Here is a 113,708-nt window from a genome sequence, read left to right as displayed (position 1 = left end):
TCCATCTGATGGGTCACTGGGTCGAGGTGAGTTACTGGAGACTGGTGAGGTAGAAGAATAGTGTGTCTGGGGCTTTACTTGGGTTGTAGGTGGGGTTTTTGGCTGCCCTCGGTTGTAGGGTTTATGGTCGGTGTGCCCCCTGGGGTATTCGTTCCCCTTGACCGTAGCTTTCTTGCTTTCTGCCACTTCCATCCATCTGGCTCCAATCTCCCCTGCCTCGGTGAGATTTTTGGGTTTTCCATCTTGTATGTACCGTGTTATGTCCTTAGGAACACCATCCAAGAACTGCTCCATTTGTATGAGGAGGTGCAGTTCTTCCAAGGTTTTAACATTGTGTCCTGATATCCAGGCCTCATAATTTTTCCCAACGTAGTAGGCGTGTTTGGGAAATGACACATCTGGTTTCCACTTTTGGGTTCTGAAACGCCGACGGGCATGATCCGGGGTTATCCCCATTCTGTATCTGGCCTTGGTTTGAAAAAGTTTATAGTCATTCATGTTCTCCTTAGGCATTTCAGCTGCCACCTCTGCTAACGGTCCACTGAGCTGTGGCCTCAATTCTACCATGTACTGGTCTTCAGGGATGCTGTACCGAAGACAGGCTCTTTCAAAATTTTCCAAGAAGGCCTCGGTGTCATCACCTGCCTTGTAGGTGGGAAATTTCCTGTGCTGTGGAACAATAATTGGCGAAGGGTTGTTAGGATTGGCTGCAGCAGGTTGCTTAGCCTTTTCTAATTCCATGGCCTGTCGGTGGGTCTCCCTCTGTTTTTCCAACTCTCGTTGGTGGGCTGCATTGTTGGCTTCTTCTTGTTTTTGTAGCCTTTCCATCTCTTGTTTGTGAGTTGCCTCATCTCTGGCCATTTGTGTTTTTAGCAGTTCTATCTGTTTTTCCATTGCTTCCAGCTGTACTGCTTCTGGTTTTCGTGACATCCTGTTTTCTTGTGTTGGGGTGCCCTCCGGTGTTTGTTGTCTGAACTGCAGGTTCTCTGTTGCCTCCTGGGGTCTGCCTAACAACAGTGTCTTTTTCCCTTTCTTCCTCTAGCTAATTTTTTCAATGTAAAGTAAACCAGAAAAACCACTTTATTTGCATGTGTATAGTGCTGGTATCTGCCTCCTAATGGGAGTGCTATTGTGTGACAAAAGACCTTTAATAGTCTCTTAATGGTTTCTTGCTTAATATGCAAGCCACAACTGCCAGAGAGAGCAGAGAAAAAAAAATGTATCTCTGGTTCCTTTTAAAACCAAACCCTCTCAGCTAAAAAGCCCCTAGCAGAGAAAAGAAAAATATAATATTCCTACTGGCTTCTGGATTCTATCTATCTATCCCACCACTGCCACCATATCATAAACCTAGTCCCAGATTTGGACCTTAGCGTCCAAAATATGGGGGTTAGCATGAAAACCTCCAAGCTTAGTTACCAGCTTGGACCTGGTAAAGCTGCCACCACCCAAAAAATTAGAGTGTTTTGGGGCACTCTGGTCCCCCCAAAAACCTTCCCTGGGGATCCCAAGACCCAAATCCCTTGAGTCTTACAACAAAGGGAAATAAACCTTTTCCCTTCCCCCCTCCAGGTGTTCCTGTAGAGAGACACAGAAGCAAGCTCCGTGAATCTAAACAGAGGGACTCCACCCTCCCCGTTCCCAGTCCTGGAAAACAGAATTACTTCCCTCTTCACCCAGAGGGAATGCAAAGTCAGGCTAGTAAATCTAACGCACACAGATTTCCCCCTGACTTCTTCCTCCCACCAATTCCCTGGTGAGCACAGACTCAATTCCCTGGAGTTCCCCACTAAAGAAAAACTCCAACAGGTCTTAAAAGAAAGCTTTATATAAAAAGAAAGAAAAAATACATAAAAATGGTCTCTCTGTATTAAGGTGACAAATACAGGGTCAATTGCTTAAAAGAAATATGAATAAACAGCCTTATTCAAAAAGAATACAATTCAAAGCACTCCAGCAACTATAGACATGTAAATACAAAAGAAAAAAACAATAACCCCTCTTGTTTTTATGATCTCTGTACTCACAACTTGGAAACAGAAGATTAGAAAGCAGGAAATAGAAATCCCCTCATAGCCGAGAGAGAGTCAGTTAGAAGACCAAGAACAAAGGACTCACACACAAACTTCCCTCCACCCAGAGTTGAAAAAATCCTGTTTCCTGATTGATCCTCTGGTCAGGTGCTTCAGATACTTATTTCCAGGTGAAAGAGACGTTAACCCTTAGCTATCTGTTTATGACACCTGGGTTCTGCTTCTTAACAAACAAATTTGAAACAAGTACTTTTGAAGTGGTTCTGGGCAAAAAGAACCCTATGGAAGCAAAAAATATTGTTTTTAGTAAACCAGATATAACTTATTAGCATTGATGCTGCCAATGGAAGTTGAAAAGTAAAAGCTTTCACATTTGCTATTTTGATACTATAAGTAGAGGGAAAACAATCCTTTTTCCCTCTGACGAGTACTTTTATAAGCCATGTGCAGGAATAAAAGCCATGTAGAAGATAATTTACAGAATCGTTGTATAGAGTCACAGCCTGAAAACTATGGAAATTTTTCTCAATAACAAGGGGAAATATATCCTACATTATCAATGCAAAAGACCTGTACACTCATCAGACATATCCCTCTTATCAACAGAGAATTTTCCTACTTCTTGCAATGGTCCTTATGAAAGTGTACTGCTGGGGTTGGGGGGGAGAAGGAAGGCTGGCAGGGTGTTCTGTTTAGTCTGTTTTGGCTTTTTTTCAATGAACAGATTAGTTGAGTGTATTCCTAACAGGTATGAAAGAAGACAAGACATTTTCTTTAAAAACTGACGTTACACATGACTAATCTAACCACTATCTTGCTATCAGTTAAGTGCTCCCATGAAATCTTAGTCCTTAGGAGCAATTTCAAGAGATTATTCTGGGTACTGGATGGATAGTCCTCCTTTTATCTATAACTAGTAATGTGCAACCTTGAATATATTTTTTTTAAACTGAACTCCAACAAACTTCCAAGTACAATGCCCTACAGATGGAATATTTGGCTAGGTTAAATTTTATGGGCATCTAAAAAGAAATACAAGATGTGACTTATATATAGGTACAGGAAAGTGTAGAATATCTGCTGGGAATGAGCAAAGAGATACAATGTCCCAACAGGACAAGCTTAATTTACTTCACTGGGAGAATGTAAGTCTGCTGAATTTGGGAGTCTTTGCTCCTGGCTCAGCCAGGGGCCCCAGGGCTTCTAAGCTTTTGACATTTTGAATTTTTTTCAGAATTTCATTTAAACTCTTGGAAATGAAACATTTTTATTTTTTTTTTCAAAATTAATTTTTTTGGGGAATTTCCCTTTGTAGGAAATTTCTACTTTTAGTTCCAAAATGGACCATTTTTATTTTTTTATTTATTTAAATTTCAGAATCCCCACAGAAGGGAAATGCTAAGTTTTGACCAGTCAGTCTTCTCCTTCCAAAGTGCTGACTAAGGTAGTGACAATTTCTGGATGCTCTGGTGGGTCAAAGGGTTTTAAGCTCAGAACTTATCCTCACTGTGTTCATAGTGACCCAATTTCTGTGTCCACCTCTTAAATTTGCATGTCTTCTTACAGCACACATCTTAGGAATTTTAATTTTGATTCATGAAATAAGATGGTGGGTGGACAAGACATAATCTAGAGCCTTCCACACAAAACATTGATATCAGGGTAATGGACTATCATAGATTCATAGAATATCAGGGTTGGAAGGGACCTCAGGAGGTCATCTAGTCCAACCCCTTGCTCAAAGCAGGACCAATCCCCAACTAAATCATCCCAGCCAGGGCAGTCAAGCCTGACCTTAAAAACCTCTAAGAAAGGAGATTACACCCCACCTCCCCAGGTAACCCATTCCAGTGCTTCACCACCCTCCTAGTGAAAAAGTTTTTCCTACTATCCAACCTAAACCTCTCCCACTGCAACTTGAGACCATTACTCCTTGTTCTGTCATCAAGTACCACTAAGAACAGTCTAGATCCATACTTTTTGGAATTCCCTTTCAGATAGCTGAAAGCAGCTATGAAATCCCTCCGATTCTTCTCCTCTGCAGACTAAACAATCCCACTCAGTTCCCTCAGCCTCTCCTAATAAGTCATATGCTCCAGCCCGCTAATAATTTTGTTGCCCTCCGCTGGACTCTTTCCAATTTTTCCACATCCTTCTTGTAGTGTGGGGTCCAAAACTGGACACAGTACTCCAGATGATGTCTCACCAATGTCAAATAGAGGGGAATGATCACATCCTCGATCGGCTGGCAATGCCCCTACTTATACAGCCCAAAATGCCATTAGCCTTCTTGGCAACAAGGGCACACTGTTGACTCATATCCAGCTTCTCGTCCACTGTAATCCCTAGGTCCTTTTCTGCAGAACTGCTGCCTAGCCATTCGGTCCCTAGTCTGTAGCAGTGCATGGGATTTTTCTGTCCTAAGTGCAGGACTCTGCACTTGTCCTTGTTGAACCTCATCAGATTTATTTTGGCCCAATCCTCTAATTTGTCCTCTAATTTGACTATCTGGGTAAGAATAGCCAAATCTCCCTTAGAAACAGAGATGCAGTATACATTCCTGGACAGAAATTAAAAGTGGAATTTTAAATGACTTAAGTGTCCAACTCCCCTTGAACATCTACCTAAAAGAGAATAACATCCAGAAGAACCAGCCAGTTTAATAGCAGAAGGAACCTTATGTTTAACCCCCAAGCAAGTCCACAGCCATCAGTTTATCCAAGAAGCTCTAATAGTCACAGGTTTTTAGACCTACTTGCTAGAAAAGTGGCATTGCAGACCTTGGTCTGACACTCTTAACTTTCTCTGTGTACCTTGGGTTCTGCAATGGCGGCAAATTATAGGACTGACAAGGCAAGAAGGAGAGAGATGCCCATCAGTGGGTTATAGCAGACTGTCAGCTCTTGTAAACACATGCACGCCTCCCGATCTTTGGAATGTCATTCAATTTCTATAGTACAGCTTTATGCGATATGTTCTGGATTATCAGTGATGGCATGATTAGATGGTTGTGCTAGTTAATAATTTATTTCCACTCACCTCAATTAGAGGTCAGTTCCTGGCAATACAGATCAAACTTCAAACGTTAAAATGTTGTGTAGTCTATTTTCTGCACTTTAAAACCAATACAGATTGGCGAGGAGGCCTCATCCGGAAGCCTCGAATTCAATCAGGTAGGACTCCATGCTACACAATGTCATGTAATGAGCAATACTAAGGGACAGATTTTTCAATAGTATCCTCAAAAACTGAAGACATGGTTTTCACATGCAAAAACTGTCGTGTCAAAAATTGCACAGGCAACCTCTTAGATGAGAAAAAAGGCATGCGAAACAAAAGCATGCACAACACCTCAGCCATGGGGAAAAAATGACTACAGGCATAATCAGAAAGGCCAGGTCAAGGACTCTTTTGGGAGAAAACAAACAAATGAAAAACAGCTTTTATTACAAGAGCCATAGTAGAAAAGATTTTAAGATGAATAAAGCTGGTATAATTTTTACCTGTGAGAAAATCAAGATCAGATTTTACTGTATGAATATTCTTGAACTGCACAGGTAAATTGTGAGGGTGGAAAAGTACAGAATGTTCTATCATTAAAAGATCACTAGTCCTCAGAGCAACAGTGAATGTCTATGGGGAGATGTTGGAGGGGGGCAGAAGGGTCCCATACTCCTCCCCAAATGCTGGGGGGCAAGGAACCAGCAACCGCTGGAGCCAGAAGGGAAGAGGCAGGGCCAGAGCCTCTCCTCTTTTGGCCACGCTGCCCAGTGCAGTGCAGTGGCTGCACTCTCCCAGGCAGCCTCCAGCCACGCTGCCTGGGAGGGGACACTGCCTGCTGCAGCGCAGCAGGACAGAGCCCTGCCAGGTAACGTGGAATGGGGAGAGGATGGGATGGAGAGACCGTGGGGGCCCCAGGCTCAGGGTGGGTTGGAGTCACGTGAGGGGGGCACGTGCCTCCCCTTTAGCTGGTGCTCCGCCCCTTTGTGTCCCTCCCACTTGTCACTGAACATCACAAATACAGGTCCTATGAAAGATCTTCTCATTTATCTGCCAGATCTTCAGAGGCAGTTAAAGCAGCATCCTTGGGATTCAGATCCCCAGGAAGAGAGGTCAGCATAGAGAAATGAGGTAGAGCCAAAGCAACGAGTTGTAATGGAGAATACAGAATACAGATAACTGCCCCCATGGCAAGGTGGACTTGAGCTGGCTAGTCAGCCTGACCTGGGAGAAAGACCAAAGACCCATGAATGAAAGAAAGACAACAGCCAAGCTGTGGGATGAGCGTGTGGAGGAAGATTTACCCAAGAGTGGGAGCTGTTGGGTGGAAGAGATTATCTGGGTATCACAGAAGGTTTGGTTAATCCAGGACTCCTTTTAATTAGCACCTGCAAGCCCTCTAAACACAGAAGTAATTTTCTTTAAATGTTTGGAGGAATTGTGGGAATAAACTGGATGGAGAAACTCTTCCTGGCCCACCACTATTCAGAGTCTTTTTGTCAGTAGGAATAGTTTAAGGTGGTACTTTACAGAGTGAGCGGTGATTAATAATAATGAGGCAGTAATAATGTATTTAAGCAAAAACTGAACAATGGCATGATCTTTATCACGCTCAGCTCAGTATTTCCTGAAATAGATTTTTTCCAGTGGCTACTTGGGAAAGAGGAGAAGTTTTGAAAGGGGACAGAGGCAAATTCGGTAGGGTAGCCCTCGAGCAATTCAGTCAAGTGCTCAGTGATGTGAGTTGAGCAGGCTTTTGCCAAAGTGAAATCCCGTTAGATGTAGCTCAAGTTACCTCGTGTGATATCAATATTTAGGTCCTCCAAAGATACCAGCAAGTCCTTATAGAAAGAAAAGGAAAAGAAGAACCTGATAGATACCTCTGATGTGAAAAAAATAAGTATTAAAACCTTTTAAAAGCATAGGCGGCCACCTTTATCCAGCACAAAGGAGCACTAAAAGGCAAAATAAACATTTTGTTTTGTTTTGTTTTAGCTTCACAGTTCACTTCCCTGAGAGACTGGGACACTGTGAAATCAGCGAGCAGCTTTTCACAAACAAAGCAGGGTAAAACCAAGAGGTAAATTGCCTCTCCCAGAATGTTCTGAAGAAATGCTAATAGTATGCCTATTTGCTGGACTTCATATGCTTCCAAATAATGTAAACTAAAGGTCTCTTTCCACTGTTTCCATAGAACATTTTCAATTTTCCTTGTTGCTGACAATAGAGGAGCATAGGCAGCTAATATTCTACAGCTGTAAGGTGTTATGAGTGCTAGGTATTATGCTGGACTTGAATTTAAGGTTGCAGAAGAAGCATTGCACAGGCTTTCTATTTTATTGGATTGAATTGAAAAAATACATTATTCAGAAGTTGCATGGGGCCAGTGGCAATACGCTCACCTATAAAAACCATGAAGAAAATAAAGTTAATAATTTATGAACTGTCAATAAACTGCTGTGAACTATAATCGGACACGAAGCATCTATAAACTTAACCTATTGCATCTAGTATATATGGAGATTGATAATTTTGGAGGTCAAAGGAAAATCCCAGTATAATAAAAAAGATGATTAGTATATCTGCTTGCAAAAGAAGAGTAATTGATCACTGAGGGCTTGATTATGTCTTGTAGACACAGCACATAGTAAGTTTCTAACCCCAGTGCTCCAGGCAGCACAACAGAGCCAACATGAGAGAAAGTGATCCCCATCTGCTAAAATCCAGTAGATTACTTCCCTCCTCACCCCCACCCACCCCCAAGCAAACAGGACAGGCAGAGAAGGAATTGTCACTCGCCAAGTCACATTTCCTTTCCACGGCTGCACACTGCACCTTACTCAGGGCGAGACGTAGTCTTAATTTTGCCCTTAATGCAAAAGGGATGCAGTGCTCAGTGCTGGAAATGATGTTTAATGTCTGATATTTGAACCATCAAAACGATCTTTTATTTTTCTACCAAATAAAATTGCCTGCTTTTTTTGTGTGTGCAAAGTTTGCCTTTTGCAAATTTGTTTTGGAATTTTTCCATAAGCGCTACATAACGTTAACCTGCATTTAGACATTACTATAGAGACTTAGAAGTTGTTGTTAAGGTGCCCCCCCCCAGCCCTTATATAGAGGATTGTGCAATTTTGCTCCATACTTTGTATTTCTTTTACTCAGAGAGTTTCACATTTTATTTTTTAGGGTAGAAGAAAGGACATGTTAGTTGTGCTACTTTATTTCGCTTTTCTTGTATGTTAGCTAATAAATACCATTGAAACTGGCTGGAGTGAAAAGTCATTCTACATTATCCGATATAACAGTCCAAAGAATTATCTTAATTGATTATGAAGTTACACTTTTAATTAAAACTTACCTTCTGTCTTGCAATCTGCGAAGGTAGAGAAGCTTGAACTATTGCAATGACATCTGGCATTGTTATAATTCTATGTGTAGGGAGCAATCACTCAATTATACAGTGTATCAGCCAAAGTCCAATCTAGCAAGTCCTGGAGCTAACACTCAGTCAGCTAGCACTGTTTACGTGAGCAGTAGAGTAACTTCAGTGAATTGCCACTTTTCACCACCATTGTAATGTCACATGTAACCTGAACACAGTAACTATTATAGCTTTTAAGACAGAGTATTCAAGCATTTCACAGTTTGACAAGGTGGGGAAAAAAGACAGGTCACTTGAATATTCAGTAACTTGACCCTGAAGAGATCATATGATGAGCTGAGCTTTAGCCGGCCACATCATCCTGTGAAGATAAGACAGATCATAAATTCCCTTTTTAAAGCTGAGCTGCATCTCAAGTTGACTAGAAGCTGCCTCAAGGAAACTCCTGCTTCAGTCAGAAAAATGGCACTTGATGGCAACTGGAAGGTAGCCAGAAGTGAAAACTATGAAAAGTTCATGGAACAGATGGGTAAGCTTTACTTTTCCAGTGCCTCATTTTTATCTAAGCGCAATCACTGAATGCTAGTGCTGCCCTTGGTCCTCCTCCTGTTAGATCATTCTCTCTTAATATTCAGGTTTTAGACTAATTTCTAGAGAACCTATTTATTTTCTATAGCCTGCATTTGGTTCCATGCCCATTAAATTCTATAGCACTTTTCCATAAAGTTCAGAAAGAGAGCAAGGTAGATTACTGCAGAAATATTCATTGAAATGTAAAGTTCTTCAGGCAACATGCCGACTGGTAGAGTTTTAATTAGGTGCATAAAACTGGGCACTCCATCTTAGAAGCTGCTTTTGAGAATGTCCCCTATTATGCCTGATGGGCTTCAATGTCTAGAAGGGTGAGGGGAAATTTTCATGTGCAGTTTTAGAAATAGGGAAGACAATATACAGCTAAGCAATCATTTATGTCTTGTGATATTTAATTAATTTCTGATTAGTTTAATTGCTCGGGGCGGGGGAGAGAGAGAGTGAGAATTTCCTGCTCTTTTGGCCACAGGACTAAATCATCAATGGGAAAAATCACATTGAAATGAGTTGGGTTCAGTCAAAGTGCACCCACAAACACAAGGCATCATACTGAAAGGTTAGGAACCTGGAACTAAAACAGAAAAAGAAAAACAGAGATTAAGTTCTGCACACAAGATCAGTCCAACAAAGGAGCTGATTCTCACTGCCTTGCACCCTGTGTAGTCATTTAAACCTGTGCAAAGTGGGTTGGAAATGGAATCATTCTCTTTGGCAGTGTCTTGCACCAACTTTGCACAGGTGAAAATGGCTACATAAAGTGAAAGATGATGGTGAAGAACCTGGACCAGAGAGCTCCAGTAAGGCCCATAATTTATTAAATTCACTTGCCCAAAAAAGGTCATTGGAAAATATACAAATCTGATGTTGCAATATAAGTTGCTTGATGTCCAATTGTTTTTCTAGGTGTTAATGTAATGAAGAGAAAGCTAGGAGCCCATGACAACCTGAAAATCACTATTCAGCAGGAAGGAAACAAATTCACTGTCAAGGAATCAAGTACTTTCCGCAGCATTGAAATAATATTCATGCTGGGAGTCAATTTTGAATACAGCCTGGCTGATGGAACTGAGCTCAGTGTAAGAAATCCACTTTTATATGAGAAGCCTGTATTTAATAAAGTTATCACTGGGATGTTTTATTCATCTTTCTGATTTTATTTTAAATTTGACTCTGTCTAGGGAACATGAACCCATGTAGCAGAGAGCAGAATCTGTCTCTTCAGGCATAAGGCCAGAGCAATGAAACATTTATTCATTTGCTCTATGTAAAAATCAAATCCCTCACAATGAACAAGGATAGCAATGTGGTGTGAGCTAACAGGAGTGTATTACACGTGCTCTTTAGCAGCTGCATTGGTTTCATGTTTGCTTGAGCAATGTCCAAGTGTTGACATTACGGTAGGAAATTCAATGTGGCATAGGACTGGCTACCTGCGAGACAATCTCCTGCCACGTGAACCACGATGGCAGCTGAAATCAGTTAGAGGGCTTGACTAAAAAGGCTCTAGGTGAAATGCTGGTACCACTGAAGTCAAGGAGAGTTTTGTCATTGACTCTAATTGAGCCAGGATTTCATCCCCTAGCTTTAAACACGATAGGGTTGTAGGCAGAGCCTTCTTACAAGGTCCCTAATTCTGCAATTCATTGCCTGAGCTGGTCTGGTGAAGCCAGGGTCTTTTGGCTCTTTGAGTGCAATGAAACACCCACTGTCTCTCTCACACATTTGTCTGAGAAGTAGGAAGGGTCAGAGTCCATAGCAGGGTGTGATAGAGAATGAAATGGAATTGGTTATTTGTGAGGCACCATTCTTTCTATGTTAGAGAAAGAGGTAGGTTAATGTATTCATTTAATTATGTGTACGGTCCCTGAGCTCTGAAGGAGAATTGTATTCACCCAATAAATATTATATTATTTATTATTATTATTTGTATTACTGTAGCAGCTAGAAGCCTTAGTCCTGGACCAAGGCCCCATTGTGCTAGAGGCTATACAAACACAGAACAAAAAGATGTCCCCTGCCCCAAGAGGTTTACGTTCTAACTATAATACAAGAGACAAAAGATGGATACAGAGAGGTCGGGGGGGGAGGGAAAGGAAACAATGAGACAATATTGATCTGCATGATAGGTAGTGGTCTGAGCAGACTAGCAGCCTAACCGTTGTCAAGCTTTATCTATGCCATCATGGCAAAACAATTTTGAGCAGGAATTTGAAGGTGGATAATGGAGCAGCTTTGTGGTGGTTTATGTAGCGCAAGTCCCAAGCATGTGGGACAGCCTGGGAGAAAGAAGGCAAGTGTTTGTCTGGAAATTTAACAAGTGGGCAGGGGAGGCTGGCATCACGGGCTGATCAGAGGTGAGCACAGACTGCTCAGTACTGAATAAGAGATGATATATAGAGTGGATATTGCCTATGAAGGGCCTTGAAAGTGAAGATAAGCAGCAATATTTGATATAAATGAGAAGGGGGAGTCAGTGGAGGGATGCAAAGAGAGGGGTGACATGGTCAAAGCGACAGACTAAAAGAATGCTCATATATATGTGTGTATGTATGTGTTTATAAACTTTGTATATATAATCAAAACTAGAAGTGCTTTGGTTGTTGTGGAGGGGGTAAAACTCCTTTACTGCACCTGCCATTTTGCAAAATCCTAAGAATGCATATACAAGATCAACATTGTCATTAATTCCTTTGATTTTTTTATTTTTACACTGTAGGGTACTTGGAACTTGGAAGGAAATAAGCTTGTGGGAAAATTCAACCGGAAAGATAACGGGAAAGAGCTCCAGGCATTCAGAGAAATCGTAGGAGATGAATTAATTCAGGTGAGTTAAGTCATTTTTTTCCTTTATTCACAGCATCAAAAGATAAAGAACTGAGCTGCATGAAACTGAGAAGTATCAACTTATTTTTTTAATCCAATTTTTATTCAAAATTTGAAATTTTGAAATTCAAAAAACCATTGAATTTCAAATATTGAACTTTTTTGACTTACTCTAATCTTTCTATTTTCCTACCCACTTGCACTCATTTAAATTATCTGAGTGCAACATGAGCTAACGCTAAAGGAGCCCACTGCTGAGTCCATGCTCATTCTTACCAAAGGTCCTGAGTCTGTTAGTTTCTAATAAGGCCATTCTCACATTAGAATCTGCGTTCCTCACAACCGGTAATGAATATGTCTTCACATGCTCCTGTGAGATAGAAAAGGCATATTATCCCCATATTTAAGAGATAGGGAGTTGAGGCACTGTTATATTAAATGACATCCCAAATCACACAAGATCCCTATGGCAGAGCTTCACACTGAAATCTGATATCTTGAGATCCACTCCTGTGTCATATCCACAAAACTTCTATCTTCCCTTAATGAGCCAGCCTTAATCTTCAAGCCTAGATTATGGGCTTGTACACACTTGAAATGCTATAGTGGCACAGCTGCAGTGCTGAAGCTGTGCCACTGTACCTACCCCAGCAGGATGGGCAGGGGCGGTGAGTTATATGGGTCTCTGGTGCCCATGCTCCAGCAAATTCAGGGCCCGGGGGGCCAGCTCCACCAATGTTTGGGGCGGGTACCTTCCCTGGCCCTGCTTGCCACTCTGGGCCTTCCCCTGAAGTGTCCCTGCCTGCACCCTGGGCAGCGGCCCTGCCGCTCTGCGCTGTGCTCCCTCGCCGGACATGCCAGCTACAAAAGGGAGCGGCACAGGCAGCAGGCTGAGGTGGCAGCACAGCCACCGCCTGCAGAGGGAGGAGGCACACACACGATGGCAGCCCTCCCCTTCCCCCCAGCACCCCTCACAGGGAAGGCAAGGGGGCTTCCTGGACCTGAGAGGGGCTCGGCCCCTAGGAGCATGTGCAGTGACAGTGCTGGGTGAGTGTGCTGCCGTGGGGGAGAGGCCTGGGGGGACTGTGAAGTCCTCCTCTCTGGCCCCAGCCCTGGGACAGCCTGCCTGCACCCCAAGCTCCTCATTCCAGGCGCTGCCCCATCCCAGACTCCTCATCCCCCCACCCGCACTCCAACCCTCTGCCTTAGCCCTGAGCCCCACCCACACCCCAAACCCCAGAGCCCTCACCCCCAGCCAGAGCCCTCACCCCCCCACATTGTGCAATATAGGGAAACTGTTGAACCTTTCTAGTCCATTTAAACATTATTTTAAAATATATATATCAGCTTACAAGGCAGGTGTGTTGGCGGAGGGGGAGGACTTGGACCAGTTCAGGCACCACCAAATATTATACAAACCTGCCGTCACTGAGGAGGGTTTATCCCATCAGTGTGGGTAATCTACCTCTCTGAGGGTTTGTCTACATTACCCACTGGATCGATGGGCAGCGATCGATCCAGCAGGGGTCAATTTATAGTGTCTAGTCTAGATGCAAAAAATTGACTGCCGAGCGCTCTCCCATCGACTCTGGTACTCCACCAGAGTGAGAGGCACAGGCAGAGTTGACAGGGGAGCATCAGTTGTTGACTTACTACAGTGAAGACACCGCAGTAAGTAGGTCTAAGTACATCAACTTCAGCTACGTTATTCACATAGCTGAAGTTGCGTAACTTAGATCGATCCCCTAGTGTAGACCACACCTTAAAGGCAGTAGCTAGGTTGATGGAAGAATTCTTCTGCCGATCTAGCACTGTCTATGCTGAGAGTTAAATTAGTTTACTTGTGTTGCTCAGGGCTGTGGATCTTTCACACCCCTGAGCAACATAGCTGGGGTAAGTTAACTTTTTAGTGTAGATCAAGCCTAAGTAAGGGAGTGCAGGTCTAGGTCCACAGTCTTGAACTATAGTCTTCCTCTTTGATTTTGATTGAACTACTCATATGAGTACGGGTTACTTATTAGTGGTAGCTGGACTGAGCCCTTAGGTTGTAAACCTGTGATGGATAATAAAGACTCTCTTGATGGGAACTGTAAAATAAATCTCAAAGGAAATAGTCAGTGATGAAAGCCTTTTCTTTTTCATTAATCTCTTTCAGACTTACATATATGAAGGAGTTGAAGCCAAGAGAATCTTTAAAAGGGTTTAAACCTCAAGCCCAGAAAGAAATCTGATGGTAGAAGAATCATGTTGTATATGGCAACTGTTTCCTTTTCCCAACAAGCACCAAGTTACTGATTGATCAGTCTTGATTTAAACACAGGCCAACATTTTGCATTTCCAGTCCTGCCAATATTACATATTTGTATTATATATCAATAACTGTTTTGATATATGGCATTGTTAAGGGCTGTGAAAACTATTTACATTTTGTAAATGAAAATAAATATTGTTTCTGCACTGATTTTTCAAGTGGCAGTTTGCTTTTATCACCATAAAAGGTGTTTGTTGTTGTAATGTTTCTCCATGTACTGTATATTGAATCACATTGGCTGTATATTTTAAACAAACAAAAAAAAATAACCTCCCCCTCAAAAAAACAAATCCCCAAAATCCTGCAGCCCTTCCATGTACATAACTCCTGGAAGTTTGTGTGTCTGTAGCTGTAAAGACTACGACTCTGATAATATAGTTCATCTCCAAGAAAGATCAATCCAACTCCTGCTGATGTCAATGGGAGTTAGATCAGGGCCTTACTGTACATTTACTGGTTTGTTTTTTCAATGAAGGTGTGCAATAACAAAGGATCTCTAGGACAGAAAATCCAATTGTCAATTTTAAATTAATAGAGATATATGTGGCCCGTGCCCTTATCTCATTTCTTTTCTAATATTTTTACTGTAACATTTTGGAGCAGGTTGTAGATACCATAGCTGTAATCTAATCTAACTACCTATTATTTTATGTGATCTGTGTATTGAGCCAATTCAGAAGAAATTTGGCCTTCTGTGTTTTTCCTTTTATATTCACTAGCTCACTAGCCTTTTTCATAGTAATTTTTTCCAATGGGATTGTCATGAAAGTTTGCTAAATAAGATAAGAGAGTACAACCGAAGTCTCTTATAAACTTACAGCACAGGAAATGGAGATACATTCAGTGATATTAACAAACTTAGAGAACTGGTAGGTAAGATCCTATGGGAAGAAAAGGTAAGGGAAAAAGTAGCCCAGGAGAGGTGGCAGTTTCTCAAAGAGGTAATATTAAAGCCACAACAGTAAACTATCTTGATACAAAAGAAAAATAGGAAGAATTGTGAGAGCTGTTTAGTGACCTGAAAAACCAAAAAGGAATGCAAAAAGTGGAAACATGGACAAATTGCTAAGGATAAATACAAAAGAGTAGCATATAAACATAGGGACAAAATCAGAAAAGCTAAGGCATTAAGGCCTCACCTGGAGTAGTGCATCCAGACAAAGAAAGAGAGGCCAGAGGAGAGCAACAAAAATGATAAAAGGTTTTAAAAATTGGACCTACAAAGAAAGGTTAAAAAAAACTGGACATGTTAATTTAATTTTAAGAAAAGAAGACTGAGGGGGGCCTAGAAGTTTTCAAATATGGTAAAGGCGGTTATAAAGAGAATGGCAATCAATTATTCTCTGTGTCCACCGAAGCTAGGATAAGAAGTAATAGGGCTTAATCTGCGGCAAGAGAGATTTAGGTTGGATATTAGGAAAAACTTTCTAACTATAAGGCTTGTTAAGCACTGGAATAGGCTTCCAGGAGAGGTTGTGGAATCCCCATCATTGGAGGTTTTTAAGAACAGGCTGGACAAACACCTGCTAGGCTGGTCTAGTTTGCTTGGTCCTGCCTCAGCGCAGGGGGTCGGACTAGATGACCTCTCAAGGTCCCTTCCAACCCTCCATTTCTGTGATTCTATTACATGCATGCCAAATATTGCAGTGGCAAGTATGGAGGAGGTGGCCAAATATCTCATTTTTCAAAAGAGATTCATATTTATTGGTCCTGATATTTGGAAACACTTGCACCTGAATATGATTATTATTTGAACTGACTTTCTATTTCCTCATTGCAGGACTGGAGTCCCTTTGTTTACCTTATATTGACTTCTGGAGGAAAGGGGTGGGGTGGGGCTAGGGGATAAGACACAATGGTCCCCACTGCAAAACCTAGAAGCTAGCTCTATGTTCTGCTGCAGAAGAACTCAGTGAAGAGAGGCTGTCCCCATTCAGGAAATGCTGGAACCTAGAGTCTGGGAGAGCAGCCATACCAGACTGGCTCCCTAAAGAATCAGGACGGGGAAACATGTCCACCGGTTGATCCCTAGGGAAGTTTATATCCTAGCAAAAGTCAACTCTTTCTTCCTCGGGGCTGTCTAGGAAACAGATATCCAAGGAGCCCTGGGAAACTGACGCACCAGAAATCATCTTCCTTACCCTCCAAGAGCCCTAAGGAACTAGATCTGACTGAAGACAATCTTTGCATTCCTCAGCCTGAGGCCAATGGAGGGGAGAGCTGGGATATGTCCTCTCCTCCAGCAGGACTTGGAGGAAAGGGATTGAGGTTTCTGCTGGCCAGGCTGTAAAGCTAGTTGTACTGCTTAACTCTTCTAGCTCAGGTCTGTCAGCATTTCCTGCAGCAGCAGATGTGGAATGGCTGGTTAAGTGCTCAAAGAATATTAATATGGATAAATAGGGCAACCATCTGCAATGTTTATGGATTCTTAGATTTTAAGGCCAGAAGATGCCTAGAGAGGATGTTAGATGGGGTGGGATCTGAGTTGCTACAGAGAATTCTTTCCTGGGTGTTGGCTGGTGAGTCTTACCCACATGCTCAGGGTTTATCTGATTGCCATATTGGGGGTCGGGAAGGAATTTTCCTCCAGGGCAGATTGGTAGAGGCCCTGGAGGTTTTTCGCCTTCCTCTGCAGCATGGGGCATGGGTCACTTGCTGGAGGATTCTCTGCACTTTGAGGTCTTTAAACCACAATTTAAGGATTTCAATAATTCAGACATAGGTTAGGGGTTTGTTACAGGAGTGGGTGAGTGAGATTCTGCGGCCTGTGTTGTGCAGGAGATCAGACTAGATGACCATAATGGTCCCTTCTGACCTTAAGTCTATGAATCTAAGAGAACACTATGATCATCCAGTCTGGCCTTCTGTATAACACAGGCCATAGCATTTAACCTAGTAATTCCTGCAGTGGAGAAATTATTCTTTCCCACTATTTAAGTTAACACTACCAAGCACAGTAACTTGTGGTTGAGATAGAGCACTTCTTTCAGAAAGACATACAAAGTCCACAAAAAGGTTCCAAATCGTTATGAATTTACCATAGCCTTTGATAAGTAGTTCAGTGGTTGTCCTCTCACTGTTAAAAAGTTGCATCTAACTTCCAATTTGATTTTTTCTAATTTCAGCTTCCATCTATTGGATCTTGTTATGCCTCTGTTTGGTATATTAAAAGCCCCCTAGTGGCAGATATCTATCTTCTCGCTGTGTAGGTGTTTATATACCATGATCAAGACCCCTCTTAACTTTTTTTGCTTTAATAACACATTTATTGAAGACAATCTCTCATCTTTTCAAATCATTCTCGTAGCCCTTCTCTGAATCCTCTCAAATTTTTCTATATCTTTCTTAAAGTGTTGATACCTGAACTGGACTTCGTATTTCAGTATTTCAATCTAACCAATGCAATATACAAATGCACATGCAAATGTAAGTAAAAGAATTCCCTAAATCTGTTTGACATTCCCCTGTTTACACATTTAAAGATCGCATTAGTCTTTCTCGACTAAACATTACACCAAGAGTTCATGTTCAAAATTACATACAAAATCACTAAAGATTGTTAAGTCCCAAGCAGACTGCGAAGAGCTACAAAAGGATCTCTCAAAACTGGGTGACATGGCAAAACAATAGCAGATGAAATTTAATGTTGATAAATGCAAAGTAATTCACATTGGAAAGCATAATCCCAACTATACATATAAAATGATGGTGTCTAAATTAGCTGTTACCATTCAAGGAAGAGATCTTGGAGTCATTATGGATAGTTCTCTGAAAACATCCACTCAATGTGCAGCGGCAGTCAAAAAAGTGAACAGAATGCTGGGAATAATTAAGAAAGGGATAGATAATAGGACAGAAAATATCATGTTGCCTCTATATAAATCCAGAGTATGCCTACATCTTGAATTCAGATGTGGTAGCCTCATCTCAAAAAAGATACATTGGAATTGGAAAAGGTTCAGAAAAGGGAAACAAAAAATTATTAGGGGTATGGAACGACTTCCGTATGAGGAGAGATTAATAAAACTGGGACCCCCCAGCTTGGAAGAGAGATGGCTAAGGGGAGATATGATTGAGGTCTATAAAATCATGACTGTATGTCATAGAAAGTAGATAAGGATGTGTTGTTTACTACTTCTCATAACACAAGAACTAGGGGTCACCAAATGAAATTAATAGGCAGCAGGCTTAAAACAAATAAAAGGAAGTATTTCTTCACACAATGCACAGTCAACCTGTGGAATCTTTGCCAGAGGATGTTGTGAAGGCGAAGACCATAACAGGGTTAAAAAAAGAACAAAATAAATTCATGGAGGATATGTCCATCAATGGCTATTAGCCAGGATGGGCAGGAATGGTGTCCCTAGCCTCTGTTTGCCAGAAGCTGGGAATGAGTGACAGGGGGATCACTTGATGATTACCTGTTCTGTTCATTCCCTTTGAAGCACCTGGCATTAGCCACTGTCGGAAGACAGGATACTGGGATAGACTGGCCTTTGGTCTGACCCAGTAGGGCCATTCTTATGTTCAGATGGTCATCTACAAGGATCCCTAAGACCTTTTCAGAGTCACTGCTTTGCAAGATTAAGTCACCGATCTCATAACTCACCACTCTTTGTTTCTATTCATAGGATCTTGCATTTGTATTAAAACACACTTATCTTGTTTGTTCCCAGTTTAACAAAAGATCAAGATTTCTCTGTGTCAGTCACCTGTCTTCAACATTATCTCTCGCCTCACCAATCTTTGTGTCATGCAAACTTTAGCAGTAATGATTTTATGTTTTTTTCCCTAGATCACTAATAAAAATATAGAATTTGATTCATGCATCTCTTTAAAAAAAGCTAAAAGGTAAATTCAGACTAAACTGGCCCTGGATCCACAAACCTTTACCACTTACCATAGTAGCCACCCAGGTATGCTACTCATGCTTAAGTTGCCTGCTTCATAGCCATTCTAACCCTGCCCCACTTCCCTTGGTTCACACCATTTCCTTAGGGTTCTGGTGAACATCTTGGACTCTAGATGCATCTACTCCTTGGGTATTGTACTGGCAGCAGATGGCTAGCTAGCACTCCGACATGTATTATACTGCTTGCAGCTTCTAATCTCTAGGATCCTCCAAATCCCAAGGCTCCTCCATGAATCTTTTCCAGAAAGGATACATTTAAATAACTTATGGTGATATTAATGGCTTTGGAGCAGCTACTACATAGTAATTATTCTGGCAATTTCTTTGTTAATCTTCCTGTACTTTCTTTCTTCTGAGCATTTAAAAAATGTTCATTAAGTGAATTTTTTTGGCAGTTTCTGTAACTTCACCTACCAGAGCTATTATTTTCCACAGAGTCTAAGAGCTCCATCTACTGGTTAGATGCTATCATGAAACACTTTTAAAAATAGTTTGATTCACCAACTAATATTCCAGTTGAATGTGCCATAAAGAATAGGATACACAATCCTACATTAAGTATTAGCTAAATTTCTTTTCATATACTGACATATATAATTTATTTTAATATACTTATGTATATCAATTTATTTTATCATTTATATCTATATATCTATATAGATATACAGCCTGCCCCTTTAAGGACCTGTGAAACCCAGTGAGCAGCAAGCCCTGGCCTAAGGAGAACTCCAGCAGGCAGGTGTTGGAAAGCAGCTGATTTAGCTAGGCAGTAGCTAGTGATTGGTTCTGATTCCCAGCTGGAAGATATAAATGAGGCCCCAGCTCCCCAAGACAGAGTGGGAAAGAAAACTTTTTTGAGAAGTAACAGAGGGTTAGTCTGCAATGAGGTTAAACAAGAACTGTAAAACTTAAGCAACTAGAAAGTAAAGGACCCTGCAGTATCAGTCCAAGTCAGGACTACCACTTTTGTTACTTTTTCATATTTCTTACATTTGTGTGGCAGAGGAATAAAAGAGTCTCTGTAGAAGGCTAATACAGAGTTGGGCTTGGCTGACTGTTCTGTCATCAGACAATAACATATTTTTGGAGCTAGCATACATTATGAAGATGGCAATGTTAACTTAAATGGGACTAATCACATGAATAAAAGATGTGTAAAACTGGATACTGAATGTATGTAGAAGTAAACATTCATTCCTGGTTTAAATCTAATTACAAGGCCAAAACTGAATGTGATTGAATGCTGTACACACACTGGTGAAAGATAATGGCCTTTAAAGAAAAAAAAAAGGGGGGGGGGAGATAATTAAAGCCCTGACCCTGCAATGAGCTTCAAGTGAGTAGATTGACCCCTGTGCCTGTATGAACCCTATTAACTTCAATGGGGCTCCATGCAGGTATGAGGGTCTTCCTACCAATTTCAGGATTGGAATCCTAATCACAAAAAACATGTTGCGGAGTTGAACCTGTGATGCATGGCATACTGTCAATATCACTACTATACTGTAAAGGACAGAACTGATGAGCAGGCTTCCAACTTTTCAAGGATTCAAACAATGTTTTTGAGCCCATGAACACTCTCTTCATTGACTAAGAGAAATATTGAGTCTCATGATATGCCTTTTCCTTTCCCCTTGAATTGAGCATGCTACCTCTGCAACCCTAGACCTTTCTGGGTAAGGAAGTAGGAGAAAAGCAATAGGACTCCAACCCAGGTAGTCTACTGATCTAGAAACCCAAGGTAGGTGAGGTAATATCTTTTACTGGACAAACTGTTGTTTGTGCAAGAGACTAACTTCTAGGTTACACAGAGACCTCCTACTGATCTAGGTATCTGTACCACACCCAGCACTGTAACATAAGTATCTGCTACATGGCAGTGCAGAACATTACCACTATGCTACAGGGCCAGTTTTGACTTGTTTTGAAATGTGTTTCTGCAAGTGTTGTCACATGAAGGTGTGATTGCTAGGGACACTACTGTATTGCTACTGAATACCAGAGAAAGGAGACTGTGTATCATTGGATTTATACATAAAATCCTCAGGTAAGTGATACAGAATATGAGGTATTATTATAAATACTCACTGGAGACTATGTAAAAAATCTGTAGAGCAGTCAGACAGACATGTTTGTCAGCTGTATATTTGTGGTATCAAAATAAAACCCCAACATCCTACAGCTTCAAAAACCCACATCTCTAGTAGTTGAGCCAAATGAGACTCCCCATTAGCACAGAAAGGCATTTATGTCCTTTGTGAGCCAAGAACAACCTGATCACACACTTAAGCCAGTACATGACAATGGCAGTTCTCCCCATTTTCATAATTTCAATAGAATAAGCAACATCACTTGTTGTGCTATGAAACTTTATTTCCTTCTGGAGTGCTTTGCAGAATAAAGCAGAGAACCATAATTTCCGAACCCATTCATACAATGATTTACCTCAGGAAAGGTGTTATCCACAACTAGATTATATATGTAGATCTACAGATTAATTTTTGAGGTACACTTATGTCGATGCTTCGGTTTCTCTTTGTCTAGAACACATTCTATTTAATTAAGAAATACTTAAGTGGAATTTTATTAAGGCCATGTCTACACTTACAAGCTTACAGTGGGACATCTGTCCGAGAGCTCATGTAGCCGAGTTATGTGGACAGGAGAGCTCTCACGCTGACATAATAAAACCAGCTCAATGAGTGACAGCGCTGTGCATGTGAGCATTTATGCCAGCAAAACTTGTCACTTGGGTGTTTTAACGACTAATTAAGCAGCTTTAGGTAGTAAGATAGCTGGAAACAGTACAAGCCACCACCTAATGTGACAAGTCACAGGGCAAGGCCTGATGAGAAGCCAGCCCTGTGGGCTCCAAAGTTCCCTGCTTGAAAAGGCAAGCTGTCTGTGTGTTAAAGGAGAAAGCCAGTGGACAGTGAGAGAAGCGCTTGTGAGCACAGCCCTGAGAAAGGACAGAGATAGAGCTCCACGGGGGACAGAAATGACTGGAGGGGCAGACTTGGAAATTGAGTGAGGAAACTGCTTGTGGGGTTGGGTTTTTTTGTTTGTTTTTCCTAGTGTGTTCAGGGAAAGAGGCTTTTGTGTACATTTCTTGTAAATAAATGAGATTTCATCAAAAAATTATCAGACTGATGTAACCATTTTCTCCTCCCAATGCAAACAACCTTTAAGGTTCCAATATTGACTAACTGCTTGCCCCAAAGAAGCAATGCCAGCTATAAGTCTCTGCCAAAATTGATTTAACCTGCGTTCCAGGTCCATTGTTCAGAGTTCTCTCTACAAAGGGTTCCATTATTACTATTCAGAAATTTATTGGCACATTTCTCTAAAAGCCTTTCAGCACAATTTGGGGAAAAGTTACTTTGAGCCTTCTGTCATTGGTAGATCTGAGTTATCTTTAACTCTTTAGAGTTAGGACAATCCTAATTCCTAATCTGGTGGCAGATTGCTAAACAGTATGATGCCATTTCTGCCATCTCTTACTCTTTTCTTCAAAGATCAGGCACAGTTTCTCTTTGTCAGTTTTTGGTTAGAAGTCTGATTCCTGACATTTTGAACAAATATATTCTCTTTTTCATACTAGTAGAAAGTATTTCTTTAACTCAGAATTCCTCTCTTGCATGGGCTGCACAGTCTCTCCTCTCTGGGTTTATTGTGCTTCGTATCTGCCTCTTTACAACCTCTAATCTGTGGTCACTGAGTCTATATTTGGTAAGAGTTTACCTCAAGTTTGCATATTTCACTGTGGTGGGGTAATTTGCTAGGTGACAACCAGGGTTTATGTCTAGTTTTAAACTGAACCCGACTTCGTTCACATACAGTAGAACAGGTTGGATTATAGCCATCAAATAGTTTTAGCAGTAGTTTCACTAGACATCTAATAGTTTCTTTATGGTGTTGAAGACCCCCCCCCCCCCCGAGTTTCAGCTACATGAACTTCTGTAGATACAAACATGTGCTTGATAGTTGAAATATTATGAACGTTTGTTTCTCTAGAGTCCTATTTATGCCAGAAAAAATTTGTTAGCCACAACTGTTTATAAATATGACTCTTCCTAGAAATGTGCTGATACAGTTTCCTGGGCTAGATTAGAACAAAACTAAACCATATTTAAAAATATTTTGGACTAACCATTTCCATTTTAGTGTACATGCGAACTAAGCATGGGCTGGGGATCATTTGTCCTTGAAGCCACTTTCCATCCTGGCATCTCTGCTGCCATCTCTGGAAGGCTGGGATGGATAGAACGGAAGAAGGAATGTTCCACTGATGTTACATATTTTAAAAGCAGCAAAGAATCCTGTGGCACCTTATAGACTAACAGAGGTTTTGGAGCATGAGCTTTCGTGGGTGAATACCCACTTCCTCAGATGCATGTAATGGAAATATCCAGGGGCAGGTATATATATATGTGTGCTAGCAAGCAAGCTAGAGATAACGAGGTCAGTTCAATCAGGGAGGATGAGGCCCTGTTCTAGCAGTTGAGGTGTGAAAACCAAGAGAGGAGAAACTGGTTCTGTAATTGGCAAGCCATTCACAGTCTTTGTTCAATCCTGAGCTGATGGTGTCAAATTTGCAGATGAACTGAAGCTCAGCAGTTTCTCTTTGAAGTCTGGTCCTGAAGTTTTTTTGCTGCAGGATGGCCACCTTAAGGTCTGCTATAGTGTGGCCAGGGAGGTTGAAGTGCTCTCCTACAGGTTTTTGTATATTGCCATTCCTAATGTCTGATTTGTGTCCATTTATCCTTTTCCGTAGAGACTGTCCAGTTTGGCCGATGTACATAGCAGAGGGGCATTGCTGGCATATGATGGCGTATATTACATTGGTGGATGTGCAGGTGAATGAACCAGTGATGGTGTGGCTGATCTGGTTAGGTCCTGTGATGGTGTCGCTGGTGTAGATATGTGGGCAGAGTTGGCATCGAGGTTTGTTGCATGGATTGGTTCCTGAGCAAGAGTTATTATGGTGTGGTGTGCAGTTGCTGGTGAGAATATGTTTCAGGTTGGCAGGTTGTCTGTGGGCAAGGATTGCCCACCCCAGCTAAAACCCCTCCAACGCATCATCAAGGATCTATAACCCATCCTGGACAATGATCCCACACTTTCACAGGCCTTGGGTGGCAGGCCAATCCTTGCCCACAGACAACCTGCCAACCTGAAACATATTCTCACCAGCAACTGCACACCACACCATAATAACTCTTGCTCAGGAACCAATCCATGCAACAAACCTCGATGCCAACTCTGCCCACATATCTACACCAGCGACACCATCACAGGACCTAACCAGATCAGCCACACCATCACTGGTTCATTCACCTGCACATCCACCAATGTAATATACGCCATCATATGCCAGCAATGCCCCTCTGCTATGTACATCGGCCAAACTGGACAGTCTCTACGGAAAAGGATAAATGGACACAAATCAGACATTAGGAATGGCAATATACAAAAACCTGTAGGAGAGCACTTCAACCTCCCTGGCCACACTATAGCAGACCTTAAGGTGGCCATCCTGCAGCAAAAAAACTTCAGGACCAGACTTCAAAGAGAAACTGCTGAGCTTCAGTTCATCTGCAAATTTGACACCATCAGCTCAGGATTGAACAAAGACTGTGAATGGCTTGCCAATTACAGAACCAGTTTCTCCTCTCTTGGTTTTCACACCTCAACTGCTAGAACAGGGCCTCATCCTCCCTGATTGAACTGACCTCGTTATCTCTAGCTTGCTTGCTAGCACACATATATATATACCTGCCCCTGGATATTTCCATTACATGCATCTGAGGAAGTGGGTATTCACCCACGAAAGCTCATGCTCCAAAACCTCTGTTAGTCTATAAGGTGCCACAGGATTCTTTGCTGCTTTTACAGATCCAGACTAACACGGCTACCCTCTGATACATATTTTAAGCAGCAATTAAAAAAAAAAAAGATGGAAACATAAGAATGTATGTATCAGATAACAGCTGTGTCCATCTAGTCACCTTTGCTGTGAGGGCAGTGGCCAGTACACATTGTCACACGGGAACATGCAAAATAATCGTAACGGGCAACTGTGGACTAACATGCTCATATAAGAGAATTTGCTAAGCCCCCCAGTTAGTGGATGCCTCATGCACGTGGGTTTGTGTGTTGGTGTCTGTTTTCTGAAGCTCGTGTGGGAGTTGGACTTACCCTGGCTATAGCATTCTTTCTGTGGGCACTTCTCTACTACTGCTGACGGGCTTGGAGAGCGGGACGCAGCTCTGAAGCACAGGCTGCTTGGGGCAGAGCGAGGCCTGCAGCGGCCCCACCTCCGCCCGGGGCTGACACGTTCCGTGAGTCAGCCGCGGGGGCAGCCCTCCCCCCTTGCCCAGCCGCACGGCGGTCACGTGGCCAGCCCAGCAGGCGCCCGCCAGCTGTTTTCAGCGGTGCAAAGAGCCGCCCCTCCCGAGGAGCAAACAGGTGCGCATGAGCGACTTAGCCACGCCCCCTGGTCGCTTCCGCTTTGCTCTGGAAGCAGGAGCTGCGGAGGAGGGGAGCGATGGAGGCCGAGGGGCCGGAGCCGGCCACAGCGAATGGCGACTGCAGCCGCCCCATGTCGCTCTCCGGCCAGTCCTACTGGCTCGACGTGTGGCTCTTCGTCCTCTTCGACCTGGCGCTGCTCGTCTTCGTCTATCTGCTGCCCTGAGCCCGCGGGTGAGTGAGACCCGACCCGCCTCCCCAGTCTGTGTCCTGCGGTAAAAGCCCGGGGCTCTCCGCTGCACCCCCCACCGCGGCGGCTTTTGGGCGGCCCCGTGATGGTTATTGTTACGCGTGGGAAGCAGGGCCCAGCGCAGCTGGCAGTAGCGTGTATTGGGGGTTGAAGTGCTCGGTGCCTCTGGCTGCCTTTCCATGGAGGGCGGCCGGCAGAGCGGTGCAGGTGTGGCCGGGAAGGAGGCTAGGGGACAGTATGTTGCTTTGCCCAGGTTAAAAATAATATTCTGGCTGTTATCTCTTGGGGAAGCCCAGGCGCGGCCATGCTTTGGAGCAGGGACTCAAACGTTAGCGCACGGCAGCCTGGTGTCAGGGCTCTGCCTTTTGCTGTTTCTGTGAAAATTCACTCGTGTTATAAACTTTTGAAACACTAGTTTGCACACGCTTAGCAGAGGCTTATTAGCAGCTTGCAGCGAAGAACTGGGAAAGTTCTGAGCAGGGGTCACCCTGGTGCTAACCAGGCGTTTCCTTGCAATGGTGGTTCTGGGCTTCCCCGCGCTGTTGCGGGCCCAGGTCCGGGCATCAGAACCGAGAGTTGGGAGCAGGGGCGGCTCCAGGCCCCAGCACGCCAAGCCGCGGGGGGCGCTCTGCCGGTCGCCGGGAGGGCACGCCTGTGGGAGGTCCACCGGAGCCGCGGGACCGGCGAACGGCAAAGCGTCCCCCGCGGCATACCGCCGTGCTTGGGGCGGCGAAATATCTAGAGCGCCCCTGGTTGGGAGACTGCCTCTTTGTGCTCTCAGTGCCCTCCTGCTGTACCCTGACAGCTGGGTCCTGGAGGCTACCTGATTTGGGAACAAGAGCCAGGTTTGCAGAGGTGGGAGCCAGTGGGGGAGGGATTAGGGAACACAGGCCAGGATTTGGAGAGGCTGGACAGGGTAACCAATATGAGAAGCGTGAGCAGTGGAGACTAGGGCTAAGTGAAGAGAAGGGGTCTAAGAACCAGGATGGGGAACAAGTGGGACTAGACTTGAGAGGTTGGAGGGAAACAGGGCAGGAAGGGGTCAAGATTGTGTATGAGGGGAAGTAGGGAAAGGGATATGCTCGAGCACACTCCTCTCCAAAGCCTGCAATGGAGTCCAAAACTCTCCATTCCTCTGCTGTCAGTGTCTATGCAAGTGGCAAAGTCTGGTGCTTGTGGAAGTAGAGGATGACAGCCTATCAATCAGTTACTCTGTTAGCTCAAGTGGCAGAGGCCTGTGCAGTGACTCTAAATGTCTCAACCCTGTTAATGACCCATGTGCATGTCAGTGTGAAGCCACCTGATGAAAACTGCAGTTTTTTTGATTGCTTTTTCAAATAAAACCTTGGAAACGAGACACACCCTACATTGAGAGTATTACTGAGGATGCAAAATCAAGCACTCAATAGTTAGGAAATGCCAGAATGCCCATCCAATTGTAATGAGTGCCAAAGAAAAGTCCATGAGGAGGGTTTGATTAAGGTTCAGGAAATAAGGCATGGGGCTGCACACTGAACAACGGCAATGTAATATTAAATAGCTGCTCATTAAGTGAGCACTATCCAACCTGTGCACTGAATGAGCCAGGAATTCAGTGGGAAGAAATATGATTAATAGGCCCAAGGGTTCTGAATTAAGGTTGTCTTAATTCTGGCATTTCCTAACTAGACCGCTTGGCTTTTCAACCTTTATGTTGAAACATATGTTTAAAACAAATAAAAGGAAGTTCTTCTTCATGCAGCACACAGTCAACTTGTGAAACTCCTTACCTGAGGAGGCTGTGAAGGCTAGGACTATAACATTTAAAAGAGAACTGGATAAATTCATGGTGGTTAAGTCCATAAATGGCTATTAGCCAGGACGGATAAGGAATGGTGTCCCTAGCCTCTGTTCATCAGAGGATGGAGATGAATGGCAGGAGAGAGATCACTTGATCATTGGCTGTTAGGTTCACTCCCTCTGGGGCACCTGGCATTGGTCGCTGTTAGTAGATGGACCTTTGGTCTGACCCAGTATGGCGGTTCTTATGTTCTTCTAACATACATTTTGCTTGTGTGTACATACTTATACCTACCATCCTCTATCCCTTCTTTCCCAATAAAACCCCTTGCAGTTTCCATCTAGGCAATTGCTCATGAGATTCTCAACTTGCACTACTATATATACCTGTGACAGGATGCTTAGCTTATATTAAACTACAAAGCATCTACTTACATCTGTGGCTTTGTCAATACAGAGTGTGCCCTTAAAAGGCTAAGTGCAGAAGTTAACTTCCCATTAGCATCAGTAATGGTACTTAATCACACTAACAGCAAAGCTGCCCATTGCTAATATACTTTTCCTGAGTGGTTGTCTTGCTCAAATATCATTTCTATTTTAGATTTAGGAAGCATGTAGAAATTCATAAGCCCAAGATATCCAAAATGAGTACAGACCTCTGATCACGGCTGGCATCTTGCATTAGAAGGTTCAAGGTCAGAGTAGAAATGTCAGTTCTGTCTCTTCATTTCTGTGGGTGGGAAATGACTAATAAGCCTTATTTAAGTGTTGCTGACTAAAGGAAAGTCCTGTCACATCTTGCTTCTGTTAATGAGAATTGCAATATTTTATACATCTTGCAGGGCTTTTTTCAAACGGTATCCAACTGTACAAGCATAAAAAACACTACTCTCTTTGCAAAAGGAATGCTGGCACACAAAGAGCCAAACTCTGTGCTTGTGATCTCACTGGCATATTACTGGCTCTGTGCTACCCTACCTTCCGCACCCTTTTTCTAGAATGTGGGAGGACAGAATGAGGTGTGGCTGAAGTGTGCTCTGCTTTTGCAACCTGCTTGGTGTAAGGCACAAGTTAGAGCAGCCCCTGAATCTACCCTAATTTGTTCCAAGGACCTAATCTGCTTCTAAAGCCCTAGGGCACAAGGAAGCACAACTGGTTTAAAAGCATGCTTCCCTTTTTTAAGGAGAACTGTTGTTGAGCAGAGCGCTGGCACAAGCAAGACTAGAGGTGACTAAGCCCAGTAAGGTATCTTTAAAAGTGGAAATCTGCAACTAGAGCTCTGGTAATTTAAAAAGGATGGTGAATAAACCAAAGTTCTGACAAACAACTGTTCTACAAAAATAGATCTGAAAGCTTTTGAATTTAAAGAGGTCTGTCCCGGCAGTTTTCCCATTTCCTTTCTCTCCCTCTTCTAGGTCTATTTCTGTTGAGCTTCATACCTGGCAGAAATTAACAGTATTAAAACTCGAACTTTCAAGCAGAGATGAGAAGGAAAAATCTATGAAAACAAACATGTCAAGCAGCCCCAGTGCTTTTACTGATAACACAGCAAATTTCAGATGTTTAAATTTCAAATAAATAGTGGTACTATTGACAGATGTTAGTATTAGTCTTTTTCAATAGATACATTAGAAACTTTTTGATAGTTTTTATAGCTCAAACAGCACTGGACTGGTATAAAGGTAATTAAGTCTGATGTTCCTTTCAGTATATTGAAGAAAACAGCACCTAATCTATGGGTATATCTGTGCTACAGCAGTATCATACTATAGATCAGGGGTGGGCAAACTTTTTGGCCTGAGGGCTGCATGGGGTTTCTTAAATTGTATGGAGGGCTGGTTAGGGGAGGGGGTTGTGGCCTGGCCCCCACCTCCTATCTGCCTCCCTGGGACTCTTGCCCCATCCAACCACCCCTCCTTCCTGATTGCTGTCACTGGGACCCATGCCTCCATTCAACCCCCTGCCCCCTATCCACACCCCCACCCTCTGCCCTCTATCAAACCTTCCCTACCCCCTTACTGCACTGCCTGGAGCACTGGTGGCTGGCAGCACTACTGCTGGGCCATACTGCTGCTGTCACTGCACAGAGCACCATGTCAGGCTGGGCTCTGCAGCTGTGCTGCCCCAGGAGCTCACAGCCCTGCCACCCAGAGCATTGCCTTGGCAGTGGGGGAGGGAGGACAACAGGGGAGGGGCTGGAGGCTAGCCTCCTGGGCCAGGAAGGATGGTCCTGCGGGCTGTAGTTTGCCTATGTCTGCTATAGATGCTTCCTATATTGATGGAAAGGGTTTTTCCCTCTATGTAGTTAATCCACTTCTCCAAGAGGCCATAGTTCTAGCCCCCTCTACACAGGAGATTAGGACCTACTGATGATGCTCAGGGGTGCAACATTTTTCACAGCCTTGAGTGATGTAGTGAGGTTGATCTAATTTTTTTTTAAGTGTAGACAACTTATGGCATGTGTGCCAAAGGTGGCACACAAGCTGATTTTCAATGGCACTCGCTGCCTAGGTCCTGGCCACCAGTCCAGGGGGCTCTGCATTTTAATTTAATTTACAATAGTTTAGTTGTGTTATAGAAAGAGACCATCTACAAATGTTAATGTAGTACTGGCATGTGAAACCTTAAATTAGAGTGAATAAATGAAGACTCGGCACACCACTTCTGAAAGGTTACTGACCCCTGTTGTAGACTTATGCTTATTTCCTTTCTTACTGACCTTATACCACTGAAAATGTAACCTGCCTTTTCCATTCCTCATAGTGGCAGCTCCTATTCAAGATGAGGAACCTTATTTATGAAAACATACTGTGGAAGAGTATACGTGCAACAGGACAACTGGAAATGAGACTCTGAAACCTGTTAAGCCACTCAGTGCTAGTGATACACATTGATCCATTCATGGATGTACTGATTTGAGGGGGTCTGGTTCATCTATAGCCTATTTACTTCAGTGACAATGTAAATTGTGCCTTAAGTTAAATTATTTCAAAAGTTTGAGGATACTCCAGCTTCCATAGCACTAATATGGATTGCTCATTTGTCTTTTACATAATGTTTAGTGTTTGAATAAAGATCAGTTGAAAAAATGGAACTTCAGATTGGCCCCTTCTGTAGAAGAATGGGTTTAGGTAGGAAGATGTTGCCTGGTTTCTCCTGGGGTTATTGGTTATGACATCCTTTTCTGGCCTGGCAAGATCAACTCCCTCTTCCAAACACTTCCATGCAGCTCTTATACCTCTTAGGCTTTTTATAGGAGCTCTGTCTAGCCATAATAGTAAGTTTTTACTGGTGTCCTCTTAAAGCAGCATGACCCTGCTTACTTACTTCCACTATCCTTTCCTACTGGAATAATCTGTAGTGCAGTGGGTACATGGGGCCACATTTTGAAAGGCATCCTCCTCTGTGCTAACCACTACTGTTATCTCCTCTAAAATATCAAGCAAGTTTTGATATCAAAACCCCTTTGTAACTAAGTAAGGCATGTAAAAAGGCAAGCCTGGCTGCTGAAAGCTTGCCTACATTTAAAGGGCTGCACTGGTGAAGATGTGACCTACACCACCAGGAGGGTTTTTCCTGCTGGCACAGGTACTCCACCTTCCTGATGGGAGAAGGTGGACACCGACAATGTTTTGCACATACAGTAGAACTGATGATTCAAACACAAGGCAGAATTAGCTTTGCAGAGAATAAATATTGACATTTCCTACATCTAAGCTTTTTTTTTCCTGTTAAACACCAGGTATTCTTGCCTAATAGGTTTTATTTGAACAGCGATGCTCACAGCTTCACTTAGATAGCTGAGAACTACTCTTAAGCACCACATCTTCTGTTAGATGACTAACCTAATTTGCAAAAAGCTGGTGTTCCAGCATTGTTTCACCACTTTTAAACCACCTGTGTAAAAGAATAGAGGTAGCAGCCACAAAAGTAGTTTATCTAACAGTCTGAACATGCAGAAAAATGCAACTTTGCATGAATAATTTGAAACTGAAATATTACAATACCTGTTAAATGCATTAAAACATTACAAAATGTCTGTTCTTATACAAATCTATAACCAGGACATTTATTAAAAAAAAGGCACTCTAGCTAAATCAGTGTCAGATAGCACATTAGTTAACAAATTAAATAAACATAGGGCATGTAGAGTAAAAACTGAAGGTGTCAATTATATAATAGTGCACATAAAACTTATCTGGTAAACAGGTCATATACAAAAGGTTTTGCCTGGAAAGACAGCTTCAAGGAAAGATCAATGTTCATCTAAGTGACTTCAATGAAGATTGTTGCATTTTAGAACCCAGGAAGAACCTAAGCAGCTATTCTTGAATAAACTCACCAATTATGCTCACTAGCTTTCTGGAAACCAAATTCACTTGTTTGTGTTAGTAATAGGTATTCACCTTGTTTGTTTGTATAGAAGTATGAATGTTTGTTATGAACCTTTAAGAACACTTTAAGTTTGCTCTTGTATAGTATTCAGTGTTGTTGCTGTGCTGGTTAGACATTAAAATACTGCAATTCCAAATAAAAGATTTCTGGAAAAGTTGACAAGTTCTAGTACTATAAGTTTTTTAAATGTGTCATTTTAATTAACTATGTACATTAAGTAATGCTTATCTGGTATGCATTAAATTCATTTTTAAAAGCTATTTTTAACAAAAACAAAAAGATGAACAGTGGGAATCTTCCATGCTCTCACACATCCAAGTGTTTTTAAATCAAGTTTTCTCCCCACCCAATTTTATCCCCTATACAGAATGTAAGGATTTCAGTAGGTTCAATTTCACTTGCATTCACAGCCATACATGTTGAATGTATTTGCTTTAGATGAAAGAATTAATTCTGGAATTGATAGTTACAAATGCTACTAGGTGATTGAAAAGTATAAAGGGACTGGTTTGAGATATTTGGTCTGAGGCATATCATGTTTGCATTATATTAAAAATGACAAATCTTTGGCAATTTCCTAACGTGAATTCAACCTAAGTGACCACAGCTTCTGTTTTATATTTTGGATAACTTAAAATACATATGACTATCAGCATTTGGTTGAAGCACTGTAATTCACATAGCATACAAAAACATTTAAACCTGTCTCACCACAGGGCGAGTAGAACATACATATGTAGCATTAAGCTCAGAACTAAAAGGCATTTTACATTTAACTGTAATCAATACCAGCCAATTTTAAAAATCTAAGCACTTTACATTTAAGAAAGCCATGAGCTTCAACTACTCATTCTGCACAGTCCTGATTGGGTAGTGTTCATTACAAGTTACATTAGTTATTTCAATGGCCAACAAATGGTACAAAGCATTAACAGATTACAGTGAAACTGAATTCTGAACCTCCCTAAAGGGTGCAGATTCAATTAAAAGCCTATCCAAAGGGGGATGTCAGTTCACCCATTCATTGAAAATACAGTCTAGAAGTGTTTTGGAGTGGGAGATTGGGGACAAAAAGTTCTGTAACAGTAAGTCAAATTGACTGATCCCATAAATTTGCTCAGGTTTATGTGAGCCACAGTGATGTATTTTCAAGAGGGAAGGTGAAAAGACAGACATACATAGTAGGGTTGAATTTGCAGCTGTATGCAATCTGAAGAATAAGGTCTTGAAATATAAATGTACTGCTTCTTAAATTAATCTGTTGCAGCTATGTGACTACTTCATATCCTAAAATATTAGTTTCTACAGCACATTGCAGACTACTATATTAATTTGTAGCTTACATGCTAAATTAAATTTCAGTAATAAGTTAAAGTATCACAGCTTTGCTTGTGGAACACTAACTACAATTTAAGTTAAGGAGCAAACAGTTGGATAAAAAGTATGTACAAATATGCAACTGGAGTTTTAGGATAATTTAAAAATCTCAGTTCCCTTGTAAAAGTTCTGTTTACAGTTCATGTAGACTACACTAATTTGTAAAATCCCTCATTAAGGCATCATTTTGAGTACTAAAAATCCAATTAGCTGGGTAAACTTGCATTAAAAAAGAAGACACAAAGGAAATTAAGTTAGACTTTCATAGAAGTCAGATGAAGAAATAGGTAACAATTTGTTACCCATTAGGAAAAATGGTTCCATAAAGCAGATAGTTCTGATATGTACCATACTATGCATGGTACTGTGTTTATCAGCATATCACTAGCTAGTTTAAAGGATTACAGGTTAATTTACACCTTTTTTCAGTTTGTGAGCACTAAGCTACAAGTGTATTAAGTTCTCCAGTAAAATGAACAACTTTTTATTTAGTTAATTTCATATGCTGACCGATCTACCTAGGTATTAATTACAAGCGCACACTTTTAAGAGGGCCATTTGTAACAGACTTACAAACTCATTCAGCAACATCACATGGAGGTAAACATTGTTAAGGCAAGAAAAATGACAAATCCATGGCCAAAACTTTAGCACCTTTCCCCCTGCTCACCCAGATTTGCGGAATCATTTAAACAGTCATCTCTTTTAAAAGCATGGCTGACAGGATACCTAAGTATGCAGTGTTGTAGCTGTGTCCATCCCAGGATATTAGAGACACAAAGTGGGTGAGGTAATTTTATTGGACCAACGTCTGTTGGTAAAGGAAACAAGCTTTTGAGCTCTGGATACCTGTCACCACACGTTGAGACGTCCATGCTTCCTGCCCCATAAGCAGACCATGTGAAATGCATAAGAAAATGGATTTGACCATCTACCTGCTGCAATGTGTGCCTTCTATGCTAGGTTTGTATCTGTTCAGATGTGGGATGACTAGAATCAAGAGTACCATGGTATACAATGCCCAGATCTATTCCAGTTGGTGGTAGATGCTTATCTTTGTGGAAGCCACGGTCTGCAAAATACAGCTTGGGTCTTTGATGGTATTTCATCCTGTATGTATCTGTCATGCAGCTATCTACTGAAAAATAGGTTGTCAGAGATACACTATCATTTGCATCAGGAGAACTAACACTTTGTCCTGTGCGCTGAGATCCTTTATTAAATATACTGCCAGATACAGTCTGACAGTCATTAACTGATGACCCAGGTGCGGAATCCAGTTTATGAATGGTGTGCTCATTCCCTTGAAATGTTTCTTTAAATCTTTCTTCATTTGTAAATGCACCTTCTGATGCAGATTTTGAAGCAATAGCTGTTTGCCTTTCAAAACTTGAAGGATTACTCTGTAACACTTCTGGCAATGTTACATCAGCTGTAGATTCATTTTTTGATCCTAGTGAAACATTCAGAGTGTATTTCTTTGGAGGTAAAGGAGGTGGAAGATTCTGGTAAATTACTTCTGGAATCTGAAGATTATTAGTTCTACCAAATGACTGAACAGCACGTTCACCAGATGAGGACAGCTCTGTATGGGACTGTTCTAACAGAGTCTGCTGAACTAAAGATACAAGCCCTGACTTTGATCCAAGAGTTCTTGTATGAGGAGACTGTAGCTGAGATGATGAGAGAAATTCATTGTTGTTCACTCTCTTTCCACACACAACTAAGAGTTCAGTGTTATAAGGGTGCGCAGAGCTGTCAGCACTGTACACTGGCATACTGATCTTCTCAAATTTATCTGGATTAAGCCTCTCTGAAGAGCTCTGTTCATCTAACTTGCCGATCTTTGTTTCTCTCTTCATGTGGTCCTTAAAATTTGGCTGTAGAGTCGATGAAGGAAATATTTTCTTGTGTGGCATCTCTGCTCTAAAATATAAACAGGCAGAGGTATTTAGGAACCAGTCACAAGAGATTTCTTCACAAACATTTACACATGCAGTTCTTTTAAAGCATATACCACACCCATAAATCCTAAATACTATGAATATGCATTTTTTTATAATAGTGTTCTTGGAGACTATTTAAATATCATTACCCTTGATCTGACTGGAGGATTCAGAGACTTATTTAACAAATACTCATTTAGCTCAAAGATATATCAAATCACGGCAGATTTTCTTTCATAAGACATTTGAAGAACTAACAAAGCTCTGCAAAAGCTTCATAGATTCACCTCCAATAAGGAAAGCGAAATCTTGGTAAAGCACAGGATAGCGTCAGGTCTGGGTTCTTTTCCTGATCCTACCACACTGACTTTTTGGCAAGTCAGGTATGTCAAAAATTTGAAAAAATGTCCACTACTTTTGGTTGCCCAGTTTTACATTCCAGGTCTTGATTTTCAGAAATGCTAGGCACCTGCAGCTCCCACTGTCTTCAGAAAGTCAGATCAAGGTGGTAGATAACTGGCTACCCCATTTTTAACTACAGTTGTCAGAAGAGAGTTTGACCAATCATTTGTTGTATGAATGTGCAAATAACATCACTTTAAATTCCTGCCCTAGTTAAACTGGTTAAATATCAGATAAAGGGCCAGATTATTAAATGCTAGTTAAGTGCCTATCTGAATCTTTAGGTGCCTAAATCCCTTTAAAAATCTAGCCTAAAATTTGGGTCTCTGTTGGCTGATCTTTATAAACATCAATCAGGTCTCTGTCTTTTCAAAGAGAAAATATGTCAGCCAAGTCATTTTGACACACAAGCTACAGTATTAAAACAATGTCTGAAGGCTACGTTTGAAATGCATTTGGATCTATTATATATTCTCTTCCGATCAACAAATGGAGCTCCACATGGACAGTGCATTTCAGATAGGAAAGTTTCACAGTAAAGAAACAAAAAAATTAATTACCTCTTCAGTGGAGGACTGTGCATCTGCAATTGAGATTCTGAAGGAAAGTTGGTGTGTGGTCTGTAATTAGCTTCCATATTCATTTGGTCTCTCCTCAAGTCTGGAGAAAAATAGTGTAAGTAAAGTAAAACTGGGCTAACAAAACAGCATTGTTCATTATTTCAAAATTACAATAAAAATAATATGGTCAACAAAACCACTTCCAATAAAAACCTTCTACATCTTTTTTCATAAGTTCAATTTGTTATACTTCAAAAAAGGTCTTTTTAATAAGAAACGCCCATTAAAATATCTACATACTGAATAGCTTAATTACTAAAAATATACCTCTGATCTCTGTTAACATCACATGCTTAAACACCTAGCAAATGATGGACACAGTGCATTTCTAAGATTTCTAGATGATGTGGGTCCATGGAGGCACAAGGTTGAAGGTTAACTTCAACTCCCAGAAAAGTATGAAGAACAGGTACTTAATCCTATAGTAGCTGTGTTCAAGATATATTGACTATATACACACACACACACACACACACACGCACACACACTATTGGTTTCCATGTCCCCCATGTGCATAAGGTCAGATTCTTTTCACCAGCAATGTCCATTCGGTCCATGCCTGTGCCCTAGATGTTCTCATGTCCCCACCATCCAAGGGCATAAAGGGGGCAGGGCAAGTGCGATTACCCTTAGTTCTTTCACCAGTATAGAATCACAGAAAGGCGCACACCATAGTAGCAGAGGAAGGAGAGTCATTGAATCCACATGGACAACACATTTTGAAGAATCACAATTACTTTAGGTAAGTAATCATTCTTTTTGAGCAATTGTTTACATGAATACTACTCTTGGTAACTAACAAGCAGTTGTCTGTTTTCTTGGAAGTACATACTAGAGTTCCTTCTTTAACAATGACTGCAGGATAGCCCTACCAAACTGGACATCCCAACTGGAAGCCTCTACACCAAGGTGCAGTGTCTTCTAAAGGGTGGGCCAAACTCCACATACCTGCATTCCAGATAGCAGGGAGAGGGACATTCAAAAAGGCAACAGAGGATGCATAATTTCCAGTAGAATGATCTCTAATGTAGCAAGGTGAATCTAACCCGGTGAACTCATAACATGTCCTTATATAGCTGGAGACCCACTTACATAACCTGTGTGAGGGTAAAAGTTCCCCCTTAACTATCAGCAAAGGCCATGACTAGATTGAGCATGTTCTTGAATGATTTTGCCTTGCTGATGTACGAAGACAGTTCTCCTTACTACACTAATTGTGTGTGAAGTTTAGCTTCTCCTGGGTTGAATGAGGTTTGAGACAGAAAACTAAGAAGCAAATACATTGGCTGATACGGAACTCAAACCACCTTGAGCAGAAACTTCAGTGATGCCTAAGAGAGACCTTGTGTTTATGAAATCCTGTATAAGAGGGACCTGACATGAAAGCACAAGTTTTCCCTACTCTTCTAGTTAACGTACCAGACACCAGAAAAGCAACTGAAAAGTAGCAACCTATTCTTTGTACCAAAGGTTAGGATGAGAAAATCAATCCTGCTAATACTGTATTGAGGCCTTTAAGGAATCTTGGCACTGTAGTGTGAGAAAATGTAGTATGGCCCTGGATAGGAGGGTAATGCACTGATATTGCTACTAAATGAACCCTTATGGAACTGAAAAAATTCAGATTGGTTCACAGCTAACAGTCTAATACTGCTGAAACTGGGGCTGTCAAGAGAGAAAGCTGGTGCTGAGATGCCCTAATGGAAATCCTCTTCCATTTTGCTTGTAAGTCAGTCTGGTTAAAAAAGTTTCCTGCTGGAACAGCATGTTCTGAACTTCAGCTGAACAGCTTTTTTCGGTAGATGTCAACCAGCCAGTATCCAGGCTGTTAGATGTAATGAAGCTGTGTTCAGGTATAGGATTAAGCATTGTTCTGCACGACAATATTGGGCAGGGCCAGTAGATCAATGGGGGACCTGTGGGGAGGACAGCTGTGTGGAAAGTTTTATCAGTTGTGAATACAGGAACTGCCTATCCTATGCTAGGACTATCAGAAATGCTCTGTCCTGTGTCTTGATTTGCCCTCTTCAGATCTCTTGGTATCACAGTGAATCAGCAGAAAGGTATACATCAGGCCTGGCATCCAGGAGATGAGAAAGGCATCTGCCAAGGAGCCTGGGCTCAGATGCCTCTCCCCTCCCACCCCCCCAAACAAAGCATCTGACACTTGTTGGCCTGGTCTGTGGCAGACATGTTTCCAGGAATCCTCACTTGCAAAAGTTGTTCTGTAGAACTGAATATTTAACAGACCACTCCTGGTTGTCTGAGAGCTTCCAGCTGAGTTGATCAGCTAAGGTCTTCTAAAGGCTGGGAAGGTGCTGATCCACTAGGTGTATTCTGAATAAGTTCCCACAATTCCAAAGCTACATAGCCTCCCAACAGAAAGGGGATGATCTTGTTCTTCCCTACCTGTTGACATGCATAAATGTGAAGTTGTCTGTTAGCACTTGTACTGTGGAACCCTGAAGAGGCAAGAATATTTGCATGCCAGGCAGACGGCTCTGAGCTCTAGGACATTTATATGGAGACAGGCTTCTTGAGAAGACCATAGGGCCCTGAATCCAAAGGGGATCTAGAAGAGGTCACTGAATGGAGGAAGTCACCTAAGTCTTGGTAAGTAAAGGGTAGAGAAGAGTACTTTCTTGCAGACCTGAAGAGGGTCAGTCTTCCCACCAGTTTAACGAGATGACTTCTTCTGGGACCATGACCATCATATGCACATGGGGTCTACTGTAGATACACCAATTTGAACACTTGCATAGAGCATAGGTGAAGTCTGGCAAACCATGTCATACAGGTGCTTGAAGCCACATGTCCCAGAATTCAATCATGTTTTCACTGATTTTCTTGGGTGATTTTGAAGTTGGTTGGTAAAATCTATTATTGTTTGGAATCTTTCCTGTGGAAGGTAAACTGTTGGCCTAGATTCACTGCTCCTGCTCCAATAAAAGCTATGCTCTCAGCCACTGTGGATTTCTCTCTGACCGAGATCCAAGAAGGCAAAAAGCTGTAGGGTTACCTGAATTCAGTTGTTCTTCCTTGAATTAGCTAGTTGAAGTATGGACAGACCTGGATTCCTGCCTTTTTTTTTTTAATATGAGCTGCCACAATTGCCAAGCCCTTGGTGGCATGGAAAGACTAAAAGGCAGGATCCTGTATTGGTAGTGCAGCAAGGTGGTGTGGTTCCCCATCACCCCAGAGAAGGACGAACCCCTCCTGACACCAGAGTGAGCGGAGCCAGCGAGTCCCATGCCTGCCCACCAGAGGTCAAGGCGCAGGACAGGAAGTATAAAAGCCCGACCCCAGAGCTCACTCACGAAGCAAATACTGGAGAGGCCAGACACCTCCAGCCTAGCTCCTGGTTGGGAGACCCCGGCAACCTGTGGCAGACCCAAGAACTGGCCTGACCTGCCAATGCCCAACACCGACCAGAGCCTGAGGGAGCTGCCCAGCCTGACCCATGCCAGTTACCCAGAGGACCCCAGAGTGCTTGACCTCACAGAGGAACTGCTCAGCCTGCCCCTCACCATTTACTCAGAGGACCCCAGGGTGCTTGACCCCCTGGAGGACACCGTCCAGACCAAGGTACCTTCAGAGGGGAAGTACGGAAGTAACCTGGGGGCAGCCGACCCTAGTCTGGCTGCAGCACTGCTAGAGCTTACGTCAGTGTGTTGCCGCCAGGATCCTCACTAACTCCACAGCAAGCCTTCTGTCACTGCCAAGATTTCTGAAAATAAGAGGTGGTTGCCATCAGGAGACCAAGACATTAAAAAAAAATCTCTTGTGGTTCTATCAGGCTTTTGACACTGACATCAAATCCGTTGCCTGGGGAAAGCCCCAGACTGAAAAGCAAATGAGGAAATGGAATAGGATTACCTATGGTAGAATCTCTCCTTCAGCTGATCCTAATTTCTCTTTTGTCTGATAGTAATACTGGGCAGAGGAGTGCTGTCTAAAAGATGGCTACTAGTATTTGCACTTTCTTCTTGGAGCAGAAACCATGGGTCCAAAGAGCAGAAGTCAGGAAAAAAAAGTTTCCTTTATCTTAAGAACCTCATACTCAAAGCCATTCTGCCAAAAATATCTTAAAATGTTGTTCAATAGAAAAAAGTAGAAATTTTGTCTTGAATTCCTTAAGTTTCCACTCCCGGTAAATATATTAAATTTAGATCCAAAATTAGGATATGGGCATGGAAGAAGTTTAACTTTTTTAAATAAAAAAAATAAGCTCACACACATTTTAGCTTAACAGTTGCTACTAGGTTTACTGTGATTATAGTTAAACTTTCAACATTCAAACTCTGAATTCATATCCCTCATATCAATCATTTGGTTCTTATTGTTATCTAGTTATGTTTTCCACATAATTGCTCCTTACTCCCCATAAAATGACTAATGTGAACTGCAGTTCCTAGCTAAACAATTCAGTCAATTATTTTACTTAATTTTGTTTCAGGAGCTGTGAAGTCCCTCGGTGAAACAGTTATGTAAATTGGACACAAGGAGGCAGCAGCGATTTGCAAGCAATCACTAGAATGTCACCAGGGCAGGCGTTCAATCACAGCCACTCACAGACACTGGGAGGTTTGTGCCTTTGGAATTCCAGCTAATTTAAAAATAGATGTGCTATTTTTCTCTTCTGCTGACATGGAGATCCATGCATGGTTAAAACCAGAGAGAGAGCGAGCGCAAGTCTACTGGGGAATTTTGGCTCCAGGTTTTTTTGCAAACCTAAATATGGTAGATGTTAGCATACTGCACAGTAGAAGCCTCAACACCATCATAAAAAACTCAAACAATAAATTAAAGATAATTTTGGCATTTCTCAAATACAAGCCAGTCAGATTTTTGGGACTCAACTTTTAACTTAAACATCTGAATAGATAGTCTTGTTTTTAAAAGACTACAACAGCCATTCTTCTATCCACTGAATAATCTAACTCCACTCCACCCAACCCCGCCAAAAAGGTGAAGATTATATTTCCACGTTTTAGAAAATATTTTCTATTGTATTGTCAAAATATTGCTAATAAAATATACAAAACCCAATTGTAGTAAACAAAAGGAACTTCATTTTTAGAGTAGATGTAGAACTATTAGTAAGAAGCCAAAGTATAATGACTGGCAGTATTTTCTGTGTGACAAATGAAATGTTAAAGTTTGGGGGGTTATTTAGGTTGTATTTGAAGAATTTACAGAGGGATTAAAATTTGGCAATGAACCTTAGAAAAACTAGACTACAGTATTACTGTTATGGATGTTTAATAACAGAAATGAAATGAAGGACTTTTGTAATTTACAGACATCCACTCTTGTTATATGCCCTCCCTTCACTAGGACATGCACATCGCACTTACGTACTTTCAGAAATCATTGTTTAAAAAAGATCTGACAAGGCTTAATTTGGTTGTCAGAATAAATTTAATTTAATCTTGCCCCTGCATGATCCATGTTAGGTTTCACAATGCTTTCACTCTACTCAACCCCCAATTAAAAAGGTTGAAGTATTCTTAATTTTACAAGTAATCCATCTGCACGCATTTCCTGACTTCTCAGAAGCCTGCAAATTAAATGTTTCCTTACCTCCACTGCATATACACATTGATTTATTAACTAGAATCGCCTGCAATGATTTCTACCCTCCCCCGCCACTTTCTCCAGTAGGCACTAGCTAGTGGGCAGCATCTTCTCCCTCTCCCATCATACTGCAAAATTAAGCACAAATTATTTTGGGATATTTATTAATTGTTCCTTCGAAGTTAAAAGGAATCAAAAAAAGATCCTGAAAAAAAATGGAGGGCCTGATCTTGATACTGGCTACTGAGAGTGCAATTTTAAAATTTCCCTAAATAATTACAGTCCACAACTTTCCTGTATTAGATTAAAATAGTTCCGCTTGATTTGTGGGAGGGCAGGGGAAGGAATGGAGGAGAGGTAGAGACTATCACTTCTCTCTCCTGGGGCAAGCACCATATTCCACTTTTCTCTGCCTCCCAGAGGAGAAGGAAGTAAGGGGAGCACTGGGCCTCATTCCATCCAGAGGAAGAAAACATTGCTTCTTTACACTTCCAGATTTACATACTCCTGAATGGTTTAATCTCCTACTTTTCAAGGAAAGCCCAGTATGTGGCAGTGGGCCCTAGATTTTGCCCCTAGGGTTCATGAAAACTGTGTGTGGGTTTCAAATAGCAGCCTGGCCGAAAAAAGGGTCAGGACTAAAATAAGAAATTAAAGCACACATGTAGACAGAACAATGAATCAGTGTGTGTGTGGAGGGGTGTCTTGCAATAACTTTAAAAACTGGATTAAAATTGGTGTTTCTTGTAAATATTACCAGGGGTTTTTTTTTTGTGAGGGGCATGGGGAGAAAGATTTAATTTAAGGGATAGATTAAAATCTTGTGCTCTTGTTATTCAAAATTAGAGATTGGGATGTCATTTCACACTTGCACTGATGTAATTGTTATAAAAACAGGCTTTAAAAAGAATCACATTTGTCATCACTAGACATTTTATCCTCTAACTATATTTGACTAGAAGGAAGACTTTAGTCAATTAAATATGGAATAAGTCACAACTAAAGCCACTGTAAACAAATATCCTTGTTATTGTTCATGTTTCACATTATGCAGATTAAATGGCTGTACATTTCAGTACACAGATCTGTGAATATAAAACAAGACAGACTGTCATATACATTTACTGTGCCTTTAAAGGCAGTGACTAAATTTCCTTAAAGAAACAGGGATTAGTCTGAAGTTCATTTGGACAAAATTTAAAAGACATTCCTATTTTTCCCTTTGTAAATTTATGTTTGGAATTTTCACTAGGGGAATGAGACATCACATCTCTCCTGAGTAAAAAGGGGGAAAACCCCCGTTTTTACTCAGATAAAGATGTGATGTGACACCTATCCTCAAATAAACTGAAAATTTGAGCCTTGTGTTTGAATTCATCGGTTTTTTTTTCCCAGTTAATAATTCAACAAGATTTCAAACAAATGGTTGTCTGATGCTGTTAAAACAATTGTGTTTACAACAGATGAGACACTATTAGCAGTATAACGTTTTATTTAAAAAGCACTGCCGGCTTTAGTAATGCAAGACATTAGTTGTTAATTCCTAAAGAGAAGAGAATTGGGAGTTGAGGACTAAAGATCTGTATTATCAGTTTTATCCTTAACTCACTTCACTCATTTGTAGAACATGCAGCATTTCCCTTCAAGATCCTTGAATAAGAAGGTGCTATGTAGATGGGGAAGTAGCCACGGGGAGCAGAGGAAGCTCAGATGCCCAGAGGTGCCAAAGAATAGGAGGAAGAAGTAGGACAGAGCTCAGGAAAATAGCAAGCACATAGCTGCAGCGCATACAGTCCCTGTGCTGGAACATGGAGTACAGGGTGGGCCTGGGTTCTCCTACCAGCCACTGGGGAAGCAGCACCACCTTAGACATAGAATGGAGGACTGCCAGGAAAGGTAGGGGGACAGTTAGTCTGGAGGGACTTTGACAGATCCTAGAAGAGAAGGTATTATGATTCAGCTAGAGGGCCAAGTCATGAAGGAGGAGCAACCCGAGTCCCAAAGAAGATGGCTACCCTGAGTCCCGGAGGATGAGACTGCGACAACAGTTGAGTGACCGCATGAAGGGGCGTCTGACTAGTGACGAGTTATTCCCCAGGTGAGCCATGAAGAGGCATGCCAGCAGTCAGTAATGAACCCTGTTACAACCTCAAAACCCCATTCTAAGGAGGGCAGCCTCAAGGGTGACAGGGTAATTCCATTCTCCTTTGGTTTTTAGCATTTGCAGTTTTGTGGACACTTATCCACCAGGATTCAGGTGAAGACTCAACTCCTTCTACATGTCACTAAAAACTTTATGATGGGAAAGGTTTTAGTTATTATGGAGCTTCACTAGCTACAAACATCCAAGATACTCACAAAATATTCCATAACCCTTTATCAATTCTCTAAAGTCCTAACATCCCTGCATGTTGATGACTAACAGAGCCCAAAGAGAAAAGTGTCTGAATATTTCCACATCACTGCATTTAAAGGATAGTTAACTTTCTACAGACTCATTTCCAGTTCACCATTTCATTCACTAGGATGTAAAAAATATAGAACAAGAGTTGCTTTAATGTCATTCACACCCAACGCTGGCAAAATAAATTTGATTAAAATACTGTAATTGATATTAATTTTGCTTATAATCCTCTTGCTTATTAGATAAGTATGGAGTTTGACACACATTTATTGAAAGTTTACTGCCTCTGTCAGAAGATACAGAATGGATCTAAGGTCAATGAAGAATAACCATATTCGGTTTGGAAATAAATCATCATGATAACATAGGACTCAACAAAAATGTGGAAGTAGGAAGAGAAAAATCCCAATAATATAATGCAGGTGGTCTACATGTTGTGTCAGAGAAGGAGTCATCATGAGTCAATTAATAAGTGCTCTCTCCATTAATTAGCATGGACAGGTGTCCACACTGCAAAGCATTCCATTAAATAGGAATAGGTAACAAGCTGTCTATAGGCAAAAGATGGGAGAGGAAAGTAAACTTTCCTCTTACCCACAAAGAAGGTCCCTTCAGCTTAGAAGTGTGAGGAACACTGGCAGAGACAGCCGGAAAGCTCGCATTGCCACTGCTTATGCTATTTCTCCCTTGTAAAATAAAAGGACTTCAGCCTCTTGGGCAGTAAAGCTGGCAGCTTTCATGAACACTACATTCACTAATAAATAATATTAATTACTATGCATGCATCCGACGAAGTGGGTATTGACCCACGAAAGCTCATGCTCCAATATGTCTGTTAATCTATAAGGTGCCACAGGACTCTTTGCTGCTTTTACATGAATTACTATGTAAGTGCTGTATCAAAACTGATCAGAGTAAACACCTTTCTGAGATAAGGGTAGGATTTTCAAAAAAGTACTCAGCACTTGTCTAACTGGTTTAATTCTGCTATCAATTACAAAGTTAATTCCATGATAAAGATGAGGGCAGGGGAGGGAGAGAAACAAGAGAAAACCTGATTTGTCCAAAACCAAATAAGTAGCCAGTGAGAGCTGAACTAGACTGAATTCCGTTTTTCTGTTCAGGGTATGTGTAACTTTCTAAAAGTACTATTTCTTGTACATTCCATCTCCAAGAGGTTAATACAATAGCTTGGTTGGTTTGTTTTGACTACTTATTTTCTTAACTTAATTCAAAAGGCACATGAAGTGCCAGACAGACATCTTTTTGTATATTTTAAGGGACTCAAAATATAATCATTGACCCAATGCAAATTTAAAATTCACAAGTTTCTTTAAAAAGACAAAGGCATGTCTATTTCCCTCCGCCTCCAATCCGGTTTGTGGTTACACCTATGTATCTGAGCATATGCCAACCTGATTTGTTCCTTTAACTGCCCTTTATCCCAACATTACTCCCCCAAATGAACCATTAGAATGCACTATACCCATTACTTACAATTTACACTAATTACACTTGCTTTAAAAAGGAACAAATTTGTCGCAACTTGTAAATAACCAATTTGATCTGGAAGGTATATAGATTCTGAATAGTTTAACAGTAAATATTTAGTTATTGAAGAGGAATATTTAGGATTCCATATACAAAGCTTTCAAATGATGCTGATCTTATGCATTTTTTGAGGAAATATTTGCCATACAAATATTTTTAAATGTAGTATTTGAACACAGTTTAGTCAGTAACCTCTGAACAATACCTCAGCAACTGAAAATTTCAAATATGGTTTGGTTACATCTAATTTGCATTAGTTACTGAGGTATCCTTTGATACATTGTCACTAACTTATTCCTATTGCCAGTGAACACCAGTGTCCATTCTCCCACTGATACACTAAGACAATACAACAAAAATTTGTTGTAACATAAAGGTTAAGGGCAAATATATTCTAGGTAATCCACACAATACCTGGCAATTTAAGTTACTCACTTCATGTGACAAGAAAACCAGATTGAAAAAGAATTCATGTGTATCCAATGAAGAATTAGAATAATTGCAGAGAAAAGATTCTAAAGATTTAGATTTAAGGTTAAAAAACAGAAGCCACACAAACAGAAGATTAAAAAAGCAGCTAGGTAATTATAAAATTACCTTAGCAAGTGGCTTTATGTTCATTGCCACCAGCTGACAGACTGCTTTGTACAAGTACAGAAAATGTAATTGCTTCACGGTTATTAGGTTGTGATTTTGGCCGACCTCATACTATTTCCTGTAATATTTATATGCTGAGGCACTTACCAGCTTTATAAAAATCCAGACATTTTAATATGTAAAGGAAGTTGATTTTCTTATTGTAAGTATTTCCTCCTAATATTGCTACGTATCTGATGAAAAAAATGAAAAGCTTCTGAGTGACGTGTACGACTACTTAAGATCGGAGTTAGTACTGAGTTTATACCCAGCCAGGGCCAGCTCTAGGCACCAACAAACCAAGCACGTGCTTGGGGCAGTATAATTCCAGGGGTGGCATTCCGGGTGCTTGGGGCAGCATTCTGGGTTGTTTTTTTGCTTCTGCAGTTGCGCTCTTAGAGATTGTTTTCTTTCTTTCTTCCTTCTCCCTGCTTGGGGCAGCAAAAAACCTAGAGCCGGCCCTGTACCCAGCAGAAGACGTATAGTTCTAGAGAAAAAAATTCCTGAATGGAACCCAAGGAATTTAAAAAGATTTAACAAAAAAAAGTTATACATTCTCATCCTCATAATAGAGAGACACTTATAATGGCTGTCGATTGTTGGCAAGCACTAAAAATGGAGATTTCAATTTAATCAGTGTTAGAAAGTTTTGAAAGGAAAACAAAGGAGATGGAACTCTGGGAGTATTTCTAATAAGGGTATATAAGGTAGGCTTGGAAGGACTAGATTTTTATTGGTAAATGTTCATTTCACCTTTTGACCCAGGAATCTCATGGTGCCAATTAGCAGGGAGCACAAGGGTGCATAAGGATTACAGGGATCCCCTGGCTCTGGTATTTACTTTACTAGTTCAAAGTATATCATGTAAAGTTTCTAATGAAAGCTAGTGTCATAAGATCCTCAATGATTATGAAATGCATACATGGATAGTATGCAAGGAGTTATGCATGTATTATACTGAAAATTATGTTCTTTGGTTCTCTGATTTGGGGCTGGTGATCAGTAAAGGTGAGAGACAGGTTTACATTTTATCCATCTGTCTATACATAAATTGAGTAATGCAAGATTCACAGCGGACAACCCATTTACAATTTAAGCAGAATGTTAATCAAGTGATTGCAAAGTTTCCAGAGGAGAAAAAAAAAGTATATGCAATGAAGGTTATCCTGTCTGCAAGTGCAGACAATGAACTATAACTTTAGGGACAGAAAAAAAAAAAAAAAAAAAAAAAAAAACTTCTGAATCTTTCCACAGAGACGGCACAACAATGGCATGCTTGTTTCATGAAGGAAGATCACAGCCAAGCCTGACTGTAATACCATGGAAAGATTTTAGGTGAGCTTTTGGTCTGTCTTATGACAATATCTTTTTAGTTAAGTTTAGCTTCTACTATGCATGTTATGATTTTATTTTATATGTAACCTTGGCTTCCAATATTTCTGCATGCTATCATTTGACTCTGCTCTATGTGACATAAACTTGATTTCTCTACAAACAAACCTAAGTGCTGTGTGTTAAATGGAGCTGTCTTCTATGGTATAACTGGTAAGCTGTGATATACTGTTCCTCTGGAACTGGGAATTCTGTGAGCGTCCAGTGGATCAGGGGCTGGGCACTCCAGGCAGACACTTGGAGGACTTGGGGGTTGGACTGTGCCTATCATTAACCTGTAAAGAAAGAGCAAGGCCTGGAAGGCAGCTCTTGTATTGCCAGAGGATGGTAGTGTTGGGAACCTGATCCACAGCAGGTATAGACAAGGCCTCTTCTTGCTAAGGGCGGGCAGGAGCAAGGTTCCTCGTAACCCCAGGAAGCATCTCCCACCCACCTACACCCAAATATTTCCATCAATAACTGAAATTTACAGATAAAGGTGCTGCTTGAGAACTCAGAGTTTGAATTAAGGATATTTCATTTGAATATTTTGACATGTTGACAATTTGTTTTAACAGCTATGAAGCTTTAACCTTTTGAATTTCTCTCTCTAATGTCATTGGATAATTACTGTTCAACCTCCACATTGTCTCCCCTCCCTCCCGCTGCATGATTTCCCACAACTATGAACATTTAAATCTACAGAAAGTGAAAAGCTCAAAATTTAAAAAATTGAATTCTGTCATGCTTATGTTTAGTATACACAAGTATGGACAAGTTGTTTGTGTGACCTAGTGACTAGAGCACTGGACTGAGACTCGGGAGACCTGGGATCTATTTCCAGCTCTGCCACTGGTCTGCAGGGTGACCTTCTGCAAGTCCCTTCCACTCTCTGTACCTCAGTTTCCCCATCTATAAAGTGCTTGGAGATCTACCAATGGAAAGCACTGTATGATAGCTAAGTAAACTGTAGAAACAAATGCAGTCTAATCCAGCATGCTCAAAGACATGGGTAACCAAAAAATTGCACTAGTGCACTGTAATCTGAATTATGTAACAGCCAACTCAGCTTTACAATGAAACATGATTTAAGTGATAATTCCAGGGTCCAACAAATACCAGTTAATTAATGGAGATGATCTTCTCATACGTGGGTACATGATGAGCCTCATGACCAGACTGGGATGATAGGGTCTCCCAAGCTTTTCTCTGTTGCACCAAGGGCTCACAGTATGGAGAAGACAAGAGCTACTGTTCCAACATACTTGAGCTGTCGGTTGGTTGTTTTTAAAATCACTTGGTGCAGTTTCTTAACAAATGAGGCTGCCTAACAAAGGAGCTCTCTCGTACAATTTATTAAAAATTATACGTGTTCCTAGAACATGTAACATGATTACCAAAATACCAAACGGCATCAATTTAGCCAGGGTTACCAAGTTGTGAGGTGAAGAACTCAAATTATTAAGATTAGTCAGAACACTGAGTAATGGTGAACAGTATCTGAAGAATGAATCAAAATATTGGTATTCATTGTGGAGAAAAAGAGCCAGCCTGCCACCAGGAAGACAAGGGAAGGCTATAAATACACAGGATATGTACAGAATGGAAGCAAGGCATCTCTCCATGGGAAAATGGTGGCCCAGTGGGACACATTCCCAATACTATAGATTCCATTCAGATTCACCCAAATACAAATTAACTTCACATGTGAACTTGCCCATTATGCAAATGCAAATCTAAGATTTGGTAATCTAGTACTAAGCAGCAACGGTTCGCATAGTTAGAGAAGGAGAAGTTCACTTTTATTGGTTGGTCAACTCTGCAAAATCTGAACTGCCGGTAACTATGCAAAGTCTATCCGGAACCTTTCAACTTTTTACACAGTATTAAAATTTAGTAATTAATAAAACAGCAATTTTGGACAACAGCACATCCAGAGGTTCTTTAGAAAACTTTATAATAAATATGCAATTTAAAATTCTCACCATCAAAATAGTTTCTGTTCTGCTGGGAGGTAGACTGCAACACACTTTCAGTATATTTGATCGACAGATTCTGGTCACTGTAAAACAAAACAGACCTTGTAGTTTAAAATTTAAATTAGTGCACGATTACAGTTGCCCATATATGTAAAGTATACTATAAACATTTAATTTTTTGTGTACACAACATATTAATTTGGCTTTACAAACACTAATTTAGGACTAATCCTCCTTCTCCTTACAAAATTTACAAGTCTCTCTGTTTAAGCAGTATATTCTACAGGTGAGCATAATATTTATATATATTAGTTGGGTCTCAAAGTTATCAGTGATTGAAAAATGATGTGCTGGATGTGAAAGGTGATTGACACCAACAACTTACATTATTTGGGAACAAAAATTGCTTAAAATTTGTCCTTAATGAAGGCCAGGGAGAAGGCAGGATATACTTTTGAAAATTTCCCCTTAAATGATAAATAGTCCAAAACATAAATGGGAGTTAAGTGCCTAACTCCCATTTTGCCTTTAAAAATGTTCCCCTCAGCTACCAGTGTGAGAAAAAGCACACTTTTTAAAGGACAAGCTTTCAACTCCAAATATTTCCAAATGGGCACATGCAAAAAATGTGCTCTTAAATATTTAACTTTTCAATTCCTCCTCTCCAGAAAAGTTTTTTTTAATATTATACACAAAACATACACACACAAGCACACAGATGCACAAAATTCTATGTTGTTGCCATTTTCTTCAAAGTTTAATTTTACCACGCAGTTAGAACCTTCCTTATACACTAAAACTTTAGGTTAATAGTTTCAAGACACAAAAATATTACCATGTCAAAGTTAGATTGTACTTGACCAATCTGCCTGTTTCAGACAATCAAATGTGGTGTCACAGAGCCAGAATACATTCCCATCCCCTGCCCCTGTATAAGACTTAATAGAAAAAATAGACTTCATTTTTATTTGAGCTTCCTGAAAGATTCAACAACACATACTACTGATTCAGCTTAAAAAATGTAGAAGTACATAACATTCAGCTACAAAAGAGTAGAAGAGTTACTGTTCCTCCCTCTCCCCCATGATTGTCAATTACTCAGACTGATCATCTAAAAAGCTTTTCAGTGCTGTGCAACATATAGAAGGAAAAAACAGCTCTGCCCCAAAGGGCTTTTAACCAATATAAGGGAAAATAATGGATCAGACAGAATCTGTGGACCAGATAACATCAAACCTCAAAGCAATTAAACTGAAAGTTTGCTTAATTTTTGTTTAAATATTACCACCTACTGGAAATCTTTAAAAGAAAAAGTCTGTTTTGAAGAGATCTCAGTGAAGAGAAGAATGGGCTATGGGCTGTTTTATTATGCACTTTTCAGATATACATTATTAGATCTGTGCTTATGCTGTGGTAAACAATGGACAGATTTACCCTAACAGTTGTCACACAAAACTTTGATTAAACTCATCCTTAGACAACTACTTCTGGCAGAGATTTTCAACCAGGGTACTTGGCTTTGGAATTTGCTTCCTTCCTTCTTTCAGAATATGGAAATTTTCAGGTCATGCTATAAGACCCATCTGTTTACCTTTTGGGGAAGGTGGGCGTTGATGGTGTGGAGTGAACAATTAATGGGACCATAATCTGGGAAAATTCTGCACGACTATTTTCCTTGAATGAAATATGGGCCCAAGTGACGGTTCCATGTCACTTTTACATAAAACTATTCCAGAAAAGCCATTAAAATAAGTATGGCTTAATTTTTGTCATTCTAACACAGGAGAAATGGATTTTAGGATTTTTCATCCAAAACAGTTATATTTTGACAGATATTTACCGTCACATCCAACTAGATGCAAACAACTGAAAATACATCAAAGTGTTACAAGTTTAAACCCTAAAATGTTTGGGGGTTAAAACACAGCAGAGCCTTGTGGTGACCACAACCAGCTAAAAATATTTTTTAAAAGCATAAGACCCGTTTACATTAGGCATAATACATTTTAACACAACCTATTTTCCTAATCTACACATGCATTTACTCATTAACATCTTGTTTGTATCAATATTAAAACTGAGATCTTCCCTCAATGAGTTGTGATTGTCACTTAGGCCCACTCATTTGTACCTAGTTGTGAAGCTTTTAAAATAAGTCTTTATCACAAAATTCAGCTAGGAAGTTTTAACAGCAGGCTTGAAAGGAAAATTCAACAGATTTGGTATAGCAAGAGAATTGACTCCCAAAGCTCTCTTCCTAATACCTTTGGCAGGAGCCATGACTACTCTCTAACTTCCTTGTCATGAGAAGATAGGGAAAAAGAGGTACACATCACTAAAAGTATAGGAGAGATGTGTAGTAACTCGGCAGGAGAAGAAAAACAAGGAATAATATTTGAGGGAAGTGAGAAAAAAAATGAAGGGTACATCTAACACTGAAATAAAAGATCCATGGCACAGCTGTGTCTGGCCTCAGCCAGCTGACTTTGGCTTGCAGGGCTTGGGCTGCAGGGGTAAAAAATGCTGTGTAGGAATTGGGGTCAGGCTGGAGCTTGATCTCTGGGACCCTATGAGGGAGGAGCATCTCAGAACTCAGGCCTGAATGTCTACACAGGAATTTTACAGTCCCACAGACTGAGCCTCGCAAGCCAGAGTCAGCTGACCTGGGGGCCAACTGCAGCTGTTTAACTGCTGTGTAGATGGACCCTAAGAGCCTACTGGAATACACAGACACTGTATCTTTCAAGTTGTTTTTCCCCTTACATCCTGAAAGCAGTCTCAATAAGTTCCCTCAGACAGAGTTGTGTTAAATCAAGAAATCACTGAAACTGCTTTCCACTAGTCCATTAATGATTTAGGCTCTGTCTTCACTGCACTTCCGTCAGTAAAAGTTCTCGGTCAGGGGTGTGAAAAGACACCTCCAACCAACAAATGTTTTACCAATAAAAAGCGCCGCTGTAGGCAGTGCTCTGTCAGCGGGAAATGCTTTCCCACTGACAAAGCTACCGCCCCTCACTGGAGGTTGTTTTATTTTGTCAGCAGGAGAGCTCTCTCCTGACAATGAAGAGTGGCTATTCAGTCAGTGTAGCTTACTGCAGCACCGTTGTAGCAGCACAGCTGTGCCACTGAAAGGTGTGCAGTGTAGACACAGCCTTAGAAAAGTACATATAAAAATGGCATAAGCAACTTGTCATTGAAATTTAGTTATTTATCTGCAGTATTTCTACTACCAAAAGTATTTATCAGCTAGGAAGGCAAGGACCATTTTAAGTGGCAGAGCTTTGTGTAACATATTAGCTTTTTAAAAAAAACATGGTTCAACGGAAGAGAAAATTTAGATGCCTAGCAGGTTGAAAACACTGCTTCAGGTCTTCAGTGTTAGAGAGCCATGAAAACAAGCTGTTAAAGGTTTATATCATCTTATGTTCATTGTTTCTGTATATTACAGTTTGCAAAAATGTTTAATAATGCCTAGGATTTGTTAAACTAGTGTGTTAATTGTACCAACGTATGCATTTACATAAGCTCTGAGACACAGATTTATTTGGCGCACTTTACCCGCTGAACTGCAAGATGTACATCTAAAATCCTACTAAATGTTTCATTCTAGATTACATGCAACATTGCTGTCACACCATTCTCACAGATTTGTCCATCAGCCTTCCCATAAATTCTACTCACTAAGGGACCAATTCTGCAGCCCTTACGTGTACAAGTCTCATAAGAGTTAATGAGAGTTTTGAATGGTGAAAGTGTTGGGCCATGGTGATTATACAGAATTCATAATTAGTCTCACAGTTTGACTTCGTATTTGTTTTCTACACAACCCCTCCCACTCTCTAGGACCCAATTTCAACCTTTCCTAGTTTTCTACAACTGTTGCCTATAATAAAAGATTGAATATTTCAGACAGTTAACTTTACCCACAATCCAGAAAACACCACATGGCACTAAAACAATTCACACTTCGTTAAGACTCTTATTTAGAGAATTTGTTAGCATTACCTGCAGGAAACAGTTTCTTTAATACTCTTGATGTCCAATGGGCTAGTTCCTTCAACAATAGGCGAATCCAGATTGGCAGATTCATTGCTGATATGATCACTACTTTCATATCCAGACTCAGTCCTTTGCATTTGCCAACTGTCAGCATGGACTTGTCTCTCCGTAAATCCTTGAATTTTCTCAGTATTTCCTTTTCCTTCCGAATCCAAGGAACTCCGACTTCCTGTCTCCTGTTTTGTTTCGTCTTCATAAATAGTCATTAACCCTTTCTGGGTTTGGTTCTCTTTTGGCCAATTGTTAAAGCTCCGCTCCTTTTCATGTTTAGGTTTACTGCTTGGATTTGTCTTATGCTGTGGGCTATGCTGCTGCTTGTCAGTCTCAATGAAAATGCTGTCCACATTTAGTGTCTCTCGCATAGGTTTCCAACCTCTGTTTCTGCTTCTGCTGATACTTCCTTTTTCCCTAGAGTCTTGGCTGCTGTCTGTATCATAGCCAGTGGCACTGTCAGCCCTAACCCTGCTCATCGTTTTCTCCCCAGCAGGAAAAACTTCTCTTTTATTTGATCCTAAGACACGTGCAGAAGGCCTGGTTTGGTTTGGTACTCTTTCATGTTTGTAGGGTCCTCTTCCCTGGCTACCATATAGCCGCTGATCAGTGTAGTGTCTAAATCCATTTCCAGCAGGGGGTGATCCTGACTTAAAATGAGAGCGGTCTTCCCCTATTAGATCTTGTAAAACGAAAGAAAAGAAAAAAAAGAAGCTCCATTGAAGTTCTCCTTTCAAGTACATTCTTTTAATAAAAATCTTCCCTGTCTGACATTGTTGTGCATAAGACAGCTATTTATTCCTGCTATGCCGTAACAATTTAAGGGGAAAGGGAGGAAAAAAAAAAGTCAAATGGCACAAATTTTAAAAACATCTGTAAAAGTGGAGACTTTAATCTTGATTTTTTTTCCTTTATCTAAATAGCAAATTTAGCACATAACATTTTTAATCTAGACAAACTGATATTTCCGCCATTTGTTTCTAAAGTTTAATTTTTAAATTGTACCTCTACGTCTCCCAGAGTCTCTTCTTGGTCCTCTATCTGCCTCTTTTCTTAGGTAGGATGAAAAGTTTCTCATATCAACTGCCTTCTGGGCACACTCTTTGGAGATGTCCTTTAATTTGTCCTTCTGATCACTGTGCCCTAACTTAACTGCAAAAATATTCATTATTGCATCTTCTCTAAATAGCCATGGCAAAAAGCATGTACAATTACACTTACTATACTTTCACATTCTAGTGAAGGCTACACCACCACCTATCTACCTCAAATTTTAAAAATTCAGAACAGTCTGCACACAGCAAAATCCATTAAGGTTAATTAATACAATTATATATAATACTTACCTTAAAAGGATCCTTACAAATATAAACTTATAAATTTGACAAAATATGTACATTGATTGTGTTTCATGTAAGCAAGGTTTAATTGCAACTGTTGAACATACTACATGTTTTCCCTCTGGATCTAAAACTATTTGACCTGAATGAAAATTAACCTTTAGGGCTCATACTAAAAAAAAGCAGAGGGTTAATATTAAATTACTTCATCAAAAGCAAGGCTTTGTTTTTGAGAATATAGTGGAGTTTCAAGTAAAGAATCAAATCTGTTTTATTTAAACTGATGTTCCCAGTCAGTGAGCAGTGTTCATTTTTGGGTCACCATCAGTCCCAAGTGAGTTAATAGCAAGTTGAACATTTTTAAAATTTACAGTGAAAGAAAAAAGTACTTTAGCCATCGAGTCTGGCTCCAAGTGGTAAGAAGAAAATAATTTTAGCTAACATCTAGACCAGGCGTAGGCAACCTATGGCACGGGTGCCGAAGGCGGCACGCGAGCTGATTTTCAGTGGCACTCTCACTACCCGGGTCCTGTCCACCAGTCCAGGGGGCTCTGCATTTTAATTTAATTTTAAATGAAGCTTCTTAAACATTAAAAGCCTTATTTACTTTACATACAACAATAATTTAGTTATATATTATAGACTTATAGAAAGAGACCTTCTAAAAATGTTAAAAATGTATTACTGGCATGTGAAACCTTAAATTAGAGTGAATAAATGAAGACTCTGCACACCACTTCTGAAAGGTTGCTGACCCCTGATTTAGACATTGGGAGACAGGAGGGGGTAATTAATAGAGAAAAGAAATCTCTTAATTAAGCAGAATCAGTTTCTCTTGTCTAGGTCCTTCATTCCTTCTCTCTTACTGGTCTTTAAGGTGTAAACCACATTGGCAACCCAATGAGGGGGAGGAGATGGAAGTGAGGGCAAGCTGTGTCCTTCCTGCATCGGCGTCACCCAATTGTGATATCCTGATACGAGAATTTTGTAATTTGTCTTAACCTGAAAATCTAATTTACACATAAAAATGGACTGATGTTTTAACAAATATAGTAGAAGCCCACCATAAAAAGGAAGTGGACTATTGCTACTTATGCTTTCCAAACATAGGACAGGAAAGATCAATTTAAAAGCAAAGAATTACAGTCAATAACTACAGAGTCCAATCCAACATATTACTACAATAGTGGATTTTTATTGGGGCAGGAGGGCAGTGGAGAACTTAGTCATACAGTGACTAAGTTCAAATTAGTTTTTCACATGTCATTTAATCAGTCTTCATGGTAGGTGGACTGAAAGTTCAGTACCAATGATGGAACTATTTCAGAATAAGCTTTGCAGCTAAAGAAAATGTATCCAAAATAACATTGCTGTAAAAGAGAGTTAGGAAATTACATATTTAATTACCTGGCACTCTACCACCACTTGCTTGAATATGGCTTCTACTGAATGCTGAACTGTCTGTCTGAAATTTTTTAATGCTCTTCTGACCAGCACATTCTCCAAATCCATTCTCTTTTGTGTGATCTGACTTTGGAACGGATGATTTCTCAAATCCTATAACATTACACATCATTAATCTTCGGAAATGAAATTCTTGCTCATTTACATCTTCACATTTATTTTTAATTTCAAGAATTAGAAAGTATAGTTTTGGATTACTTTAAGTTTTACTTAGTTCACTTAATAGTTTGGGGCATACAAGAAGATTTTTGTAATGTTACATATTATACAATTTGTCAATATAAATATGGTGATGGCCTTCACTTCTGATTTTCTTCCTTAGACTATCACCATCAGGCAACAGTTCACGAAGTGAATGGGAACAGGCCAAATCCAATTAACCTTTCATCATCACTTTCAAATTTTGTAACACAGACAGGACCACTAGAAAATAGCCAAACACTGCACAGTCAAAGGGCTAGATTCTGACCAGGCAGGGAGACTACGCTGCCCTTCCATAATGAATCCCTAAATAATAGGTTTCCTGCAACCTCAAGTCTTCAAGGTTCTAAACCGTCATCACTTGCTCAAGGTTCTGAACCATCATCACTTGCTCAGTTTTTCCTCAAAACATTTTTTCCTGTTTACACTATTTTTGGGGTATCCAAAAAAACAATACATATATACCATCACCTATCTACTCTCATGCAGACAAAACATGCCATGACTACATATTAAATACTATTTAACAATTAAATACTATTAGTTATACTATTTAGTCACAAACAAAACAGACCACCACACAATAGAAAAATCAGAGTTCTCTCTTTCTTGGTTAAGTGAGATCACTTAGGTCAACATAAGGCCATAAGAACAGTCATACTGGGTCAGAACAACGGTCCATCTAGCCTGTACCCTGTCTTCCGACTGTGGACAATGCCAGGTGCTTCAGAGGGAATGAACAGAATAGGTAATCATCAAGTGATCCATCCCCTGTCGCCCATTCCCAGCTTCTGGCAAACAGAGGCTAGGGACACCATCCCTGTCCGTCCTAGCTAACAGCCATTGATGGATATATCCTTCATGAATGTACCCAGTTCTTTTTTGAACCCCAGTATAGTCTTTGCCTTCGCAACATCCTCTGGCAAAGAGTCCCACAGGTTGACGGTATCAACTTACAGAAGTAAGATTTACCATATGCTTCCAATGTGTAGTTTTAGTGTTTTAGCCATTTGTGTTTTTACAGTTAAAGAATGTTTCTAGTTAGGAATCCTTTAACTTTGTCTCAATCCAGATTCTAACATTTGAAACAGAACATTATTTTTGAAAGTATACACACACCAAATGCTATCAGGACATTTAGATAATTATTGATAAAGGCACTTAAGCTCAGGACAGTTAATCAATTACCTCCAGATATTGGTCATATTCTATAAAAAACAGTGTTAGTCAAAACTTTATTACCCAGGTCATCTCCTGCAGCTGCTTTGTGATGAGACCAGTGAATTATATGCTTTGGGGCATCTTCTGTCGATACAGCTGTACCATCGGGGTTAGTATAAAATAGCAGCAATGGCTGAAAGTGACATCGAATGCACTTGGAGACCACATCTTTCCATTTTGTTCCAACCTAATAAGAAAATGCCCATATTTTTGCAAATATAAAATTAACTAGTACTTAAATCCAATTATAAGCATACCTTAATAAACCAAATTGAATGTCTGATCATGGAGGAGGGATTGATTGCTCAGTGGTTTCAGAATTCAAACCTTGAGTGTGCCACTTAGGAATCTGGGGCAAAATCAGTTCTTGGTCTTGCTAGTGAAGGCAGAGGACTGGACTCAATGACCTTTCAGGGTCCCCTCCAGTTCTATGAGATAAGTATATCTTCATACTTTTATTTTTTTTAATCCTAAAAACACAGCACAACTGCAGCTGTACTACTAATTTTAAATTTATAGAAGTTAGAGCAGAAAAGCAAGCATTTACATAAAGTTAGCAAACTAAACATCAACACACCACAAATACAGCCATCAACAGATTTTATCATTCATTATTAAACCTATATTTTTAAGTAAAAATCACACTAACATCTACTATCCAATTATTGCACATTTAAGAACAGTGAAGTTGTGCTTTTTTTTTTTAAAATACTTAAAACTGACTTGTCAAACTACTTTTCATGAAAATGAGGAAATCTGTGTTTTAAGTCTGGTGTCAAAAAAATAAGTTATGTTCTAATGCAGAAAAAATTATATTTGGGGCACAATGTACCATTAAAAAAATAAAAGGTCATTAAATCTAGCATCAATAATGGAAAGCCTACCTCTTTCACATTCGCATCATCAAACAGCACCCACTTGCAACTCTTGGTATGAAAGGCAAAGGCACAGTAATGTCGACTTGTGTAGCAAATCATCCCCACAAGAAAAAGTTCACTAGTTTTGGCCTGTTCATCTGTAACCCTATAGAACAGCTGTAAAAATGATTATGTATAGATTAAAGAAAAAGCACATCTGAGGTTGTAAAGTTAGATTAAGTCAAGGTTGCATGCATGTCTCAGAGAACTAATCCATTGTGTGATGAGGGACACTTATGTTTGTAGGACTTTTACTTCATTTATTGCAGAAGTTTGAAGGTATACAGTGAATGAGGTGACGACGGCAGGAAAAGAAAGGATGGCCTCATGGTTAAGGAAGTTGACTGTCACCCTGGAGAACTGATACTTTGGAGTCACTGAAACCAAGTTTTTCACAAGTGGCCGCTCACTCTGTGTTTATGTTTTGGGTACTCAATGTCAATTAGACCTGTGTCTTGAACATATAACACATTAGAAAAATGCCATGAAGTCTGAAAATCAGGCCCTAGCAGTCTCAAGTTAGCAAACACTTGACAATTTTGCCATTACTCTCGATGCTTCAGTTCCCCAAATGTAAAATGGGGTTACCACCACTTTACCTCACAGATGTGTAGTGAAGATTTAGTTCACACAAAATATACTCCCTGATCTATTTTTTAATTGTTAATTTTAATTCCAAAGTTAGTTTCCGTATATACTCGTTCATAAGCCGAATTTTTTTAGTAAAAAAGGGAAGCACCAGAGAAGGAGGTTGGCTTATGAACAGGTATAGCGAGGGAGAGGTGGGACACAGCCTCTCCCTCCAACAGGGGGAGCAAGGAGAGGCAGCACCGCCAGCAGAGACAGAAGGGAAGAGACAATGCCAGAGTCTCTCCACACTGCTCTCCCCTCAGCCTCTGAAGCAGCTGCAGCTCCAGGGCTGGCAACCCGCCGGGGCCGTGCCGCCCGACCAGCCGCAGCCACTGAAACATGCTGTGGCCGCACTGCCCGGTCTGGCCCACCAAAGGAGGCTGCGTCTGTGCTGCCCAGCCTGCCAGAGCAGCTCCAGCCAGGTCAGATACATCCTCCTCGACCCTCCCCAGATAAGATGGGAAGGAACAGGATGGGGGGGGGGGGTCCCAGGCTGGGGTGGGGTCATGTGAGGGGTGGTCACAGGGGTTACTCCTCCAACTCCCAGCTTCTCCCCCCAAAAAAATTTCCCCACCAGTTGCTGTCCCCGCCTGTCAGGGTAAGTAGCTGGCACGCTGGGACACTGTTTACTTAGATTTACCTCCGCACCTGCGGACACTTGAGGTAAACAAACCATCTCAGCCCACCAGCAGCTTATCCTGATGGCCTGGGAGCCAAAGTTTGCTGACCGCTGGATTATAGGGTCGACTTATGAACAGGTTATAAAAATTCTCCGTTTTTTACTTATCCATCTTGGGGGGTTGGCTTATAAATGAACCGGGCTTATGATCAACTATATACGTATATATAAAAACTTACTTTAAGAAAAAAAAAAAGATATGAGGAAAGGCATGAGTATGATGCATCAGCTGTTGGGACTGAAATTTAAAACACAAGATAGATTAGTTTTAATTCAGATACCCCAGGAAGATAAAGTTGTGTTGCCAGATTCCGCATGACATCTTCGGTCAGGTCAGAATGTTCCGAATCCCAGACTAAACCGATTGTCACAATCTCAGGGCAGTTCATGAGAACACGACGGATTTTTATTTTTTGACCACAGTTACTCTAGAAGAAAAAAGTGAGACGGAAAAGATTGAACATGCCAACAACTAAGAAAATGAGAAAGTTATTGGATGACCAGAATAAAAATAAAGAAGTTCCACACTTTTCCTAGCCTCAAGTTTTAATTTATGACCTCTAAATAGTGAGTAGCAACCACGAAGCTATGTAATCTCATACTGTTATAGTACACTAGACACACATCCTGATTATGTCATCTTCAAAGTCAGCTAAGATTAATTCCCCCAGCCACTCACGGCAAACTTATGAGATGGAGGACACAGACTTTATTATTTTCTTCTCTTTGATCCCTGTTTAGTATTTTTCGGGAATATTTCTCTGTGGCCCTGAAACAAACAATACTAGAACACAAAGGCAGACAATTATAAGAGAGACACAGAGTGAGAGAAAGGCAGACACAAGCAAGAAAGAAGAAACTTGAGATGAAAAAAAGACGGTTACTCACCTTTGTAACTGTTGTTCTTCGAGATGTGTTGCTCATATCCATTCCAATTAGGTGTGCGAGCGCCACGTGCACGTTCATCGGAGACTTTTTACCCTAGCAACACTCGGTGGGCCGGCAGGTCGCCCCCTGGAGTGGCGCTGGTATGGCGCCTGATATATACCCCTGCCGGCCCATCCGCTCCTCAGTTCCTTCTTGCCGGCTACTCCAACAGTGGGGAAGGAGGGCGGGTGTGGAATGGATATGACCAACACATCTCGAAGAACAATAGTTACAAAGGTGAGTAACCGTCTTTTCTTCTTCGAGTGCTTGCTCATATCCATTCCAATTAGGTGATTCCCAAGCCTTACCTAGGCGGTGGGGTCGGAGCGAGACGTTGCGGAACGTAAGACCGCTGAGCCAAAGGTGGCATCGTCTCTAGACTGTTGGACCAATGCGTAGTGCGATGCAAATGTATGGATGGAAGACCAGGTGGCCGCACGGCAGATGTCCTGTATGGGAACATGGGCCAGGAACGTGGCAGATGAGGCTTGAGCCCGGGTAGAATGGGCAGTGAGATGGCCCGACTGAGTATGAGCCAAGTCATAGCAAGCCCGAATACACGATGTAACCCAAGATGCAATATGCTGGGAGGAGATTGCCATGCCCTTCATACGTTCCGCCACCGCCACAAATAGCTGAGGTGAGCGTCGGAAGGGCTTGGTCCTCTCGATGTAGAAGGCGAGAGCCCTGCAGACATCCAAGGTATGGAGCTGTTGCTCTCGTCGCGATGAACGCGGCTTTGGACAAAAGACTGGCAGGAAGATGTCCTGATTGACGTGAAAGGCGGAGACGACCTTAGGGACGAATGCCGGGTGTGGTCGCAGCTGTACCTTGTCCTTATGGAACACAGTATATGGAGGATCTACAGTCAATGCACGAAGCTCCGAGATTCATCTAGCCGAGGTGATAGCGACTAGGAAAGCTACTTTCCAGGACAGGTAAAGCAGCGAGCATGTGGCCAAAGGCTCGAAAGGGGGCCCCATGAGCCTGGTTAAGACGAGGTTCAGGTCCCAGGTAGGGGTAGGCCGTTTGACCTGTGGGTATAGTCGCTCCAAGCCCTTGAGGAATCTTGAAACTATAGGGTGGGGAAAAACGGAACTGCCAGCTTTGCCAGGATGGAAGGTGGATATAGCCGCAAGATGTACTCGCAGAGAGGAGATCGCCAACCCCTGCTGTTTGAGAGACCACACGTAGTCCAGGATAGTGGGGACTAATGCAGAATGCGGAGAATGGCGGTGCTGGTTACACCAGTGGCAGAAGCGCTTCCGTTTTGCGAGGTATGTCGAGCGCGTGGAGGGCTTTTTGCTACCCAGCAACACCTGCTGTACTGCGGTGGAACAGCGCAACTCCGACTGGTTTAACCAGACAGGAGCCATGCAGTCAGATGAAGGGACTGCAGGTCCGGATGCTGCATCCTGCCAAAGTCTTGTGTGATCAGGTCCGGCCAAAGCGGCAGGGGAATTGGGTCTGCCAGGGACAGGTCGAGCAGCATGGTGTACTAGTGCTGCCTCGGCCAAGCCGGAGCGATCAGGATGAGGCGAGCTCTGTCCCTTCGGAGTTTGAGCAGGACTCGGTGGACAAGAGGGAAGGGTGGAAAGGCGTAACAGAGGCGGCTCGTCCACGGGATCAGGAACACGTCCGACAGGGAGCCCGGGGAGCGACCTTGTAGAGAGCAGAACACCTGGCATTTCCTGTTCATTCTGGATGCAAACAGGTCTATGTAGGGAAATCCCCACCTCCAGAAAATCGAATGGAGAACGTCCGGACGGATGGACCATTCGTGAGATAGGAAGGATCTGCTCAGGTGATCCATGAGGGTGTTCCATAGCCCCGGGAGAAAGGAGGCCACTAGATGTATGGAGTCCCACAGGCGTATTGCTTCCTGACACAGAGGGGAGGACCGGGTCCCGCCCTGCTTGTTGATGTAATACATGGCCGTTGTGTTGTCCGTGAACACCGCAACACAATGGCCGTGTAGATGGCGCTGAAACGCTTGGCATGCCAGCCGGACCACTCTCAGCTCTTGCACATTGATGTGGCGCGTCAGTTCCCGTGGTGACCAGAGGCCTTGGGTGCGCAGGAGCCCTAGGTGGGCACCCCAGCCCAGCGAGGACGCGTCCGTTGTTAGGGACACGGAGGGTTGGGGAGGATGAAACGGCAGGCCCGCATACACTCAGGAAGACGTCTTCCACCAGTCAAGAGAGCCTAGAACATCCGGCAGAATTGTCAGGATTGCGTCTATGGCATCCCTGCCTAGCCGATAGACTGACGCGAGCCAGGTTTGCAGAGGGAGCATGCGCAGTCTGGCATGCCTTGTGACGAAAGTGCATGCAGCCATGTGCTCCAGGAGAGCAAGGCAAGTACGAGCAGAAGTGGTTGGAAAGCTTTGCAGACTTTCGACAAGGGAGACTATGGCTTGGAACCGGTGCAGGGGTAAACTGGCTGTTGCAAGGTTGGAGTCCAGCATTGCCTCGATAAATTCTATCCTCTGCGTAGGCACCAGGGTGGACTTGTCCAAGTTTTTGATCAAGCCTAGACGCACAGACAGCTCCCTGATGATGGCAACATGGCCGAGCACCTGCGCCTCCGAAGTCCCTTGGATAAGCCAGTCGTCGAGGTAAGGGAAGACGTGTATTCGACGACGGCGCAGGGAAGCAGCGACTACCGCCATACACTTCGTGAAAACGCGAGGGGCCGAGGAAAGACCAAAGGGAAGGAGAGTAAACTGGTAGTGACCCTGATTTACCACAAAACACAGATACCTCCTGTGTGGGGGATAAATTGCAATGTGGAAATATGCATCCTTCATGTCGAGAGCGGCGTACCAATCTCCGGGATCCAGGGAAGGAATGATGGTTCCTAAGGATACCATGCGGAACTTGAACTTTTTGATGAATTTGTTCAGTCCTCGCAGGTCCAGGATGGGCCGGAGGCCCCCTTTTGACTTGGGGATTAAGAAATACCGGGAATAAAACCCCTTGCTCCTTAACTCCTCTGGCACCTCCTCTATAGCTCCGATCAAGAGGAGCTTGCGAACCTCCTGAATGATGAGTTGCTTGTGAGAGAGGTCCCTGAAGAGGGACGAGTAGGGGGGTTGGAAGGGGGGGGAGAAATAAACTGAAGATGGTATCCAAGCTCCACCGTGCGTAGGACCCAACGATCTGAGGTCAGCTGGGACCACGCTGGGAGGAACGGGGAGAGGCGGTTGTAAAAATTAAGAGGATCCAGGGAGGGAATTGGTACTCTGCTCTCAGGCGCACCCTCAAAAGTTTGCTTTGGGTCCCGGTGGTGGTTTGGTGGGACCCGAATTGTTGCCCCCTTGAGGTCCAGACTGACATCTGCGGGTAGCGCGGCCTCGTCGCTGGGCAAGATCCTGTCTTGGCCGAGGCAGGGGGTAAGGGCGCTGAGGTTGGGAGCGGAAGGACTGTCTCCGAGTCTGGGGTGTATGCATTCCCAGCGAACGCATGATAACCCGGTTGTCCTTCAGACTCTGTAGTCTGGGGTCTGTCTTTTGTGAGAATAGACCTTGCCCGTCGAATGGCAAGTCTTGGATGGTATATTGTAGCTCAGGCAGTAGGCCAGACACTTGTAACCAAGATATGCGGCACATAGCTATGCCAGAGGCGACCATTCTGGCTGCCGAATCGGCGGCATCTAAGGAGGCTTGCAGTGAGGTTCTCGAAACCCTCTTCCCCTCCTGTAGGAGAGCTATAAACTCCTGACGGGAGTCCTGGGGAACCAACTCGGTAAACTTGCCCACAGCTTCCCAGGTGTTGTAGCTGTATCGGCCTAAGAGGGCCTGTTGGTTTGCCACGCAGAGCTGAAGGCCTCCCGCAGAGTAGATTTTCCAGCCCAGCAAATCCATGCGCCTGTCCTCCCTAGATTTTGGTGTGGGAGCTTGCTGGCTGTGGCGCTCCCGTTCGTTGACTGACTGTACCACCAACGAGCAGGGGACGGGGTGCACGTAGAGGTACTCATACCCCTTAGACAGCACCATGTATTTTCGTTCCACTCCCCTGGCTGTGGGTGGGATGGAAGCCAGGGACTGCCAGATGGTGTCTGCTTTGGCTTGGATCGATTTGATGAAGGGGAGGGCTACCCTCGTCAGTGCTTCCGTGGATAATATGCTAACCGCCGGGTCCTCCACCTCAGGAACTTCCTCCACAGGAAGATTTATATTCTGAGCAACAAGCCGCAGAAGGTCCTGATGCGCTCGGAGATCAATTGGCGGGGGCCCCGAAGATGATGTGCCCGCTACCGCCTCATCCAGGGAAGAGGAGGATGATAATCCAGGGATAAGTGGGTCTTGGACTGAAGCCTTGTCCTGGGGGACCTCTGTTTCCGGAACGTCATGCTGCGCAAGGGGATGCGCAGAGTATTCCTCCGTACCAGTGGGGGGAGGCCGGCTGACTGTGGCCTCTGGTGCACTGTGCTCCAAGTGGCTGGAGCGTGCTGGGCCCATTGGCTCGCCCTGGGCTTGGTGATAGGCCCAAGGCGTCCAAAAGGACCACTGAGGTGGTCCATGGTCCGGGTGGGCCTGCGCATCTGAACCCCCGTAGGAGGCGCTGTCCGCGTGTGAGGAGGCGGACAGGTGATACGATGGCCACGGAGGAGCTGATGTTGATTGGTCCAGGTCTCTGCGCCCATAGAGCTCATCTCTACGCGGTATCGGGAACCGTGGCGGTATCTGGAGCAGGACCGGGACCTGCTACCAGCGCGGTGCCGAGAGGTCAACCGGTGCCTTATATCATCGTGCTGGGATCGGCTGTGGTAAGTACATTGGTGCCGCGATCTGGACCGGTGCCGAGAGTACCACGATGGCGACCGGGATCTCGAGCGGTGCCGCGAGTACGACCGGTTTCGTGGAGAACGGTACCAGGACTGTGAGCGGCGCCGGGATCTTGAGCGATGTCGAGGCAGAGAGTGATCTCGGGATCTGGAGCGGGACCAACGGTGTTCAGTGGTGCCCGGTGAACATGGTCGCACCATGGTGGGCTTGCCCAGCAACTGAATAACCCGCACCGGCGGTTGGGGCAATTCGGGCTCAGTCAGAGCAATTTGGTCGCGTGCCGCGGAGAAGGTCTCCGGCGTCGAGGGCGCGACGAGTTCAACCACAGCGGGTGCTGGGAAGCTGGTAGGCACCAGACTCAACGGGTCCTGTGAAGCTGGAATCGACGGTGCAGAGACAAGCGGTGCCACGGCAGATTACGGTGCCGGGCGGTCCGTCTTGGAGATACGCTCCGACTGCAGCGTAGCTGTAGTTGCCGCAGGAGCCTTGTGCTTCTTGCTCCTTGGGGAGAGGGAACAGTGCCGGCTGGAGTGCTGGGCCGGTGAAGAGTGGGGAAGAGGAGCCTTTATCGGTGCCGGGCGGTCCGGTGCGGAAGAGGCACTTGGTCCTGGTGCCGGAGTCGGTGCCGAGGATGGAGGAGTCAAAGCTGCCTCCATCAAAAGCTGTTTTATGCGAATGTCCTGTTCTCTCTTTGTCCGGGGCTTGAACGCTTTGCAGATCCGGCACTTGTCCGCAAGGTGGGATTCGCCTAGGCACTTCAGACAGGAGTCGTGCGGATCTCCTGTGGGCATCGGCCGATGACAGGCCACACAAGGCTTGAAACCCGGTGAACCGGGCGTGGGCCCCGGTACCGGGGGAGGAGAAGGGGCGAGGCCCTGATCCTCTTTAACTATATACACAACTAATAAAAACTAACTTTAAATACTAACTAGAACTACAGTAAAAGAACTACATACACAAAACTAAACAAGAGAGTGAAATCGCTAGGGAGGTGGAGAACCGCTAAGCCATGCTCCACTGTTCCAACGACCGACACGGGCGGTAAGAAGGACCTGAGGAGCGGATGGGCCGGCAGGGGTATATATCAGGCGCCATACCGGCGCCACTCCAGGGGGCGACCTGCCGGCCCACCGAGTGTTGCTAGGGTAAAAAGTCTCTGACGAACGTGCACGCGGCGCGCGCACACCTAATTGGAATGGATATGAGCAAGCACTCGAAGAAGAACAGTCTGTTTTATCAAGCCATAACACTACCAAAAATCAGACTAAAGGAAACTGCATTTAGTCAGCATTTATCATTCACGTTCATCAAATCCAACCAAGTAAGTGGTTTCTTAGTAAGTGAAGAGTTTCAACTAACAAAACATGGACTTAAGTACCTCATTTTCACAATGGCCATTTGCGTGCGCAAACCCTCACACACAGATGATAGCTGCATGTGTAGGTAAGTAATGACAAACTGTCACTCAGGGGGTAGATGCAAGTGGTTGCATGTTCAAAGTTGAGCTGCACTCAAATACAGTCCAAAATATTATCAAATCTGAATCCTAGGAAATTATTTCCTATATCTAAACCACAGAAATGAAATTATTCTGTCTACTTACAGGGCACTTCCTGAAGTCATCAGTAGTATTTGCTGCCTGTAGCAATTCTGCAAACATTTCTGGCTTGAGACGCTCATGCCTTTCCATCATTCTGTCAACTTCATTGCTGTAAACATGAAATAGAAACACATTTCACCAGAAATCATCCGCTTTAATAGTAAACAGATTTAAGCTCTCTCAGTAATGCCTCAACATTTAGTGTTGCAATGTATACCTAAGAATTAATGCAAGATTGCCTTGCTTTCTTAATGATATTTGCTAATATTTTTTCTTTAGTGAATTTAGTTCTCCTGAAATTGTAGATTATCAGCCCTGAAGCCCTCTATCCAGATCAGGAGGATTATAATGTGGACTGCAGACAAGCAAGACTGCAATGTGTCTCAAACCTGACCTGATTATGTTTCAAGTGAGAGGATAGTCCACTAGCAACTATACTAAGATCAACTAATTTTATGGCAGAGTCTGCTGAACAGCAGAATTTTTGTATGGAATAAGTTAATTTCAGTAAGAGGTTAAAGTTATCAGCCTGAAAAAAAGTTTAGAATTGATGGAAGCAAAAGATGACTTAGAGGTTAACTCTAATGTATAGTAATTGTTTTCAACCATAAGAACAGCCCCACTGGATCAGACCAAATGTCCATCTAGCCCAGTATCCTGTCTTCCGACAGTGGCCATTGCCAGATGCTTCAGAGGGAATGAACAGAACAGGTAATCATCAAGTGATCCATCCCCTATCACCCGTTCCCAGCTTCTGGCAAACAGAGGCTAGGGACACTATCTCTGCCTATCCTGGCTAATAACCTATCCTCCATAAATTTATCTAGTTCTTTTTTGAACCCTGTTATAGTCTTGGCCTTCACAACATCCTCTGGCAAGAAGTTCCACAGGTTGACTGTGTTGTGTGAAAAAATACTTCCTTTTATTTGTTTTAAATCTGCCGCCTATTAATTTCATTTGGTGACCCCTAGTTCTTGTGTTAAGAGGAGTAAATAGCACTTCCTTATTTACTTTCTTCACACCAGTCATGATTATGGACCTCTATCATTTCCCCCTTAGTCATCATTTTTCCAAACTGAGAAGTCCCAATCTTATTAATCTCGCCTCATATGGCAGCTGTTCACATCCCTAATCATGTTCATTGCCCTTTTCTGAACCTTTTCCAATTCCAATATATCTTTTTTGAGATGGGGTGACCACATCTGCATGCAATATTCAAGATGTAGGCATACCATGAATTTATAAAAAGAGGCAATATATTTTCTATCCCTTTCTTAATGATTCCCAACGTTCTGCATTAGCTTTTTCGATTGCAGTTGCACTTTAAGTGGATGTTTTCAGAGAACTATCCACAATGACTCCAAGATCTCTTTGTTGAGTGGTAACAGCTAATCTAGACCCCATCATTTTATACATATAGTTGGGATTATGTTTTCCAATGTGCATTACTTTGCATTAATCAACATTGAATTTCATCTTCCATTTTATTGCCCAAGCACCCAATTTTGAGAGATCCTTTTGTAGCTCTTCAGAGTTTGCCTGGGACGTCACTATCTTGATGCTTTGTTTCATCTGCATATTTTGCCACCTCTTTACCCCTTTTTCCAAATCATTTATGAATATGTTGAATAGGACCAGGCCCAATGGAGACCCCTGGGGACAGCACTATTTACCTCTCTCCATTCTGAAAACTGACCATGTATTCCTGCCTGTTTCCTATCTTTTAACTGGTTACCAATCCATGAGAGGACCTTCCCTCTTATCCCATGACCGCTTACTTTGTTTAAGAGCCTTTAGTGAGGGACCTTGTTAAAGGCTTTCTGAAAATCTAAATACACTTTTATCCACTGGATCCCCCTTGTCCACATGCTTGTTGACCCCCTCAAAGAATTCTAGTAGATTGGTGAGGCATGATTTCCCTTTACAAAAACCACGTTGACACTTCCCCAACAAATTACATTCATCTATGTGTCTGACAGTTTTGTTCTTTACTACAGTTTCAAACCAGTTTGCCTGGTACTGAAGTCAGGCATACCGGCCTGTAATTGCCGGGGTCACCTCTGGAGCCCTTTATAAAAATTGGTGTCACATTAGCTATCCTCCAGTCATTTGGTACAGAAACTGATTTAAATGATAGGTTACAAACTACAGATAGTAGTCCTGCAATTTCACATCGGAGTTCCTTCAAATTTCTTGAGTGACTACCATCTGGTCCTTGTGACTTATTACTGCTTAATTTTATCTACTTGTTCCAAAACCTTGTCTAATGACACCTCATCTGGGACAGTTCCTTAGATGTGTCACCTAAAAAGAACGGCTCAGGTTTAGGAATCTCTCTCATCCTCAACTGTGAAGACCAATGCAAAGAACTTATTTAGTTTCTCCGTAATGCCCTTATGGTCGGTGAGTGTTCTTTTAGCATCTTGATCGTCCAGTGGCCCCACTGGTTGGTTAGCAGGCTTCCTGCTTCTGATGTACTTAAACGTTTTTTTTTTTGCTATTACTTGGAGTCTTTGGCTACCTGTTATTCAAATTTTTTTTGGCCTTCCTAGTTATATTTTTACTCTTCATTTGCCAGAGTTTATGCGCCTTTCTATTTTCCTCAATAGGATTTAACTTCCACTTTTTGAAGGATGACTTCAAAAACCATGAAAGGAAAATAATGCCTACCAGGCAGGGAGTTTGCCCATCAGTTTTCATCTCAGTTCCATACAAGAGTTCCCAATACACCAAGAGAACATTTTTAAAAAATATTTTGCGCCTTTCTCTATGATGTTTTTTGGATATATAAAGAAGACCCGAAGAGTTTATTTTCAGTGTTTGTGGAGGAATTTCTTATATTATAAAAACCTCAAGAAGGCCCTCTCTATTTAAAAATCAAACAGCTCCACTTTCAAGTAACACAAAGTTCACAAAAAACACAGACATGCTGGAGATACTCCTGGAAAATGAAAGGAGACCAGAGATGACGACATTTTACTTTTAGAAATAGCAACAAAGACAAAAAAGCCTCTCATACCTCAAGGAAAAGCAACAACAACAAAAATCAAGAATCCTTTGCATGTCACCTTTAACTATCTTAGGAACATTCAAGAGTTTTTCTAATAAGAGAAAACTTAAGACAAGCATTTGAATTGTCATGTTGACCATAAAAATCATAATTTCACTTAAGATTCCACCATCTTTCTTGTCACCTGGGCTTATAACCTTGTCATTTTTCTGTTTTCATTCACACCACTAAATCCTGTTATTTTCCCATCTATAACTTCTCAAAAATCCATCATTTCCTCTCTATTATCACGACTAAAACCTTGTCTGGTCACTGCTTCTCTCACTCTTCAACTACTGAAATATACTTCTCTCATGCCACCTTCCTGCCTTTACCCCAGAGTACATCCAAATTACTGCCAGTAGTAGACCAGCTGGTCTGCTGTTCCAAGAAATATACAGAAGTGTTTATACAAATATAAATAAGAAATTTGAAAAAGATACAGTAGTTGGCATTAGGGGAGAGGTATTTGCATTACTCCTCTTATTTCAGTGACCATAATTTTCAATCCTTCTCAGAAGGCTAGCTCCAGTAAGTGCTTGATCCTCCTGCAGTCGTCAATGACAGCAGTGAAATAAGCACTGCATGAAGTATTTTTTTAATACATCAAATTAAAGAGCAGTCAATTTAGAGCACTTCCTTGTTCAATGACAGGTTAAACAAAAGGAAAGGTTAGTTTTGCACCATACTTTTGATTTTCAATACCTCAATCAAGTCCTCTCCACCCTCTTGTTTACTATCTAAATTTTATTTTTTGGATCATTTATCATATGTCAATTTCAGCAAAGAAAAAATGTACAAAATATGAACAGTTATAGGGCTAATATGCATCGGATTTTGCATTTTGGGGAAAGGGAGGAGTTGGACGGGAATGAGGAGAAAAGGAACTTACCACAGGGCTGTTGTAGAAATGTAGCGCACAAATTCTGTAAAAGGCAAAGGATCGGATGACGCCCCACAACTACGGCATACACACTGCAAGTAAACAAGATGTTTTCATTTTTACAAATTCATAAATTTGGAAATAGAACAGATAAAGTTGTAACAAAGATCTTACCTGTTCATATAGTGTCATAGCAAACTTCTGATGAGTGATGCAGGATTTAGAAGTGCACATGTCTGTTTCACAGCTTGGCACAATGTGGAAATGAATTCTCTCAAGTATATTTTCCTAAAGGAAATGATGATATTGTAAATAGATGGATTTTAAATATTACCAGTAGTGTTATTCTGGCCACTGCTCTTGTTAGCTCCAGAAAATTTACCTCCTAACTGTTGGCAGGCAATTTGCATTGATCACTATCCTGGTTCATGACAGTCTATACCCAGTCAAAGTTTCTAGCATTAAGAAAACAGAACTTCAAAATAGAATGAATGTTACCTGAGTGGCCTTACAGACATGTGGTCTCCTTCGCAGAAAGTCAATTTATAGGCTGGGACCAAAGCTCTTTCTGCAAGAAGTACTTTAAGGGTATGCCTACACTGCAACATAAGCCCAGGCTCAGACTCAGGCTTGAGTCCAAACCTCCAAATTGCTCCGATTCAGAACAAGAGTCCTAGGGCCCTGCACAGGTGGTGGGTCTGAGCCAGAGTCAAGCCAGGATCCAACCTCTATTGCTCTGCAGCATAGATGAAGCCCCCTTGACTTGGGTCCCAGAAGTTCACCAAAAGTATCCCACAATCATAGAAACTTAGGGCTGGAAGAAATCAAGTCAGCTGTGACAAGGACCAAATAAACCTAGACCACCTTGATTGGTGTTTGTCCAATTTGTTTTTAAAAGCTTTGAACAATGGGGACTTAATGTCCATCCCTGGAAGCCTATTCCAGAGCTTAACTACCCTTACAGTTAGAAAAATCTTTTCCTAATAGCTAATCTAAATCTCCCTTGCTGCAGATTAAGCCCATGACTTCTTGTCCTACCTTCAGTGAACATAGAGAACAATTCATCACCATCCTCTTTATAATCCCTTGGGCCAACTGCCTTTGCCTTCTCTATCCCAAAAATCTCCAGCTGACTCTAGGGAAATGAAAGAAACTACCCCCCTCCCCCCGCCAAACTAGTGTAGTACACCGGTTTGGTGAATCTGCCTTTAAACTATTGTCTCTTGGATGTGTACCAGTGCTGCTGGAAGAATCCACACCTGCCACCCAAGATAAGAAAGGGGAGATTTAACACTTATCTAGCTTGGCACACTCTACTGGCTTACTTTTGTTACTGGGAGCTTTTGTTTGGATCTTTGGAAGAGAAACTTATAAAAGGATCTCTTGGGAAGTCAACAGGGATCAGCAAGATCCTGGTAAGGGAGGGAGAAAGAAGCAGATTTCTTCAGTTCTGGCAGGCCAGTTCTCAGCATGAACATGCCACAGAGTGCCTGTCTTCAGAACCAGAGTTCTTCTGCCAGCAATATTACTTTGAGCAAGGAGGAAGCCAGAGCACTAGACTTTCCAACTCTTCCACAGAGTTTCCAGGTCTTCAACCTCAACCCCAACCCCTTTCTTTGCTCTTGGATCAGAGAAGGGACTTCTCTTCAAGATAAAATTCACCGTTTTCCATCCACTGTCTCAGAATCCTTCCATCAGAGTAAAGATGGGAATACCTGCCAGGCAGAATCAGTACAAAGCCCGTTGGTAGCCCTTCCTTCAGGATAATGACCACGCATAACAGTGCTTGGGGAATAAGGTGGGGTGAGGAGGAAACAGGAAGGAGGTTTAGGGTCTAATCTATTTAAACAATACCCTGTGATGCAGACACTTCAAGCAGAGAAAAATACAGCGCTCTCCCCTCCATCCTGTAAACAGAGTAAAGAGGGGAAAAATACGATGCGAGGCCACTCTGGCCCCACTACATACTTCTCCAGGTCTCTGCCTCAGTCCTAGCACCTCCCGTGCTGGCCGAGGCCACGCATTTGGGAGAACAGAGTTATGTTTCTTGGGGTTTCCTTGGCTTCTCATGGCAGGGTGAAGGTCCCACACAGCAGGTAATAAACACTGAAAAAAATGTTGTTGCTTCATAGTGATGCTCTCTTCCAATAAGGAGCTCACTAATCAACTGCAAAGTATCTTGAAACTGAGGATACACAACAAACTGCAGCAAGACGAGTCAGTGCTATGTAGGCACAAGTTGTCTAACAGCTAGGGGGTGGAGCTAATCAAGCTAGAACCAAGAGGAACAGTGGCCTAGTTGCAGATGGAGTGTTCCTTGCAGAAAATTAATCCCATGAATCAAAATGAAATACTATTAAGCTCAATACCAATCTTGTTAATCGATACAAACAAGCATCTCAGCAACCAATTACTGTAATTAGTTACTAGATCACTTTAATGCAATCAGGTATCAAATCAGCACATTGCTTAGAAAAGCTCTCTTGTATGTAATCTTTTTCATTGTTTTTCAGAGCATGAGAAACAGGGCCAAGTCCTTCGAATTCAACGGAGATGTGCCAATTTACACCACTAAAGAACTTGTCTCATATTTCAAAATGTCTTGTATCAGTAGTTTCATTATGAAATATGAAGGAGAGTAGTAATAACTTAAACGAAGTAATCAATAATTTATTAAAGCCTCTCTAAAAATCTTAACCATATTGGAACAGATAGAATGTTTACTTAACAGTAATGTAGTGCTACATGGATACAAGGCGATTCATTTTCACTAAGGAGCTTATAATCTAGATCAATTTACAAAAAACAAAAAGGAGAGAAAGTGTCAGCCATTCCCAAATTTGTGTGGGGAAAACATGAGTTGACATACAATGAAGATACAAGTCATTCACTGAGTCACAAGCCATTAAAAACAATTTGAGGCTATTGGTACAACAGTGTGCCCCTCAGGAATGACAGGAGCTGTATGAAAACTTAAGACTATCTCTACATTAAAAATGTTCAGGGATCTCCCACCAACACTATGAGGAGCCTTAGATGACACCATGGTAAAAAAGTCGATCTTTGTCTATATTAGCATTCCCACCATTGGTTCTAGTATCGCTCTGGTGCTAAACAAACAATAGAAGGATTTCAGATAAATGCTCATGTAGACCAATCTTAAGACAGATATATACCGTCATACTTTAAATCTATGATCAGCAGGCACCATTTCATGTTATGTAATATTTTAAGTAATCATCTTTTGTGGACAACCCTCACATATTAAATGAGCCGAACACCAGGCAACTGAGTAGTTTACATGGCCAGTGAAATATTTCTTAGATGTGTGAACTATGTTTTACTACATGAAATACAAACAGAAATGACTACCTCACATTTAGTAAATGTGATGAAAATGTTAGTTTCTTTCACAGTGTTAACCACATCTTATTGATCAAGAGGATACTTTATTTTGTTACATTATAATGGCAACTCGGATAATCTGAAGAGCACAGTTCAAGTTTCAACTGCTGACTGGGTTCAATGCTCTCTCTGTATTCAGCAGGTTACTTTGGAAATTTTTGTATAAGATGGTACTTTCAACTGGAGCAGAGAAAAATCACTAGTGAAAGCATAATATCCACTTGGTAAAAAAATAATCAAACACTGTGCTGTATTTTATTTATTTATTAAGGCCCTTGTACAATAAATCCTTCAGGACCTATTCCACCATTCTGCAAGAGTAAGCTGTCAGAGTTTAATGCAAGGAGCCAATTTGGCAATGTACCAAAAATAAACAAACAACAAACAAGAAAAACTCTTAAGAAACAAATTAACACCACTGTAAATACTCACAAAGCATTCTGCTGCATCATCCATTAAGCCAAGCTGAAAACGATGTTCATCTTTAAAGCTTTCAGCCAAGGCATGCCTCATATTATCTGATGGGAGTGCCTTTTCTCGACTGTGTTGAAACTGTGCAAATATTGTCTAGAAGTGAAATGATTGATAACTTCACTGACATTTCTTTTTCATATTATATCAGAACAGGACAACAATTCATAAATAGACGTTACTGCTGAAAGGAAATTATGCCACTGCATTTAATACAAAATTCTGTTTATTTACTTGGGGCAAGTAAAAAATCTCTAGCTTTTTTTCAAAACTATCCAATATTAAATGGATATAAAAACATACTATGGGGTAACTGTACATTTTGAAATTGATAGATCGTTTCCTTCCAAATCAATCTCATTTCTGTGTTCTTGCTGAGACGTGATCTATTACACAGTTTACTCTGACCGAGCTGAGCCATATCACTACAGAGCAGGCAAGCAGATTTTACGCTTGCCCTATCATGAAAATGTATAGAACTATGATTAATACTTATTCACAGCTTTTACATTGTTCATAATTTGTAAGATTACTTTATATCTTGGTCACTAAAATAGTTACCAAGCCATGCATAATCTATCAGTTTAGCTTTACGGCTGGTGTGCATTCCACATGGATGAAATGTTACGAGTACCTTGAGCATTATTTAATGAATGACTGATTTTGTAAAAATAATGTAAACAGGTAGATTTATACCTCTCTCTAAAATGGTAAAGATAAATATGCAAAACACTTGTTTGGAAATTACACACTTCCCCCGTTAAAGATGGCTATGATCAGCACCCAATTCGTTTTGTTTTTAGAACAGAAGTTTGCATAGGGATACTGAAAAATACTATAATTAAGTCGGTTAACTGCAGAACCAGTGAAAGTTATAAGAAGCTGGGTCAGTTGACACTAGAGCTAAGTATACTGTGTGTGTTCTTGAAACAACTATGGGACAGACTTATTGCAGGTTACATAAAGACTAAATCACTTTATCCCAGCAGATATTTGTATTCACTGGTCTAGTTATTCAAAGCTAAAAAAGTCAATTGAGGGGACATGAAGTTAAGCAGCTGATATAATTTTGGGGACATTAAATAAGAGGCAAAAACTACAGTGGTAGGTGAAGTCCATTCCCAAGAATTAGTTTTAGTCTTGTAAGGAAAGCCACATCAAGTCTAAATATAGTGATATTCTCCACTTCTTTGGAGTCCCCAGTGACAATGAATGCTCTGTCCAACAGATCTTCAGATACAGCAGTTAAGCTAGTCTCGGATGTTCATGAAAAATACTGAACTGTATTCCAGTTAATATCAAAATGGCAATACAATATCCAACTTCTCCCTTGCCCCCAAAACATCAATTACTATGTTATTACTTTGATAAAAATTACAAGCAAGGCCTCCAAAAATGGAGGTTAAAATTTATAGAATCTAACATTCAGTTCACTTTGATTTGTAAATATTTATCATGTGCCACCTCTCTACTCTGCCTGCTGGTTCAGTTTTTGGTATCCATCAGAGTATTAAGTGTAAGAATCGTGAGGTCCTGTATGAGAACAGGATTTTTAATCATTTAAATGCCTTGCCACCTCAAGAAACACAAGCAGTAGGCAGGGTTATATAGATATTCACAATCATGAACCAAAACAAAGATTTTTAGGTCTACTTTCAAACCTACAAGCCTTTACAGAAGAACAGTTGTATAAATTCTGAGTGGAAAAAATTCTGAACAGATTTCAGAAAAACTCTGGGAATTTCTCCCAAAACCCCCACATAGGACAAAGTGTGTTCTTCCTATTCCTTTATTTTTACCCCTCCCATTTAGTTTTATTTTAAATCACCCTCCATAACTCTAAACCCAGATCTGTTGTCTGAACTCCCTTTCATTCAGTCTTCACTTGCACCATTATAGTCCAGTTGTGCTGCACAGTATATAGTACTACTTGTTATAAGTCACTTTGAAACACATACAGCCCAAAGGAAATGCAGCTGACAAACCAAGCTGTTCTGTGTCCTGTACACACATCTCGGACCACAAATTCAGCCAGTACAACAGATAGGCCTCTCCCAAAAAGCAGGGTTGTACTTACACCAAAAGAACTTATAAAACAGAATTACCGTTTGATAAGACACGGTCAACACACTTAAAACATAAAATTCCCAAACTGCAAACTGAAAGTTAATAATTAGCATAATACAAACTGTTTAAGTCATCTATATAAAAGGGACAAAAGTTGGAATTCACATTTTGTTCAAATATAAACGTATGTGCCTCTGCTACATAGATGTGAACAAGATTTTGAAATATTGGTTGCAATTTCCATACACCTAGAGATCAACTCCTCATTAGTACGGTCTCTCTCCACTGCAGACTGAACATGTGTACCAATGATTAGTGTCTGAAAAGTACTACTTTATTCTGATGAAAACTAGTCTCTCATTTCATTAAATGGATAGAAAAACTGAAAGTACAAATTGATTTAAATTCCATTTGAAATAATCAATATATACCTTTAAAGCACAAAATATACAGGCATCTCCCTGACAGATATGTCCAGTTAGACCTCTTAAGCTCCGTCGGAATATGTCAAGCTGCCATAAAACCTACAAGAAAAATAAAGTGGAATAGAAAATAAGGATTCTAGTCTAAGGATTTCTTACCTAAAAATATAAGATTCATTTAACCACATGTATTAGACATTTTTTTTTTAACTTTGTGGCAGGTACAATGTTAGCATGATAATTACTACAAGAATTGCAGTTTTTTCCCATTAAGACCAGCATTTGTGCCTCTTGCACATGTATTTGCATGTGCAGAATTTTTAATTTTAAGAATGGTCCCTCGTACTGCAAAGATGGAGAAGGGCGTAAGAAATATTTATAATCTGCTGAACAAGTGAGAACATTCAGTTATAAAGTGAGTGGCAAAGACAGATGGGAATTATGGTAAATATACATGGCAAAATGTAGATGAATCTTATCAGAGAAAATGCATAAAGAAGTAGAAGTCTTCCTCTGACTTTTTACTTTACTCCACCCTCCCAATGTACTTTCAAATAGAGAACTAAGTGAAGACAATAAAACTGTTAGCTACAATTTTCATATACTCACAGCCCATACTGTACTATGTATCTTATTACAATGGGCTGTTGAAAAATATTTGTCTTAACAGGTTATAATAAAAACAATTCACTGAAACTTCTGAAGTTTGAGGCTCTTATTCTTTTCCTATATCTACCTTTTATTTTATGAAAACTAAGTTTCAGTGCTTGTGCAACACATCAGAGTTCACATAACTCCTCTTATAGAGACTGTTTCAGGTTGAAACCTAACCCAGCAATAATAAAAAGGAACAATAAAAATTCTATCTATAAATATAGATGCAAATATGAATAAAGTACATTTGAAAACAAAATCAGAGTACAAAGTACTTTTAAAGGCACGAGGAAGGGGAAGGGGGAAAAACAAAACACTACTCCTCATAAAAGAACATTGCTGCCAATTCTCTTCTCCGAATCATCTTTTAACATCTGTGGATTGATGGGTGGTAGGACTGTCTAAAACAGTAACTAAAAAATGGACTTTGGGTTTAATTTTAGGGCACCCTAAGGGAAAAGCCAAACTAAACTGAATATAGGTCAGGTTGTTCCCGTTAAAATGAATGAAAAGCAGCATATTCATTCGGCTGTATCCACACTATTCCATATTGTTTTAAATACAAAAACAACCAGTTAATTTAAAAATAACATTTTGACAGCTGGCATAGATCCATTGAGGCTGTAAACTCTTTGTCAAAGGACATAATTAACACCATAATCTAACGAGTACTGCAATATTGTTATGCTGGTATGATCTAAAAGGCTACACATTGTGTGTTTTAGCTTTTTACATGAAACTGTTCTACAACAGATCTCACTATAATGTAGTACAACAAGAGACGGATGTTCCCCTTCATCCTTTTTAAAGCTAATACAAATATTAAGAATAGGAAAGATGCCCAACAGCAGGATAATGAAGACTAAACAGAAAACACAGCAATATGCAATTTAAAAATTGAATTTCCCTAAAAATTTTGTTTGACATCAAACCCTTTTGAGATCCAACACTATTCTGAGACTGATTTTTGTTGGTGTTCTGCCCACTGGCAACATGGGAAAGGTTATCGTCTACTATGGAACTGGGTTTTCTCCCATGCTAACAAGGGCTTTTTATTGGGCTGGCATCACAGTTAGGATAATAATATGCACTTGTGGTACTAACCTACAGAACATAAAAAATAACCCTATATTTAGGAACAAATAGCTGCCCTCTGAAAGGAAGTTTATCACTATACAGCATCCCAAGAGAATGCCTTTAAGCTTAATTTATGGTGAATTTTAGACCGATGATGGTATTTATAATATATTTTTTAGAATTATAATTCATCTATAAACATGGCAGTATGTAGCAACACATACACATGTAAGAATTAGCTTATTTTAAATATATGCTTTTATACAGTAAAAAACCTATATTTTATTTCCTTGATAAGAAGATAACATGGAACAAGTTTCTGATCATAGATACTATATAGATTTGTTATATACACATGCCTGAAATTAGAATCAGGTCTTTGATCAAAAAATTCATAATAAAATAGAATTCAATTCAAGATACTAATAAAAAATTTGGATTGAACACTGTAGATTTATACACTAAATTCTCAAGTAATAATAGTTTAGGTAAAAAAGAAAACTCCTGGTCCAATTAAGAAAATTGTCCGGTACACTTTGTGAATTAATATGACTACAAACATTTCCTGCCCAACATACAAGTTTTAAAAATTCAATATGGACATTACAAGTGGCTTGCTACCAGATTTGAAGGGAAAGACAAGTGTCTGTTCCTGAAACTTGCAAATAAAATGGTAGACCAGGTATTTAAGTGTCACTTTCTTTACAATTTGAAAAGTATATGCTAACTCCCTCGGATAAATCTAGCCCAATTAAGAGAAATCCATAAAACACCAGTACCATAGCTTCCCATTTCTTTCATTTGCTCAATCTTCCACAAGCTATTTTGTTAGCAAAGCAAAAGGATTTGTAACAGTCCTAATCCATTCTTCAAGGACAGATGCCAATTAAGCAGATTTTCAAAAATTTGCTAATTGTAAAATATGCATCATTTGTTCAGGAAAGTAATGTGTTCTTACAAATGAGAAAGCACTACTGTGATTTTAGGAGGAGTGCACCTGGCATTGTTATCAACACAGATTAAGAAAATATGACGGCAGTCAAAACCATTAAATGAAAAACTTACTGTACTTCTACAATGCAAGAAAAATATACATTACACAAAAGCTTTAATAGCTTTTCAAAAAGAACAGATATATGTTCATAATACAAATAAATTGCTGTAAACATCAACTTGTTTACCAAAAAAATAAAATGTAAAAGTGGTGACAATCTTTTCTTACCTGTACAGCACTGTTTAGAAAGCAACTGTTTTGTCCTGGCTCATTTAACAAGCCTTTGGTAGGGGCCAAGGACAACATACTTCCAGGCTGATATACTTTTCCAAGATTACCTGCAGGTTTCCGCAAGAACTTTGCCCACGCCATTATTTTTTATAAAATGTATATAAAAATCAAGCTATTTGCACTTTTAATATTTTTAAGGATATGACAAGTACAAGGCAAAGAAGAACTTATGAGAAGTGTCTTAAAGTCATGGCAATCTGTTCAGATAGTACAATGGCATCCACTTAAAGAATTTGTCTTCTGCAGCTGTTGGCTATTTATCAGGAACGGTCTGTCAACTGAATTTGTAACCTCACAAAAAGTTTTGTAACTTTGGAGACTTAAAAAAAGAATGAAAAACCCATAAAACTGATGATGTCCTGTTAAAATTAAAATATTTTGAAGGTCCTCCTTTGTCAGAATAAAAGTTCTTGCTGAGCATGTCACCCAGTATCTGACTTTTCCTTCTAGAGATCTCTTTAAAACAAAGTATTACTGCAAAACATGAGTTGGAAAAGAATTCTTAAACACTATGGCCTTAATATATTACAAAATAGAAAATTCTTGTCTGGTATTATATTGCTGTTCTCTCATTTCCTGGAGTCTTCCTTTTTCTTTTAACAGCATAGACTCTCTCTCCCATGGTCCATGAAATATATTCCAGTATAGAAAACTCCATATTTTATTTCATTATTTTCCCAGTAAATCTGTAACAGAGAAAAAAAATGTTTTAAAATAAGTCCTTTATATTAAGAGAACACGGATGAATAAAAAGGTAACAATTAAAGGTACATGGAATTTCATAGAGAGAAGAGTTACAGTATTAAATGGAAAAATTGTTAAGATGAAAAAGTCTATTTGATGTGGTTCAGTATTCATCATAGTCCAGATATTGTTTATTCTATCAGAGACCATAATCAGATTAGTTTAAAGGGTGCTAACTTCTGTCAACACTTAAGTGTCAGCTTATATGAAGCCATACAGCAGAGTTGCATGAAATCTGTTTTTTCTCACTTAGAAGCTCAAAGTTGAATTAATATTGGGTTGCCTTTGATAAACTGTACTTCAACACTACTCAGTGAAGTTTTGATTTGATAATCCTAATGTTGGTGTCACTAGGCATAAATCTAGGCCTCAGTGAACCAAAGCTCCTCCATGTTGAACTCTACTTGATCTAGAAAGCTAGCAGCTGTGAAATTAAATGTGTAACAGTAAGTTATCAGTTGCAGCACAGCTCAAACCTGTCTAAAGTAGTAGTGATAGGGCCTGTGCACCTTTAGCAGAAGGAAAACTTACTAACGAGCTGCCGCCACCAAGATTACTTAATGCACTTGCGCTTACGTAAGCACTACAGGGGCAGGAAGGGGGCGGGGGGGAAAGAAAGAAGAGAAAAAAACACTTATAAAAAGGGAAAAGCCGCTTGTGTAGGTGTGCTTGATTTGAGGCATCAGTCTCCTTGCACCGCTTTGAGATCTCAAATAAACTTCGTTTGCTTCTCCACCCTGGTGTGTTTATTGGCGCGAAGTACACCGGGCAACGAACCCCACTGTTGTCCCCCCTCGGGCACTTTGTGAAGGCAACAGTTCTTGGCGCCCAACATGGGGCTCGAGGCTAAAATTAGCCTTGCCTGGATCCCTCCTGGTGGTCGACGAATTGCGGTGACGACCGACGCCCAGCGCGTATCGGTGACTCCACCAGGGGCCTCGGCAGAGACACAATTCGACCGACCCCGGAGGGCACAACGGTGCAACACACTTGTAGTGGAGAAGCAGTTGCGGGCAACGGCGAGGAACCGGTCCCTTGGATAACGGAGGAACAGTCCAGTCGTCTGGACTTTGGCCCGGGGAGGGTCCCTTGGATAAGGTAGGAACAGTCCAGTGGTGTGGACTTCTGCCCGAGGCTGGGGACTCCTAGTCGTTGTAATTCAAGGCTGGGGATGCCCAATCGTTGTAATTCCCATTAGCTTTGGTTAGAAAGCAGAGGTGACAGAGCACCTACTGATTTATTAGCATATAATGGGTTGAGGGCATGGTATGGGGCGCCAGGTACGGTATACACCCTTAGAATGCATTCTGGTGAATTGTAAAGTGTTTGGATCAGATCCAATGACTAAGAATAAACTGAAAAAGTTCTGTACGGTAGACTAGCCTCAATATTAGCTAGAGAACCAGGAAAGGTGGCCACTGGAAGGATCACTTAAATATAACACAATCCTTCACTTACTCCTGTTTTGTCAGCAAACGGGTAGCTTCTGAAGCTGTTTGTATGGAGAGCTCTTGTAAAAATCCCCCACCATATGCCCCAGAGCCGCACCAGGAGGACAATTTTGTTCCTGTTCTTCCCCCCGTCTGGTGGAGTGCAAGGATTCAAAAGCAGGTTAGGGATAATTCAGGGACAAAGGAGGGACCTATCTAGAAAGGGGAGACCCTATGTCCTAGTGCACTCTCTCCCTGTTGTAGCTAAAAAGCAAGATCAGATGCAGAATGGTACTGGGAGCCAGTGTGAGTGACTGTTCCCAGAAGATGCCCAGAGTACCCTGTGAAGCAAAAGCTCGTGACCAGGACTATTCTAACGCAAGCCCGGTAACTAGTGGACCTTTAGGAGGTCCGACCCATGGTGGGCTGACTCGGCCTGGCATCGTCCAGTGAGGAAGCTACCTGGGTCTAGGAGTGTGTGTACCTATCTTTCCTTCCCCTTTCCTTTCCATGTGGGCTACTGACAGTCTGATCATCTCACTGGATGCAATCAGAGTAAGCGGCGCCGTCTCCCAGAGACTAGCCGACGCTCTCTGCTGAAGGGAGGTGTAGGAGGGTCGTGGCCATCCTCGTTAGCCTCTCCTGTGTGAGTACCCTGTAGGGAAAAATCCTTAGTTTATGAGCCGCTAGCGCGGCCAGGGCACCCTCCCTGTGTGTGTAAGTGGAAAATGGGTGAGGGACAGTCTGAACATTCCACCTCACCCCCTGAGGGTACCCCAGCATATTACATGTACGTACATTATGGTTCATCAACCTGCAGGTATTGAGAGAATTGGAATATTTACACGCATGAAAATCCATCTAGACAATGCCCACTAGAAGGTACTTTAATGAAGATAAGATCATACATCTAAGAGGAGTGTTTAATCACCAAAAAACGCAGACTATGCTAAGTACAAAGAAAAACTGCTTTCGGCCCCAGCTGGCTGTGAAGAAAAAAAATATAGACAGAGGCGAACCAAAGGCAATACAAGTTACAGAACTGAGATTACATTTGCAAAGCTTAACTGTCCAGTAAGATCCAACAGTGTGCCTTTGTGACCCCGGAGTCAGTGTGGCTTGGTGACACTAAAGAAGCCACAAGCAGCCGACCTGGACTGGAATCTCTGAAAGAGACGCCGTAGGAGATTCCAGGGTGTAAGAGAATAGCCCTCCCAAGAACGGAAGCATGTTGGAAATTCTGGACAAGCTGCATACAGGATCATCTCCCGTCCACCTCTCCCCCTTCTCTGAACATTATACACAGAAGTGGCCAGTCTGGACATACGTGTGTGAGTATGAAAGGGGCTTGGGGCATTAATGTTTTTCCTGAGTGATGTGGGAGTGATCCCAACACTCTCCATTGTTGTTCTATTATCTTATTAATGAAGCTTTAAAATTCAGTTATATGGTGTGTTTTCTTTATCTTCCCCCAACAATCCTGTAGTGTCAGCCTGATCACCTGACACGAGGGATAGATTGGTAACAGAAATCTGTCACAGTTTGGTGAGCAATTAAGAAGGAGGGAGCCCTGCAGAATTTACACCATCTATTTGTTTTACCCTTGTTATTTTATGTTTGCTTTGCTTGGTACTGTGGGTGTTATATGTGGAGAACTGCATGATTAAAAGTGAGCCCTAATAGGATAAGGAAACGCGTTCTGGTTCTGTTCTGTTTAATCGGTTACTGTTGTTTTTCTGCTCTGTTCATTTGGGCGTTAGGAGCGTGGGCGGAACTGAACCTCTCGTTCGTAATTCCTGGGAGTGGAAGCCATGCGTGCGAGGAAGCTCTGAGGTCGAATTGAGATCCTTCTGTCCCGCCCCCTGTAGCGGTCAGTGTATAGAAGTAGGAAAACATGGCCTAGACTGTAATTTCCTCTGCTCTCTGTGTAATTCTCTTTTCTGTCTAAGTGTCAGCAGACAAATGGGTAGGTCTCTGGGTAAACCCTCTGAGGATAGTCCTTTAAATTATATGTTAAATAAATGGTCTTTGCCCAATGGGCCATGTATTTTTGTCCAGGTGGCAAGCCTCATGAGGAAGGACTCGGGTAGTCTTGTGAGTAAAAATGTTTAAGGGAAGAGACCAGGAGAGATGGGGGCTAGTTGAGAAGCCCACCCTCCTAGCTAAACTGGTAGTGGAACAAGTTGGTGCCCATGGAAGGGACGGTTCAGCAAGAAAAGCAGGATCGAGCCCAGGCGGACAGGCAACAGACAGAGATTGGAAAACAGGTTGGAAAACTTTGAGGGTGTAGTGGAAGGAAGGAGTCAGTAAGTGTAAGCATGGGGATTTCAAATACCCAGGACTTACCTGGAATGGTGAGTTAAGTTGATAAATGTGGCAGTTGGGAGACAAGCAAGTGATTTAAGGGAGAGTGAGAAGTTAACTCTGTAGTTGCTGGAGGGAACAGCAGTTGAACTTTGTAAAAATGCTAAAGAGGAAAGTTCTTGGCGTCTTTGAAATGTTTGAAAATAAATTCTGGTAAAATTAATCATGTCCCTTTTAAGGTAAAAATCTTTAAGCTGTGAATAGCTTTGGATCCAAAAGCAAGCCAGAAAGCATCTGTATTAATGCAAATTATCTAACTGATAAGGTAGGAGCCACTGAAACCCGGGCTGCCTATGAAACACATACAAGAAAATATGGGGTAATTCCTCTGCTTTGCCTGAAATAAACAAGAGTATTGGTATATTTTAAGTGATGACTGCCCAGGAGGGTAGACCTCTGTTTTTTTTGTCTTTCAGATAATCAGAGAAAACTGATGCCAGCTGAACAGCATTCAACTTATCATGCATTTACTGGCACAATAGGAATTATGTTCTGTGTTCTATCTTGTGGTGTTTGTCCTGCGCCCAGAATTGTTGTGTTTAGTGTTTTCATGAAATGGTCTGGTTCGGAATCAGGCGGAAGGGTTAAATTGGAATGCAGATATTTGTTTTGTTCAACTTAAAATTAAAAAAGGGTTTGGATAAATCAGGAGAATGTGATATACTAAAGTCTAATACATTTCCTTAAGTAAGAAAAAGAATCTTCATTGGCCAAATCTTTTAACTGAAAATTATTAAAATTTGCATACCAACAGTCTTTGAAAGCAAGGACATAAAAAGTTAACCCACTCCCCATATTGTACATGGGATCCTTCTGGCTACCTCAGATTTCTAGCCAGAGGGCTGGGGATGGTGGGAAGCTATTGGACTAGAAGTTGTATTGACTAAACTCCTCAAAGTGGGTGTGCTTGTCCTGGCTTGTTGCTCCAAAGCTCTGTAATAAGGTTATTTTAGTGGAAGGGTATATGTGGCATACATTAAATAAGACTGATGTACTGTATAATGGCAATGTTTGTGTGTTCATTGTTGGGAAAAAGGTGTATGAGTAAAGAGTGGAAGTTTCCTTTGTAGGCTGAAAGAAGCCAAGAAGGGAAGAAGGACAAAGAACAGAATGAGTTAACTGGAAAAAAAAAATAGCTAGCAAGCTCAGGCTATAGATAAGACACTGACTCCACTCAAGAACACTGCTCACAGTCAAGACTTGGCTGACAACCAGGAAAAGGAGGGCTTGAATATGCCCACACAGCTATGAGATCTGCAAAACACTGCCAGGCACTAATGAAATGTGTTAGGTTTCTTTTCTCACAGGTAAAGAAGCGCTACCCAAAGACCCTAGCAGCCCTGCCACTCCTTGGAACCAGGAAACTGGACTGATGTAAAGGTCCACCAAAGAAAGACTGCTTTGGCTCCATGCTGAAAAGGCCTTTATTAAGCCCTGCTGACTACCAACACCGCTGTGAAGTGCCAAAGACTGACTGCTTGGACCCATGATTCTCACTGCAAAAAGACCCCTCCACCTTGGGAGAATTCTCCTATTGATGCTTAGCCTATTTCTCCTTCTAGCTCCACTGTGCCTTCTGGACAGCAGGGGAAAAATACAAGGTGAAGTGCTAGTAACCTCTCCCGTGTCCACTGACAGATCTACTGTGCCTCTGAATGTTTCTAGAAGAATCAAAACCATTACAGGGTGATGTGCTGGTAACCTCTCCCCTGTAGGATGCTGCACCATGCCTGTTTTGGGAAAGGAGAAGGAACACTCACTCCACTGAAATTGCCAAAGTCCAGGAATTCCTGACTAGAAAGGACATTAAGAACTGACCCTGGTGAAGAAACAAAGAATTACACACTGGCGGGAGGACATTTGTGGGACCCGTGCTTGGGAATGTGGTATTGATTGGATTTTGGGGTTTATTCTACAGGCTGCATCCTGTGTCCTGGAGAGTGACTAATAATGTAACCCCCTCCTATGCTATTAATGTCGATGCCTTTTGAAAGTACCTGAAAATAGTTAAACAACAAATGTAATATAGTACTACACCAAGGAAAGATGGTATTGAATATAACTGAGGCTTGGAAGGCATTGCAGTGGGATCTAGTATGTTTAGGAATTCAGGATTTCCTGAATGACCAGCTGATGGCCATTCGGAGTGATCTTGAGTACCAGACTTGGCCCACAGCCCTTATAGACGCATCAGAAATACCATCTGATCTGTGATCATGGAGACATACTTGGACACTTTCTGGGTGGAAGTGTGGCTTCACAGGGCGGGGTGTGCGCCCTTATAGGAGATGAATGCTGTACTTATGTCCCAGAAAAAACACAGGATATTAACAAGCACATTCTGTCAGCTGAACAGGCTTTTGAACAGTGGAAGGCCCAGGAAAAGGAACCCACTATTTGATTCCCTCTGGGGCTGGTTACCCAACCTGGGGGAACTAGGGAAAGGCATTGTTCGCCTCCTGCAAACTGGTGTGATGTTGTGTATCGTTACTCTCCTCTTGCTTGCTTGCTTGCTGTAAAGCACTCCAGCTCCCTAGAGCTATATCACGTTGGCCTTTAAATGTGAGAACACTCAGCCAAAAGTTTGTTGAGTATTCTCAAAAGGAGGGAGTTGTTGGTGTCACTAGGCATAAATCTAGGCCTCAGTGAACCAAAGCTCCTCCATGTTGAACTCTACTTGATCTAGAAAGCTAGCAGCTGTGAAATTAAATGTGTAACAGTAAGTTATCAGTTGCAGCACAGTTCAAACCCATCTAAAGCAGTAGTGATAAAGCCTGTGCACCTTTAGCAGAAGGACAAGATAACTTGCAGAAGGAAAACTTACTAACGAGCTATTGCTGCCAAGATTACTTAATGCACCTGCGCTTATGTAACTGCTACAGGGGGAGGAAGGAGGGGGGGAAGAAAGAAGAAAGAGAAAAAAAAAACTTATAAAAAGGGAAAAGCCACTTGTGTAGGTGTGCTTGATTTGAGGCATCAGTCTCCTTGCACCGCTTTGAGATCTCAAATAAACTTTGTTTGCTTCTCCACCCTGGTGTGTTTATTGGCGCGAAGTACACCGGGCAATGGACCCCACTGTTGCCCCCCCTTGGGCACTTTGTGTCGGCAACACTAACATTTGTATGTGTGTGAAGCATAAATATTTCTATGTTTTTAAAGAAAAGTTAACTAAACAGATGATACAGATGGATTTACTTGATACCAGGCTAAACTGTATTCTCATTATTTCATATTATTGTCTATGAATATCTTGAAAAACATTTATTTAATAATATGGCAATTGGGTTAGCTGACTTTCTCCTAAAATTTTGTACCAATATCAACAGAACTGGCCACCTGAGACCTCTATTGTCACACCAACTGAATCTCTGCATCGGCTCTGACTTCTCAATTTACAGCCACAAAAGTTGTTACTCTTGTATATACATCATATGACAGTAAGAAGGTTATCATTACATATTCAGAGCCAACATTTTAAGCTCAAAATACTGGATTATCCATTTAGGTCTGCATCACAAAAGTCACTGGCATACTTATGCCATACTATAACTTATTTCAGATGATAGTCCAAAAAAACCCCCAAGGATTAGCTGCTAGGCAAGAAAAGTTAAAAGTCATGTGTATAGAAAAGAGAAAAGGAACCAGGGGTAAAAGTCCTTGATGGCAGTGAGGCCAGAAAGCCAGAATTTCACCCCAGATCTTAAAATGCACATAAATAAGCTACTTAAAAGTTATACTAACGGTTTTGAAAGAGCAGCTTCATCCCTATAATCATCTTTTCCCCTGTACTGTGGCAACCTGAAAGGTCATGTAAGTGCCAATTAAGGATTACAATTTTTGCTTAGAATGTTTAAAGAAGAGATCATTGTTTCACCCAGCTATGGAGTCCCAACAAACATTGTTATGGCTAAACAATCCAACATCTTTTAAACTGTACACAAAATGAGACTTCCCACAGAACCACAAATATTTGCCTTTCAAAAACATCCCCAATGAGAAAAATCTTTGCAACCCTAAAATTCTCTCCCTTTTTATTCCTAGACTTCCTCCCACCTTGATGTCCCATCTTTAAAGAACATATTGGAACTCTGTGTTAGTAAGAATCAATAACTGGAACATCACCAAAAGTCTGTGTTGACCAGTGCATAACCCCATGATTTCTGTTTACCGATGTTACTGTATCTCAGCCATAAGTAATTTGATCTTAAAGATGCAGGAAACAAGAAGCCAGAGCCACAACTGCACTGAAGAACTTAAGAGATTTAAATATCAAATTTAAATCTTTATTTAAAACCAACCTCGAAGTCCATGGTAATAGATTATTACCAAAAAGTGATGATTTCATTTTCCTTAAGATTATTTAAATATACCCAGAAGAAAAAAAGCTACAATTGAATAAAAACTGTGAATGCATACCAGTTTGAGAAAATCTCTCTTATAACCTTAACATTATTAAAACATCTGAAAGTGAGGAAATTCTAAGGGGAGACTCTTATAGTGAAAAAGTATCCTTCGTAACGTAACTGCCATTCTTCCAAAAATGAGCAAATGCAATTTAAGCAAAGGAATACAGAGGTGAAGGTAACTGCATAGCACAGATCAACATGAAAAAGGACTTCTGAAGCCAAGGCAAGCAGAAGTGACAACAGATATGCACATCATCACTAACAAGAATTTTTGCTACAGTTGGAAGCTTTACTGTGAAATATACATCAATAATAACGGAACATTGCACTGAGGATGTAAGAAGAGCTATGCTGTGGAAGCCAATGTCATTACTCCAAGGAATCAGCACTTCAAGGGCTTTCCTAGTATACTGAGACAGCAATGCTGTGGAAGACCCGTGGTGCACCAATACCTCAGCCCCGAGAGACTATTCCCATAGCACTGCTGCCTCTGTATGCTAGAGAGCTGATGCAATAGTATCAGGGAAGCCCTTCTAACTCTGATGTTACCCTGCAGTACACACTTCACCATCTCACTTCCCATAGTCCTCTCCTGTATCCCTGTCACCACCTGATCCCAGGGGGAGAACAAGCCGCGGGAACGGACAGAAGGAGCAGGCCCCAGGGAGAGTCATGGCATCAAAAGTGATTAGATAAGTTGGAGAGGAGGTAGAGGAAGAGGGGTTTGGTTGAGGATGGGTTTACTGGGCCTGTGTAGATGACTGGAGATGAGGGTGCAGAAGCCTAGTGTGTTTGCACTGATACTGGAAGAGGTCCTCCTGGGGCTGTTACATCATCATACCACACAGCAGCAGTAGCAGGAAAGCCTGACAAGTACTGGAATTCTGACACAAATACTGGGCTCTCCATTCAAGACTCCCAACCCTACCCCAGGGTCTCCCTGCTCCCATTCATCTCTTCTACCTCTCAGGCCTACAGATTACTACTACTCATCTCCCAAAATCAGCTCAAATCTTCATGACACCCAAGTTCTGCTCTCTGCCTGCCTGCCTCTCCCCTACACACTACTCATCCACCCATGGTCCCCACTCCCATACACATGATGCACAACTTAACTCAGCAAGAGTATAGGCAGAACACAGTTGGCAAGTCAGGGAGGTTGGACGGCAGCATCAGAAAACAGAAGGAACTGTTCATATTTGCAAGAAACATCAGCTAAACTTTGTTAACAAAATCACACTGTGAGTTCAAGTGGGTGGAGGGACTGCAGTTGTTCACCGAGAGGAGCCCAGAAAGCAGGGGAAAATTTCAATGAAAGCATTTTTAAATATTTGTACTACACATTTTTAAGTAAAATATTTCCCAATTTATAGAAAATGCAGTTGCTCTTCAGGGAGTTTTGTGAATTTGGACAACGAATTCAATCCTGTGTGTGCATAAAATGGATTTTAGCCCAATTCCAAATACAAATCTCCATGCAAACCCAATTCTGCAATGAGATGCTCAAAGGAAGACACCCTGTATATACACAGAACCCCACTCATTTCAGTGGGACTTCACCGAGAAATTCATCTGTGCACTCTCACTGCAGGATCATGGCCTCACATATCGAGTCACCACTTTTGGCTCCATTATAAAAAAACCTTTATACACATGTAGACAAAAAATACATAGAAAACTGGAACATAGCAGCTAAAAAGTAGTTTAAAAGATATATACACTGTATAATGGAACAATTCTTTAGAATAATTGATTTTAAATTCAGATCAGAATCCAGAACTATTTTTATTGAAGGAAAAGCTGAAATAAAACTAGTCGTACCAGTTAGTGTAATTCTAAACAACATTCTTCCTTCCCCTCCCCACCCCCCCCACTGCTATCAAAAGTCTTTGTATGTTTCTGGGCATAAGATTTATGCATGCATACTGGAAAAATATACCTAGCTTGTGATTAGATGGGAGAGGAGAGAAATAAGTACATAAAACTTTTAGAAACAATGTATGCCAAAGAATTCTCAAAATAAAGTAGTGTTTAATTGCTAAAAGCTTATAGATTTGTGTATAGCATTTTCCACCATGTATGTATTCCTTTTCCCTAAATTTGATCCAACAACTACAAAGACTCACTGTAAGAGCGTCATCAAAACAAATTCTATGCTCGTTAATATCATGGCAATTCACAATTCTCACTCTTTTATCAAAGACTACACACAATTAAAAAAAATTTGATTACAATAATCAAATCAATGAGATGCATAATTCACAATGCTCTAATTAAATTCCAAAGTAAATTTACTATCCTGTTTCAACATTTTTTTCCGTAAAGTCAGGGACTGACCTACTGAGACACTGTGATACTATGTTCACATCTAAAATTATCACTACCACTAACTCCAAGGGGGAATATAAATAAGATTCCTAGGAAACACAAAATCTACACACTCATCATAGTAACACAGCAATGATAAATCTGGAGAACTGTCTCTCTTGAAACATCACATTTATAGAACAATATGCTCAAATTACTGTTTCTATGAATACAAATGAGTGAATTGGCATCTGTTATAATCAGTCTTTAAGTTGTTTGTTTCAACCTAAGAAAGACACCAAACAAGTTGATATTTAATTGCATGTCAAACATTTTAAAGGTCTAAGAACAAAATGCCATAATACTTAACTGACTGCGCAATTCTCATGATCTGTAAAAGGAGCAAAGAATCCTGTGGCACCTTATAGACTAACAGACGTTTTGGAGCATGAGCTTTCGTGGGTGAATACCCACTTCGTCGGATGCATGTAGTGGAAATTTCCAGGGGCAGGTATAGATCCAGACTAACACAGCTACCCCTCTGAAACTTAATCCTCATGATCATGCACCTTAAAAGATGCTTCAAACTTCTTCCCAAGGCAAAGAAGTCTGTTCACTTGGAGCCACACCTCCATTGAATTGAGCATACAAGCCCCTCTCCAGTTAGATGGCTATCTGGTAGAATTTTGAACCTATTACCTACCTCTGGCATGCTAGAGAAGGTTGGAGAGTCACTGAGAACCAGCTCAACACAAGGGATAGGAAGAACTTGAATGCGTTGAGAAGGAAGCCTTAGTTCTATCCCCATTTAACAATCTGACCAAAGACACCAGCCATCACTGGTGTGGAGTGGCTAGTCTCATCTCTTTCCTGTCCACAAGAACACCCCTTGTTACTATTCTATTTTATATAGGTTCTGGTTACACAGGACTTGGTTTAGAGGGAAGTAAAGGCAGCCATAAAAAATAATGAATAAGTAAAACAAATGGAATAAAGGGGAAATTTATATTGGTGAATATAAACCAGAAATTAGGAACTGCAGAAAACCAGTGAGGGAAGCAAAGAGACAGAGAGAAATCTATGGCTAGCAGAGATAAGGACACTAAAAAGCAATTTTTAAAAATATTAGGAACAAAAAAGATTGGACAATGATAACTGTCCATTACCAGATGGAAATGATACAATAAATAAAATACAGAATTATTCAATTAATATTTTCATTCTGTATTTGAGGAAAGCCAGATGACAGTCTCATTATATGGTGATAGTCTTTGCATTCCACTACTATTTCTGGAATATGTTAAACAGAACAGAAACCACTAAAGTCAGACATTTTTAAAATCAGCAGGTCCAAATAACTTGCATCCAAGAGTTTTAAAAAAGCTGGCTGAGAAGCTCAATGGACCATTAACACTGATTTTCAATAAATCTTGGAGCACTGGGAAAATTCCAAGATGGAAAGAAAGCTACTATTATATAATTCTTTCAAAAATTGGTGTATATATATGGAGATACCTATCTCATAGAACTGGAAAGGACCCTGAAAGATCATTGAGTTCAGTCCCCTGCCTTCACTAGCAGGACCAAGTACTGATTTTGCACCAGATCCCTAAGTGGCCTCCTCAAGGACTGAACTCACAAGCCTGGGTTTAGCAGGCCAATGCTCAAGCCACTGAGCTATCCCTCCCCCTGTGCCAGCCTGACCATTGATCGGGCAACTTAACGGAGCAGCTGATATGGACTATAAATACAGAATTAAAGAAGGAAAAAATAATTAATGGCAATCAACATGGGGTTTTGAAGAACAGAGGTCAAACTAACTTAATATTGTCTGTTGATGAGTTTACAAATTTGGTTGATAAAGGCAATAGTGTTAACTAACAGACTTCTGTAAGGCGTTCAACCTGGTACTACACAACATTTTGATTAAAAAACTAGAATATAATAGACAGAGGGAAAGACATGTTGCTATGTTTGTTAGAGAAGACAATCTCCAATTTATCAAGATCATCTTGAATTCTAATCCTGTCCTCCAAAGAGCTTTCAACTCCTCCCATATTGGTGTGATCTGCAAATTTTACATGCATACTCTCCACTCCATCACCCAAAACAGTTAATGAAAATATTGAATAATACCACATCTAAGGCAGGCCCCTGTGGGACCTCAGCTGATAGGCCCTCACAGTTTGAAAGAGAAACATTAAGAACTACTCAGAGTACAGTCTTTCAACCAGTTGTGTACCCACTTTATAGTAATGATCTAGAAGATGAAGTATTTCCCTAGTCCGCTTATGGGACTGTGTCAAAAGCTTTACTAAAGTCCAGATATGTCATGTTTACTGTCCCTGCCACCCTCCCCACACCACTATAGGATGGTTTGGCAGGATTTGTTCCTGACCAAATCAATGCTGGCTAATACTTATGACCTTATCACCCAGGTTTGAAGAAACTTTTATAATGTTGTTCCAGTATTTCTCAAGGAATCAAAGGTAGTCTAATTTGTCTGTAATTGCCAAGTTCCCTCTTAGTCCCCTTCTTGAAGGCAGAACTAAGCTTTTTGCTCACTCCAGTCCTCTGGGACTCACCTATACTCCATGAGTTCTTTAAGATAAACACTAATGGTTGCTTCGGCTAGTTCCTTAAATACTCTAGGGCGAATTTCATCTAAGTTACATATTCTTTAACCTGTTCCTCTATTCTGGCCCAAGAGCCTTCACCCTTGTTAATATTGTATTAAGCATTAATTGAGTTAAACATTAATCACCTTTCTAGTGAATATCCTGTATGTTGCTTGGGTTCAGCTTCAATCAACTATTCTTCATCCACAAGCTATCCTTTTCCAAGCACTGGACCATCCTAGTGGTAGTGGTACGGTCACACATAGCAAAGCGTAAATCTCATCTGAATCTCATCAGTTTAGTGCTAAGCACTTGCCTTTGCAGTATCCAGAATTTTGTGATGCATAAATGTACTGAGCTCCAGAAATGCAGGTGGGCACAGGTGGAGGAAGCTTGTGATGAGGTGACAATGAAGCCTCTTGTCTATGAAAGAAAAGTTGTGCCACTAACTTAATCAATTTAGAAATAGAGTTAATTAATTCACTGCACTCATTTCAGTTCAAGAGTGACAAGTATCAATTTAGCTCTTATCAACTTAAGCTAAATTGAAAAGACAGAAAAAGTGTCAACACAAGAGGGTGCACTATATCAGTTTCTAAACTGATTCAGATAAATAAGACCATGTTCTAAGATCTAAAACGACAAGGAATAAGAAAAGGTAACAACCAAATTCACTGCTAGGGAAAGAACAGAAGAGGAAAGAAATTAAATGGGTTTAATTTGGAGTGGAAATCTGGAATTTTGGCTAGTGATTTAACGATATCATTACAGATACTGTCACTTTTTCTACTAGAAGCAAGTGACAAATCCTGCAATCAAGACAAGCTGAATTTCAGTGTTCTCTGCAGCATTTAAGCTGCTATAAAAATAATTTTAGTCCTGGTTATTTGGTCTTTGTACTGTGTTAGTGGATCAAGGCCCCAATCTAAACTCTTTCCAAATGTGAAACAATAGAGTGATGCCTCTTCTTGAAACTACAGAAATGAGACAAACTATTTGCTCTGGAGGTGTGAACCTCATATTCATCTCAATGGGATCTTAACTCAAAAGTCAACTGAGAACAGTGACCAAAAGATTTAAAGTTTAATTTCAAGTGCAGATCCAGTCTACTTTGAACTACATTAAGTTTGTCACACAACTGGTCTGATTTGTAACAGTAATAATATCCAAGTATTCACAACTATTTCAAATTTGATGACAATATATATCTCCAGATCAGTGGCACTGTTATGGGCACCCGCATGGCCCCACAATATGCCAATATCTTTATGGCCGACCTGGAACAACGCTTCCTCAGCTCTCGTCCACTCATGCCCCTTCTCTACCTACGCTACATTGATGACATCTTCATCATCTAGACCCATGGGAAGGAGACTCTGGAAAAATTCCACCACGATTTCAACAGCTTCCACCCCACCATCAACCTCAGCCTGGACCAATCTACACGGGAGGTCCACTTTCTTGACACCACGGTGCAAATAAGTGATGGTCACATTAACACCACCCTATATCGAAAACCTACCGACCGCTATGCCTACCTTCATGCCTCCAGCTTCCATCCCGGGCACATCACACAATCCATTGTCTACAGCCAAGCACTAAGGTACAACCGCATCTGCTCTAACCCCTCAGACAGAGACCAACACCTACAAAATCTCCACCAAGCATTCTCAAACTACAATACCCGCACGAGGAAATAAGGAAACAGATCAACAGAGCCAGACGTGTACCCAGAAGCCTCCTACTCAAGACAAACCCAAGAAAGAAACCAACAGGACTCCACTGGCCATCACATACAGCCCCCAGCTAAAACCCCTCCAACGCATCATCAAGGATCTACAACCCATCCTGGACAATGATCCCACACTTTCACAGGCCTTGGGTGGCAGGCCAGTCCTCGCCCACAGACAACCTGAAACATATTCTCACCAGTAACTGCACACCGCACCATAATAACTCTAGCTCAGGAACCAATCCATACAACAAACCTCGATGCCAACTCTGCCCACATATCTACACCAGCGACACTATCACAGGACCTAACCAGATCAGCCACACCATCACTGGTTCATTCACCTGCACATCCACCAATGTAATATACGCCATCATATGCCAGCAATGCCCCTCTGCTATGTACATCGGCCAAACTGGACAGTCTCTACGGAAAAGGATAAATGGACACAAATCAGACATTAGGAATGGCAATATACAAAAACCTGTAGGAGAACACTTCAACCTCCCTGGCCACACTATAGCAGACCTTAAGGTGGCCATCCTGCAGCAAAAAAACTTCAGGACCACACTTCAAAGAGAAACTGCTGAGCTTCAGTTCATCTGCAAATTTGACACCATCAGCTCAGGACTGAACAAAGACTGTGAATGGCTTGCCAATTACAGAACCAGTTTCTCCTCTCTTGGTTTTCACACCTCAACTGCTAGAACAGGGCCTCATCCTCCCTGATTGAACTGACCTCGTTATCTCTAGCTTGCTTGCTAGCATATATATACCTGCCCCTGGAAATTTCCATTACATGCATCTGAGGAAGTGGGTATTCACCCACGAAAGCTCATGCTCCAAAACGTCTGTTAGTCTATAAGGTGCCACAGGATTCTTTGCTGCTTTTACTTAAGTGCAGTCACTAAAGGTATGTCTACATCAGGGAGATGGGTTTTCCAGCTCAAGTAGACATACATACACTAAATCGGCTTAAACTAGCACCTAAGAATAACGGTGTGGCTAAGGCAGCATGGGTGGTAGCTTGGCTAGCCACCCAAGTGCACACCCTGGAGAGGTCAGGTGGGATGATTGATTGTATACTGACAGCTAGTCCAAGCTCCCACCCTTGCTGCTGCAGCTGCCACACAACTATTCTTAAGCACTAGCTAGAACAGTTAGTGTATGTATGTGTACCTGAGTTGGGAATCCCATCTCTCAGCTGCTGTGCAGACATACCCTATGACAGCTGTCACTCTTATGTTGGCTTTGAATAGGAAACCACACACTTTCAAGCTTTTGAGCAAAATATTGGCTTAGAATACCAATTCTGTTCTCCAAGTCCCTGCCAATGCAAAACAAAACTACCATTGAAATAGGGAATCAAATAGCATGTTACGTCTATTTAATGTACAGTTATTCTCACATAGAAGTTCCAAACTTCTACCTTGAACTGATTATGTAACTCCAATATTCCATTTGTTTACTTTGAACAGAAGTGAAGAATACAGTTCTATGATTTATAAAGTAGCATAACATGTTTCAATAGGGATCCACTTTAGAAATACCCATCACTGGAATGCTGAACAAAATTTCCCCAAAGCAACAGATAAAAAGACAAATTTCCACTTAATTCAAAATATCAGCATGCAATCTAGTACAACAGCTTTCACCGAAGTCTCTTAACCTCTTTCTGTTCAAGTCTCAGAATTGGTATTCTTTGCCTTCCTTGAACAAGTCAACTGTATTCAACACAGTTAACCATGCGCTCATTTGAAATTTTGTCCTGCCTGGGCTCTTATTCTATCTTCCTGCCTCTCTAATCATTCAGCATTTTGGTCTAAGGTTCATTCTCAGGGCTGGTCCACACTACGGGGGGGGAAATCGATCTTAGATACGCAACTTCAGCTACGTGAATAACGTAGCTGAAGTCGAATATCTAAGATCGGATTACTCACCCGTCCACACCGTGCGGGATCAATGTTCGCGGCTCTCCCTTTCGATTCCGGAACTCCGTTGGGGTTGATGGAGTTCCGGAATCGATATAAGCGCGCTCAGGGATCGATATATCGCGTCTAGATTAGACGCGATATATCGATCCCCGAGCAATCGATTTTAACCCACCGATATGGCGGATAGTCTGGACATGGCCTCATACTCATTCTAGCTTTCAGTGCAGGTCTAACAGGCTCCATTTTGGCCCCCTCCTCTATTCATACCACACCCTCTTTTGCGGATCTCACTCGAAGACATGCCTTAATAATGATAATCTTTACACTGATGATTCACAAGCCTATCTAAAATATTGGCCTGTCTGACATATCCTTGTGGATACCCAGCCATATGATTAAGAGCTCAATTTTGGCTATGTTGAGCATAATCTTCCCACCACAAACTCTCCCCACTTACACCATCATCATCCCTCGGGTTTGTAATCTGGGAATCCATTTTTGACTCAGACCACTTCCTCAACATATGGAAGGTGTCTAAATCTCGCCACTTCTTCCTGCACAACATATTTAAGATACAGACTTTCCTCTCTGTCCATACAGCTAGAACTCTGGTTCAGATTCTCATTTTACAGCTTCAGTACTATAATATCCCCACTTTTTGATCCTCACAGATGCCATCTTGCTCCCCATCCATTCAAGCCACATCTGCAAAAAAACTGCGCCCCCCCCTTACACACAGTTCGTGTATCTCCACTGAATCCTCATTCCTACTACATCAAGCACAGTAAAAACCCCCTCTGTTCCACAAGTAATACTAGTCTTTGTTCTCCTTTAGTCAAGTTTTCCAACAAGCACCTTCTGCATTTTCCCATGCCACCTCATATACAGGCAGCTCCCTCTAAATCCTCAAAACCACTGCCTTATCCTCTTTAAAACTCACTTATGCTATGAGGCTCCCAAATATTTGGCATGACTAACCAGTTTGCTGCTTATTACAGTAATCAGGACAGTCTCACTGTTATCTTGTGGTACCCCTGACTAGTTGTGATATCCACTTGTTATCTTTCATCATATTCTATGGAGCATGGACTCCTTTTTTCATTACATGTTTGTACAATGCCTTGCTCAGTGTAACCCCGATCCATTACTAGGGCCCTCTAGGCACTACCACAAGTAATAAAATAATCCTGAATTGAGAACATCAAGAGTTTTAGACTGAGATCTTTGGAACAATGTTGCACTAAGCCACCAACCCAATCTAATTTAAAGTGATGTTATTGATCTCATGTCTATAAATGAAGTTTGCTCCAATATATTTTGCATGGAAATCACTGACCTCTACTATGCATGCACAGATGCAGGACACATTTCCTCTCTGAAGAGATATTTTTAAAAAGTTATTTTTATGTAAAAGTTATTAAATATTTAATCAAGTGAAGCTGTTTAATCATGTTTAGTAGGACTCTTGAGAAATGTGTTATCTGCTCATGGTGCCATACAACCTTTAAAATGCAGGTGCTACTTAGCTATTCCCTAACAGAAAGGTACGGTCAGAATTGACTTATTCCTGTTTAAGCATTATTAGCATAATACATTTACTATACATAAAAAAGAGGGCACATTGACAAATATCTGTAAGAACAGGCTTCACTGTCTAAGGCTAAAAAGTTCCACTTCCCACAGTAGTATGCACTAGTTGCTCAGCCACCATTCTCCAAGCCACAGAGATTTGTACATTTCAGTGTTATATGTAATTTGTAATGTATTTTGAGATTCTAAGGGGGAAAAATATTTTTGCAAGACTGAGGATAATGTAGTTCAACTAATCAGACAGATATTATCAGTACAAATGATCTCATATTTCCATAAGTAACATTGCAAAAGATTCTTCTGCACCAGGTACCATAAGCTGTTCAGAGTATTCTTGTGAAGCTTGAGATGCTTTCTGTGAATACTAATGCAATCTTTGTATTTAATACTGATTTTTTATTTATATATGTATATGTATATTTATACACACACACACACACCCCTTATCAGGAGGCTTTCTACAGAATTCTGTTAAAAATGTTAAATATATTTCATATATATTGAAAAAGTTTGTATGACTGATTCAGTGAAGTATATCCTTAAAAGGGTTTTTATTACCTACAATATACATCTATCAACAAAAATAGTTGTTGATACAAATGTTGTGACTTTAATAATATTGTTTACTTTTCTTATAAAAAAACCTTATTGGTAACAAATAGTACCACTTCGGTTAATCAAGCTGTAAAACTTTACTTTTTAAAACATAGTATGAACTCTCACCCTTTTAATACCTCAAATTATGCCTTCATTTCATAATAGGATAGTAAAACAGAAATGAGTCAATCATTTTTAGATTCACAAATGTACAGTAATTTCAATACATAATCCAAAGTAGCCTGTGGGGACCTAATCATGCAAAAGATTTATGCTTAATATTTTGCACTTGGAATGGTCCCGTTGACTTCAAGTTAAGGAAGTGCGTAAATCTTTACAGGATTAGGATGTAAGTAAATATATTTAACAGATGCTGCATGTTTTCTTTTATGAAGCACACCAGGAAAAAGATGGTTTATACAGAGAATGGACAATACAAGTAAATTTCCCATGTTTGTTCTTAAAGGGTCTGAACAGCTTGTCAGATAATGAAAGAGCACAGAAAACCAAATATGTCCAATTAAGGAATAAATTTACATGTCTTCTACATCTCAGACACTGAGCATGCAGTTCACACAGCTTCTGAAACATTCTTTGTATAAAGGAAAATATCTAGCACCTGTATATTATGCTACAAGTGATCAAATGTCAAGCAGTGGAAATCTACCCCATTATACCTGCACTTGCATTTCTTGATTTCAAAGAATGTTTACAACAGGTCCATAAAATACTATTTAATATTTAACCTAGCTGTCACATGTCTTTTAACTTTGTATTATACATTTACATATATAAACATGAGCTTGCATTGATTGAATATTACAGTCAATCATATTAGGAGGGAACATAAACCAGTAAGTTTGTGTATAGGAGTTGTAGTAACATGTAAACATCTTTTCTGAAATGTTTTAATGTAAAAACACCCCTGTTCTCAATTTAGAGGGCAGCGTAGCAATTAATCCCTCCTTGCACTACCAATGCAACAACACTATCTTCTCCCTCCCCCCGCCCCGCCCCAATATATGCCGTTTAACAAAACAGCCACTTGAAAAACAACGAATGACCAGAAGCATCGCCTGGAGAGGCTTTATATCCAAAATATTTACTCCGAGACGTTCGCATCTATTTAGAGTCGGGGTGGCACTAGTGACTGATCAACCCGCGGTGGGAGAAGGGGATGGGTGGAAGGAAGCCTGAAGCTAAAGGGGTTTAGGAAACAGGTGGGGAGGTGCGCTCAGGGTCCGCGAGGCTGGTTAACACCACGGCAGTTAGGGTCATGTAACTGTAACGTCCCCTCACCCCACGCCACCCCGACACACAGACCCGCCCCCCATCCCCACCGGACAGAGCGGGGACAGGCGGCTGCGCTCGGCAGGTCCCTCTCCCCGCGGGCGGGAGGGCGCGCACAGCGCCGCGCCGATCGCGGCCACCTCGGGCCCCTCATGGGGACAGGGCGAATCCCTGGAGCAGGCGGACCGGCCCCCCGCGCCAGGACTGATCCCTCCCGCCGCCGCCCCACCCCGGGGCCAGCCCCCGCAGCCTGGCCCCGAGACCCCCTGCCTGGACTGGCGGAGTTGCCGCTCGCCCGCGCTGCGGCTGCAGACCCGCCCCACCGGCCTCACCTCCAGCCCCGGAGCGCTCCGCACGCAGCGCCCGTGTCTCCCGGCCCGGTCGCGATTCTGCTCCGGCTCCGCCCCACCCTCGGCTAGTAACTTTCTTCCAATGCTGGGCGGCTGGCGCGTGACCGCTTAGGTGGTTTGGCGGCGCGCGCCCGAGAGCCGGGGCGCAAGGGGAGGGGGGAGCGCGTCTCAATAGCCCGGATCTTCGCAAACCACTGCGACCTCCAGCGCGCGCCGCAGGTGAGCAAGTCGCCGTCTTTGCAACCGGGGAGAGGAGGGGAATTGAAAGCACCCTGACGGCGATTGGAAGAGCAGGGGAGTGACGTATAACACGCCAAACCAATCAAAACGTCGTGTCCCGCCTCAACCGGAGAGAGACTGATGGGTGGGTGCGTCTATTAGCGTGGAGCAGCGCATGCGTGGTTAGTACCTGTGACTAAAAAATTACTAAATAAATAGTGTTAGAAGCGCAAGACATGGGCACGTTCCTTCTCCTGCCCCCTATGTGTTAGGGCAGGTGGGGCTCAGAGGATGGACTCTGCCCCCAACCATCAGGGCAAAGGACTCTGGCGTGGAGAGGGCTCTGTTACCTATTAACTCTATGCTGGAAGAGTCGCGCACGATGGAGTGGTAGCAAAGACAGACGCACACAGTTTGTCTAGACGAGCGGGTGATCCAGCTTTAAATCACTGATTGTCAATTAACTTGAGTTACCTAATACACTTGTAAATTCAAGTATGGACAAACCCTGTATATGTTCAAACGGGATCACAACTCTCCTCTAGATACAGTCACAAAGGCCTTTGTTGAGGAAGTTTACCACTTTTTTCCTTTGATATATTTGTAAAAACACTTCATATTCCACTTATCCCTTTAGCTAGCATCAATTTAGTGCTCAGTTCTGCATTACTTCACTAGGATGTCACAAAGATCTGTGGATCCCAAAGCAGGATTAGGGAGCTTATTCTGAGTTTTTGCTTACCTTTTCCCTTTTCTCTCTGTATTCTTATTTTGTTGTTTATGATTTTTTCCAGTACAAATATGTTTTTAACTTCTGATCTTTGAGATGTCCCTCATGAAGCCATATTGGCTTATACCCATTTCTTCTCTAGTCTTTCTTCACAGAGGAAATCTAGTCTGTTGGGCTTTAATTATGGTGTATTTTAAGATTCTGCCATTTTTCAGTCTGGAGAATTTTAATACAATTTTCACGCTATTCAGACTGAGAATGACACAAGTGGCACAGGAACCCTGAAAGGAACTAAAAGGAGAGTTTTTAAAAAATAGAATAAGTGGTACAAACTCATAACAGTACTATACAAGTTAAAAGATTTTCTGCTATAGTTGTTGTCAAGACATGACCTGTAGCATACATAATCAAGGGCTGTGGAAGAATGACCATGTTATTGGAATTGATGTTTATTTCTGTAGAGTATAGGGATATTCACATCCTAGTAGAATGTTTAAAACAGTAGTAAAGTAATTGTTTTGTACAAAGGGAAAGTTAAAATAGGAGGTATAGTTCCAAACTGGATGACTATAGGGAGCAATTTGTTATGGCCCCAGTCTGGCAGATCATCAGCACCATGTGCTCTTGGGAATCACTAGAACAGATGGGAGCTTAGAAATTAACAGCAAAAAAAATAAAAAGAACAAGACACAGGGCACAATACAAGTGTGTGGAGACCCTTAACACATCTGAGTGTCTTTTCCATATATTGGGTACATTGGATGTTCAGAGAAGACCTGTTCAATCAAGGCTAATCAAGTCTGGAAAAGATGTATACCAAAAGAAGACCCTGCCCTGGAAAGTTAGGTAGATACCAGAAGTTGTTCCTATGTCTGTGTCTATTTCAACGGTGCCTATGTATTATTGCAACACCGTTTTGTTCAGCTATACAAATGAGTGTTTCTGTACTTTTACATTCCCTCCAATGTTATGCAACTTACACAGTGAACACACAAAACGTTTTCCCATGATGAAGATATATTGGCCAGGTTTTAACAGGAACTGGCCAAGATCTTCTAAAATTCAATAAGCCAAGCATGCCTCTCAATTACTACTTGTTTTTATTTAACCTCCAACCATCAGTATTTTAAACATCCTTTTTTCTTATGAAAATAGATACAAATAAACAATAACTAGTTACAAATCTTTCCCCCTTTTCTATTGTGTAGAAGCCCTCTTGCGATAGAATTAGTGCATTTCCTCTGTGGTAGGAGGGGGTAAAGGAAAGAGCAGGATTTAAGGGGGCTGTGCAGTGCAGGAGAAATCCCCACATGGCACAGAGACCAGGTCCCAGTGATCTCCCCGTGTGCTGCCACACAGGACTGGCGCCAGTGTTTTTAGTGCCCTAGGCGCACGTCCATTTCGCTGCCCCGCGCGCTGCTTCTGCGGCTCCGGTGGACCTGTGGCAGGTCCACTGGAGCCGCAGGACCAGTGAACCCTCCGCAGGCACACCTGCAGCAGGTCCACCGGAGCCGCCTGCCACCCCCCCAGCAAAATGCCACCCCCCAATAATCCTGGCACCCTAGGCAATTGCCTAGGTCGCCTAAATGGAAGCACTGGCCCTGCTGCCACACCACATCTGTGTATATTCAGTCCTTCCAAATACCACAGTGGAGATTACAGTGGCTGTGGAGTAGCCAGGGAGACTTTTCTCCTTTCCCACTACAGATTTCCCCAGTACAGTTAATGTACACTGACACTCAAAATTACTGGTAAACCACTATGAAAGATAGTTTCAAATGAGTAGAAATAATGTGCTAGCCATAAACAATGTTTTAAGTATGTCAGGGTCTTCTGAAGCTGGGCCACTGTAAGGCATGAAGAATCACAGGTGTTATCTCATTAGGGGAGCTTTCACAGAGCATAAACATTCATCCCTTTTTTCTTCCTCCTCACTTCCCTCTAGACATAACAGCAAACACACAGTAAACTTTGCTTTTCCTTTATTTGTTTCATCTACACTAAACTGATCGTTAATGTTTCTCCAGTTTATTTATCAACAGTGCTAACTTCTCTGAAAATGCTAAGCATAGTGCCAGGAGTAGTTTCCCTGAAGTCATCTAAAATTTATTTATTTCCTATTTTTTAAGAAAAATAGGCCAAGATTTTCAAAGATGGATCCCTAAAGTTGGAATCCTAAATACATATTCGGGCCCCTAAATAAATGGCTTGATTTTCATAAGTTTTGAACAATCAGCAGTACCATTGACTTCTGAGTGCTCATCAGCCTCTAGTTTAGAAACCAAAATATAGAGTTAACAATCAAACCGTAGGGACCCATTCTTGAAAATCTTGGCTATAGGGTTTTCTTCAGGAAAATTTCACTGTTCTCTTTTGTTTCAATAACCTGTGGTAAAATGCATGCACACACTCATGGACACCAAATATACACTTACAGACCCAATCTCAGACTGATGTCAGATCTAGGAAGGGTTTATAGATACACTGTGCTGTAAGAAGAGAATATGAATGCCGTTGCCTTGTAGTACACAGAGGCTGCCAAACTTACAGCCAGTCCTGGCTGATCTGTGTTCCCTCCTATAAGAGAAACACATTGGTATCTGGCTTGGGGCAATTTCCTCCTGCTCATGTTTTCATTTTCAAACCAAAACTATGCTCCCTTTTCTATCCTGCTGCTTTCCGCCTTCCTTCCCCTGCTGTTTCTGCCCTCACCATTATTATTTTTCACAAAAGACTATCTGGCAGAAGGATAGACTGAAGTACCATGAAACATGATGAGCCTGTGATTTTTTCCTCAGACTCTCTGTGTTTTCCCTCACATTCTAGCTTCAGCATTGCTTCCCCAGCCATCCCCCAGTCAGTGAAATATACTTCAAACATTGCAGAGCTATAGCACAGAATAAGCACATTCCAGTTTAGTTCAGAAATAAACACCTGCAATAAGTGGTCAGTTTGCTCATCTTCTGCCTATTTGAACTAAATATTCTTGTTTTTCTGTTTCCTTGAAAATATCTAAAATGCTTTGATTAAGAACTCAAGGAATGACCCGGTGCTGGAATTTAGCTGTCGGAGTTAATGAAGGGGAAAAACTTTCATTTAGTCTGACCTGAGATAACACCCGCAATCCTTCATGGCTTACAGTAGCCCAGCTTTGGAAGATCCCGAAGTACTTCAAACATTGTTTGTGGCTTACACATTATTTCTGCTCGTTTGAAATTGTCATTCATAGTGGTTTAGCAGGTAATCTTGAATGAGATGGTACACGAACTGTATTGGGGAAATTGGCAGTGGAAAAGGCAGAAGAGTCTCCCCGGCTACTCCACAGCCACTGGAATCTTCACTATGGTATTTGGAAGGGCTGAATATAAACAGATGTGGTGTGGTAGCACACAGGGAGATCTCTGGGACCTGGTCTCTGTGCCATGTGGGGATTTCTCCTGCACTGCACAGCCCCCTTAAATCCTGCTCTTTCCTTTCCCCACTCCCACCTCAAAGGAAATACACTAATTCTCTTGCAAGAGGGCCTCTACACCCATAGAAAAGGGGGAAATATTTGTAGCTACTTTGGTTATTGTGTATTTGTATCTATTTTCATAAGAAAAAAAGATGTTTAAAATATTGACGGTTGGAGGTTAAATAAAAACAAGTAACTATTTTAGAAAATGCACAAAATTCTGTCCTTCAGAGACAGAGGCGTGAAAAAATTCCTGCATTAATAAGTCTGCTGGTACAATCATCTCCCAACTTGGCAGAGTTCAGAATGTTCTTTTTGCAACCCTTAATAAACATTTTGATCTCTACTTGTTTTTGCAAGAATAGCTGGCTCACTTCGTTCTCTGCTACTTATACACTTACCGTGATTTAGAGAGCTCAGTGCCTTTCACAAATATTATTGAATTTAGTCTCACAATATCCTTATGAGTTAGGGGAATATTATTATCCCTATATTACTAATGGGGGAATTAAGGCACAAACAGATTAAATGTCTTGCCCCAAATCTGCCTGCGACAGAGCCGTGGTTTCCTGACTCCAAATCTTGTCCTTTAGTGACACAAGAGCAGCTTTCTCCTGTGATTAGATCCATTTTCTGTAAACTTTGTGTAGTAAATGTAACTTTCATTTCAGTAAATAATGCCTGTGACTCATAGTGAGCTGATTTCTAACTTGATCTCTATCTTTATCCTATCTCATTTTAGTCAATGGGGGTGCGATTCTCAAAGGTACTTAGGTTCCTAACTCCCATTTTTAGGCATCACTGCAATCCACAAAACTGCTTAGATGCCACCTAATCCTGTAGGTGCCTTAACTCGTTTGGTGCCCAAGTTTTTGCAGTAAAAGTTCCCTAGGCACTTATGTGAATGCCTCTGAGAATGCACACTGATGCCACACTCTAGATTTCTGGACACGTGTCTCGTGCCTAAGCCCCAGAGCAATTCACAAACCAAGGAAGACAGGCATTCAGCCACCTGAGTAGTATATGGGGGCCCAGTCAAGCTGGAGTACTCAAGAAGACTACCTACCACATTTGACCCCGCTGGTAAAGTCATACAAAACAGACAGGAATGGGGACAGGAGCAGAACCTTCTTTATCACATCTGACCTAGAATGTGGAAACCTTCCAATTCAAGTTACCCTCCCCTTCACCTGATGAGAAGTGATTTGATGAGGAATCTTCACCTCACAGGTGAGTGCTGTAGTCATTAAGCAATCGAATATTCTGATGTGGGTCTCCCTCAATCTTTCTTATTGAAGTTGTTCCACTTTAATTAAATAATTAAATATCAATTTGGCCAAAGGGTTAGAATGACTCTATAGCCTCATGGTTAGGGCACTCATCTGAGAAGTGGCTGCTCCCTGTTCAAGTACCTTCTCCCTCAGGAGAAGGTGTGACTTGAACATAGGGTCTCCCACAATCTGGGTTAGTACCCTACCCACTAGGCTCAAGCTCAGGATCCTTTCTCCCTGGCTGTTTTGTTTCAGCATCACACATGACTGAATGCCTGTCTTCCCCTGGTTCATGGATCAGCAGCAGAAATAGGCACCTCCTTACAGCGCAGACGTAGGCGTTCATCTCCGTGAGAGCTCTGGGACTTAGAAAACATCCCTCTGGTCAGCATCTTCCATTGGCTAGTTTTGGCAGCCCCCGCCTAGTATGCTGGCTTTGTGGACTGCACTCTAATGTGCCTATCTCTCCCCATTCATGGTATAGGAGTCTAGGCACCTTACTCAGGCTTTGTGGATTCCAGTGTTGTTTCTGTGATTTTTTTTAGATGCCTAAAAGGTAGGTGTTGCAATGATCAGGGTTGCAATCCCCACATCCCTTTGTGGATCCTACCCTGGGAGTTTTGCTGTTGACTTTATATGGGTCAGACTCCCATCCAAAATGTAGAAGTGTCCTTAATACAATGTCCAAATTCCACATTTGGATGCTCATAGTAACACTTAGCTGTGTATGTTTATAATGTACATTCCTCAGTACCCTCATCCAAATGAGGGATGTGGCTGTCTTATGGAGGAGTCCCCAGTTGAAAATTGGACTCCTGCTGTGTATTTCTTATATGAGTTTGGTATAAGAGTCTCTGATGTTAACAGCATTTAATTGACTGACCCACGACACTTTAACACCATGTTTCTCAAACTTTATCAGTGCTGAGTACATTTTAATACAGAAATTATCTTCTGGAGCACCTTCCGTCTCCCTCACAATCATATAATATCTCTGTGGCAACTATAACAACTACAGACATGGAAAGTAATATTAGGAAATAATTTAATGTATTGCAATTGCCTTTCAACAAAATGTAGCCTCTGGAAATAATAAGGAGGAACCAGCACCAAGTGACCATCCAACTCTCTGGGAACCACCAAGAAGTGCTCCACAAGACTGCTTGTGATCTATGGACCACAATTTGAGTAGCTCTGCCTTAACTTATGTAGTATTTCATTTTCCATATACAGCTTTTATTATCCATTTTAGAGGATAGTTTGTTATCTTCGTGTCCCAAGTATGTCTCAGAACACTTTGTACAGGCTACTATGATGTCTCAGAAATGGCAGCAGCTAGTCATGACTGTACAAGAGCTGAGCTGGAAAAAAATTCTTTGGTACCAAGAAATTTCTACACTGGTTCAGACCCATTGTCCATCTAATCCATAGTTCTGTCTCTGACAGTGGCTGGTACTGCTTCAGAGGAAGGTGCAAAAAACACAAAAGTGGACAATTATGGAATATCCTGCCTATTAAGAAAATTTCTTCCTCACCTCTGTTGGTGAATTTGTCCCTGTCATAGCATATTCCTCTTTTTGTTGAATAATTCTGAATAAATCTATCTACCTGAATTTTTGAGGAAGAATCAGGACAGTTTCCATCTTTACTAATGTACTACTCCAGTCCAACTTCCTGTATGGTTAGCCCTAGTCCTTTATTCTCACAGCATTAATTCTGCTCTTGGGAGCATATTGGATGAAATAGTGGCATAAACTTTACTTACAAATATTTATTTGACATACTTTGTGATCTGATAAAAATAAACTACATCCTGGCTCCACTGAAATCAATGGCAAAATTCCTCTTGCCTTCAGTGGGGCCAGGAGTTCAATCCCTCATGTTTTGTTCTATCTTCAGATTAACCAATTAATTTCTGCCTCTGAGATTTGCTAAAAGCAAAATCCTATGAAATGAATTAAAGCACACGTTATTGGAGTTAATATAATGTGAATTTATTTCCAAAAGAGTGAGATATTTGGATTATGAAGAACAGGAGCAATCAAACATATTGACACAATCAGGACCTCTGAGAAGTATATATGTAATTAGAGAACTTTACATCAAAGTACAGGATAAACATGAGAACTTCAGTCTAACATTTCTTTCTAAAGGCAGATACTTGGTAACCTAAGACTGTAATATGGGAGGCACATTCTCATTTCCTAGAACCAGCTATCAAAGACACTCTTTATGCAGCAACGAGAAGAACAAATTGGCTAAAAATCTTGTTGAAACGGGGAGAAAGACCACATGGATTTAAGACTAGCTTTCTTTCCAACACATAGCTGCTGCCATCTCCGACTACACCTCTGTACAAATAACATCATAGTTACAACTGATACCTGCATATCCTCAGCCTTCTATAGGCATTAGAGGCCATGAACCCTGACTTTTCATGACATTTGTTCTGGATAAATAGAAGTACGTTGCATTTATCTTTGAGGACTTTTACTCTATGGAGTTTTTCATCGAAGTACTCCCCCTCCACTTGATTTTGCATACTCTAGTAGGAGGAGACTATCACACAAAATATATTGCATAATTTGAAAAATGGAGGACTTGGTTCTCATTTATACTAAGTCTCCTTTACACACTCTTGCAATGGAAATGTTTACCAGAGTAGTGTAAAGGTGCCCTGTGTAAATGAGAACAAAGCACAGAAAATTTTAGGGACAAGAAACAACCTTCTAGCTCAGTATACATATAAAGGCCTGCTAGCCTTTTCAAAATGTGCCCTTACTTCCTCTACCTTCCTGCATTTTTATCATACTCTACTATCCTCTCCTTTTCTGGAAACAAAAAGTGTCTCATGGACTCATTTGTACTCTGTACTTGCTGGCAAATTATTCTTTAAGGTTGTTTACCTATGCATAAAGCAGCTGTACTTCAGTTCCCCATTTAATCCATTTTGTCAGTCATTTTCCTTAGTTTTAGAGGAATCAATGTTAAAAAAATGTTTCTCTTGACTTTGCCAGTCCCTGGAAACTTTTATTCTGTCACCTCCAGGCCATCTCTTTATCAGTAAGGATAAGCCCAAATCCTTACTCTTGAATCATGAATTAGACTCTTCAGCAATGCCCTTCTCTATGTATCCAAAGACAATAATATATTTCCAGTGGTATTGTAACTGCATGGAGTATCCCAATGGCATCTTGCAAGTGCCTCACAAAGTAAATAGCCAATCCAAAACACATTGAAGTCAATGGAAAGGCCCTAAATTTCCAATCCTGCAAATTGAAGCTCCCTGAGTGGACCTGTACACAGGTGCAGAGTTTTGTTTACTTTAGTGGAACTCTGCACAGTAAAGGTGGATCAAGTGGGTTGTTTTGCACATTTGAGACCTAGCATACTATGATTTGGGGTGGGAGGGGGCTGCTGCGCCGCTGTAATGCTTAGTGAAGAGTCTGCTTATGCCAGTGGAAGAGCTTCTTCCATCAGCATAGTTACTCCAACTCCACGGACGTGGTAGCTATGTCAACAGGAGAAGCCACCGGGAGTTAGGTCAATATACATCACTCAGGGGTGTGGAGTTATACTGACAAAAAATTGTAGTGTAGGCTAATCTGCTAATCCTTTTCCTGATCAAGATGCTGGATTATTCTTTTATTTAGCTCATATTCCCCTGACTTGATCTATGCTCACAGACTAGTTTTTTTGCAATTTCATGCATTGAAATATGTTTGTCATCTGCTGGCCCAATCATTAAACAATTCTGATTGCTTTGAATCTGGCTGTAATCCTCCTCATTATGTACTTTACTTCTAGTCTATTTGTGACACCTGCAGAATTTAGTGTCATTGCCCATATCATTTTATGTATTAACAACAATAAATTTCCTAAAACTGACTCCTGTGCTGGATGGGGTTAAATTTTCAAAAGAGCTAAGGACCAGCCTCTGTTTGTTAGGTGCAATTGACACCTGTACAAGTTGTGTTCACCTTTGTGCCACAAAATCAATTGCAGGTGAGAAATCAGAGGATTTGTGCCCCTAACTACCTGGCTTGAACCCACAATTGAAATGCCTGTGCAATTTTTGCAGGTACAAATTACAACCACAACGTGGAGGGTAGGCTTCAACTCATTTGGAAATGTACCTCCATGACATCTTTCCAGTGTTAAAACTATTCATCCTTGGTTACTCTTTAACTCTCTTAAGCCTTCCAGTCACCCCATTTTACTTCTTATTCTTTGGCCTGGTCTACACTACGTGTTTAAACCAAATTTAGCAGTGTTAAACCGATTTAACCCTGCACCCGTCCACACAACGAAGCCCTTTATATCGATATAAAGGGCTTTTTAAACCGATTTCGGTACTCCTTCCCGACGAGGGGAGTAGTGCTGAAATTGGTATTGCCATGTCGGATTAGGGTTAGTGTGGCAGCAAATTGACGGTATTGGCCTCCGGGCAGTATCCCACAGTGCACCATTGTGACCGCTCTGGAAAGCAATCTGAACTCGGATGCACTGGCCAGGTAGACAGGAAAAGCCCCGCGAACTTTTGAATTGCATTTCCTGTTTGCCCAGCATGGAGCTCTGATCAGCACAGGTGGCGATGCAGTCCCAAATCCAAAAAGAGCTCCAGCATGGACCGTACGGGAGATACTGGATCTGATCGCTGTATGGGGAGACAAATCTGTTCTATCAGAGCTCCGTTACAGAAGACAAAATGCCAAAGCATTTGAAAAAATCTCCAGGCTATGATACTGAGTCCACAGCACAGTGCTGTGTGACAAACGTAACAGAAAGCTGAAGAATCAAATGGACACTCATGGAGGGAGGGAGGGGGTACTGAGGACTCTAGCTATCCCACAGTCCCCGCAGTCTCCAAAAAGCATTTGCATTCTTGGCTGAGCTCCCAATGCCTGAAGGGTCAAAAACATTTTCCCGGGTATTTCAGGGTATATGTCGTCAATTTACACCCTTCCCTCCCCCCGAAAGAAAAGGGGAAAAAAATGTTTCTCACTTTTTTTCAGTGTCACCCTATGTCTACTGCATGCTGCTGGTAGATGGGGTGCTGCAGCGCTGAACACCAGCATCCCCTTCCCGGTGGCAGATGGTACAATATGACTGCTATCCACTGTCATCATCAGCCTGTGAGTGCTCCTGGCTGGCCTCGGTGAGGTCGGCCGGAGGCGCCTGGGTAAAAATGGGAATGACTCCTGGTCATCCCTGGCAGATGGTACAGAATGGCTGGTAACCATCCTCATCATAGCAACTGGAGCCTGAGCTCTATCGGCCCCCTGCTTTCATGTCTAAAGAAAAGATTCTGTACTGCCTGGACTATCATAGCAGCAGGAGGCTGCTCTCCTCTCCCCCGCCACCCTTTAATGTCCTGCCTGGACTATTATAGCAGCTGGAGGCTTCCTCCCCATCATTTTATTTCATTAAAAAGTCAGTGTTTCTTATTCCTGCATTCTTTATTACTTCATCACACAAATGGGGGAATACTGCCACAGTAGCCCAGGAGGGTGGGGGGAGGAGGGAAGCAATGGGTGGGATTGTTGCAGGGACACCCCCTAGAATGGCATGCTGCTCATCATTTCTGTGGGATCTCTGGGGCTCTGACACGGAGCGGCTGTGCTCTCTGGTTCTCTAGTACACTTGCCCCATATTCTAGGCAGGACTGACTATTTTTAGACAAAACATAAAGAAGGGAATGACCCAGGGAGTCATTCTCACTTTTGTCCAT

The 113,708-nt window shown here is 41.5% G+C and overlaps 2 protein-coding genes across 2 annotated transcripts; one reads left to right on the top strand and one right to left on the bottom strand.

Annotated features, from left to right (window-relative positions):
- The first annotated feature begins 8,880 nt into the window (after positions 1 to 8,880).
- On the top strand, positions 8,881 to 14,038 carry FABP2 (fatty acid binding protein 2). The gene is made up of 4 exons (XM_050946723.1): positions 8,881 to 8,947; positions 9,913 to 10,085; positions 11,726 to 11,833; positions 13,988 to 14,038. Exons 1-4 carry the CDS (start codon positions 8,881 to 8,883, stop codon positions 14,036 to 14,038), a joined length of 399 nt encoding a protein of 132 aa, XP_050802680.1.
- An 18,511-nt stretch (positions 14,039 to 32,549) lies between these two features.
- USP53 (ubiquitin specific peptidase 53) lies at positions 32,550 to 102,535 on the bottom strand. Its single transcript, XM_050946241.1, has 16 exons — positions 102,286 to 102,535; positions 80,879 to 81,627; positions 77,935 to 78,027; positions 75,398 to 75,532; positions 71,735 to 71,848; positions 71,570 to 71,652; positions 67,632 to 67,737; positions 60,594 to 60,740; positions 58,971 to 59,120; positions 58,108 to 58,273; positions 56,608 to 56,757; positions 54,866 to 55,012; positions 53,816 to 54,542; positions 49,817 to 49,893; positions 36,233 to 36,332; positions 32,550 to 35,250 (listed from the first exon to the last, which is right to left on the bottom strand). Exons 2-16 carry the CDS (start codon positions 81,020 to 81,022, stop codon positions 34,284 to 34,286), a joined length of 3,306 nt encoding a protein of 1,101 aa, XP_050802198.1. The 5' UTR covers positions 81,023 to 81,627; positions 102,286 to 102,535; the 3' UTR covers positions 32,550 to 34,283.
- Between the last annotated feature and the right edge of the window lie 11,173 nt (positions 102,536 to 113,708).

This window comes from Gopherus flavomarginatus, chromosome 3 (assembly GCF_025201925.1).
Source record: "Gopherus flavomarginatus isolate rGopFla2 chromosome 3, rGopFla2.mat.asm, whole genome shotgun sequence".
Lineage (NCBI taxonomy): Eukaryota > Metazoa > Chordata > Testudines > Testudinidae > Gopherus > Gopherus flavomarginatus.
This window is presented reverse-complemented; position numbering and strand designations above follow the sequence as displayed.

Excerpts from the sequence above, each read along its gene's own strand:
- USP53 (XM_050946241.1), bottom strand. The coding sequence starts at position 81,022 with ATGGCGTGGGCAAAGTTCTTGCGGAAACCTGCAGGTAATCTTGGAAAA. Across the intron at positions 71,849-75,397 it reads ATGATGCAGCAGAATGCTTT|GAAAATATACTTGAGAGAAT; the intron begins GTGAGTATTTAC and ends CATTTCCTTTAG. Across the intron at positions 35,251-36,232 it reads CACAGTCCTCCACTGAAGAG|AGCAGAGATGCCACACAAGA; the intron begins GTAATTAATTTT and ends TTTATATTTTAG.
- FABP2 (XM_050946723.1), top strand. The coding sequence starts at position 8,881 with ATGGCACTTGATGGCAACTGGAAGGTAGCCAGAAGTGAAAACTATGAA. Across the intron at positions 10,086-11,725 it reads CTGATGGAACTGAGCTCAGT|GGTACTTGGAACTTGGAAGG; the intron begins GTAAGAAATCCA and ends TTTACACTGTAG. Across the intron at positions 11,834-13,987 it reads TAGGAGATGAATTAATTCAG|ACTTACATATATGAAGGAGT; the intron begins GTGAGTTAAGTC and ends AATCTCTTTCAG.